The 137,723-nt window shown below is 33.5% G+C and overlaps 16 protein-coding genes and 2 non-coding genes across 29 annotated transcripts; 8 read left to right on the top strand and 10 right to left on the bottom strand.

The window, feature by feature from the left end:
- Positions 1 to 1,305: 1,305 nt before the first annotated feature.
- Positions 1,306 to 5,318, top strand: LOC110605773 (probable mitochondrial adenine nucleotide transporter BTL3). The gene is made up of 4 exons (XM_021744405.2): positions 1,306 to 1,992; positions 2,726 to 3,029; positions 4,165 to 4,632; positions 5,088 to 5,318. Exons 1-4 carry the CDS (start codon positions 1,499 to 1,501, stop codon positions 5,154 to 5,156), a joined length of 1,335 nt encoding a protein of 444 aa, XP_021600097.1. The 5' UTR covers positions 1,306 to 1,498; the 3' UTR covers positions 5,157 to 5,318.
- A 15,448-nt stretch (positions 5,319 to 20,766) lies between these two features.
- LOC110607054 lies at positions 20,767 to 29,056 on the top strand. Of its 2 annotated transcripts, XR_006349462.1 has the most exons (9): positions 20,767 to 21,218; positions 21,307 to 21,447; positions 21,574 to 21,801; positions 22,756 to 22,963; positions 24,258 to 24,394; positions 25,299 to 25,379; positions 28,402 to 28,468; positions 28,554 to 28,939; positions 28,978 to 29,056. XR_006349462.1 is itself a non-coding variant. In XM_021746109.2 (8 exons), exons 1-8 carry the CDS (start codon positions 20,902 to 20,904, stop codon positions 28,851 to 28,853), a joined length of 1,479 nt encoding a protein of 492 aa, XP_021601801.2. In that variant the 5' UTR covers positions 20,767 to 20,901; the 3' UTR covers positions 28,854 to 29,056. The 2 variants fall into 2 exon arrangements, 1 of the variants encoding a protein (XP_021601801.2); XM_021746109.2 differs by having other exon boundaries at positions 28,554 to 29,056.
- Positions 29,057 to 34,467: 5,411 nt separating this feature from the next.
- LOC110607055 (transcription factor MYB93) lies at positions 34,468 to 36,019 on the top strand. The gene is made up of 3 exons (XM_021746110.2): positions 34,468 to 34,705; positions 34,801 to 34,930; positions 35,013 to 36,019. Exons 1-3 carry the CDS (start codon positions 34,573 to 34,575, stop codon positions 35,773 to 35,775), a joined length of 1,026 nt encoding a protein of 341 aa, XP_021601802.1. The 5' UTR covers positions 34,468 to 34,572; the 3' UTR covers positions 35,776 to 36,019.
- Positions 36,020 to 45,045: 9,026 nt separating this feature from the next.
- LOC110606674 (cryptochrome-1) lies at positions 45,046 to 48,762 on the top strand. 2 transcript variants are annotated; one of them, XM_021745595.2, is made up of 5 exons: positions 45,051 to 45,543; positions 46,270 to 46,488; positions 46,569 to 47,275; positions 47,428 to 48,209; positions 48,445 to 48,762. In XM_021745595.2, exons 1-5 carry the CDS (start codon positions 45,234 to 45,236, stop codon positions 48,446 to 48,448), a joined length of 2,022 nt encoding a protein of 673 aa, XP_021601287.1. In that variant the 5' UTR covers positions 45,051 to 45,233; the 3' UTR covers positions 48,449 to 48,762. The 2 variants fall into 2 exon arrangements, with proteins under 2 accessions (XP_043809479.1, XP_021601287.1); XM_043953544.1 differs by lacking the exon at positions 48,445 to 48,762 and having other exon boundaries at positions 45,046 to 45,543; positions 47,428 to 48,213.
- A 2,686-nt stretch (positions 48,763 to 51,448) lies between these two features.
- Positions 51,449 to 54,057, top strand: LOC110605986 (probable protein phosphatase 2C 10). 2 transcript variants are annotated; one of them, XM_021744687.2, is made up of 6 exons: positions 51,449 to 51,741; positions 51,883 to 51,990; positions 52,379 to 52,618; positions 52,708 to 52,894; positions 53,331 to 53,485; positions 53,633 to 54,057. In XM_021744687.2, the coding sequence occupies exons 2-6, from the start codon at positions 51,952 to 51,954 to the stop codon at positions 53,771 to 53,773; spliced, it is 762 nt and encodes a 253-aa protein (XP_021600379.2). In that variant the 5' UTR covers positions 51,449 to 51,741; positions 51,883 to 51,951; the 3' UTR covers positions 53,774 to 54,057. The 2 variants fall into 2 exon arrangements, with proteins under 2 accessions (XP_021600379.2, XP_021600378.2); XM_021744686.2 differs by having other exon boundaries at positions 51,452 to 51,741; positions 52,708 to 52,984.
- Positions 54,058 to 54,614: 557 nt separating this feature from the next.
- Positions 54,615 to 58,807, bottom strand: LOC110606765 (probable protein phosphatase 2C 9). Of its 3 annotated transcripts, none has more exons than XM_021745742.2 (6): positions 58,482 to 58,805; positions 58,233 to 58,373; positions 57,220 to 57,459; positions 56,829 to 57,105; positions 55,247 to 55,415; positions 54,615 to 55,102 (listed from the first exon to the last, which is right to left on the bottom strand). In XM_021745742.2, the coding sequence occupies exons 2-6, from the start codon at positions 58,269 to 58,271 to the stop codon at positions 55,072 to 55,074; spliced, it is 756 nt and encodes a 251-aa protein (XP_021601434.1). In that variant the 5' UTR covers positions 58,272 to 58,373; positions 58,482 to 58,805; the 3' UTR covers positions 54,615 to 55,071. The 3 variants fall into 3 exon arrangements, with proteins under 3 accessions (XP_021601434.1, XP_021601433.1, XP_021601435.1); XM_021745741.1 differs by having other exon boundaries at positions 55,261 to 55,415; positions 58,482 to 58,797; XM_021745743.2 differs by lacking the exon at positions 54,615 to 55,102 and having other exon boundaries at positions 55,262 to 55,415; positions 56,819 to 57,105; positions 58,482 to 58,807.
- A 2,800-nt stretch (positions 58,808 to 61,607) lies between these two features.
- Positions 61,608 to 65,924, bottom strand: LOC110606548 (14-3-3 protein 7). 2 transcript variants are annotated; one of them, XM_043953064.1, is made up of 7 exons: positions 65,693 to 65,924; positions 63,600 to 63,906; positions 63,031 to 63,118; positions 62,798 to 62,907; positions 62,470 to 62,618; positions 62,223 to 62,260; positions 61,608 to 61,886 (listed from the first exon to the last, which is right to left on the bottom strand). In XM_043953064.1, exons 1-7 carry the CDS (start codon positions 65,757 to 65,759, stop codon positions 61,881 to 61,883), a joined length of 765 nt encoding a protein of 254 aa, XP_043808999.1. In that variant the 5' UTR covers positions 65,760 to 65,924; the 3' UTR covers positions 61,608 to 61,880. The 2 variants fall into 2 exon arrangements, with proteins under 2 accessions (XP_043808999.1, XP_043809000.1); XM_043953065.1 differs by having other exon boundaries at positions 62,223 to 62,257.
- Positions 65,925 to 67,778: 1,854 nt separating this feature from the next.
- Positions 67,779 to 71,137, top strand: LOC110606549 (melanoma-associated antigen 1). Of its 3 annotated transcripts, none has more exons than XM_021745404.2 (6): positions 67,779 to 68,011; positions 68,114 to 68,394; positions 69,492 to 69,644; positions 69,775 to 69,880; positions 69,999 to 70,103; positions 70,693 to 71,137. In XM_021745404.2, exons 2-5 carry the CDS (start codon positions 68,115 to 68,117, stop codon positions 70,060 to 70,062), a joined length of 603 nt encoding a protein of 200 aa, XP_021601096.1. In that variant the 5' UTR covers positions 67,779 to 68,011; position 68,114; the 3' UTR covers positions 70,063 to 70,103; positions 70,693 to 71,137. The 3 variants fall into 3 exon arrangements, with proteins under 3 accessions (XP_021601096.1, XP_043809477.1, XP_021601095.1); XM_043953542.1 differs by having other exon boundaries at positions 69,775 to 69,887; XM_021745403.2 differs by having other exon boundaries at positions 67,780 to 68,011; positions 69,989 to 70,103.
- Positions 71,138 to 73,031: 1,894 nt separating this feature from the next.
- On the bottom strand, positions 73,032 to 75,588 carry LOC110606547 (5'-adenylylsulfate reductase-like 4). Its single transcript, XM_043953541.1, has 4 exons — positions 75,106 to 75,588; positions 74,281 to 74,468; positions 74,059 to 74,183; positions 73,032 to 73,653 (listed from the first exon to the last, which is right to left on the bottom strand). The coding sequence occupies exons 1-4, from the start codon at positions 75,313 to 75,315 to the stop codon at positions 73,217 to 73,219; spliced, it is 960 nt and encodes a 319-aa protein (XP_043809476.1). The 5' UTR covers positions 75,316 to 75,588; the 3' UTR covers positions 73,032 to 73,216.
- A 2,490-nt stretch (positions 75,589 to 78,078) lies between these two features.
- Positions 78,079 to 84,081, bottom strand: LOC110606140. The gene is made up of 4 exons (XM_043953540.1): positions 82,946 to 84,081; positions 81,856 to 81,997; positions 79,452 to 81,785; positions 78,079 to 78,799 (listed from the first exon to the last, which is right to left on the bottom strand). Exons 1-4 carry the CDS (start codon positions 83,953 to 83,955, stop codon positions 78,452 to 78,454), a joined length of 3,834 nt encoding a protein of 1,277 aa, XP_043809475.1. The 5' UTR covers positions 83,956 to 84,081; the 3' UTR covers positions 78,079 to 78,451.
- An 11,654-nt stretch (positions 84,082 to 95,735) lies between these two features.
- Positions 95,736 to 99,253, top strand: LOC110607152. Of its 2 annotated transcripts, none has more exons than XM_021746233.2 (5): positions 95,736 to 95,981; positions 96,312 to 96,772; positions 96,865 to 98,191; positions 98,279 to 98,425; positions 98,544 to 99,253. In XM_021746233.2, exons 2-5 carry the CDS (start codon positions 96,719 to 96,721, stop codon positions 99,059 to 99,061), a joined length of 2,046 nt encoding a protein of 681 aa, XP_021601925.1. In that variant the 5' UTR covers positions 95,736 to 95,981; positions 96,312 to 96,718; the 3' UTR covers positions 99,062 to 99,253. The 2 variants fall into 2 exon arrangements, with proteins under 2 accessions (XP_021601925.1, XP_043808907.1); XM_043952972.1 differs by having other exon boundaries at positions 95,736 to 96,228.
- Positions 99,254 to 99,728: 475 nt separating this feature from the next.
- On the bottom strand, positions 99,729 to 102,344 carry LOC110607153 (protein WHAT'S THIS FACTOR 1 homolog, chloroplastic). Of its 2 annotated transcripts, none has more exons than XM_021746235.2 (2): positions 100,960 to 102,344; positions 99,729 to 100,695 (listed from the first exon to the last, which is right to left on the bottom strand). In XM_021746235.2, the coding sequence occupies exon 1, from the start codon at positions 102,282 to 102,284 to the stop codon at positions 101,070 to 101,072; it is 1,215 nt and encodes a 404-aa protein (XP_021601927.1). In that variant the 5' UTR covers positions 102,285 to 102,344; the 3' UTR covers positions 99,729 to 100,695; positions 100,960 to 101,069. The 2 variants fall into 2 exon arrangements, with proteins under 2 accessions (XP_021601927.1, XP_021601928.1); XM_021746236.2 differs by having other exon boundaries at positions 100,980 to 102,343.
- A 1,748-nt stretch (positions 102,345 to 104,092) lies between these two features.
- TRNAY-GUA lies at positions 104,093 to 104,186 on the bottom strand. The gene is made up of 2 exons: positions 104,150 to 104,186; positions 104,093 to 104,128 (listed from the first exon to the last, which is right to left on the bottom strand). It is a non-coding gene; the product is annotated as a tRNA-Tyr (tRNA).
- Positions 104,187 to 104,944: 758 nt separating this feature from the next.
- LOC110607151 (probable pectin methyltransferase QUA2) lies at positions 104,945 to 111,887 on the bottom strand. The gene is made up of 9 exons (XM_021746231.1): positions 111,443 to 111,887; positions 109,972 to 110,689; positions 109,751 to 109,880; positions 108,969 to 109,209; positions 108,604 to 108,817; positions 108,094 to 108,269; positions 107,653 to 107,956; positions 106,788 to 106,926; positions 104,945 to 105,553 (listed from the first exon to the last, which is right to left on the bottom strand). The coding sequence occupies exons 2-9, from the start codon at positions 110,679 to 110,681 to the stop codon at positions 105,395 to 105,397; spliced, it is 2,073 nt and encodes a 690-aa protein (XP_021601923.1). The 5' UTR covers positions 110,682 to 110,689; positions 111,443 to 111,887; the 3' UTR covers positions 104,945 to 105,394.
- A 6,021-nt stretch (positions 111,888 to 117,908) lies between these two features.
- TRNAM-CAU lies at positions 117,909 to 117,993 on the bottom strand. The gene is given in 2 exon segments: positions 117,909 to 117,944; positions 117,956 to 117,993. It is a non-coding gene; the product is annotated as a tRNA-Met (tRNA).
- Positions 117,994 to 119,839: 1,846 nt separating this feature from the next.
- On the top strand, positions 119,840 to 123,038 carry LOC110607127 (RNA-binding protein 38). Of its 2 annotated transcripts, none has more exons than XM_043953047.1 (6): positions 119,840 to 120,251; positions 120,341 to 120,461; positions 120,586 to 120,715; positions 122,394 to 122,430; positions 122,512 to 122,752; positions 122,827 to 123,038. In XM_043953047.1, exons 1-6 carry the CDS (start codon positions 120,069 to 120,071, stop codon positions 122,916 to 122,918), a joined length of 804 nt encoding a protein of 267 aa, XP_043808982.1. In that variant the 5' UTR covers positions 119,840 to 120,068; the 3' UTR covers positions 122,919 to 123,038. The 2 variants fall into 2 exon arrangements, with proteins under 2 accessions (XP_043808982.1, XP_043808983.1); XM_043953048.1 differs by having other exon boundaries at positions 119,849 to 120,251; positions 120,601 to 120,715.
- A 1,023-nt stretch (positions 123,039 to 124,061) lies between these two features.
- LOC110608416 (7-deoxyloganetin glucosyltransferase) lies at positions 124,062 to 125,872 on the bottom strand. Its single transcript, XM_021747633.2, has 2 exons — positions 125,312 to 125,872; positions 124,062 to 125,210 (listed from the first exon to the last, which is right to left on the bottom strand). The coding sequence occupies exons 1-2, from the start codon at positions 125,826 to 125,828 to the stop codon at positions 124,267 to 124,269; spliced, it is 1,461 nt and encodes a 486-aa protein (XP_021603325.2). The 5' UTR covers positions 125,829 to 125,872; the 3' UTR covers positions 124,062 to 124,266.
- Positions 125,873 to 135,180: 9,308 nt separating this feature from the next.
- LOC122722524 (7-deoxyloganetin glucosyltransferase-like) lies at positions 135,181 to 136,771 on the bottom strand. Its single transcript, XM_043953538.1, has 2 exons — positions 136,220 to 136,771; positions 135,181 to 136,118 (listed from the first exon to the last, which is right to left on the bottom strand). Exons 1-2 carry the CDS (start codon positions 136,734 to 136,736, stop codon positions 135,181 to 135,183), a joined length of 1,455 nt encoding a protein of 484 aa, XP_043809473.1. The 5' UTR covers positions 136,737 to 136,771.
- Between the last annotated feature and the right edge of the window lie 952 nt (positions 136,772 to 137,723).

Here is a 137,723-nt window from a genome sequence, read left to right as displayed (position 1 = left end):
TAATAAAACCTCAAATCTCTTAAAAGTCTTTTTTTTTTCTCTCAAACAATAAAAATTATTAAAATATAAAAACTATAAAAATTCTTTTATTATAAAATTATATTTTAAAATATTTTACTTTATTTCCTCCAAAACGGCATATTATCATCATTAAAATATATGTCATCGGTTATTACTCATTTGCAAGTTAATTCAGGCCAAACTTTACACATAACATTTTCTTTTTAGAAAAAAAAAATTTACTCATAACCTTTCATAAACATATCGTATTTTCCCCCTTTTCTTAGAAACAAAAAAGTTCCTCAACTTTTAATTGTACGAAAAATTCATGTACTTTAATTTGATATATAAATAACATCTTTAAACACGTATTTATAATTAATTTTTTATACAAAATGCTTAACAAAAATTTAATATGAAATCTTGAAAGAAAAATATATATCATAACTTATAATTTATTGTATTTTTTTCTTAAAAAATCAAATTAAAATAAATTAATTTAATTTAAAAGTTTTTATTATGCTTTTTTTTTCGAATTGTTATGTAAAATTGACTTGAAATATACTCGAAATGTTTTATTTGTAAAAATTAAAGTTAATTATTTTATTAATAAAATAAAATTAATGGTCTAACTAATTGTTTCAAACAAAAATAAAATGTGTTATGATTTTTGATATAGTTAAAGATATATTGAGGGGAGAAACTAACGTGACCTTAAAAACATGGTGTTATTGGCCTGCTGCCTCCTAGTTGGATGGCCATCGAAATATTATTTAATTTACCATAAAATTGATAATATAAATTCACGGTTGTGTCGTGAATCTTTTCACTTTTCAGACCTATCTTGTTTACTGAACATAGACATTGGAGATGGTTCAATGAACCAGGCATTTCTTTGAGTCTGGGTCAAGTAATCCAATCCGTAACCCAGTACTAACAAAAAACTAAAAAAAGTTTAAGCTAGAAATTAATTAATAGAGAGATTTGTTATTTTATTTTTGAATATTATAATTATTAACAGGTTAATTTTTTTAATTTTAATAAATTTATTTAAAATTTTATTTTTTTATTTTTTATAATGAAATAGTATTTTTATTTAATTTTATTTATTTTTACAGCTAAAAATATAGAAGAAGAGGAAATTATCTATTTTTTTGTTCTTTGCTTTTTTTTATTTTTTTAAAGAAAAAAAGAAATGATTATTTTATTAATAAAAATAAAAAATAAAAAAAATATTTTAATAAATTTTAAAAAATATATAGACGGATTTATTAATAATTATAAATTTATCTAATTAATAAAATATCAAGCAGCAAGAGCGACTCTGGAGGACGGCCTTCTACTTCGTGGGGCGATGGAAACAAAGGTAGAGCCGAAGCGGAATCCTCCTAGTTTTACTCTCCTATTTTCTTTCAATCTGTCATCTCTCTAAAACCCCAGTCCCATGGAAATTTGAAATCTCCCAAACGGCTCCATTTCCATCTCTCTTCATCTTATAATGCCAGGGTTTGAAGTTTGTTCCAGAAATTCACTATGGAATGACCGATCCCAATGTCCAATTTTGGTCGATTTAAGTTCGAATTCTAGTTCATTCACTTGTGGTGGCATATTTCTCGAGCCCACCATTTCTTCTTCTTTTGTTAATCTCATTTCTTCTAGGAATAGTTCAGTTAGTGTTTCGAGTTTGATTTCTTGTTCTAAACACACTGTTTTAAGGGGATTTAGGAGAGATAGGAGTAGTCGAGTCGCCCTTAGTGGTCTCTTTTTATCCGTGAGCTTGAGAAACAATGGACTTCCGCTTGTGCACGAACCGAAGGTCTGTTTGGTGCAAGACGGAGATGAAAAGAGCGTTATTGAGGAGGAGAAGGTGCTCGATGGAGGTAATGTTGTTTTGGAGGGAAGAAGGAAACCGAATGTTAGGGTACGAGGACGTGATGCTATGAACACTACCAAGCATTTGTGGGCCGGAGCTATTGCAGCTATGGTTTCAAGGTATGCGCTATTTTTTGTTCTTGTTTTTCTAATTGGTTTTGAGTTTTATCTGTTTTTGCTCTTGCAGCTCCCCCCTTCTCTTTCTTCTTCTTTCCTTCCTCTTATTTTGCATGTTCTCATGAACTAATTGAGCATCTTGTTATAATTTTCACGTTAATTGTAGTTCAAGGAATCAAGGGTGATTGTTTTTTCGAGTGCAAAGAGCTTGGATTTGTACATGATTAATTCAAATTTATGACCCTTACTCAATGAGAATGAAACTGCAGCAATTAAGGCTAAAGGGCTTTTTTTTTCTTCCTAGCATGTCTAGTTCTCCTTGGAAATTGCATGGAAATGGAAATGGATGTCTAGATCTCAAGATACCTATTCCAATTTTGTTTTAGAAATAACCAAAAATATTATACTTCATAATCTTAGTTTCAATTTTATTCGAATACAAAAATATCATAAAAAAGTTTGGATCATTTATGGACAAGAAAAAGAAAATTGGAATCTATCTCTTGCATTTCATACTAGTTTCGATGGTAAATCAAACATGGGCTTCAATGTTTTCACTTCCAACATTATTCTAATTAAGAAACTTTTTTTAAAATATATTCTACTTCAGCATTTGATATGACAGTGATAACTGAATGCTGTTTTTGATTACCATGGTGTAATGTTCTATAGGATGTTGATTTATTTATTGTTCTAAATTGCTTCATATTTGTCTAAGCAAAAGCTGTTGTACCAGGACTTTTGTTGCTCCACTGGAGAGATTAAAGCTGGAATACATGGTTCGTGGTGAGCAAAAACACATCTTTGACCTCGTTAAGACAATTGCAACTACGCAAGGCTTGAAAGGCTTTTGGAAGGGGAACCTTGTCAACATACTCCGTACTGCTCCATTTAAAGCAGTCAATTTTTGTGCATATGATACATATAGGAAACAATTGCTCAGATTATCTGGGAATGAAGAAACAACAAATTTTGAGAGGTTCATTGCTGGTGCTGCAGCCGGCATTACTGCTACCGTACTCTGTATACCACTTGACACTGTATGTGTAAACTTGAGATTTTGTTCCCTTTGTAGTCCTCTTTGCTTTTTGTCATGCTCTTACGTGTACAAGTAGTATGACAATGCACTCTTGTATGCTGCAATTTGATCTGCTGATCCAACTTGATTCTACGTGATTGTTTACATTTTACTGCTGTTATTATAGAATTTGGATGGATCTAGGCCTGAGTTCTTGATGATTACTTGCGTCCGTTTGTCAAAACTAGTTCTGAATAATTCAGAGTGCCAGGCTGTGGCAGAGATAATAATCTTACTTTTACCTGTTTTCCTTATAAATTCAAGCCATGAAGTACGTTTGTACAGAAACTATGGTTGGAAAATGGCAAAATGCCCTAAGCACAAAGATGTGTTCGCTACTGAAACAGCTCATAGTGAATTGAGAAGTTGGTCTTTTCTTTTTCCCTTTTTCTTTTCTTTATTGACTTGCTTGTTTACAATGTTTTGGTATCCTAAATTCATTTTCTTGTAATATTGTGGCATATTAAGAGATCTATGTTAGCCACTTGACCGTTTATGAAGGACAATGTAACTCAACGCTGAGTATTGTATTGAATTACATAGAATGGTATACACTAGATTACTAGCATTGAAATTAGGCTTCTTCTAGTAATTTTTCAGTTATCTTTGTAGGCACGAAATAAGTTTTATGTTTGCTGCGGACTATCTAAATCTATGCTTTGAATGTGAACGGGTTAACCCAGGACTGTGAGTTATCTGTTTGAAAATTGGTACAATAGATGATGAAAACAATTATTTAGTTGTAAAAAGAACCTTTCCTGCTATTTTTATGAATTGGGAAAAGAGAGAAACTAATTCAATATTTTCTATCAGGATCTTTTATTTGGAAGTATTTGGAGTAATTTGGTTCAGTATTAGCAACATACAACAATTTTGGCCCTAAAGAATAGTATAGTAGCAAAGGAGTCAGGTAGCCATCCCTAATTAAATTGGAACTGGGGCTTGGTTGAGATACGCAGATTAGTAGAAGTTTGGACTATTGAAGGTTCATTTGGGTCATAAAGCGGTTCATGCTTGTTGTGCTCTTTGTTTGAAGCATTTATGTCCCAAGATCATCACTGAATTCTAAATCACACTTCAATTGATGTATCTTGCAGATCCGGACCAAAATTGTTGCACCTGGTGGAGAAGCTTTGGGTGGTGTGATTGGTGCTTTTCACCACATGATCCGGACTGAAGGTTTCTTTTCCCTTTACAAGGGCTTAGTGCCTTCAATCATAAGCATGGCACCTTCAGGGGCAGTTTTCTATGGTGTTTATGACATATTGAAGTCTGCTTATCTGCATTCACCTGAAGGCAGGAAAAGAATAGAGAACATGAACCAACATGGGCAGGAATTGAATGCTTTGGACCAGCTAGAGTTGGGACCAGTCAGAACATTATTGTATGGGGCAGTTGCTGGCGCTTGTGCAGAAGCAGCTACATACCCATTTGAAGTTGTGAGGAGACAACTTCAACTGCAAGTTCGGTCCACTAAGATGAGTGCATTAGCGACCAGTGTGAAGATTGTTGAGCAAGGTGGAATTCCAGCTCTATATTCAGGACTCATACCGAGCTTACTGCAGGTATGTACGTAGAAGTTTCTATGTAGTGGACTTGCTTTTGATGAGTTTGTTATATGGGAGCTCTGACTTGCAAAACCTTAACATTATTTGACGTTGAAAATCTAAATGGTCATGGGAGGGTAAGTTAACGTAGTTAAGGAGTGGGAATTTGGGTAGAGATTGAAGGTTTGAGCTTTACTGCTACACCCAATCATGTTCACTTTTATAGCTGCTGAGTTGGAATATTCTGCATTTTTAATCATATCTACTGTTATTGTTGGAACTTGAAGCTCCAGAACCAACTTACAGGAAGTAAATTTCATATTTTCTGGAGCTTGTTATGCTCGTCTTTCAAGAAATATTGTTTCTGTTACTTGTGATGGTTACAAGGTTTTGCTAATTACTAAGCTCCTTCAGAATTTAGGTTTGTCAGTTCAGCTTGCTTTTTCTAATAGGTTGATGTTTTGCATTTTCAGGTACTTCCCTCAGCAGCAATAAGTTACTTCGTCTATGAGTTTATGAAGATTGTTCTCAAAGTAGAATAAATGAGTAGAAAAATAACTGGTAGGAGGCTGTACAGTGACTCAAAGATGAGCACTGGATACAAATCAAAATGGTAAGATTTATCAGTTACACTTGACTAGTTACCATTGAATTTCTCAACATATTGTTTTTCTTCAAATGAAGAAATAAAGAACCTTTTCACACCTAGAATCTCCTTTGCTTGATTAAATATTTTCTATCTATTTCCTGTGGCTACTGTCCCGGCTTCACCTTTCTACTCAAATACCCTGATTCCGACGATATAAGATTTAAGTTCAAGTTTGAAAATCGCTGCTAGCAACATCGTCGGACTGCATCTCATCAAGAAGTATAATGTGTTAAATTTTCTACGCAAAATTTTGCAAAGTTTTTTTATCCCTCAATTTTAATTTTATTCTATTTACTTGTTCAATTTTTAAATGGTGAAACAACTTAATCCTACAATTAGCATGTGACATTCTTTCATAGATTAAATTATTTAAAATTTAAAAGTGTAAATGTAATAAAAATAAAATTTAGACTTTTTATAAAAAGATGTCGAGTCAAATTATGAATTTGATTCTCTAAAAGGACATCTCATCTACCTTTTCCATATCATATTTGGCTCATCTTACGGCAACGAGGGAAATGAACCAAAAAGAGGTGAAAGAATGAAGAATGTGATTTAAGGGTTAATTGCATCCATCATCTTTCAACTTTGAGATTTGTTTCACTTTCTTTCTTTAACTTACAAAAGCTTCCTTTAAAATCCTAAACTCCATTTTGTTACAGGAATTCGTATGACCTGCAATAACAGGTTTACATATTAATTGCCAGAAAATACAATTTTGCCTCCTCTCTTTCCTTTCTCCCTTCTCTGTCTCCTTTCTGCTAGTTCAAGCCGCTTGATAAAAAACTCTCCGCTGGCAGCATCTTCAACCAACCAGGTGAAGTGTCCTCTGGCCACGCTGTGGCTGCTCCGACGGCAGAGGTTGTTTTGTGTAGTCTGGCCATAAGAATACGTTTGTAGATTAAAAAATTAAATTAATAAATAGGAAATATAAGTAGATTAAAAATCTATTCATAAATTTAATAATTAAAATTTTATGAGAATAAAATAATTTTATTGATAAATAATTATTAATTGATTTTATCATAAAAATTGTGAAACAAGAGGAAAATAAATATGGAGGAAGAGAAGGGAAAAGGCCAAAACTGTAGACTGGTTAATTTATGTCAAGGGGGTTGCAAGAAAATAAGTTTTTAAGAATGAATGAGAAAAGGTTTTTTCATGCAACAAACTGAAGTTTTGGATTTTGAGTGGTGATTTACACATTCTATCATATATGTTAGCTACTGTTATTGATATACACCATACAAGTATTGCCAACGGCGTTAAATCATCATGAGTGTTAGGTATTCTCATCTAAATCATCACCCATTGTTGGTTTCTACCTGTATTCAAGGCCTTCATGCGTGTGCTTAAGAAGTTTCAACTTTCAAGTGTAAGAATTGGTTTTCAAGTGATCCTGACTGGTTTCTTTTACAGATGTTTGATATGTTCTGAAACAATTGGATTGCAACGCTTTAAACTCTCCATTTGGATTGTTATGCCTGACAAATGAATGAGAATTTGAATTTATATTTTAAACTGAATTTTGAAAGTTTAACGTAAATACCAAATTGAAACACTTCATCATTTGAAATTTACACTTATTCTTGGAAAAATTACAAAGCATATGAGGGATTAGTTTCCTTTCTCGATTAGGTCCTCTGTGAGACCATTTTGGAATCTGAAACATGATAAGAACAGAACTGCGACTGGGAATCTGCATAAACTGAGGCATGCATGTTTTGGGTTCATCAATTGGGAACCAGAATGAGTTCATTGTCAGCTACTTGTTTGTTGGACTTAGAGCACATTTCAAGGCAGTTTAACTTAGCTTTTATAAATTAATTTAAGTTCATAAATATTTAAAATTTTTAAGCAACAAACTCCCTTTTCTTTTTGAGACTAGTATCCCACTCCTCTGCCCTTTCCGGACAGTTCCTCTCTACTTTGCCGAGAGAGTGTATTTGCCCTCTCCGTCTTCGGGTGAGGTGGCTTTTATCGTTTTGTTTTATTTCTTTTTTCTTTAGTTTTTGCAAGTGATCTTCAATGGTGAGAGTAATTTACATGTCCTGCTTTGAACTTGTTCTTTTTTTCAAAGCTTTTCTTTTTAATGATGGTGCATCTTTTAGAATTATATATCAGGTTTCACGCTACAGAAATGGTGACCTTTGAAATTAGATATCAAAAAAGTTTTGGCCACAATTTTCTCCCCGCCGGTATAAAATTGTATCTTTCTCGCCTCCTTTGGATTTAAAGGAATTATAAAAATAAAAAAATAACAGTAAATAATAAAAAAATTTCATCCTTTAGTAGTATGGATATTAAAAGAAAAATTGATTGAAAAATAAATTTGCAGACTCATAAATAATTTGTTATCTAATTTAGAGAGAGTGAATAATAAATTAGTAATGCCTATTTTACACATTACTTTTACTATTAAAATAAAATTATTATAAAAATAAAAATAAAAAGTAATTTTTCTTTTTTATTTTTTAAGCTTCCGAAAAATAATGTTTTAGTCATTTTTTTTTTCTTTTTCGTTTTCTTTTCCAAAATATAGTAAAATTATCGTTTAGAAGTTTCTAGTTAGGTCTGAAATTCCAAACCTAACAAGGTCGACTTAACTACAAAGGTTGTTCACCGAATGGACTACCTTGTTGTTGTTTGAAACTATTTATAGTTATTCCGATACCACTTGTAGTTATTTGATGTTTAAATTCGATCGATTTCCAATGAGTTACGTAAAAGAAATAAGAGTAAAATAAAGAAAAGAAAGAAAAACAGAGAAGAAAAAGACAAAGAGATTTACGAGCTTTGATCAATTTTTAAGGATCGTCCTACGTTTCGAAAGAATAAACCCTTTATTCATGATGAGTTATAAAGGAGAGAAAAACCACATACGAGCATAAGTTCGATTACAATCAACAAATAGTAGAAAGCAACTATCTTAGAGCGTTTTCGCTTCGTGCGCTTTTCTACATCCAAAATGGGGGAACGTCTGTTCCATAAATAACAGATTTGATGACCTTGATAATCAAAAGACCAAAATACCCTTTATTTATTTAATGAAGCCGGGTAAATAAAAAACTTTATCGTTCCTCTTAATACTCTCTCTATTATCAGACGTTTTTATCTCTTTGAAGAATTCATGCATTCAGAGCTTCCGGGCACTCCAAACCTACTTTCATCAGGCCTGCCTTACTCAGCCCTACTTCCATTAAACAGATCGGCCCTTCCTTCTGGCAGGTCGGCCCTTCAATAAATCACCCCGTCAATAAGTCATCACCTCGTCACAAGTCTAATCATCTGATCTCTCGCTCTTTTATCTAGAAGTTTTGAACGCTTTTGAAGAATTCGAGCATCAGTCCTTCAATTCTCCACCTTGCTCAAACTTCTTCAACACATGTGATTCTCCGTTCCTTCTTCAACCTGACATTCTTCACTCTTCAATCAGCCTCGACAAGCTCAGTGTTCTTTTGAACTTGTTGACCGGTAAAGTCTTGGTGAGTGCATCGGCATGATTTTCTTTTGTGTGGATTTTCAAAACCTTGACAATACCTTGAGAATCACAAAAACAGCTCCACTGTCTCTTGTTTGAATCCGAGCTCCTCCATCAGACCCTTTAACCATATTTCCTCTTTAATGGTTTCTGTCAATGTCATATACTCAGTCTCTATAGTCGAAAGAGCTACGACATGCTGTAGACTGGACTTCTAGCTTACAACATTTTCACCAACAATGAATACATACCCTGACACTAACATCTTTTTGTCCAAATTAGCTACATAATTAGAATCACAAACTCTAACTTCCAGACTTGATTCCCTAACATAATTGAGTTTCAGCTTTTGTGTTCCTCTAATGTACTTGAGTATCCATTTCACAGCATTCCAGTGATCTCTTTCTGGTTTTCTCATAAACCTGTTGATGACTTCAACTAGATAAGCCAAATCAGGCCTTATTCCAATCATCCTCAAAATATCTTAGGTTATCGCCTCTATGAGTGACTCTTTAGAAAGTCTCTAGAAAAAAAAAACCCATTTGGAATCTTTATTGAGAAACAGAATACCACACAAATTTGCCCTGTGTTGCAGAGTGATCTTCATGTTGGGCGCGCTTCACCCCATGCTCCTTTCTATTTCTGCTTGGCAGGGCTTCCAGGCTTTATGAGCCCTGTGCGAGTCTTCAGGCTTCCGGGCTACTTTTGCCCTCCAGCCTTTGGGCTTCCGAGCTCTTAAGCCTTAGCGAGTCTTCGAGCCTCCAGACTTTCCTTCTTGTCTTGCAAGCTTTTGAGCATCTAAGCATTCCTTTCTACCTTGACGAGCATCTGGGCTCCACTAGCCCTGCGAGCATCCCAGGCACTTCAGCCCTTTCGAGCTTCTAGGCACTCTCTGGCCCTCCAATAGCTCATTCCACCAACAACTCTCGCCTGCTCCGCAACTCATTCTGCTTGGCTTGGCATGTCGTCCCAACCAGTTTGACCTCAGCAGACCAGCTCGTCTGCCAAACTCCAAAACCTTGCCCTGCCTACAAATTTGGTCATGACTTCTTGATTTGACTTTGGTTCTTCAATTTCAATCTTTTATACAGATGTGAAAGCAAAAGCCATAGTCTTAGCCTCATTATATCTTGAAAGGGGTTTGGTTTCACTTCTACCTATATCCCTTGCAAGCATATAATCGTTAAGATCTTCTTGCTCAAAATCAACCTCTTCCTCCGGCCTTTGTCCCGATTATGCATCTTCAGCGTTCATAGATTCATCATCTAAAGAGATGTCATTCTCTTTAGATCCTAATGAACTTTCTATTATTCTCTAAGGAACTTCACCTTAATCTTTAGTCCTTTCACTGTTCTTGTTCTATCGTGTAGGAACCTGAAGAGTAACAGTCTCATTTCCTGATATTTGCCCTGTAACCTCTTCCACTTTCTCTTCCTACAGGTCTTTGAACACTTGTTCTTCAGTGAATTTGACATCTATGCTAATGACACACTACTTCTCCTCCAGCAATTAGATCTTATAACCTTTGACTCCTAGAGGATATCCAATGAATATCCTTTTTCTTACTCTTAGCAACAGTTTACCCTAATATGTATGAATGTAAGCCACACAACCAAAACTCCTCAAGTGTGAATAAGAAGGCTCAATCCCTAATTACATCTGTTCTGAAACATTAAACTCTATAGCAGTAGATGGGGACTTATTGATTAGGTACACACATGTAGATGCAGTTTTAGTCTAGAAATTTTGTGACAAACCCGATGCTTCTAACCTTTTCCATTATTGTCCTATTCATTCTTTTTGCAACACCATTTTGCTGTGGTGTATAAGCATATGTTTTGTGCCTCTGGATTCCCTGCTTCTTACAAAATAAATCAAACCGTTGATTACATAATTTAAGACCATTGTCTATCCTCAATATCTTGATTTTCTTTCCTGTTTGATTCTCTATTAAACATTTCCATTCTACAAACTTCTCAAAAGTTTTATCCTTTGATTTCAGAAAAAGGATCCAAACCTTCCTTGAGTAATCATCAATAAAAGAGATAAACTACCAACATTTTGATAGAGTGTAACGACCCGAAAATCAGACCGCTACCGGCGCTAGGATCCAGGTCGACTTAAGGTCGCCGGGACCCGTAGCAAGCCTGCTATACTCTCTGTGTACCTGTAAAATTCCATACATGATCATACATTTTCTGTAAAAATATAAAAGGCACAAAGGGGTCCAAAACTAACTTAAAACCCCAACAAACAACACAACTAAACACATAAGCATGCTTTGACCACAAATCAACCAAACCTCAACTTACCCTAACCATGCATCTCTACCCAAACACTTCATAAATCCGTCATAAAACATGAAAAGAAGTTCAGGATCTTCACTTACCTCTTACAAACAAGAAGATAAACGATCCCAACATGGAGATATGGAGAAACTCTCCCTCAAAGTCTCCAACTTCAAAGCTTTTGGTTAATTTGCTCAAAAGCTTCAAAACAACATAAAACCCATCAAAACTTTGCAAGATTTGAAGAAAATATGAAAATCACCCAAGGAAGATCATGGTCTTACCTCTGGCTGTGAATGGAAAGAAAATCTTATCCATTCACCGACCTAGGGCCTTTTATAGGTGGCTGGCCAGACCACCTTCGGCGGCCTATCGTGAAACTAAAACTCATGTTCGGCGGCCGAAACTCACCTTCGGCGGCCGAACCTTGCATTTCTTCCTTGGCTCTTTTCTTTCAAACACTCATTTCCTTTTGTACTTAAAACATTAAAACATACTCAAATCCTTTACAAACACATAAATCTTCCCCTTCTAGAGGATTCCGACATCCGAGATTCCACCGGAAAGTAGAATGCCAATGCCGGACTCTAGCCGGGTATTACATAGAGAGAAAGGAATATTTGGTGATCTCCATAAATTTGAGTGAATATAGTCAAGAATTTCCTTTGTTGTATCCTTACCAATTTCAAAAGACGATCTATGAGATTCTCCAAGGATGCAGTTTTTACAAAAACTTAGAGATGATAGTTTGGTACCTTGAAGCAGTCCCTTTTTTACCAAAGTCTCCATTCCCTTCTCACTCATGTGTCCAAGCTTGTTGTGCCAAAGACAAGTTTGATGTTGAGTAGCCTTTGATGGATTTGCTTCACCATAAACCATTTTGTCTTGCAAAACATATAGACCTTCTATCAACTCTCCTTTCATTATAACCTTACAACCTTTGACAATCTTCATTAAATAAGGTTTCTCTTGAGTTCAGGAATGTACCTCACTTGAGTTAACATCACAGTAGAGCCATTATGAATCTTGATCCTCACTATTCCAACTCCTTTGATATTGCAGGTTGTGTTGTTTTCCATCTTGACTCTACCTCCATCTCTTTCTTCCAATGTGGCAAACCATTCATTTCTCGGGGTCATGTGGAATATGCAGCCTGAATCTAATATCCACTATTCTTTAATTTTTGACTCAGTGATGGACAATACCTCTAAAGTTTCTACAGTCAAAACTTTAGAATCTTGCATATTATTGTTTGCAATTGCTGCTTCACCCTTCTCATTCTGAGAACCCTTCTAATTGTTTTTCCTCAAGTAGTAGTCCTTCTTAAAATGACCTTTTTTGCCACAATACCAGCATTATGCTTTGCTCTTGAACTTTGATCCTGCCCTCGATTTGTTCTTGCCACTGTTCTTGTTGTCTCTATACTCAAATTTTCTCCTTACTACCAGAACTTCACCCTGATTTCTTGTATGAGCATTGAGTTCTGCTTCTTTGGACCTTACTGCAGTCTTCACCTCTTCAGCCATGATACTGGTTCTTGAATATTCAAGAATCTCCCCCAACTGTTCATAAGGAGGAGGCAAAGAATTCAATAGATACACTGTGCAGATTCTGCAAATTGGATAGCATCTTCTGGAAAACATACAAGTTGTAATACTCGGCTAGACTCCGGTATCGAAATTCCTACCGTCCGGTGAAATCTCGGATGTCGGAAGTCTCTAGTAGGGTAAAACCATGTTTTTATAAAATGTTTTAATGTGTTTTATGTTTTAAGCATGAAAGAAAATGAGTTTTTGCATGAAAATAGCATTGGAGGAAAACTTAGGTTCGGCCGCCAAACCTCAAGTTCGGCCGCCGAACATGCATGCGTTGCGGGTGTGCTTTAGGCCCCCGAAAGCATAAGTGAGGGAAGTCCAGGTTTGGCCGCCGAACCCCAAGTTCGGCCGCCGAAATGGCATGCATGCGGAGGCACATTCGGCCCCCGAACGTGGTCTGGCCAGCCACTATAAAAGGGTCCCTTAGCCGAAAACGGGCGAACTTTTTCCCCATTTTCGGCCAAGGTGAGTCTCCGCCGCCCCTCACCCATCTTTGGCGTCTTTCCTCTAGATCTTTCAAGATTTTCATTTGTTTTAACTTTATTTTGAAGATTTGAGCATTTGAGCAAAGTTTTGGAGCTTGGAGGTTCAAGAACCCAATCTCTCCCAACTTCGAGTTTAGGTCGTCTCTCTCTCGATCTTCAAGAGGTAAGAGCCGATCTTAAGCTCATTGCATGTTTTAAGTAAGTTTTAAGTAGATCTATGGGATAGAATGCATGTTTAGGTTATGGTTATGCTTTTGGAGTTTATGGGTATAAATGTATGTTCATGAACAATGTGAGTTTCTTGGCTCTTTTCTTTCAAACACTCATTTCCTTTTGTACTTAAAACATTAAAACATACTCAAATCCTTTACAAACACATAAATCTTCCCCTTCTAGAGGATTCTGACATCCGAGATTCCACCGGAAAGTAGAATGCCAATGCCGGACTCTAGCCGGATATTACATAGAGAGAAAGGAATATTTGGTGATCTCCATAAATTTGAGTGAATATAGTCAAGAATTTCCTTTGTTGTATCCTTACCAATTTCAAAAGACGATCTATGAGATTCTCCCAGTATACAGTTTTTACAAAAACTTAGAGATGATAGTTTGGTACCTTGAAGCAGTCCCTTTTTTACCAAAGTCTCCATTCCCTTCTCACTCATGTGTCCAAGCTTGTTGTGCCAAAGACAAGTTTGATGTTGAGTAGCCTTTGATGGATTTGCTTCACCATAAACCATTTTGTCTTGCAAAACATATAGACCTTCTATCAACTCTCCTTTCATTATAACCCTACAACCTTTGACAATCTTCATTAAATAAGGTTTCTCTTGAGTTCAGGAATGTACCTCACTTGAGTTAACATCACAGTAGAGCCATCATGAATCTTGATCCTCACTATTCCAACTCCTTTGATATTGCAGGTTGTGTTGTTTTCCATCTTGACTCTACCTCCATCTCTTTCTTCCAATGTGGCAAACCATTCATTTCTCGGGGTCATGTGGAATATGCAGCCTGAATCTAATATCCACTATTCTTTAATTTTTGACTCAGTGATGGACAATACCTCTAAAGTTTCTACAGTCAAAACTTTAGAATCTTGCATATTATTGTTTGCAATTGTTGCTTCACCCTTCTCATTCTGAGAACCCTTCTAATTGTTTTTCCTCAAGTAGTAGTCCTTCTTAAAATGACCTTTTTTGCCACAATACCAGCATTATGCTTTGCTCTTGAACTTTGATCCTGCCCTCGATTTGTTCTTGCCACTGTTCTTGTTGTCTCTATACTCAAATTTTCTCCTTACTACCAGAACTTCACCCTGATTTCTTGTATGAGCATTGAGTTCTGCTTCTTTGGACCTTACTGCAGTCTTCACCTCTTCAGCCATGATACTGGTTCTTGAATATTCAAGAATCTCCCTCAACTGTTCATAAGGAGGAGGCAAAGAATTCAATAGATACACTGTGCAGATTCTGCAAATTGGATAGCATCTTCTGGAAAACATACAAGTTGTAATACTCGGCTAGACTCCGGTATCGAAATTCCTACCGTCCGGTGGAATCTCGGATGTCGGAAGCCTCTAGTAGGGTAAAACCATGTTTTTATAAAATGTTTTAATGTGTTTTATGTTTTAAGCATGAAAGAAAATGAGTTTTTGCATGAAAATAGCATTGGAGGAAAACTTAGGTTCGGCCGCCGAACATGCATGCGTTGCGGGTGTGCTTTAGGCCCCCGAAAGCATAAGTGAGGGAAGTCCAGGTTTGGCCGCCGAACCCCAAGTTCGGCCGCCGAAATGGCATGCATGCGGAGGCACATTCGGCCCCCGAACGTGGTCTGGCCAGCCACTATAAAAGGGTCCCTTAGCCGAAAACGGGCGAACTTTTTCCCCATTTTCGGCCAAGGTGAGTCTCTGCCGCCCCTCACCCATCTTTGGCGTCTTTCCTCTAGATCTTTCAAGATTTTCATTTGTTTTAACTTTATTTTGAAGATTTGAGCATTTGAGCAAAGTTTTGGAGCTTGGAGGTTCAAGAACCCAATCTCTCCCAACTTCGAGTTTAGGTCGTCTCTCTCTCGATCTTCAAGAGGTAAGAGCCGATCTTAAGCTCATTGCATGTTTTAAGTAAGTTTTAAGTAGATCTATGGGATAGAATGCATGTTTAGGTTATGGTTATGCTTTTGGAGTTTATGGGTATAAATGTATGTTCATGAACAATGTGAGTTTCTTGATGTGTTGTAGATGGGGTTTATGTTAGTTTGAGGCCCCTAGGAACTTGTATGCTTGTATTTGTGTGTTGTAGAATAGATTTGATGCATGTTGGAAAGGTTTGGAGGCGAAATGTGCAAAGGGAGCCAAGTTTCTGCCCTTTGGTAGAAACCAGGTTCGGCAGCCGAAGGACTTTCGGCCGCCGAACATGGCTGGGGAGGCAGCCTTTCGGCTGCCGAAGCTTGCCCTCGAAAGGGAGACTTTCGTCTCTGTCTGGCAGTTTCGGCCGCCGAAAGTGCCGCCGAACATGCATGAGTTTCGTCTCTGTCTGGGAGTTTCGGCCGCCGAAGGTGCCGCCGAACCTGCCTGACTTTCGGCTCTGGAAGGACTTTCGGCCGCCGAACCTGCCGCCGAAAGTGCCCTGTCCAGGCCTCCTTTGCATGATTTTGTATGGTTGTTTCATGATGTTTTAGGGGGTTTTTGGGGAGTAGTTTATAGTTATGTTCAGGTGTGTTTGGTCCCTCATTTGAGTCCACCTGTGTAGGTTCGGACCCGAGGAACCGAAGACCCCAGCAGTGAGTTCAGCTGCTTCGGTGTTGTCAGAGTCAGCCAGAGGTGAGTGGAACTAAACTTAATCTTTTAAATTAAATGTTTTATCATGTTTCATGCATCATGATTATGCAATAGGATGATTGCATTAGTTTCACGAATATGCCGCATTACATCGATTGTTGTTGATGTGGGTGAATGTTGGATGACCCAATTAGTCCATGACAGGAAGACCAGGACCCCATTCTACGGCCTGGCACAGAGTAAGAAAAGACCAGGACCCCATTCTACGGCCTGGCACGGTAATGGGACTCGAAGACCAGGAGCCCAGAGGAGGCCCTGGGATAATGGTAAGTAATGTATGTATGACAGGAAGACCAGGACCCCATGCTACGGCCTGGCACAGAGTTAGCTTGGACTAATTGGTGACAAGTTCACCCAACCCTTATGTGAATTGTCTGTGTTATGATGCATTTCATTGGAGCATAGTGTTATTATGTTTTATAGTTCAACTCACTGGGCTTTTAGCTCACCCCTCTCCCTTTTACCCCCAGGCCTGCAGGTACAGGATAGAAGAGGAGGTCGGTTAGAGTAAAGCTTGTTGTGTAATAGATAGAATGTGGACATGACAAATCGTAGTACGATGTAATGTAAAAGTACAGTATAGTTATGTAATAATGTTTATGGATATTAGAGGTGTGCTTGACCATAGAATGTTGTTATCCCTTCTAAAGCATGATCTTGGATATTTTATGTCATTTATGCAACCAACTCAACATATGTTATGTCACCCTTTTGGGGGCACTGATGAGATCCCACAGAGGGATCAATGTTTATGATTTATGTTATATACAGTGCATGCACAGGTTGAGTAGGGTTGATGTATATGGAAAGAAAAGTTTTAATTTTTTTTTGTATGTTGTTGATCATGTATGGGATTATACAGGTTTACAGGTTAGATGTCAGGCTTGCTACGGGTCCCGGCGGCCTTAAGCCGATCTGGATCCTAGCGCCGGTAGCGGTCCGATTTTCGGGTCGTTACTCAAGTTCTCCTCAATGATCTTGCCCTAGTCCATCTTGAAGCCTGAAACCCACTACATCAGGTACATTCTGTTAGGTAAAGATTGTTTCAGGTAGAGTTTTTCCAAAAGTCTTCAGATTCCAAAAGCAGTCTTCTCATGGATCACTTTTCTAAGAATCTGATTTGAGAGACACAAAACTATCAAATTCCTGGCCTTCTTACTCCTTTCTCTTCTTGACCATTTGATGGACTGCTCAATCTCTTTCTCTTTTGATCTTGCTTCTTGATCTGAGATGATGATTGAAGTAACTCTAAAAGATTATGAGGTTTCAGGAGTTGAAGAAACAATTCTTTTCTGGACTAGAGTTCTGGGTTTCTTTGGTTTATTTTCTTTCTCAATATTTCATATTTCTGGATCATCATTGAGAGCATCTTGCAGCCTCGTGATCTCGAGACTTATCTTAATCTTTTCTTTCCAAAGCATGAAATCTCCTCTTCCATCAAACTTCTCAACATCAAGTTTCTGCAGCACCAACTTCATTCTTTTCTCAATCAGGCTTCAAGAAAATTGACCGACGACGAGCATCCCCGCTTACAAACAGTGTTCTGATATCACTTGTTGTTTCTCGAAACTACTTGTAATTGCTCGAGACTTAAACTCAACCGATCTTCGGTGAGAAACGTAACAGAAACAAGATAAAATAAAGAGAAGAAAGAAAAAAACAGATAAGAAAAAGATAGAGAGAGATTTACGAGTTTGAATCAATATTTGAGAATCGTTCTACATCTCAGAAGAAGGAACCATTTATTCACGATGAGTTACAGAGGAGAGAACAACTACACACGAGCATGAGCTTAATTATAGATCAACAAATAGTAGAAAACAACAATTTTGACGCTTTTTTGCTTCGCGCACTTTTTGACACCCAAAACAGAGGAATATATGTTCCTTAAATAATAGACTTGACGACATTGATAATCAAAAGACCAAAATGTCCTCCGTTCATTTAATGAAGTCGGGTAAATAAAAAATGTCGTCGTTCCTCTTAATACTCTCTCTCTAGTCAGACATTGAGAACCCTTTGAAGAATTTGTGCATTCAGAATTTTTAAACACACTAACTCTTTTTTTTATCAAACCTGCCTTACTCGATCCTACTTCCGGCAAGTAGGTTGGCCCTTCAACAAATTATCCTATTAATAGTTCATCATCTCATCACAGGTCACTCTTTTATCAATAAATTCTAAACACTTTTTGAAGAATTTCAACATCAGTCCTTCATAACTGCTTGAATATTTCCATTTAACTACTGTTCGCCTGGGCCTAATTGTATTAATTTCTGTCATTGATATCTAACGGCTTAGTAGTGCGTGTGGCCAGGTATAATTTCTCTTTGGTTTCGCATTTAATTTGATTCTGCTCCGTAATTCAGCGCTGCCCCACTCCTCCACCGAGCCTCTTACCCAAAGAGGGCATATCACCCATGAGCGAAAAAGTCCTCGCATCAGATATCTGCTTCATTTGTTATAGTTTATGAAAATTATATAAGTATATGGTAGTATTTAGTTTTCGTGGGCGAATGAATTCATACTTTTTGTTAAAAAAAAAAATTTACTATTTTTATAATAAATTTATTAAAAAATTTAAAAATTTGAATTTATTCACATTTATATTAAAAAACTTTAAATTGTGGATAGTAAATTTAAATCTTTTTAATTTGTGAGAATTAATATAGCTAAAAAACTAAATTAAACTTTAAAAAATTAAAAATAATTTACAATAATTATTATAATTTTATTTGATTAATAAAATAATTTTTAAAATAAATATTTTTATTTTAATAATATCATTTCTTCTCAATTTCATTATCTATTTTTCATTTTCATTTTTATATACATATTAAATATTAGTGAAAATTTTAAATGAGAAAAAAATAAAATTTTATATACTAAAATATATAATTTTTCATTTTATTTAATATTATTAATATAAAAAATAATTTTTATACATAAATAATATGCTCATAATTTATAATGTATATAATATCTATATATATATGATGTTTTATATAATAGGAGTTTATTTATAATAAATATTTATTATATACAGTATATTTATTATTATTATATATAATAAATATAAAGTATATTTATTTTTAATATAAAATTTAAATTAAAAATGTTTATTAATAAAAAACTTGAAGAGATTATATTAATTTTTTTGTATTCAATTTAATTTTTTAATTATGATTGCCGTAAATTAAAAAAAATTAAATTTATTATTTAAAATTAAAATTTTAAATATAAATATAAATTGATGTAGACGTTTAGATTTTTTCTCAAACATCCTTCATACTGCATTTTTTTTTTAATTATGATTGTATTAATAAAATTTTATTAAATAGAGATAGATATCATCCAAAATAAAAAGACGATTATATATAATAGATTTTTTAGTCAAAATATAAGCAGTAACAGTAATATTATGATTTTTATCAAATAAAAAGAATTACTTATTATGTGCTGTCAAATTAGTATTTTCAAAATTGCTAGTTAATGCTAATTCTGTCACAAATTTGCCAAATTAGTGTTTTCAAAATTGCTAGTTGATGCCAATTCTACCATAAATTTCGGCGGAACCGAATTATCGGAATCACGTAACAACAGACTTGCCGGTTTCTGGTTCTGACAAACAGGTACTCTGAGGAAATCACCACAACCAAACTTGATATCTTATTTCTTCGACCTTAACCGTAAATTACAAAAAATCTCCACATGACTCAGTTTTCCATATAGATAGCAAAAAATAGTCAGTTTTTTGTATTGAAACTTTACTGTAAATACAGTACAATCATCTCCAACAAACTTCTTCCGCCGTTTCAAAGGTTGCCGAATATCCAAATAAATTTTAACTCTCATAGGGTCCGGCGACATAGTTGAATCATTTTCATATCATACTCTTTATAATAGCCAACAAAATTCCTGATTAATTTAGCCAACGTCTCGTTATAATAATCAGAAAGGAGGTATTTAATCAGAACCCAAAAACTAGAATGAGTTAGAGGGATATGGAGATAATTTTCATTACCTTATATCTCTTTCCAAAAAGCAGGAATCGATTGTATAACAAAAAGTCCCTATATTTTCAAAATCAACATTATTAAAAAACTGAAAGAGATATATTTTTACCTCTAATTTCATAATAGATACTCCTCTAAAAAATGCCATAAATCTGTTAAAAAAGTCTGTATATTCTGAAAATTGATTGGATTGTATGTGAGAAACATTTTATTATACAAAAATCATAAGTAATTATCAGAATATCTCTGAAACTCTTAATAGGAATAATACCGTCTTTTTCATTGTTAATCAATTGACGCAGAAATTCTTTCACGAAAAAGAAAAAAGAAAAAATTAGATTTAAAAAATAAAAAAAGTGAAAGTATCCGATGGTAAAAGGAGTACAGAGACAAACTAATAATTTCTATTGCATTAACAATTAAATAATCAGTTTTAATATATTACTAAATTAGCACTCCCAGGTTTAACCTGATGGTAAGTGCATCCGGTTAAACCTAATTAGATTTCAGGTTCGAATCCCCATCCCCATTTTAAAAAAAAAATATATTACTAAATTATTATTCAATCTGGTGAATTAAATAAAAAATAATCATATATTTATGCTGCATTATCATTTATTAATAATATATTTTTAAATTATATGAAAATAAAGTAATTATATCTACTTAGATTTTCTATAAAGCGGAAATAGTAATTATACAACAGAATTTTACGCACGTCAACTTCTAACTCCGAAGGTAGTCGAGGCGGATAAACTACCGTGACGCGTGTTAGTCTTACACTCACATCTGGCTAAACGCAAAGCTCAACTAATGACTAGTATTCCAGCCTTCCACTATTTTTTCTTTCAAAAACTCCCACCAAGTTTTTTCGACGCCACTATTTCTATTATTTTCCTCTACACTTGGGCATCTTCTTCAGTAACCCTACTTCTCCATGTCGTCGCCGCCAGGCGGCGACGGAGCCGCTACCTGTTCATCATGTTTTTCCGGCGAGAATGGTGGCTTCGATGGCGACGATGCCAATTCGTCTGCTAATCCTCCCTGTGTGCAATGCATGAGATCGGATCATCCTTCGTGCTCTTATTCTTTGTTGGGGTTTGATTCGATTCAATTAAAGGACTCGGAGAAGCTATGGAGAATTATTACCGCTTCAGCTAAAGGATTCTCAATTGGTGCCGGCCTTAAAGGAGGTCTTTCTCTGTTTTCAATTCTCGCTAGGCTGCGCCGCAGCAGATTATCCTCTTCCTTGAGGTGAGATTAGCTCTTATGTTTAGTTATTTTATTTATGAATTCCTTTTGCTAGCTTTCGATCTTAAATTTTGTTTCTCTCTCTCTCTAGGAAAGTTGAGGTGTTTTCCAATAGTGAAGCTATTGCATTGGCTCTTAAAGAGACGCTAAGATACGGGCTGTTCCTTGGGACCTTTGCTGGTACATTTGCTTCTGCAGATGAAATTATTGCTTCTTTGGGAGGCCACTGCAGGTAAGCAATTCAGCATTTTTCTTTATACTCTTCAATTTCTCAATTTCCTTTTTCAAACTTTCGATTTAAAGTTGATTGTTTAATACTGATGACTTTGGTTGGTGAAACGCGTTACTGTAATTTTAGGACTGCAAAATGGAGAGCATTATTGGCTGGATTAATTGCTGGGCCCTCTATGCTTCTTACGGGGCCGAACACGCAGCACACAAGCTTGGCGATATACATACTTATGCGTGCTTCTGTATTGGCGTCACGTTGTGGGGTTAAAAGCAAACGGTTTGGGAAATATTGTAAAGCTCTGACTTGGAAGCATGGAGACATATTCCTCATGTGTCTTTCTTCTTCTCAAATTTTGTATGTCTCTCGATTTGCTGAACCGAATTTTATTCAACTACATTTCATGGTTTCAAAACGTCTGCTATCTAATTAATTCTATTATATAAAATTGTTTGTTTAATTATTTTTTCTATATTCCTGCATGGTAAAGCAGCATGAATCTGAAACTAACTATGCATGAATGAAAATTTTATTAGGCTTCCATCATTTTTTTGGTCATCAATCAACATGTAAAATGCTCATGATATTAGACCAGAGCTGCATGTGATAGTTAATGATGCAGGGGAACTGATGCCTTGACCTCTGCTCATTGCTGTATTTGATTACCTTGCTAAAATTTGTCACCACCCTTGTCTGATTCTACCCTGTAACATCCATAAGGAATAATAATTTTTGCAAGCATTAGGCATATGAGATTGATTATAAGCTTAATAACTATGCATCTTAAGTGGCTTAAAATCCAAATTGGTGTGGACTTACTTATTAGCTTAGACTTCATTTGGAATAATAAGGAGCCAAATTGGTAGGGACTTACTTATTAGCTTTGACTTCATTTGGAATAATAAGGACTTAATTGTATTAGTACTGTTTCAGCATAAAAGATTATGAGGCATAGATTTCAAGAAGTTCTGTACCCTAGGGGTTCAGCCAAGTCATCCATCAAAACCTTATGTATGATGTTGCAGTGGCAAAGAAAGAAAAGTGAAAAGAGAATCTTTCTGAATATATACTCATACATAACTATATTTTACCATTACTTTCTAGTTTCTTTTTTATTAAAATTTTTTTATTACTTGGTTGTTTTAAGTGTTGTATAGCATGGTACCTTGGTTAGGCCTTTATATCATCTGCATCAAGACTCATACAATGAATCAAATTTATGCAATGACTACGTTATTGTTTAATTCTTTAGTGAAGCTGAAAAATCCCTTCCCCTGGAGTATATTTTGAATAGAAATATGCATTTTACAGGTCAGCTTACATATTGAAGCAAGAGAGTCTGCCCCCCTCATATAAGTCCTTTCTCAATAAACATGGTGGGAAAGATCCTGTTATCTTGCAAGGAGTGAAGGACATAGCAAGTGGCTTGCCTTTTACAAATTTGGGTTTAGTAGAGAAATATTACAACTCTACAGGTGTTAACATTAAACTAGATCCAGAAATGAAAATCCCCTGTTCGGTATGATTTCTGAGGAGGAAAGCCTAATTCACATTTTATTATATGGTTTTAAATTTGGGTTAGACCTAATTCACCCCTTGAGGAGGAAAGCCTCCTAAAAGGGAGGAGTGTCTAAGGCCCTTATAAGGAGCACTTTACTTCTATCTCAAACCAATATGAGATTCACATGACATGTTATTTCTTTCCTATTATTTTTCTCATTTTGCCATATTGCTTATGAAAGACTATATATGTTTTATGGATTTTTTTTTAGCTACGCCTTTGGAAAATTGCATGTCATTTCTAAAGTTATTTGTTGTATATTTACTAATTGATCTATATTCCGTTTCTTTGCTTATGCTGAGTGTTCCAATTAATTTTTAGTGGTTGCTCAATTAATCATTGAGGTTCTTGATGCATTTGGTGATGGAACAGAATTAATGGATCTGCATTATATTATATTGTACCTTGTATGAATGTGGACATTAAGGCTATACATATGTATATCACATGTGAGGGCGGAATCATGTCAAAACTTGAGTAAAAACTAATTTCTCAAGGTTCATCAAATCTTTCTTTTTATTAATTTTTATGCACCTCTTTGCATAGGAAAAAGAACAGCATCATTCTTTGCAATCCAATAGGTCCTATTGTCCTAAAAAGAAAAACTAAAAGGAAAGAAAAAAAATCTGGAAGAAAAATGATGAAGAGATGGTAGACTGTATCTAGACAACTTAATTGTATATGTTTATGATATTGTTTGCAATATGATTTCTTCTTAAGTAGATGACTCTATCTTAAGCTCTTTTCCAACTATTTTCATTTGATTTATGAGTCATTTATATGCATGTAAGTTGGTGTAATGCAAGGTTGGTTCTTTGTGATTGGAAGGTGAAGGTTTCAACTTGTGGAAGTAGTGATTCTGCAAGAAAACAGAGGACAGATGATAGATGAGCCTTCTCCTATGTTTGCAAAGAGGGGAGCTTTGTAGAGTGAAGGCTCTCTTTTGAATATTAATGTGTTAAAATTACATGCGATATACAATTCCTTCCTCAATGTTTGAAAATGTTTTCCCTTTTTTGTTACATTAGCTTCCTTGTATTTAGATATTTTGATGTTGACTGGACCTTCTATCATATTTTATGATTTCATGTATTTATTTGGGCAATTTATTGGACAAACATTGTAAATTTAGTGCTTAAACTTGAAACGTCTAGCTTAGATGGTAAAAGTTACTCATATTGTATTGCTTAAATTTTGTTCCTCAAAATATTGTACATCTGAGATTTGTACTTCAACTTGAAACGTCTTGCAGATCATACATGGAAATCAGTCATGTGGTGAACATGTTGTTTCTTTTTTTATTCAAGCGTACAAAAGAGCTCTCCCTGTATATCTCCCTGTATATTTGATTCCTGCATTGATAGTTCATCGTCAAGGCCTCTTGAAAAGGTATTGTAGTAGAGAAATATACTATCTAATTGTTCTGCTACATGAAGATGTTATTGTTCTGCTGTCTGGTTCAAATTGCTTACAAATTCTTAAATCATTTGATTGCTTTTCAGATTTCAATGTAGTAAAATTAGTAAATGTGGTGTTTAGGATGCTTTGCTTTGACTGTATGTTATGTTGGTGGTGTCTGATTATGCAAGAAGGTAATTAAATGCCTAGGTATTCTTCAAAATAGATCACTGGACCTGAAGTCTGTGAAATTTTCAGCACGCTTTGATTAACATCATCAGTTTTAGCATGTATAAACAGGAACATCAATCTAGCTGCATCAGAATCCTTTCTTATTATGCACTTGTTTCCGCTCTTTTTTTTGTGTGCTTTTGGAGCTCTGGTTGCTTCTTACTAGTCAGCTTACCAGGAATTTGGTTGAAACGAGTAATCTTTACTATCATTTGCTCTGTTTTTGATAACAATGTTGACCTGCCTAAGTCATGATTTGATCCATTGTTGGAAGATAATTAAATTATGTAATTATACTCATTGTAGAATTAGGAATTTAGAATTTTATTAGGTTTAGATTATTATTATAATATTATAGTTTAATCTTATTTAGAATTTCTAATCAGAATTGAATTTGGGTTTGAAATTTAAATCCTAATGTAATTAGGCTTAGAAAACTCTATAAATATGTGTAAATTTTCAAGCATTAAGCAGTTTTGACTATTATGATATTATTGACAAGTTAATAAGTTGTTTGAGAATTAGTTTTCAAGATAATTTATTTCTCTTGGTCTTTCTTCTCTTCTTGTTCGACAAATAATATCAGATTTTTTTTCCGAGTTATTGCCTCTCATGGATGTTCACACTATAGTTATCTGATGTTTTTTTATTTGACCACGTGCAGGCCTTGCAACATATTGGGGAAGGGTCTTCTTGGTACTGCAAGATCAAGCTTGTTCCTGTCCACATATTGCTCATCTGCCTGGTTAGTGTTCATTACTTTAGTATGTTACTTGTATTTTAGGGTGCAAGTAAGCCGAGCCACGCTTTAAATAATTAGGTTTGACTTGGCATTCTTTCTCTAAGCTCAACATCGGCTCATTTAAAATGTATTAAACTTGAGCTCATCTAAATGAGTCAAATTCGAGTTCGTTATACATAAATAAGCCACTCCACAAGAGATGAAACAAAAATTTTAAATACTAAGGAAGGCCCATAAGTAGTTCCGCCTGGCTAAAAAGCCACACTGTGCGGAATTGCTTGAAGAAAGGCCCTTTTTTATTGAGGGACCCACGCCCTCCCTCATCCCTTTGCAAACAATGCAGCAATCCCACATCTTCATTTTGCTTATTTTTTTATTTGCCTATTTAAGATACTCTTTTTTGCTAATTAATAATTTCAATTTAAATATTTATTTATTAAAATGACCTGTTCTGAAGAACTTATAACGTATTATACTATAAATTTAAAATTTCACCACGTTTATTGTTATAGTTATAAATTTTAAGGTTTAAGGTTGACTAATAATTATGTTTTAAGACTTCAATATCTGTATTTTATTACACACCTAATACTTTATTCAATTATTCATATATAAATTAATTAATTATAATGAATTATGCTTTCTCATTTATTAGCTTTAAATTTTATTAAGCTTATACATTTGGTTTTATAAATAAAAACTTAGAACCTTTAATTATCAAATCTAATTTCATTGTTTGAATTCATGTAAGTACAATACCATTATATGTGCATGTATGTGTATGCTCATTGTATGTTTAATTTTAAAGAAATCACTTGTCATATTGGACTCTTTATAGCCTATATACACCTAACACTTTATAATTCCTACATTACTTGATTAGTTCCAATAATCAATTGGACATAATATATGTATTCACGTATGTAGTCCTTAATTTTTAAATTTATTATATCATATATCTTATAGTCAATCCTTAATTATATCGCATATTATTTAGAACTAGAAAATTTATCATGTAATAAACTATATAATTAATCTTTCATTGTATAGTTTCTAATTAGAAGGTTTAATAAAATTAAAATTATATAATTTAGAACTATAACTTATAGATTATCCTCGATTATATAGTTTTTAATTAAAAGTACATATATAATTAAAGATTATATAATTTGTAATTATGAAATATATTATATAATGCATTAAACTACCTATCATCTAATATTTTAAATTTATTCTTGTTGTTAAAAAATTAACTTGCTTTTCAATAAAAATAAAATTTATAAATCTAAATTACAAATATGAGACTATTAGTGTCATGAATTTGAGTTAATTATACATATAATTTTATAAATACATTTTAAGTAGCTAAATTCTATCACAATTTTAAATAAATAATTATTAATATATTATTTCAGTGTCATACAATAATCATAAACAAAACTAATATGTTTACATTATAAAATATAATAAATGAGTCAAATTTCCACCTAATGAGCTGATTTGATGAGCAAAATCATGAGCCTATAAATGACCCAGGTCATGAGTCGACTCAGAAACCTTAATAATCCAACCTTAATAATCCAAGTATTAGTGAGGTTGGGCTCGACTCATTTGGCTGAATATTAAAGAATCTGATCTTGATTAATTTATTAAACAAGCTTAAAAATTAAATTCGAGATTAGCTCATTGTCTCAAGATTGACTTGTTTTCTTTAGCTTTTATTGAGCGAAACCTTGAGTGGCTTGAAAGCATTTGGCATAACTATTAAAGGAACACCTTATACTCGAGCGCTCACCTTATACTACTAGGCATTCGCCTTGTTTTAGGTACAAGGCTTTAGAAAAGCATATCTTTTCTTTATTTCCATCTTTGGAAAGACTACCGCTTGACCCAAATTTGTCGATATGTCAAAAATCCAATATTAAAGCATTTGGAAGTTTTCAAAATTAATATTGTGCTAATTGCCAAAATCTCATCAAACCACTACATGTATCCTACATTTCCATTTTCAACACTCATGGTCTTTTTAATCCCTCTTCTCCTACACAGTTTTCAATATTATTTTATTATCTTTATCGTCTTAATAGGATTTTCTATTTATAGTTTATCTAAACTTGTCCTTTTTAGATCACTAACAATTTTAATTGGACTTTTTACTCAACATTTTTCTTATATTTCCTTTTCTTTTTTTTTTTTTAATAATAAAATGCTATTTAAGTAATTCTTTTTTTGGTTATGTACCATATGTTTACAATGTAATATTAGCATGTTATTTAGGTCCTCCAATTCTAGGTTATCCTTTTTTTTTACATTTTTTATAATAATACAGAGCTATTTGTATTTGTTTGTGAATAAAAAAAATCTAAGGTTTTTTTTGAATGTCCAAATTTTATGTTTATTCTATTTTTGAAAAAATTCTTTAAAAAAAAAAAGGATATTAATGGTCGTTGTCTCTTGAGGCAACCCTAGGTCCAAGTCCAACAATAGCGAAGTATATAGTTTATGCTTTTTATGCTTGTTAATGCTTTTATAGATTGGTAATTATGATAAGTTTGGTAAAGTAGAATTACATCTACTATTATTTATTTATAACTTTTTATTAAATTTGTTTTTTTATGCACCTCAACTCATTCAAGCGTGTCCTTGTACCTTGTGCTTAAGCCTCAGCTTGTTTACATCCTACCTACTTAACTATAGCAGGTGAACATGAATGACCAAATTATAGCCATTTTTCTTTAAAAGGCATGGTTAAAGTAGAGAAATTACTTTTAGAATTTTGAAGTGGTATCAAAAAATTTACAATTATTTGATATTGATGTGGATCTGATGTCAAACTTAATTGAGGGGTAAAAAAGGATCCACGTATCCTATGGTAATTAGTTTGGGATTAAGGGTTAGTTGTTTGTTTGTTACTGATGAAAGTAGGGAAAGAAGAAATATCATATTAAAAATAGCTGTTGTCTTCACAAATTCTCATCATGTCTAAATGACTTGCATAACTAAAACTCATTTTGTTGGTCATCAGGATGTGGACATGTGTGCTTTTTAGAACCTTCAGGAGATGTAACATTCCAATGGTGGCATTGGGGACGGTACGGGAACTTCAATTATTCATTTAAGTAGATAAAATTATAATTGATTATTATGTTTTGAAATAGCACTCGGTGTCTTGCTCAGTTCCCCACTGGCCTAGCCCTGGCAATCGAGAAAAAAAGCAGGCGGATCGAGATCTCACTCTACTGCCTTGCACGTGCAATTGAAAGCTTCTTCACATGTATGGCCGATGTTGGCTACTTGCCGCAGGCAAAGAATGTGAAAAGAGCCGACGTGGTGATCTTCAGTATCTCAACAGCTATAATCATGCACTGCTATTCACAGGAAAGGGAAGTGTTCCGGTCCAAGTACCTTAATGTTCTTGACTGGGTGTTCGGTGTACCTCCTCCCCCTGGTGAAACGCCACGACGCAAAGAGAATTGAAAGCAACTACAAGGCCTTTAAATACATCAGGAGGCTCGCAGGTTTCTAATTTAGATTTTCCCAAAATAATTACAGCAATTGTTTGTATCATAGAATTTTTATTTTTATTTTTTTTTTGAATCAAATCATAGAATTTTTATTGACACTCTTTTTCTTCTTTACTGAACATATGATGTGCCTGAAAGAAAGCAGCACTTGAAGCCATTGCAATGCTCTTTTTTTTATAGATATTTTTGGCTCCGATTAGGAGTCGAGAGTCTCGGATTGTATGTGAAGATAGTGGGAAGATATAGCGACAGAATTCTTACATTTAATTTCACCAAAATCCTTCTATATTAACCAAGCCCCTCCCTGGGAGTTTACTGTTGAAGACTTTCCATTTTTCTCCTGCCTCACTCGGTGTAACGGTGTAGACTGGCCATATTTTAGGCTCAGTTGGGCCGCAAAGATAAAGTAGGTAGTATAGAGCTCGGTTTCGCTCCTTTATTCGGCCTTTTGAATATGGTGTTGATCCTCCACACCTCATGTTCATGGGCTTGCACTGATACATGACCAATGAATCCTTTGGATATGCTCGTTGTGGAAATTCATGAAATATTTCTGGTATATTAAAATATTTACAATTTTTCAATTGTTCTTTAAAATATAGTGGATTTTATTTTTATTTAGGAATACTTCAGAAATATCGAGTTTTTTTTTATATATACTTCAGAAATATCGAGTTTCGTTTTTTCTTTGATGCTTATTTGTGGGGATAGTTTTAGAGATTAACAGGATTTTATATAGTTTTATAACTACCATAACTTTTTTGGGGAGAAGATGTTAATTGGTATGGTCTTTAGGGTTTTAATAAAAAAAAAAAACTTATCAGAAAGATGTTAATTGGTATGATAACTTATCAGAAATATCTTTCATTGCTTGGAAGGTTTTGCTTAAAGCCTTCATTTTTATGTCCAGAGAAAAAAAAGAGCTGCTATTTATGATTATTAACACTTTTTTTTAAAGATTTATGCGACAGTTTCCATATAAGATAAAAGCTTAGTTTATCTCTTTCTTTTCTCTCATCCTTTTTCCCTTCACTATTTTTGTTTCTCTATTTCAGTTCCTCTTTTTCATCTTTCTTATATTTAAATAGTATTAAAAATATTTTCCATAAAAAAATCCAATAAAATAATTTATTTTTCTATTCATTTAATTTAAAAATAAAAATATTACAGAGTAATAGCAAAACAAATTATTAGTGATTAAATATATTTTTACAGCCTTAAATTTTATCGAAAAAATTTTGTAACATTATAAACTTTCAAAATACAGTATAAGACATATACACTATTTTAAAGTATAATATGACCTTTAAATCTTAGTATGAAGTATGAATTATATTGACATATAAACCGTAATTTATATGTGTATGTACTCAAAATGTTGAGTATATATTCAAAATATTAAATATGTAATTAGATTGCAATTATTATCGTAACAATTCGAATAAAATTATCATAAATAATTTTTTAATATATTTTTTATTTAATTTAAAATAATTAATTCATACTATTTAATAATTTTAAAATAAGTTATTAAGTCCTTAAATTTTCTTTTCCAATGTTGGGAAATGGTTCAAATATAAGAAACTGAATTCAAAAGTTATTGAAATCAAATATGAAATTGGTCTATTTTTTTTCCGTTTAAAATTAAATATTCATTCCTATTGAAATCGTGCATAAAACTGTAAAGTTTTTAAATTAACAAAAAAATTATTTCTTAATTTGGAGATTAAATAAAAATATTGAGCAAAGATATAGCTCTTCTAATTATAATAAAAACTTATATAAAATAAAAAAAACTTAACATTCACAAAATATATACTTTTATTTTCCATCAAACTATATACTATATTTTTAAATAATAATTTATTTTTATTAAAATCCATATTTGAAATGTATTTTAAAAGTGAATTCATTAATTTTTAAATAGTTTTAATAATATAATTATGTAATTTTTGGTAAAATAATATAAGGAAGGATATATTATGAAACAATAAATTAATTTATTATTTTAATCATATTAATAAAATTGAATTATATAAAACATAGAGGTAATCCTATTTTATGAGATTAAAAATAATCTTAATTTTTTTTTAAATTTAGTTAAGAGTGTATCCAGAACACACACAGATTGTATGTTATACAAAAATTAAAAAATAAAAAAATAAAAAATTGATGCCTCAAACATGAATTCTGTCCTATGTGGCCTATTCCACTAGAACAGAAGAGAAAGCAAGTTCTTGGTCTTGGATTACTGTCTCTCTCTGCCCAAATCCACCCAGAGCCTGCCATTAAGACCTGTTTCTCTGTAAATTCACCCCTGTTTAACTGTCGGTCTCTTGCAGATTTCTTATTTAACCAGAATCTAGACTTTCAACTTTTATTAGTTGACCTTGAGAGTTGTTGTACTTCTCAATGTAGGGCCTTTAAATGTTAGTTTACACAAGATCTTAAATTTATGTGATCAATTTGATATAATCTAATACTTTCTATCAATTGCATATCTTCTTATAATTTCTTCAACTGACTAGGTTTATGTTTTGCCTTCAGGTTGCTCATTAGCTTCTTTCAATACTTGTCATACAATTAACAAAGCCAATCTGATTAAGCAACAAAAACATGGAAATTAGGATATTATTTTATTATTATTTTTCTTGAGCTAGCTATTTAGCCCGATGAAATAAGGCCTTATATATGTATAGCCATTGCAGGATTTAATGATTGTTTGAGCATGCAGCCATCTTTGAACAGGTATAATAAACAAATATTTCTATTATTTATGATACTCTGATTTGCTAGCTTCTTAATATCAGGATGTGGGTCTGCTCTGTCTGATTAGCCGTCGCACAAATGATTCACGTGTGCAGATATAACTTATATATATATTTGCTCAATTGTGTTTGATAGGATTTAATCACCTGCTTTGATTAATATATATTTTTAAGATGCTTTAAAATTATGAACTTATAAAGCAGAAAAGCAGCGACTGAAGTTAGCAACAAACGAGACAATGTCATTTCAGTGATCATCAAAGGTTTTTTTATTAGATATCTGCATCTTCCACTTCAAAATATGCGCATTTATATAAAAATATTTTCTCAGTTAGCTGTAGCAATATCCTGCATTCAAGCTGTAGTTAGTTTCTTGGGAAAAATTAAAAGTCAACCAACTTTTCTTGCAATTGCTTTAAGCTTTTATAGTCCTGATTAGGTGACCCATGAGAATTGCTTTACACAAGTAACTAAAGGAACAGGTACTAACGGCCCCCACTTAAATCTTTTTTTTTTTTTGTTTTTTTCATTAGTGAGAGTGTGAGACAAGCTTTTACCTGCAGCCGATTGTCACCTTCCCTAGCAAATAATCTAATCCTGAACACAGGATCACTGTTTTCTGCTAACAAAAGAATAGAAAATTAATCTTATTCTTCCTTTTCTTGAAAGAAAATTGTCCAACTTATGGATTTTGGGTTGATATATTCACTTTATTCTCATTTAGACCATGGGAAAAATGCAGGTGAAAAATACAAATTGAAATGAGAAATTGATCTCTTGAGCAGGGCATGTGATCTTTTGCATGAGATATGTGCATGTAGATAGAGAGACACATACGTGGCCATTGAAGGCCAATGAAGTAGATAGCTTGAGGAGTCAGGCCTTTTGAGATATTGGTTAGAAACCCATTTGAGCAAGCAAAATCAGTTGTTTAGCTGACTCTTGAATTTGACAACAAAAGGCTCGATCATCTTACATCATCTCCCCCTTTTGTTCAAAATATTCATGGTCCATCCGACAAGGAACCTTGGTTGAAGGATCTAACTCTTGTGTTTCTTTGCATTTATGATCCATTTAGTCGTTTTTTAACTAATTAAATATAAGGTGGGAAAATGGGATTTTACAGCGTCCAACAATAAGTTAAGGACAGAAGATTTATTTAGTAAGAAAATGATCTCACTCTGGCTGGTGGAAATTGATGTCGACACTGAATTAATTAAGTTGACAAATGAAAAATAATGGTTTTAGGTTTGAAACAAGGCAGCTTACACGGGAGAGATCCATATTATTCCAATGCAACATGGTGAATCAGATTCAACAATATTAATAATTTCATAAATTTTATCTGCAACTATTTTAGAATGGAAATAGATTTGAATGAAGAATAAATAAAATGGGTTAATGCCTTTAAAAAGTATAATGGCTTGTTGTAATGGATAACCACCTGCTTTCATCACATTATAAAAATAAGTATTATGAAGATTCTACTGCTCAGAAACTACGAGTAAAACAAGTAGAGTAAGGACAAAAAGCTACGAACAAATGCCATTGAAGCATTCTTAAAGCATGTGTATAATTAATGTCTTGTGGGTTACAACATAGAATTGGTATAGATTTGGTGTTGCACCAACTTTCTCTCTAACTTCACTTGCCTCTGGGTAAAATAGAGATCACGATTTTTTCACTAATTATTCATTATTACATCTTATATATAAAATTTATATACGTCACGGATGATATTCAGTTAAAACTCTTTATTTATAATTCAAACTCTTCATTTTATAAGTAAAATCCGTTTAAAATCGGTTAACATGATCGATAATACTTTTTATATTTATAAACATCTTATAAACTATATATGTATATCATTATCAATGAATATATTTGATAATTTTTCTTTTTCACTTTTTGTTACATTGCGTAAAAGAGAAATTACTTGATGGTATTGAGCATTGTAGTGTGTATTAAGTACTTGTGTCAATTCGTATAAGTCGTTGCAGAATTATGTAATCCGTAACCTGTGGAACTCAGCAGGTTGTTTATGAAATCCAAAAGACGTATATGTATAATGCAATACGCAAGTCATTTGCAGCCATGCATTGTGCAAACGATAACAGTGACGAAAGATCCTTTTTTGAGTGCATGGACTGCGTTCCTTTGACCAACAGTCACCTTCCACGTACTCTATCATCTCATTCATCATCTTAGCTCTCATTAGTTGGAGATTTTTACATTAAATTAAGGTTTATTTATTAAAAAATCCAATTTCTTTTTTACTTTTTTATAATTTAATATAAAATTTTAAATTTTAAATTATAATCGATTTTAAAACTTGAATTAGAGAAATGCAGTTTAGTACGTGCTAAAATCATGTGGCTTATTTAATTCTATAATTATTTTTTTAAAAAAATATTTCGTTATTTTGTTATTTAATCTAATTTTTTTAAAGTCAGTAAAATTAAACTCAAAATTTTAAATTATATCATTTATCTTTACGTAGGTGAATGAAGGAGTTGTTCACAATGCTATTACGTTCCATTGTTTCATAGTTTGGTGTCCAAGTGAAAAAAGGGTTAATCATAAGCCGTTCCCATCTTGAGGGGGGCTGAAGAATGTAAGTTATTTGAGCTATGATTAACTGGTAGCTTTTGGCGGGAACGTGAGAAAGGGGTTGGTAAGGATTAGATGACGTGTCAAAATGTAATAGGGGCAGTTATTGAGTTAGTTAGAGCTACCGACCAGCTCATTGTGTATAAAGACATGCAAGCGTAACGAGAAGCATGCAACTCTCTCATTTCTCATTTCTTCTCTAAGATTCTTAGCATTTCAAAGAGTTCTTAGAGAGCAGAGAGGGAAGCAAGAAAAAAAAATTGCAGCAAAGAGAGAGACTAGAAGAAATTTGAGATGGGGAGATCTCCTTGTTGCGATGAGAATGGCCTCAAGAAAGGACCCTGGACCCCTGAAGAAGATCAAAAACTTGTTGACTACATCCAAAAACATGGACATAGAAGTTGGCGAGCTCTCCCAAAGCTTGCAGGTTCCAAATTATAACACCTCTTTAATTTTTCTCTCTCTCTCTCTCTCTTTCACACGCACATTCAGAGTTTAATTTCTTGGTTGCTTTGATTTCAGGCCTTAACAGATGCGGCAAGAGCTGTAGGTTAAGGTGGACAAATTACTTGAGGCCGGATATCAAGAGAGGAAAATTTTCAGAAGAAGAAGAAAAAACAATTCTAAATCTCCATTCCGTTCTTGGAAATAAGTAATTCAAATCTTTATTATTATTATTATTCATAAATATATAAACTGTTAGTTAATATAATATATTTTTGTGTTAATTACAGATGGTCAGCTATTGCAAGTCACCTCCCAGGCAGGACAGATAATGAGATCAAGAATTTTTGGAACACCCATTTGAAGAAAAAGCTGATTCAGATGGGATTTGATCCAATGACCCACCAACCAAGAACTGATATATTTGCTAGCTTGCCTCATCTGGTGGCCTTATTGAATCTGAAAGATCTTTTGGACCGTCATCCATTAGATGAACACGCCATGAGATTACAGGCGGAAGCTATCCAGTTAGCTAAGCTTCAATATTTACGGTATCTTCTCCAGTCAGCAACTTCAATCACCTCCAACTCTTATACCCAGAATGGCACTACAGACATGGAGATTCTGAGTTTGTTAAGTCAAATTCCTGTTATGAAAGAAACACCATTATTAAATTCATCACAGCTAGAGAATATTAATCCAGCATCATCTAATCCCTTTGGAATTGCTACCTCTCAACCACTTCACTATTCAAATCTATTACCTCAATTGTCTGACCCACAAGTCCCTTTCAACTGTCAACCATCTTTGAATAATGAAATGGGCCAAGCTGCCACCTTAAGTGCAATGCTCAACGACGGTGATAACAGTAACCCATCTGATTCTTCGTGGGTTCTCCGATCTCCTACTCCTTCCATTCCTCCAACTGTAACGGATACATCAATAAGCAATAATCTAGGTGATGCAAGTAGCACGTCTAGCTATGGCGGAGGAACTTCTTCCTACTGGCCTGAATTCTTCCTTGACGATTCTATTATGCATCAGATTTCCTAGTTACTGTTTCATTTCCTTGCGTTTGAGTCGTTGATCCTTTGAATAATCATAGAATTTCTAAATATACATGCACATACACACATACACATGTGTAAAGACATATATACATAGTACGCATGCATCAATTTATGCTTGTACACATAATGTATGGTCATCATGGAACTAGCTTGAAAATTTTGTTCCATTTAGTACAAGGTCTGTTGTGTTTCTAACAAGAACTAGCAATAAAAGAAAACTTGATGAAGCACTATGCCTTATCTGGATCAATCAATGAGCTGCCTGTGGCCAATGATTACAAGCTTGAGATGATATTGTCTTATAGACAACATTACTAATTATTTTTATATTAAATTTTAGAAGGGAAAAAAGCAAGCGTTAAAAGGGAAAAAAAAAAAAAAAGAAAGAAACGTTGGATTTTTATTGTATAATTTTGTAATCATAAAAAAAAAAATAATAACAATAGTAATAAAGCTGATGAATTGTTCATCTAGATTTAATTTGATAATAAATTAGGCACCTATTGTCTTCTTTTTTTTTCTGAACAGCAGCACCTATGGTTATTTCATAAGAGCTAAAACTAATATAAGAGAATTATCCATCCAAATTTAATTTTCCTAAAATGAATAAGTACTTCAAGAAAATTATTGTGTTAGATGTATGCTATTGCTATTGCTAGTACCTTTGCTTTATTCGGATAACCGAATAATCGATTTGGAACTAATAAAATTCTCTTATTTTGTTTTTATTAGATTTTGAGTTAGTAAATAAAAAACCTTCAATTATAATTAAACTAATTGAAATTAATAATTAAAATTTCTTTAGTATGCTAATTTATAATTGTATTAATAATTTACTGCTCACAAATAAAAATATTTTAAAAATATTTTTATTATTAAACATTCAATTAATAAATATAAGAAATTTATCATGTTGTTCAGGTATAATTAATCGATAATTGATTGAATTTGAATTAATTTTTCTTAGTTTTGTATCAGTTCAATATATATTAATAAATTTATGATCAATTAATTAAGATTTGATTCATTCAGTAAATGATTCACCACCCAATTAATGTTGCTAAAACTCCCTTATAGTTAATAAAAATTAATGTTTACATAGAACGAATGATTGCAAAGAAGATTAATTAATTAATAATTAACAGACATAACCCTAGATAGTTGTAACACAAAAGACTAAAATCAAAAGAAAATAGGTGAGGTAGATTAGAATAAGCTATCCACAATATAATAAACTTAAGCAAATGTCAATAGCTCAATGGACTGAATTAGTTGCTTGTTTCTTTTAGAGCAAAGAGTAAAAACTATATAGATTTTGATAAAAAATCAAGTTGGTCATTGTATTCAAAGAAGCACTGAGAAAACTCAAAATGTTAATATATTAGGTTTCTTCTTTACTCCTTGTATGATTCTTAATTATAAAACAAGACCCTGAAATTTTCTCACCTAATCCAACTCCATTTGTTTGAATTCACACACAGTTTCTTAATTATGTCATTTAATTTTTTTTTTTAAAAGTTTATACATAAATTATAAAAATGTATGGATAATTTAATGAATGTAAATATCTTCTAAGTTATATATATAGGGAGAGAGTTGGTGGCAACTACATGGAAATGATGACTTCCACTGGCAACATCAAGAAAGGGATTTTGTGATCATAAATTATTTAATTTTTTTTCTTTTATAATTTTTGTTTATTAATCAAGCTTGTGATTGCATTCTTAACTGATGTGTACCCATTTGATTAATTTTGGTGATTTTAATAAACTAAATGCTTTCTTTTAAAAACATTAGTATTGATTGAAAAATATTTTAATTAACAATTATTGGCCACTGCCTTGGACTATTTCAAAGCTTTCAATATTAATAATAGTCAAATTTGTAATTTTGTTGTAGGAGGGCAACTATTGGGTCTTGGGGCCTCAAGAACTCATGAAGCCCATTTACATTGATCTAAATATATAATTTCATTCCTCTAATTTTTAGGTAAAAAATTAATTGAAATTCTAATTTTATATTATTAACTTTTAACTCTTAAATAAAAATATAAATATTTAATCCTTATATTTTATAAAATATAATTACTAAACTTTTATATTTTTTTAAAAAATAACTATTTTACTCTTTTAAAATTCAGTGTATATACTGCACATTTATATATATGAATTGAATAATTATATTTATATTAAGTGGAGGACAAAAATACAAGACTCTGAATTAAATTTTTAAATAAACATTAAAAGTTAAAGAAAAATTTACAATTTAGTCTTTGAATATTGCTATTATTAATAAGTTAAACCGGTATTTTTAAAAATCTATTAAAACGTTCTTATTTTTCTTTTTGTCAACGAAATAGTCTTTTCATTTTTTTTCATTCAAAATAGATAAAGAATGAGATAAAAAAATTTTAAAATTTAATTTTACCCTCAAATAAAATTTTTTATTTAGTTTTTAAATATTATTATTATTCACAAGTGAATTTTTATATTTTCAGAAATTTATTAAAATATTTTTATTTTTTTATATTTATTAAAATATTTTTATTTTTTTTATATCTATTAAAATGTTCTTATTATTTTTTTCCGTCAACGAAATATTCTCCCCTCCTTAAAAAAGAATAAAAAGAAAAATCGAAGAGAAGAAAAAGAATAATAAAAAAAGAATAAGAAAAAGGAGAAGGAGGAGGAGGAGGAGAAGGAGGAGGAAAAAAAAAAGGTAATTTGATCTTTTGTGATATTTTTAACTGTAAAAATAGACGGAATGACTATTTTATTGACAGAGAGAAAAGATAATAACATTTTAATATTTTTAAAAATGCAGTAACTAATTTATTAATAATGATAATATTTAAAAACTAAATTATAAATCTAAAATTTTCAATATTATTACATTAGAGTTTATAAATACAAGCAGGTATTACAGACTTAGGGTATGAGGAATAAGAGGGTGGGGTAAATTGCTTGAGTTATATGGAGGGACCTACACAACATCATGACCTATGGCCAGTGGCAAACAAATGACATCGACCATACACCACATGGTTTTACACATATACAGGCCCAGAAATTAATCGCTAAAATTGACATAAATAAGTTTTTATATAATATTTTTATTTCAATTATAATAATTTAATTAAAATTAATTTAAATAATTATTAAATTTATTTATGTTTAATTTAAAATAGAGAGTCAGAGGCAGAAACCAGAAATTGAAAAGATTTCCCAATGGCACATCCAATTTATTCAGCTTTGCTCATTAAATTTGCTAATCATGCATAGGCTGCTTTCTTTGATTTATGTACGAGCATTAAGATATGATTGAAACAAAACGAAGACAGTTGCCAGAGATTCCCATCTGAACATGCCGGGGCTGTAATAATAAGACAATGAATTATGAGAATGGCATTTTTGGTTTCCTTCCTTTAAATGTGCAGTGTTGTTGTGGACCATATAAGGTATGGGCAGCTGATGAATTTTTCTTCTTTTTTTTTTTTTTTTAAATAGTCCTGCACATTTATGTTTGTGCTATTTAAAGACTTCAACTGTTGGGCACTATTCCAACCAACCATCTGATCCACCTATGTTAGAAAACCTGCTCGTGGGTGATCTAATGTTGGGGTCATTTTCCTTATCTTCAGGAGTGCATGATCTAATCTTTTAAGACGTTGTCTACAAAATAATTTGAAAATTTTGCATGCTAAAGGTGACTACTTACAGTAGATTTTGATGGCAGATCTAGAAAAGTTAGTAAATGGATCTATATATATATTTGAAAAAAAAATTAAATTTACTCTTAAATTATATAAAAAACTAAAAAATATCAAATTTCATATTTTCGTCTAAATTTATTTTTAAATTATTTTAAATGGTTAAATATATTAAGTAAAGTATAACTTATATTTTAAAATTCTGATAAATAATTATTTTATTTAATATTTTAATAATAATTTAAAATTAAATTTAAATTGAAAATTTATAAAATTTAATATTTTTATTCTTAAGAGAGCAAAATATTATTAGAAAAATATGTATTATAATAAATAAATTAATTTAATTTAGTAGTAATTTTATCTATTACCTAAATTTGAGGACTATTGTAACTAAAATTAAAATAGTAATTTGTAATGAGCTAACTTAATTAAATGAATTATGGGGAAAAATATAAATTTAGCTAAGGTAATATTAGAATATATATTTTAATTATATGGTTTCTTAATTTCATAAAAGTCTCTTAATTAATTGGTTTCTTAATTTCATAAAAGTCTCTTAATTAATCTCTCAATATTAAAGATATTTTAATCTTTTTTAACAGGTTAAAATTAATAAAAATATTAATTAATGAATTTTTAAAATATTAAAAATATTTTAATATATTTTTTAAAATTGAAAAATAAAAAAAATTCATTATATAAGTTTAAATAGTAATTTTTCTAATTTTTATGAAAAGCCAAAAGAGATGGCGATAATAATCAATTTTCCCTTTCTTAACCCGTTCTCTTTTTAGGGAGAGAAAGTGAAAAAAAAAAAAAAAGTATTTCAATTGTTACAATTTCATTCTTAGATTGTGAATTTGATTGCCTTTTGCTCTTCTAAATAAGGAAACCTGCCTCCTCACACATACATAAATTTAAATTAGGAGTTTAATTTTATTTATTTAGAACTCTAATTTCATTTAATTTCAAGTAGATAAATAAAAAAATTCACATGCACAAAATTTTATTATTTAAATTAATTTGCTCACATTAAATATTAAATATGAGTTTTTAAAATTTTTTAATAAGTTGTCTAAACTATTATTTATTAAAAATTACTATTTAATTTTAATCTTTTAATTTATATTTAAGACTTTTTAAATTTTAAATATAATAGTAAAGTATTAACCATTTCAAAAAAAATTGTAAAGTATTAAATTCATTTTTTATTTAATTTTTTTTAAATTTAAATAGTCCATAAAATTTATTAAACAATTTAATTATTTTTTTATAAATTTAAAATTTATTTTCTAAATTTAAATAATATAACATATAATTTCAATCAATGTGGTTTGACATGGAGAGGGTTCACATGAATTTCGCATCTCTGACGAAATTTCATCTCAGTTTTTCAATTGTCATCATTAGATTTAGGCAAAAATTATGGGTAATTTCTACTATTATCCCTCAATTTAAGGGTTGTCTATATTCATAATCTTTCTTCTTTTTTTTTTTTTAACTCCAATTCAAATAAATATAAATTAAATTTCAGTTTTAAAATTTATTTATTGTTAAAGTTATTATTATATTATTGACGGCTCATTATAAAATTAAATAATAATTTGAGTTTATCAACCTTTTATTTTTACTCTATATTACTGACTGATATTAATTATATTTTTAAATAATTTAATTATTTCATATAATATTTTTAAATTTTAGAGCTTCATAAACTTTTACTTTCTATATATATATATAGAATGCATAAATATAAACTAAATTTCATATATCAGTGAGTTTAATAAATATTAAATTAGATATTTTTTATTGAAATTATTTACAATTAATTAAATGTATATAATTAATATATATTAAATATTTAATGTAATTATTATCAAAGTCTTGCTTAGTTAGGCGCTTTTTGAATTTTTAGTGTTAGAAAAAAGATATTTAATTTATTGAGTTTAAACCAAATTTATTTGTTAAATAGAGATTTCACCGTCTACGTGGCTAGACCCCACTCGTACTGAGCTTTGTAAATGCATCAGAAATTTTTTTTTTAGTCTAAAGCCTGTATAGGTTTTTTTTTTTTATATTTTATTTATTTTTTATATTTTAATTAATATATTATAATAATATATTTATATTATAGTAATTTAATAATATTATTTATAATATAATTTTTTATAATAATAAATATTTTAATATTATTTTTAATATATTAGAGTAGTATTGTGGTATTATTTAATTACAATATTATTATATTAATATATTAAAAATAATAAAATATATTATGATAAATAATTAAAAAAAATTAGCACAAAATATATTTCTGCGTAACTAGATTTGTATCATATCACTGTTTATAATTTATAAATTAATTAATTAATTAATATGGATATTTAAAATTATAAAAATTAAAATTAAAATATTTTAATATTATTTATAATAATAAATATTTTAATATTAGTTTTAATATATTAATATAGTAACACTATAATTAAAAATAATATTAATTATAAATTTATTAATATGTAATTATTATATTTAATATATTTTATTATTCTTAACATAAAAAATTATTATAAAAGTCGTTAATAAAAGAAATTAAGTTAAAAATATTTAAAATTATAAATTATAAAATAACATTATATTGCAATTAAACGTATATTAGATTTTTCTCTTTTTTATTTCATTTTATTTGTAATTTTTTTTGAAATGATTTTATTTGTAATTTATAAGTGTTTTTAATAAGTGTAAAATTTTTAATTATAATAATATTTTATTGAAATACATCATCGAAGAATTATATATTAATTATCATATAATTTGAGTATGGATATCATAAAATTAGGGATGTAAACGGGTAGAGTACCCGCAAAATTGAGATTACCCAAACCCTAATCCGATTATATATACAATTTCTGAACCCGTCCCAAACCCGTTTAATATTTTAATTTTACTATCCGAACCCGTTTCAAACCCGTTTAACAATACCCGCACAATACCCAAGCTCAATACAAACCAGCAACTCAGCAAATAATTTTTTTAATTTAATTCAATTCAATTCAATGTTCAATGACAAGAACCAGCAACTCAGCAATCCAGTAAATAATGATTTATAATCAAATAATTAGATTAATTGTCTATAAATTTTAAAAATCAACAGTATTATATTAATCAAATAGCAAATAATTAGATTTTTTAACATATTCAAATAATCAGATTAATAGATCATAAATTATAAAATTCTTTAAGAACATACACATAAAAGATCTTGAAACCTGAAGAGAGTTCTAGTCAAAGCAGATGTCGCCGATTGAGGAGAGAGAGAAGGGTTGTCTCTAGCGTCAGTGAAGTGCGGGGAGAGAAGCGTAAATTGAAAAGAGTAGATTTCACCCGACTAGGGAGAGAAGGAGATATCCTCGACGCCGACCGGACAGAGGGAAGAGTTGTCTTCAACTGGAAAGTCGGAGATGTCGCAAGGAGATATTGTTGACAAGATTTATCGTCGACTGGGGAAAGAAAGGAGACGTCGCCGGTGACGACTGGGCTGTCGGCAGTCGTCAGTGAAGTAGGGGAGAGGCGTGATTGAAAACTATGGGAAGGGAAGCGAGGGAGAGAGAGACGTAGACAAAGAGAGAAAAGAGTAAAATGAAAAAATAAATTAGGGATTAGGGTTAGTTTTGTTAGTATAGTTAATCGGGTTCGGGTAACGGGTATTCGATCATCTAATCCCGAACCCTACCCGAATCTGAGACGGATAAAATTTTTCAAACCCGAATCCTCCCAAATCCGTTTTGTAAAAACCCAAATCTGTTCTAATAGGGTTTGGACGGATCGGATATCCGTGAAAACCCGCCCGCCTGCCATCCTTACATAAAATACGTTATATTAAATTTATAATTTATTATTATTTTTTCTCGCACAATTTTATTTTCCTAGAATTCAAAGAGAGTATATTATATTTTTCTATAAAATAACTTCCAAATAAATTTACTTCATGCTGTAGACAAGTGAAATTATATATAATAATTATCATGAAATTACCGTATTACTTTAATTAATTATTTTAAATTATTTAAAAAATAAATTTAAAAATTATTTATATAAATTTATATTTAAATATTACAATTGATATCAGAATTATTATAGATTTTATAAGTTATTTATGCGAAATGAGATGAATGCGAGTATTAATAAATCACAATACTCAATATTCCAATCATAGCATAATCGATCTGTTATCCAGATAATTTTGAACCAAATGCGTTGTTAATAAGAAATTTTTATTTAAGGAGGACAACACCAATAAAAGGGAAAAAAAAAAATAATAAAAAAGTCAATGACAACCTAACTGGCAAACAGTTACGGTATTTGTTTTATGAAAGTTATTAGTGCTAAAGTAAAACCCATTTTCAAGCTTATGAGTTTTTTCAGGTTTATGAATTGAGTCGTATTTCCATTCATATTCTTGTTAATTTATTTTTTGTATTATATAAATTTTCAATGTAATTAATATGAAAAAAAAAATTACGAGTTTAATAAAATTAAAAAATAAAGAGTCGACAAAGAAGTCATCTGAAAATCATGATAAACTTGTAAATTGAATAATTTATGAGAAAAAATTGTACAACTGGATACAAGGGTACAAAATATTAAAGGAAAGTGAAAATTAATGATGTAATGTACTATTAGCCTAACTTATCATTTATTTGAAATTAAATATTAAGAATTCATTTTAATTAATTTGTTGATTTTCATATTTGGCTCAATTGTTAGAATGAGAAAAACAGAGTTGGCCTTTTTGTTGCATTTATATTTTATACATAAAACATTTAATGATATAAATATGGCTACAGCTTAGGACAATTAAACCCAAATGAAACATCACAAAGAAACAGAGGTTCCACATCACAAATCACTTCTAACAGTGACATGTAAATGGAATCTGAGCTTTATGGAGAGCCCTCAATCAAATGGTGCAAAGGCCAATTCCAACTGGTCAGCAATCCCAATCTTTGCCCTTCGCACATGCTTCATGTCCCCTCCAATTCCTATGCTATGCTTGCTTCCAATACATTTTGCATAATAATAACTTCAATATTAATCCCCAAATCTTAATAAAACTGATTTCTATGTATAGGAAATAATGGCATCTGTCATTTTAGAAAATTTTCCACCTTTTCAAAGAGAGAGGATTAGACAAGGAACAGGAGAGGTGGGTGAGAATGGGATTTCCGTCCTTGCATGGGTAAGAGAAAAAAAATAAAAATTTATTAATTAAAAAGTTGTGGCTGCAATTTGCCTGTCAATTTTGTTGTGTCCCCACTCCCATTGGCCAATCCTATTCACTCACCCTTGTAACCCATCTCTCTCTCTCTTACCTAAAGAGAAAGGCCTTCTTGGTTGCAAAAAATATATATATATTTTAAAGAATTATCACCGTAGCAAAAATAATTATAATCAAGGTTTAATATTAATAAAGTAAAATATAATTGCAATATTCGTCACGTACCCTCAAAAATCAAATCTGTTTTTCTTGCTTATGGTCTAAATTCCATCTCATAAATCGAACAGTAAGAGAAGTGGAAAAGATAATATTATTAACTAAAATTCTCTGTGAGCTTCACGGGAAAAAAAGGAAAAGAAAATAAAAGAGGATAGAGATAGATATTGTACATAGCTGATAAAGAAAAAAGAGAGAGTGTGGAAGCTCGGTTCGTGTATATTTCTCGGGGATTGAGATGTCAGGTGGGTGTAGCATAGTCTGGTTCAGGAGAGATCTGAGGATAGAAGATAACCCAGCACTCGCAGCTGGCGTAAGAGCTGGTGCTGTTGTTGCAGTGTTTATATGGGCACCTGAAGAGGAAGGCCATTATTATCCTGGTAGGGTCTCAAGGTGGTGGCTGAAGCAGAGTTTGGCTCATCTGGATTCGTCTTTGAGGAGCCTTGGGACTCCTCTTGTCACCAAGAGATCAACTGATAGTGTTTCTACTCTTCTTGAGGTTGTTAAATCTACTGGTGCTACCCATATCTTCTTCAACCACTTGTATGGTTAGTCTATTATATTCATCTCTACTTCCTTTGGGCCTTTTTTTAATCTGCTGTTTATCTTCTTGCATGATTGTGTCAGAAGCTATTTAATTATTATTTCTTGTATGGGTTTGTGGATCATGTGGATTGACCTTCTTAATATAATATTTTAGATCCTCTGAATTTCCTTTTCTTTTTCTTTTTTGGGTTTTGTTTATTTTTATTTTTCTTTTTCTCTTTTCTTGCAGTGCTTTTTGCCTTTGAAATACTTGAATAATTGCCCCAGTTAAGCAGCAAGTTTATTTTTGATGGATTGGATTACTTGACTTCCTATTGTTCTTTTCTCATTAGCTGATCGATGCTTCAGTTTTATGCGATGAATTTGTGATTTGAGATTGAGATCGAAACTGTTTTATGAAAATAATACTTTTTTAGTATTATTGAAAATATAATTTGATAAATTTATTTTGCTCTTTTGAAATTATTGTAATTAAACATATTAAATTAAAGTCTTAAGATGACACATTTTTTAAGCAAAAACACTATTTGATTTTGATGAGTTTCTATTTGTGAATATTGTCACATTATAGTGCAGCTTAAGAGAAGGGGAATCTGTTTAATCTAGTTTTATTGAAATTTTTTTTTGTTCTTCAGTGGATTCTTAAAATTCCAACTATATATAGTTTAGGATCAGACAATAAGAAAGTCTTGAGTTTCAACAATGAGCAGCAATTTACTGTGTTTCAGACCCCTTGTCACTGGTTAGGGATCACCGGGCAAAGGAGATTTTGACTGCTCAAGGAATAGCCGTAAGATCCTTCAATGCAGATTTGCTTTATGAACCGTGGGACGTTAATGATGCCCAAGGACGCCCTTTCACCACCTTTGCTGCCTTCTGGGAAACATGCCTTAGCATGCCTTATGATCCAGAGGCTCCTCTTCTCCCACCAAAGAGGATTATTTCAGGTCTGTCTTCCTTCAAGTCTGTTTTGAACTTTTTTCCTCTCATCTCCAGTCTGCTTCTGGACATTGCTTGCACTTTGCAGGTGATATATCGAGATGCCCTTCAGATTTGTTGATATTTGAAGATGAATCTGAAAAGGGAAGCAATGCACTGCTTGCTCGAGCGTGGTCACCTGGGTGGAGTAATGCTGATAAGGCTTTGACTACATTCATCAATGGACCATTAATTGAGTACTCCAAGAATCGTAGGAAGGCTGACAGTGCTACAACATCTTTTCTTTCTCCCCATTTGCATTTTGGGGAGGTTAGTGTCAGAAAAGTCTTTCACCTTGTCCGTATTAAGCAGGTTCTTTGGGCAAATGAAGGGAACAAGGCAGGCGAAGAGAGTGTAAACTTGTTTCTTAAGTCAATTGGTCTGAGAGAATATTCAAGATACATGAGTTTTAACCATCCTTACAGTCATGAACGTCCACTTCTTGGGCACCTTAAATTTTTTCCTTGGGTAGTGGATGAAGGTTATTTTAAGGCTTGGAGACAAGGTAGAACTGGTTATCCATTAGTTGATGCTGGAATGAGAGAGTTGTGGGCTACTGGTTGGCTGCATGATCGAATCCGAGTAGTAGTTTCTAGTTTCTTTGTGAAAGTTCTGCAGCTTCCATGGAGATGGGGAATGAAGTATTTCTGGGATACTCTTTTGGATGCTGATTTAGAAAGTGATGCTCTTGGTTGGCAGTACATTTCCGGTACTCTCCCTGATGGCCGTGCCTTTGATCGCATTGACAATCCGCAGGTGAAAACAACATATTTTAGTGTTTTCTAGAGTGGTTTGTTTCTGTTGCACCGGCGGTTTTCCGGTGCATAAACAACCATTTTTACTTCGTTTAAGTCACCTGTTCAATCTTTCTTAGGAAGTTGTCTTATTTGTTTATTATTCTTGTACAGTTTGAGGGTTACAAATTTGATCCGCATGGAGAATATGTAAGACGGTGGCTTCCAGAACTTGCCAGGCTACCAACTGAATGGATACATCATCCATGGAATGCACCTGAATCCTTACTCCAAGCTGCCGGAATTGAGCTTGGATCAAATTATCCTCTCCCAATTGTAGGGATAGATGCAGCTAAAGTCAGGTTGCAAGAAGCGCTTTCAGAAATGTGGCAGCAAGAAGCAGCTTTCAGAGCTGCCATTGAGAATGGGACTGAGGAAGGGCTTGGAGATTCATCTGAATCAGCCCCGTTTGCTTTCCCTCAAGACATGCAAATGGAAGAAACTCATGAGCTTGTAAGAAATAACCTTCCTACTACGATTCGGCGTTATGAGGATCAGATGGTTCCAAGCATTACTTCTTTGCTAAGAGTTGAAGACCAAGAAACTTCTTCAGATATTCAAAATGTTGCAGAAGACAGCAGAGGAGTGGTGCCAAGAAATGTAAATGTCAATCAAGAACAAAGTAGATACGCTTTAAATCAGGGGGCTGCACAAACTATTCATGGTAACAATAATTTGCCGCATTTTAGTGTTGTCAGTGATCCGGGAAATGTGGAAGATTCAACAGCAGAATCTTCTAGTAGTAGTAGAGGTATAGTTCCAGTCTGGTCCCCTCCAACCGCTAGTTACTCAGATCAATTTGCTGGAGATGAAAATGGAATTGGAACAAGTTCTTATTTGCAGAGGCATCCACAATCTCACCAGATAATGAATTGGAGGCGGCTCTCTCAGAATGGGTAAGAAGAAAATGTCCAGGATCTCTTACCCATAATCACTGTTATAGATGTCTGCAAATATCTTTAGGCTGATGATTGAAGTTTCATGGTCTGAAGAAATTATATTCAATCCTTAGATCTTACTTATCTGAATCAAATACAGGGATTAATAAGTGAATAGAGAGTGGAATGATGATAATTAGCAGGATGATTAGTATTGATTATACCTGACTAAGAATCTGTCTCTTGTCAACAGGTGAAAAAGCATATGTTCATGGCGAGACTTGGTGATAGGAGGTGGAGAAAACAGTGATGCTTAATCCTGTGAATCAGTGCAAAAGCTTGTGTATCATAGTCCAAAAAGATTCAGGCAGTGCATGATCTGCTATCCTTCTTCCTGAACTTGATGTACAATAATACGTAGTTTCTGCTGTATAGTATTAATTTATAAGCGAGGGTGAGAGTGATCATAGGGATTTCGTAGTTTCTGTAATAAACCCAGGTTTGTGCTTTTCTAGTTAATTGATTAGGCAGATGATTTACTCTTTTTGATGCTTGACTCTGATTCCTTGTCGTTGCAATTTTTTCCCATTTTTAACCATTGTCGCATCTTTTCGTATTGCAAAATATAGCTCCAAGGAGATGTCTTTGGCAAATGAGATGCAAATAACTGTGAAACAAACATTTTTTCAATTGGTCATGAAAGAAAAGAAAAAAAAAAACTTGCACATTTTCAATATGGAATTGAGGCCACCTGAAAAACTTACAGATAATGAATTGTCTGCAGCCTCTTTTCCATGGGTCTAAAATCAATAGAATAATAATAATTTGAAATGCAAATTATTTAAATTAAAAAAATTGAATTATTTAATTCAAAATATAATAATTAAAAAAATCAATTCAATTAAATTTTTGTAAACTTCTTCTGTGAATTTGATAAAACAATGTTTAAAATTTTATATTTTATTGGCTAAATGACCAAAAGAAATTAAAGTTTTTATAGGCTTTATGTCATTTAGCTTTCATAATTTAATTAGTTGAATATTGAAATGAGTTTATTAGTTGAATTGATGCTGGAAATGGTAACTTTTAAATTTATTTTTTATTTAATTTAAAATAATTAATCTAAATTATTTAATAATTTTTAAATTAAATCATCTAAACCTATAAATTCTTATATATCTAGACTCAATTGCCACAGACATGGTTCAGTTAGTTTGTGTTATTAGATAGTTTTTGATTCTGACTAGTTACTCATGTTACAAGTTCTCAATTTTACCGGTAAATTATACCATGATGAATATAGAAATTCAGTTTAGATTCAATTTAATAAGTATTTTTTGTTTTATTATTTTATCACTTTTTTATTATAATAATATATAAATTAACTATTATAATTTTATTTAATTTTTTGTTATTTTTAAATCAACCTATTATTAATTATTATTATTTTTTCAAATAAGTATTTAAAATATTTTTTAATATTTAATAAAATTTAATATTTTTAAAATAATATAATTGAAAGTTAATAAAATAAATTATTTTTTTAATATATATAAAAAATTAAAATAAATAAAAAAATATAAAATAAGAAGAGTATAAAATAAATATATATTTAAAAAATAAATTTTTATAAAAATGAAATAAACTATTATAATTAAATTATGGTTATTCCCATTTATTTTTTATTTATTAAAAAATATTTTTAATAATACTACTATCAATAAATATATCTTTATTATAAAATCAACTTTTAATAATATTTAAAATTATTAAAACAAATTTATTAAAATAATATAATATTTTAAGACATGGTTTACTATTAAAATTTAATTTATTTTTAAAAAAAATATTCTAATCCATTAAAAATTATTTTTATATAAATTTTATTATATAAATAAATTAATAATTAAATGAGATAAATAAAAAAAATTATCACTTAATAATAAAAATGATATATAAAATAAATTAAATAACGAGTGAATAATTTAAGAAAAAATTGAAGTGAAAACTTAAATTTGAAATCTTAAAAAGTAAATTTTTTAGATTGAAAAATAATATAAAAATGAAATACTAAATAGTATAAATTTTTTTATAAATTGATAAAAAATTTAAAATTATAAAATATAATGATAATTTTAAAATAAAAATAAATCAGTAAATTTTTTAAATATATAAAAATTTAATAATAATTTTTCATGTTTTAAGAAAAATTATAAATATACTCTTAAAAAATTTTAAGGAAACTCATAACTCTTGATTATGAGCAGCTCCGTTCTGATTTCATATAAAAAAAAATACACGAATTCAATTATCAAAAAACATATAAAGAAAATGATCCTGCAAAAGAGAAAGAAAAAATTATGGAATTCATATGCTACATAAAATCACAGTGATATAATATAATTTATCGAATTATTTTGGTTCAAAGTTAAAGACGGATCAATTTATGTTGGAGTTGGTTAGGACTTAGGACAAGGCATTTGGGCTTCTACTTTTCAGATTGAGAGGGTCAATGCGACAATAATCAAATCAATGCATAGCAGCTATTACTATTTTGGCTGCTAGGAAATTTCTCAAGTCAATTCAATCGGACATGTACCAAGTATGAATATTGGTGTGCTATGATTCAGTCTGGGCCGGATCGGTTTAGATTTTCGATTCAATTTTAATTAAATTTATTTAATTCCTATTTGATTTAATCACAATTTAACCCGCTCAAGTAAAATTGAGCCGAGTCCAGGATTCCAAGTGTAGCTCACCTCATCTGCTTGTCTGATTTTCCTTTTTTTTGGCTGAAAACAGAGAGAGAGAGATGGGCAGCTGCAGCAGAAAACTGAGTCTCGGTCCATGATGGCTGGGTTATGGTCGACAAAGGCATACAAATTAAATACAATGAATTGACATCAAAACAATTAATTTAAATTATAAACTTTTTATGATAACAAACTATTTGTTGTTTTTAATAAACTCATATTTAATATATATTAAAAATAAAATAATATAATTAAATGATAAAAAATAATATAAGTATTTATTAACTTAATATATTTTTAATTTATAATAAATTATTTTTTTATAAAACAAAAGGAAAATAAAAATATTGAAATGTTTATTTTACTTGAAGTGCAATAAATTTGCAAGACATGTACTTTTGAAGCTAAGGGACAAAAAACAAATATGACAGTGGAAGCTGCAAAGTCAACAGGAAGGAAGTAGTGGCAGCGTTTTTTCTTTATTTTCTTTAAATAAATAAATAAATAAATTTCACCTTCGCTGCAAACTCTCCAACCAAAACGGTTACCCAAATTGATCACATAGCTATTCTTCCATTGTTTCTTTCTTCTTTCTTGCCAAGACCCTTTCTTTATATTAAGATTAACCCAATAGAATGTTATCCAACTGGACCAATTCTCTTTTATTACTCCCTCTGTTATCATTTCTTTATTCAATTGCTTGCGCAAACTAATAAGCAGCACAAGGAAGGAAGAGCACAGCAAAAACACCTCCCACCAAACAACACAGTTTTTAGCTTTAACTGGATCGCTTACAGGTAATTCTTCAGTACCCAGTTCTTGTTTTCATTCCTTTTGGTGCTCTGTTACTCTCTAAGGTTTTAGAAAATATTCTTTTGTAAGGTTTTTGTGTGCTCATGTTTTCTTTATATCATCGCGTTTGGATTTTGGTATTGCAGATTGTAGATTTAAGGTGGTTGGTTTAGTCTGGAATTTGGAGTGGAGGTAGTGTTCGTAGTTTTGATCCCATGGATAGTTTCTGCTGTTTTGGTGCTTCCTACTCTAAGGTAAAGATAATAATTTCCTCTACGGTATGGTTTTACTTTGTTAAAAATGTTTCTGAAAAAGGTGGCTAGAGAAATTCTGCAGACTTCTGCTTTTTTAGTGGTTAATTTGTGGGATCTAGAGGATAAAATTTAGTTTATCTACTTGGGGATTGAAGTAATCATTCATATCGAGTGTTGCTGTGAAGGGATGAGTTCTGTGATCTCATGAATATTGTTTGTACTCAGAAGTTTAAACTATGTGGAGCTATCATTTCTCTTTTACTGCCATTCCTCTGCTTTTATCTTAGTAATTTTATGGACTCAGAAGTTGGAAACTTGTTGCTATTCTTCATACCCCTATGTACCTCTAAGCTGTGTAAAATATAAATTGAGATAATTTTCAATGTAGCTTGTGGGAGGACGATCATCATCAAGCTCTGGAAAGGGTAAAAGTCATGAGGGTTTAATCAAGTATGGTTTCAGCCTAATAAAAGGGAAAGCTAATCATCCCATGGAGGATTATCATGTCGCTAAGTTCGTGCAGATTCAAGGACATGAATTGGGGCTTTTTGCTATCTATGATGGCCATTTGGGAGATGGTGTGCCTGCATACTTACAGAAGCATTTGTTTTCTAATATCTTAAAGGAGGTGTGGCATTGTTCTGAAATTCTAATGGCCTCCAAGTATTTTGGTCTAAGTTTAGTTACACAATAACAATTTCTCATTTCTTCTTCTAGGAAGAGTTCTGGGTTGATCCCAACAGATCTATATCAAAAGCCTATGAGAGGACTGACCAGGCGATTCTCTCTCACGGTTCTGAGGTGGGGCGAGGTGGGTCTACAGCTGTGACGGCAATTTTGATAAATGGTCAAAAGTTATTGGTAGCTAATGTTGGGGATTCGAGAGCTGTAATTTCAAGAGGAGGTAAGGCAATTCAAATGAGTACAGACCATGAACCTAACACTGAACGAGGCAGCATAGAGCACAGGGGTGGCTTTGTCTCTAACATGCCAGGTTTTTCCATATTAGCCATTAGCAGTCATAAATCTGTTTGATATCTACTAATATGGAGGTTACATGAATGATATTCTATAGAAAGATTTAACTCGTCGCTCTCTGCCAAGCATCCTTGATTTGCATCATTCAAATTATAAATTATAATATACATACCTGCTAGTTATCCTTGATCTGCATGAGGGTAAACTTAGAAGAAAGAAATAGAAAAGAGACAAACTTAAAAGAAATTAATAATTTGCATGGTTCCACAAGCAAAGAAGTGTAGAAACTTACATATTCTCTCAATGGCTGAAATCTTATTTGCAAATCTCTTATTGGACTTCATTTCACAACATATTTGCAGGAGATGTCCCTAGAGTCAACGGGCAGCTGGCAGTATCTCGTGCTTTTGGAGACAAGAGCCTTAAATTGCATCTGCGATCAGATCCTGACATTCAAGACACCAACATAGATAACAATGTACATTTCTTAATCCTTGCAAGCGATGGCCTTTGGAAGGTGAGTGAATCATTTTAGATGAACTTCTTTTCTGTTGGTTGAGTTACTGAACTCTATAGAAATTGCTAGATTGTGCTCTCTTGATTGCATTAGAAAAATGTCCATAAATTACCCTTTTCTTCTCTTTTTGGATTGAAAATAATCCAGGTGGTATCAAATCAAGAAGCTGTTGATATAGCAACAAGGATTAAAGACCCATTGAAAGCAGCTAAGCAGTTAACTACTGAGGCATTGAAAAGAGACAGTAAAGATGATATATCCTGTATCGTTGTTCGATTTAAGGCGTAAAGCCTATCGAACACTATCTTTCTCCCAGATCTGCGTACATAAACTATACTAGATTTGCTTTACTAGGGTTTTCATTTTGTGGATTAGACAAACAACAAATACAAGCTTAGCTTAGAGGTTCTGCAGTAGTATCTAATTTGTGAAGGAGAGTAAAGGGTTTCCCAGGCTTTGTAAATTTACTTTATAGATTAGGTTGTGGTGCTTGAAAGTGTTTGATTGAATTAGAAATCTGATGTAAATTGTCTTATAATCTTTTTTTAGTGAAGAATATTGCTTTGATTGCAGTAGGTGGGAGTTTTCAGATTCAATATTATCAGGTGCTCAAGCTGTTGAATGAGAGCTCAAGTGCTAATCACTGGTGATTCTTAAGGAAATGGATGATTTTAATTTAAGACAATTTAACTTCTATACTTTTGTTTTGTAATAAACTAAAATATAAAATGAATGTTATTATATTTTTGGATAAATAAGTAATGATTATTTAAGTAGTGATGTTTTGAAATTTTAAACGAAAAAGATTAGTACATGAATGTAATCTTTAATGTAAAATAAATAAAATATAATCATCTGATCTGATATGTTATATTGAAAATCCACAATTTTTATTTAAAATTATGAAATTTAAATATATAAACTTAATTTTATAACTCATGACATTTTCATAAGATGATTTTTTTATGCTAGAAGTATGTTTATTTATAATTTTAGTATTAAATCAACTATTTTAATATTTTAAAACAAAGTAAATAACATGCAATCTTATCTTTTGTTTCTTATGAGGGAGATGGAGAGTAAATAACTTTTCAAAATTTTTTTTTCAATAGTTGATAAATGAGAAAAATAAAAAACCACGTTCTTTATTTAATAATTAAAAAACAAAAAACAAAAGATACAAGATCTTGTGTGCCAGTTATAAAACAATGTACATCAGATTCCAACTCAAATTTTATGAAGAAATCAAACAATTTCAAACAACAGAGCCTAATCAACAAGAAATTTACAAAGGCTGGGGAGTCTTGTGTCCGGCAAAATAACAAACAACTGCAAAACCTCATGGTTACCCCAACCAAGTATATGTATTTGTCGTTTTGTCTAATCCACAAATTGAAAACCCGTGTAAAGTAATTTTCACAATAGTTAGGTATGTATGTGGCGCTAGGAGAACGATAATTTTCAAGAAGCTTAGCTTTACGCCCTGAACCTAACAACAACACAAGATATATCATCTTTACTGTCCCTTTTCAATGCCTCAGCTGTTAATTGCTTAGCTGCTTTCCGTGGGTCTTTAACACCTTTTGCTATATCAACAGCCTCTTGATTTGACACCACCTGCAGTATTTCCAAACCAAAAGGAAGAGGGGAAAAAATGAGTTTATGTTCTTTTTTTAATACAGGCATTATAGCAAAATCTAGCAAATTCTCTTTAGAGTAGAGTATGGCTCGTACTATCTCAACCAAGATAAGAAAACTGACATGAAATAATTCACCTTCCAAAGGCCATCGCTTGCTAGGATTAAGATATCTACATTATTATCTATGGTGGTGTCTTGTATGTCAGGATCTGATCGCAGATGATATTTCAGGTTCCTGTCTCCAAAAGCACGAGAAACCGCCAGCTGCCCATTAACCCTGGGGACATCTCCTGAAAACAAGTTGTGGAAGGAAGTCCAGTGAATAGTAGTTAATTTTTTTTTTTTTATTAAAGACAAATTTCATGGCAGCCATCAAGGTGGCAGAGATAATATAAAGTTCCTTTGATCATAAACATTGCATCTAAAGGAAGAATCAGCTAGGACCTTCTTTCCTAAAACATGGACCGCTTGATTCCCTTCCCTTTTGACAAAAAGGAAGGAAGTAGCTAAAAAACCTCTTGAAAGTTCAAAAGAGTTGGCAACTGGGTTACGGATGGCAACTGGAGCATTAAATAGTAGTTAAATGTAAGGCCAAGTGCAAACCGTAAGATTAAAGCCACAACTAGTAAATAAAAAGATGCTCGTCTGCATAAGGCTATAAGCTTGATTTCATGCTATAAACAGATACTTGCAAAATAGAGAAGCAATTTTATCTTAAAATTAGAACATTTCAATATTATAAGTTGATAAAAGGTTCCTATGGATCATAATACTGATGCCCACATTGTTGGTTTATGTAAAAAGATTCAATTGGCTAGATAAAGTTTAGGAGTAGTCCTAGTGAAATACAAAATAGTGCACTTCCAAATCCCAGTGGGGATGGAAACTAACTACAAAAAATAATAATAACAAAAAACAACACCCTTCCAGAATCCAACTTACCCATAATTATCAGAAAGTGAAGTCATGACTCAATTTGGACAAGTAACAAGGCTCCTCAAAAGAGGAAGAGCAGAAATTATTTACAATGCTATCAGAAAGTATCAAAATGCCTTCAAAGATTTGTAAACAAGGATCAGCCAATCAGATGAAAAGTTGCCAGACACCTTTCAAAATAATTAAGGCAACTAGTTTAAGTGAAATAGTTCCCAAAGCATCCTCTATTTCTATTCTTGGAGATGAAACCCAGTACCTACCACAGTGATGCAAGGAAACAAATGAACAGGTGACATATCCAGTGTCCTTAATATAAGTGATGAAAACATGATGCGTAGCCTACATGCTCAATACAAAAGGGAAGCAGGGAGATGACTGCTCCAAAACTAGAATTTTGAACAATGTGCATGGAATATTCTACACTCTTCTCTTCTACTTGTGAAACAAAGCAAGTATTTCTTTTTTTTTTTTTAATTTCTTTTTACAACTAAAAATATTCTGATGCAGAGCGAGAAACAGAAGGCACATTCATTATAATTTAAATGGTAGGCAATTTCTTGCTTTCAAGGGAGCAAATGGACATATCTGCATCTTGTGCTTGAATGGACAAACTACAAACACATTCAAGAACTGGAGGCTTCCAGCTTTCCCCATATGGATGCTTAGCACATAGTGACAAGTTAAATCTTTCTTGAGAATACCATTCATGTAAATTCATCAGCACATGACAAAACAAATTTGACTTTAGTAATTGCACCGTGAAAAACCTGGCATGTTTGAGACAAAGCCACCCCTGTGCTCTATGCTTCCTCGTTCAGTGTTAGGTTCATGGTCTATGCTCATTTGAATTGCCTGACCCCCTCTTGAAAGTACAGCTCTTGAATCCCCAACATTAGCAACCCACAATCTTTGACCATTTATCAAAATTGCAGTCACAGCTGTGGACCCACCTTGTCCCAAGTTTGAACCATGAGAGAGAATTGCCTGGTCAGTCCTCTCGTAGGCTTTTGAAATAGATCTGTTGGGGTCAACCCAGAACTCTTCCTAGAATGATGAAATGACAAAGTGTTACTGTTAGAGTACCTCCAAACTAATCACATAACCAACCTAAATCAAAATGTTTTAGCTGGCTATTAGAAGTTTGGAATGATTTCACACCTCCTGTAGGATATTGGAAAACAAATGCTTCTGTAAGTATGCGGGCACCCTGTCTCCCAAATGGCCATCATAAATAGCAAAAAGCCCTAATTCATGTCCTTGAGTCTGTATAAACTTAGCAACATGATAATCCTCCATGGGATGGTTAGCCTTTCCTTTTATTAGGCTGAAACCATACTTAATTGAACCCTCATGGCTTTTTCCCTTACCAGAGCTTGATGCTGAACGTCCTCCAACAATCTATGCAGAAAACAACCTCAATTTTATGTTTGACACAGCTCAGGAGCACATAGGGATATAAAAAAGCAACAATGAGTTCCAAGCCATAAATACTAAGACAAGGCAGTACTAATGGGATTATAAGGAGAGATAACACTATATACTTCCAATTCCATGGAAATTAGGCATTTAAGATGTTGGATTAGTAATGGAGAAGATAAGTATGTGGGTTTCATTTTGAATTTTTGTAAAGTGGCCGTACAGAAAGATTATGCAAGAACTCAATTCAATTTGATTTCTTTTTTTTTTTTTATCACTTCTCATGTTTGGAAGCAAAAAGTTGGATGCTCTGGCTACATTACAATACCTCATCCCTTTCATTATCATTAGTAATGGAATTATACTGTTGCATTGATTTATTCCAAACAAAGCCTTAATAAAATCAAATAACCTTCAATATTTTTTTTTTTATATGACAGCATGAAAGTAATACCTGGACCCTGCATATTCTAGCAAGCAGTTTTATTTTTTGAACCATAGGCTTTACGTCCCTCAACAAAATAACTAACCACAAAGTGAAGATCATTGAAACATTCCATATAACACAAGTCTAAGAAGCTTGATAGGGTAAATTCATCCCATCACACCCAAAACTTGATAGGAACGAGTACCTCGGTAAACTAACCACTTATCCCCTAGAATCCAATTGAAACCCAAAGCAGATTCCTAGCCTAGGTTTCAGTAACATTTTAACAGTTGAAATTCCATAATAAAGAAGAAATTAATATCTTTACCTGAGAGTAGGAAACACCAAAACAGCAGAACTTATTCATGGAATCAAAACAACACAATCACCTCCAACTCGTTGAAGTAAATTCCCACCATCCAGCTTCAACACAAATTGCAGAGCAAACCAAACTCCTTAAATCTACAGTCTGCACCATCAAAATTCAAAATGATAAAAAAGGAAATTCCTAAAACCTCAGGAGTTACAAAGAACCAAAAACAAAAATGAAAACGAGAACAGAGCATAGAAGAATTACCTAATAGCAACCCAATTAAGAGCTAGGAATGGGTCAACTTGGGCAGTAGTTTATGATTGGATGGAGGTGTTTTTGCTGTGCTATTTCTTTCCTTTCCTTCCTTGAGCTTCTTATCACTTTGCACAAGCAATTGAATAAAGAAATGATAATAAAGTAATGATGTAAAAACAGAGAATTGAGAAGATCAAACTTATTTTGGTTAATATCGATGCAGAGAAAGGCTTAGAAAAGAATCATATGATGGCATATGTTCGATTTGCGCAAGCGTCTTGGACGGATCGCTTGCAGCGAGAAACAAAAAGAACAAGACAAAATCTATACAATAATATTAAAAGTCAAACCATTTTCACTATTCATTGCCACAGTTCTCTATTTTTTTTTCTCATTAAAAAAATTGCTCGGCTTTCCAATCTTGGCCCGCCTAAAACGACGTCATATTAATAAGACTCCCTAGACAGATAAAACCCTAACTATTGGCCCAGGCCCAACTAGGAGGCGCGGATCTTAATTAGGGTTTGAGGAGGGTTTTGCGGTGCTTTCCCTTCCCTTCCCTATATATATTCATCGCTCCATCAACGCCAAGCACAAGCGTCGATTGATTGAGGTATGCTGCAATAGCAGCTCAAAGCTTTCTTCTATAATGGTTTGGTAAGCGTAGTAGAGTATTAGGGTTGCTTATTAAGATATGAGATTGCCCCTCCTTTCGGCTGCAAGTGATGAGATCCATGGATCGATTTCTTGACGGCTTTGTTCTGGGGGCATATATAAATCATTCCAAAGTCTTGGGGTAGCTGCTCATATCATTGGCACTTCTTCAGTGCTTTTTATGGCTCCCTTCCTTTGGTACATTTTCTAACTGCCTCTTCTCTATCTTTTTTTCGTTAAATCGTCTTTAATTTATTATAAAGATTAAAGAAACAAGTCATTTTGGTGATGCCAAAAGAAAACCTTAGGACGCAGAAATGAGATTCAGCACTTTGAATAAAAACAAATACTCGGTAGCGATGAGGGATGGATTTTTCCCTCCGAATTTTTGTATTTTTATTTAATTTTAATAATATAAAACTTAATATTATTTATTAAAATAAATTATCTTAGAAATATAATGTAAACACTATCAATAATATATATACATATATATTGAACGTAATGATATTTTGAAGAAAGAAAACATTATGATATTTCGACAAAAAAAACATTATGATATTTATTTTATTTAAATATATAAAATGAATTAAAATTTAATAAAAATAATTATCGAGTCCGATTATGGGATAAATTGTCATTTTTATATAAATTTACACTTAGTATTTATTCAATACAACTAATTTTTAATGGCAAATGCACTATCCTAACGGTAGGAAATCTGCATTTGACAGTAAAATTTCCAATTCTCAATATTAGAGCGGTGTATTAAATGAACTTTTATTGAAAACAAATTGTACATTAAATAAATTTTAAAAAAATTATTATTTGATCTTAATAAATTAAAAAATTAATTATTTAATCTTTTAATTTAAAAAAATTTACATTAAAATATTTTTAAAATTTTAATTTTAATCATTGTAACAGCCCGGACGTGATCCCCGGCACTGTTACCGCTCACGGCTCAGGGCTATCCCTCGCCTGACCTCTTGCCACCTCGGACTTTCCACTGACATCCCTTCACCCTCACGGGTTCCGGGCAGGATTTGTCCCCTTGGGTTCTCGTCAAACGCATCCTTCCCCAAGTGGATTTGGCCCAAATTTCCCTTGGGAAATTAGGTCGACTCCCCACTGCTCGAACCCTTGACCTCCCACTTTAAGGGAATAGTCTGGTGAGAGTGAGTACCAAAGGAACAATTGGTACTCACTCTCACCAGACTATTCCCTTAAAGTGGGAGGTCACAGCAGTGGGGGAGGCCACCTAATTTCCTATGGGAAAGCGATGTCGAGAACCCAAGGGGACAAATTCTGCCCGGAACCCGTGAGGGTGAAGGGATGTTAAGAACTGTTCACAGTGCCGGGGATCACGTCAGGGCCGTGAACGGTAACAGTGCCGGGGATCACGTCCGGGCTGTTACAATCATTAAATATTATAAAAATTTAAAATATTTTTAGTACGGGGATTGATTAATAAATTTTAAAAAATGTATGAAATTAATTAATAAATTTTTTAAAATTATAAGTATTAAATAATAAAATATTTAATTAGTAAAAATAATTTGTACTTTTAAAATGTAGAAATAATTTATTATATTTTTTAAAATTAAGAAATTATAGTGAATTTCTCAATATCATTTTTAAATAAATGGTAATTTATATCATTGATGCACTTGTTAATATTAGTACATTTGAAAAAATTTTGTTAAATTAATTAATATTTTTACTATTATTAATTAATACATATGAATTTTTACTAAATTTTTTAATTGAATATAGAACAAAGGATTATATCCCACTTCCTTACACTAAAATATTGGTGCCAATTCTCAAATATCCTATAATATGATGAGATGAAATGCAATAGAAAAAAAAGACAACTTCCAGCGGTCAAAGTGAATTTTTTTCATTATATTGGTTTCATATCTCAATTTCATTTAATCAAATCAATGATTATTTAATTATTTTTTAATTGTAGTAAAAATCATGAAATAACACAAACGAGATGGAAGGAGTAAGAGGAATAGATAAATGCTTTGAGAATAATATAGATATTCAAAGTTCAAACAAGAATCATTCAATTTTAAAATCTAAATTATAGGCAGGCGATTTTCGAATCCATGAACCTACAAATTCGTTTTGTTTTCTGAAGAACTAGTTAAAAATTGGGTGGATGTTGAATTATTGACATTAGGCATTTGGGGAACAAAAGAAAGCCCCGCCTGGCAGTAATCAAGAATACAGCCGAGCTTCAAATTTTCAGATGGGGTTCATATTTTCAAATCTGTTTTGCTAAGGGAAGCTTACCAATGGGGTTCATATTTTTATTTGGCGCTCCCCCCATTATGTCCCATCCTTCGCCAGTCATTTCCCAATGACTGGTGCGCAGATTACACAACATTATTAACCCAGAATTCTTACTTCAATTATTGATCCAAGACTACACCAAATGACCATTAACAGAAAAAAGAGACATGAAGGAAATGGTAAATGGGAACATGTTGCTTGAACAGAAAGTAGATAGGCATACATGAAGGGACCGGCATCTCAAGTGGCTAAAGCTATGGATTTAAAAGGCATACAAATATGCAAGTAGCAAGTTCAATAATGTTCTAATAGCAAAGAGACAGCAAAGAGACAACCATGGTCTGGAACCATCTGCTGAGAGCAAATAGACAAGAGACAAATGGTCACACTAGCTCATCCTTTTTTTCTCCAATGAACCCACTCTGAAAGAATCAATCTCTTCTATTCCAACTAATTCTGCAAAATCAATGCTTTTAAGTGGTCAATCAAGGAGAAAACTAAATGACACTTGGAAAAACTACATCGTCAAGTCAACTAACCAATAAATTAAACCTTTTTAGATTTTATAATTCATTATTCAAATAATACTAATAATTGAACAGAAGGTAAGTAGGTAACTTGCGTTTAGACATTGCAAAAGTTAAATATTTTCATCTGAACGGGCATGTATATTCAAATATATTCTCAACTCTCACCCGAGTTAGTCTCCCTGATAGAAGTACTTCACATGATTTTTAATATATACCCGTAACTGAATGCATATAACATTCACAAAGCACAGTTTTAGCTTACCTCAGCATGATTTTCATCACCTTTAGATTGCTCACCTGCTAATTAAATTACATTTGACAAGAAAAGGACGGAAAAAAGCATCAGTTAGCTTCTTTTATGGAAACTGCAGCTAAATTAAGGTATGATCAGAAAGAGATTAAGTATAATAATCCTTATTCATATGCTTCAAAATTCAAAAAGATAATCTTCAATTCCTTAGTTCAACAGATGATTCATTCCCCAGAGAGATAAGGGGGACAGTGTTTACCTCCCTCCTCTGGCAGATCAGAGGTCCACAAGGTGAGATTGTCCCTCAGAAGCTGCATGATAAGGGTGCTATCCTTGTAGGATTCTTCATTGAGGCTATCAAGTTCCGCTATTGCTTCATCAAATGCTTGTTTGGCCAGGTGGCAGGCCCTGCACAACACCAGCAGTAGTTCAAAATATGCTACACTTACAAATATCACTTCTGCTACAGCAATAACAATTATAGAGAGTTCCATGTGTGGACAAAGCCAATCACGCACAAAAAATAAAAAGTTTGTGCATATTTTGCAGGAGACCAAGAGAGAGATGGTGAGGAGATGTATATGAACCTTTCAGGAGAGTTCAAAATCTCATAATAGAAAACAGAAAAGTTAAGAGCCAGGCCAAGTCTGATTGGATGAGTTGGGGGTAGGTCCGAGGTTGCAGTGGAGGTGGCAGCCTGCAGCATAAAGTATATATGTACTAATCTTATTAAATGATCGATTGCTTTCTTATTAGATGTTTAAAATGACAGAATGATATAGAGGAAGAGAAATTCCAACAGAAGGAGAATCACAAACACCTCATAAGCCTTAAGGGACTGATCTGCAGCTTCTTTACGATCATCACCAGCTTTAAACTCTGCCAAATAACGATAATAATCTCCTTTCCTGCCCCAAGAGAAAACTAAAAGAATTCACAAATGCGATAGAGGTGAATGGTGTAATATTGGAAATTACAAAATTAGAGATGGACATCTAAATTCAGATTATATTCCAATAAACAGATTTGAGAATTATCCATAACCAAATGCATGACAAAAACTCAAATAAAAAGAAGTGCATGAATTAAAAGAACCCAAATACAGTTTTTAGACTAAATCTCCTTCATGTCCATGATTTTTGCATCCAAATGAATATCAACGTTGCAAAACTCCCCACTGCTTTCAGATGCTTATTCTACATTATTGGAATTTGTCACTCCTGAACCATTGTAAAGACCAACAAATCTAAGTCAAAGCTGCATTGTCTGACCCTCTATACTCCATTCTTGTACAAGTTCTAAGCCTATAAAGTCATTTCCCCATCTTAAGATGCATTTCTCATCATTTCATAATAACTTAAATATCAAGTCAGAAGAGTGAAATCTCACATCTTATAGTAAAACACGGTTGATTCCCCTGTAGTAGAGGAGGGAAGAAGATGTTGATCAATTACTGATAATATGTCATTGCAGATCTTTGCAAGCTCATCTTCAACCCTTTGCCGATATTCCTTTATCCTCTTCACATTATGCTCATTCCCCTTCGCCTCCTCCTTTTGTTCAATGGAAGACAATATCCGCCAAGATGCACGTCTTGCTCCAATGACATTTTTGTATCCAACAGAAACCAGATTCCTCTCCTCCACCGTCAATTCCACATCCAACTTGGCAACTTTCTTCATTGCTTCAACCATCTCTATAAGAAGTGTAAAAGAAAAAAAAACAACATCAAGCTCAATGGCTATATGATTTCATATTCATCATATTACGTAATAAAATAAATAGGGGATGCAAGTAGAAGAAGAAAAGTAATCATTCAACTAACATAAGATTTGCAAATGAAATGCCCATACAATATGAAACCAGCCAGTAAAAATGGTAAAGAGATTAAACATGCATGTCATCATTAAATAAGAAACTTTCTATTCATTTGACATTACATGAGTCACCTACAAGAAATCCTTAGACCTTTACTCTCCCATTTCAGATGATCCGTAAACCACAATAGCAATCCATCACAAATGCATGACAAAAGCATGAGTTTGCGACTTGTAACTCCAATCAACTAGGACTTAATCCCAATCAAATTTGAGTTGATTTTATACATATATGTAAAGCATTTTACTCCATCAGCTTATTTTTGATTTAGGGTTACGTTAATAGAGAAGTTCATTCTCCATTCATGGCTTACACCACATCGCTTTAGGTGTCACTCTCATCTCCTCTCCACAATTTCAACATCCTCAAAATTTTGAGCTCCATTGTGATCTTACACGACTTAGTTACTTTAGAAAATTTGTATCGATAATCAATTTTTTTCACTTAGAAACACAGGGTAAAAACAAAAACCCTCCCTCACCCCAAAAGGAAAAAAAAAAGAGGGGGGGGATAATCACTGACATTTCTTCTTCTCCTTGCTGCTCCTCAAACTTCTCATTTTATGACACTGGCAAACAGAACGCAAAAATGCAACAACACAAACACATAACAAATGCAGGTGTCACTCTCATCTCCTCTCCACAATTTCAACATCCTCAAAATTTTGAGGTCTATTGTGACCTTACACGACTTAGTTACTTTAGAAAATTTGTATCAACAATCAATTTTTTCACTTAGAAACACAGGGTAAAAACAAAAACCCTCCCTCCCCCAAAAAGCGAAAAAAAAAAGGGGTCGGGGGGGGGGGGGGGAGAAATAATCACTGACATTTCTTCTTCTCCTTGCTGCTCCTCAAACTTCTCATTTTATGACACTGGCAAACAGAACGTAAAAATGCAACAGCACAAACACATAACAAATGCAGGTGTCACTCTCATCTCCTCTCCACAATTTCAATATCCTCAAAATTTTGAGCTCTATTATGATCTTACACGACTTAGTTACTTTAGAAAATTTGTATCAATAATCAATTTTTTCACTTAGAAACACAGGGTAAAAACAAAAACCCTCCCTCCCCCCAAAAGGAGAAAAAAAGGGGGGGGGGGGGGGCAATAATCACTGACATTTCTTCTTCTCCTTGCTGCTCCTCAAACTTCTCATTTTATGACACTGGCAAACAGAACGTAAAAATGCAACAACACAAACACATAACAAATGCAGCTTTGTTGAAATTCCAGCAATTCCTTTATTGACTGTCTTATTTGGTTGTAAAGCCATGAGAGTGTAACTGGTATAGCGGAATCACGTAGCGTGCTTAATATGATAATGACTTTGGTTAAGCGATTAAAAAGATCAAAGAAGAGGAAAGAGACCAAGCCCACTATTTGGCACTAAAAACCCAGAAATCCGAGAAGAATAATACCCAGGAAATTTCTCTTTACTGCGTGAAATCTAACAGAAAATAAGCACAAGCCAAGTGCATATCTTAACCCAGTAACACTTCGCAGAATCAACCAAAAGATTAGAAAATGAGAAATAAAAAAAAATAAAAAGTGATAAAGGTCTTAACTACAGAACATTAAATAACAGGAAATCAGGCATACCATCGTATCTCTCGGCTTGCTCAGCAAGCCTAGCCAAGTAAACTAGCTGCTCCCTCTCCTTCTCCATCCTCTACGCTCTCTCTAAGTGTGTGTCCGAGTGAGATTTTTGCTTTGAGCAGTTTTAGGTGGCTGGCAACTGCTATGAGATGTGGCCGTGCTTTGCGAATGAACCGTTGGATTGAGTTGTGGAGTAGGATCGACGATCAAAATGAGTTATGGAATTAGGGGTTTGATAGGGAAAGGAAGCCGCTCGTTTTAGGGCCAGGGAAAAACGTGACCGTTGGATCGGAAATTTAGGTGCATGCAGTGGGATTGATGTTGACCATAAAGACCACTGACCGGCTTGTCTGGATGGGGTAGAGTGTAGACCGACGAATTACGAGAATGGCTCGTTAAAATTTATAAATATTTAAATTGCTTTTGATTTTTTTTTTTTTTTAACATGTAAAGGGGTTGCATTTATAAGGCTCTAATGGGTAAAAGATACAAGAGGGTGGACAGTTTACCAAAAAAATAAAATAAAATACAACCAAACTGACTAGAAATAAAAAATACAACTAAATCAGACATCGAAATCAAACACACCGCCACCGGCATTACCCCCAATAGTTGATCAGAACAACTGATTCACAGCAGCAATCCACACTGCCGAGAAAGTCAAAAGAGAATCGCCGATAGAATCGAAGATGGCAGCACCACACCACCAAAATATCCAAACACACGAATTTCATGCAAAAGAAAGTCAAAAGCCAAGATCAAATCACCATAAAAATGAGGCTATAGAGCTTTTACAGCCATTGGACACATTGATGCAGTTCTGAGTTGCCGATGTCACGTATGCAAGAAATCTCTCCGATAAGCAAGCTTTTTATAACCTTCTACATTCAGGTTCAAAGTCCATTCCCTTTTAATGAATTACTAAGCACCTGAAAAATTAAAAAAAAATAAAATAAAATATAAAAAAAAATAATTAACTTCCGAGACTGAGTGTAGACAGCAACAGTAAAATAAAAAATTAAAATAAAAGTAAAAAAAAAAAAAAAAACTCTCCCTGTCCAAAAGCAGAAAATGGCACTTAAATCACAAAGACGAAAATCAAAACACAATCACTAGCAAAACTCCAATAACAGATAAATCCCACATTAAAACTCGCGGATCTTTTACTTATCTATCAGTTTCTATGTTTTCTTATTCTCACTTTTGTTTTTTCTTTTTTCTATCTAAATCCTTTTTAAATTGCTTTTGATGTGTCTAATAATTAGTATCTTAGAAAAATATAATATTGAAATGACAATAATATTTAATAAAAAATAAAAATAATATGATAAAATAGTTGTAAAACGAAAAGTTAATTTTCAAAATTCTTAAAGATTATTGTAAATAAAAAGTTTAGTATAATTATTTAATAATTACATTAATGAGAATCCGAATAAAAATACATGGGTTAAGTAATATATATTGTCACCAAGGTTCAATTCAATTTGAAAATTTACAAATTGATTGGGTTAAGTTATAAGAGCTTAACTATGCCATTCTTCATGTGTATATTTTTTTGAATAAATTATATTTTAATTATTAAATTTTAATATAATTAATGAATTAATTTTTATACCTATTATCGTTGTGGAGCTTGTTTAAGACCAATGAAATAGACGCTAGAGATTAATAGACCTCAAAGCGGCCTTTAATAGCTATTAAGAACTAAAAATATCATTGCGCTAATTCTTTCTTTTCCTAGTTGTCCATAACAAGTCTGGAAGGTTTTATAGGATATTTGCGCTTTATAACATTTACTTGTTGTTGAAGTTTTTTTACATAATTCCATACATATCTAATAGATGTGTGTGATGTCTCCTTTTGTGTTTCGTTTTGGAGAATATGATTGTGCAGCTGGGTTGTATTGCTGTGCCGTTGGTGTTTGGGGTTGTTTACCCGTCATACATGGAGTAATTTGGAGATCTAATAATCTCCCTGTGGGCTTAATTGGCCTATTGGGCCTGGTTTCAGATGGCGTGAAAGTTATTGGGCTCTTAATTCAAATGAAATTTGCAGATTAAGGAAAACAATAAAAAAAAAAAAGACTAGCATTGAATTTCACCGAGCGGAACCCATTGATTGCCCTGACGCCCTTCCCGCCACTCTCTCCCTCGCCTTTTCAGAGTTCACTAGTTCTGAATTCTGATGTGCTCATTTCCTTTCTTTGGCCATAAAAAATTGTCGCTCTACCAAACTGAACAACTAGGGTTTCAACTCTAGCCCCCGATTTAGCAAAGCCCAGCGCCACAATCTCTGACTTCCCTATGCCATCTGCACAACCAGGTGTTCTGCTCTGTTTTACTTTTTTTTTTTTTTCATATTAATTTTTGTTATTTATCTCTAATTAGCGCCCTGGTAGTTTATAATTCAAAATTTCGCGTGCAGGATGGCGAATACCAGTCAAGATTTCTCCCAATTGAACATTTCTGAAGAGGAAAAGGACAAGCTTGTAGCGGAAGTGATCCGCTATGTGCTTTTTAAGACGCACCAGAATTCTGGGTGCCCGATAAAGAGGGATGAGCTTACTCAGATAGTGACTAAAAACTACCACCAGCGTTTGCTTCCTGCTCTGGTGATTAATGAGGCCATAGCCAAACTCTCGAGCATTTTTGGGTTTGAGATGAGAGAGCTTCAAAGATCTCGTCCTTCCTCTACGAATCAGCAAAGTAATGACCTACTCATCTTTCAATCATGTGATGAATCGATCGTTTGTGTGTTTAATGACTTCTATTATGTGTCAAATCAAGTTGGTTCTTTTAGTCCTTACCTTCTGTAGAAAACTAAATTCCACATTATATGAATTGCTGTAGCTCCAAGTGATTGCTTGCTCGTGAATTGAAATTGATTATATGGTCTATCATCCGAAAGTACCAAGGAAACACAATCGGTCCTTAGCTTTTGTACTCAATATTAACTGTAGTGCGACAATTTTGATGTCCAATAGAAAGCGTTGCCCATTCACTTAAAGTGAATTTAGTATAACAAGTTCGTGATGGTCGCATGCTTGGGAGTTGATAGATAAGGATTGCTGTGTTTCATGTAGCAAAGGAATGATGAAAGCTTCTTTCAGATGCCTTCAGTTATCAGATCAGATAGATAACCGGTTCTTATGTCTTTCTTGGATTAAATTCTTTGAGCATAAATAAATTCATCATTTATGCCTTACTGCTGCTGTGCAAACAAGTAAAGTAAAGCATGTTAACTTGGAGCAAAGTTTTGGATGATGAGGCCGACTTTTGTTGTTTGACAACATTTTCACATGTTGTGGAGCTTCTTTTGTTTAGATTGTATCCAGTTACATGGTACTGGTAGTGTCATTGTTGCATTAAAGCATCTTCATCCTACCTATCTCCATCTTATGACCAAGATCATTGAGTTTCCATCATAACAATGACTTTGCAATTTTCATGTGTGACAATCACTTAAAATATATTTAAAACTTCACCCAGGCCAGCATTTATGTATACATACTGTGCAATAAAATAAAAAAAGAAAAGAAAGTAAAAAAGATGATGGATTAGATTTTTTGAATTGAATTTATGGGTTCTTTACACTAGGGCGTAACATGGGAACCTTGGATACAATATGTACTTCCTTGTATAATGCTAAAAAGTAAATAGATTAAATATTGAAGGGAGAAATAATTTTCCCTCCAATGTGCATTGATTTTGTGCCTGGTGCAATGGTGCTAGGACAATGTTCACCTTTTATCTTTCTTGAGGTTTTAGCTCTAGTCATAGATCTTATGATGCATCATTTGCAGGTACTACTGATACTAAATCCTATGTTCTCATTAGTCAACTACCTGCTGATGTATACAGTAAACACGTTGATGATGTAAATACAGCTCATCTGACTGGTTTTACATTTGTGGTAATTAGTATTGTGCACCTCGCTGGAGGCAAAATCCCAGAGGGTATGTTTCTCATTGGATTGTTTTATGATTTGCAGTTTAGTAAGAGCTAATTAAGCAATGGGTGAATTTTTTTTGCTATGCCTTATTTTTTGCATTCTCTGACATAATCTGATCTCCTCTTGTCGAGCAGAACAACTTTGGCATCACTTGAGGCGAATGGGATTACATGAAACTGATGAAAGCAATCCTGTCCTTGGAAACATCAAGCAGGCATTGGAGATGCTTGTCCAGCAAAGGTTAGAAGTATGAGTTGGAACTTATTGTTTACTGTATGGCGTTTTTATTGCAAGAGTTGCTCACTCTACAATGATTCTCTGTATCAATAAACATGCACTTTTATGAAGATATTTGCAGAAAGACAAAGTTAATGGCCCTGAAGGTAATACCTTGGTTTATGAGCTTGCTGAGAGAGCTTTAGATGGCCCAGTTAATGACAGAATTAAAGAGTACATATCTCAGGTATGTTTTGAATATGAGCTCAATATCTTAGTGTTTCTTATATAGTTTATGGTGCCACATGTAGAAAGTTTAATGCTGCAAAGAAAAGTCTCACACACACCGATTTGATAAAAGAAGGCCTATATGTATATAGGCTTACAGAAGATGTGAACGTTGGACACCTTTCACCTGTTCACGGGATTGTAGGAACAAACTTAACAAATCACTACTCCACTAAATTATTTGGAAAATAAGGAAATAGGAAACTAAAGCCACTAAACATTGATGACTTAATGGACTACTAACTAAAATGATTAACTGATTAAAAAATAAAAGTAGCAATAAACTTGGTCAATAACAGACCATGTGCTGGTGTTGGAAGACTTAAGACCACATTATGTTCTTTTTTGGTGAAGGACGTGCAAATACTGTGACTAAGTAGAATCCAAGAGTAGGTCCATTCTGATGCTTCAGAAATTTATGTTAGCTAACAGCAGAAACTATTCAACCGCTGTATAATTTGTTCCTGATTTATGGAACTGATATGGTGCTTTATCGATGATGGCGTCGATTCACATTTTCAAAAAATTGAAATGATAATTGTTGACAGATCGTGAAAAATGAAGTTGCCAGTGTGGAAATTGACTGAGATGATGTCCTAGAGCCAACTCAAGTTGAATCTTATCAAATGACTTTGCCTGCTTGGTGGGACGGTCACGGCAGCTTCTTATGTCTTTTGCAGTAGAGTAGATGATATGAAGTTTGCTCGTCAATATGAAAGGAAGACAGAAGAAAGTAGTTTACTTTGCACATTCTGTTTTGTCTGTTTATTGGAGGTTGCACATGGTGGATGTTGCATCACTTGTGATGCATCGTTTGCCTAAGTAAAAAGATTATCTAACCACTGTGCTTTGCAGGTAGTCTAGAATTTGTATAATTTTGTTTACAATAGTCATTTAAAACAATCTGAATTTCGATTTAAACCCCAAAGTTAACTTGTAATTATTTAAATCATGAAGAGGGTGCGAAAAAATGCAATCCTAATTATGCATCAAGCTTGATTTACATGTGTTAGAAATCCCATCAACTGAAATCATTTCTTTACGTAGAACTTGCTTTTGGAACGATTCATGTATGCTTTAAAATATGATTAAAATAATTGAGAAAATGCTTTAATAAAAAATCTTATTTAGCTTCAACTATCAATTTTTAAATTGAAAATTGTGGTGATTGAATTTGCATCAATGCAATTATAAATTTAATATACAATAGGTGAATATGAAATTTCTTTTTTAAGGTAATAATGGAGTTTTCTTTATTCTATTTATCATCTAGGACATAACAGACATGATGATTTGACGCCATCCTCGTCTTCCTTCGTTTTATTATCGATAATTTGCTTAGAGTTTCGAAGAGTGGATTGCGTCATATAATGATGATGTATTTGGTAAATCAGAATAAAATATCATGGTTTAATAGTAAAATGGTTGATAATATTAGTCTCGGAGCTTCCACTTATGCTAGGGAGGAGTAGCTCGAGAAACATTCAGAGCGAATGATTTGAACCGGTTACTCGTTTGAGAGCTTTGATTGGATAAGAGGAGTTGGGTTAATAGGATGCGATCAGTGAGTTATTAAGGCTTTAATTAGTTGAAATTAGTTATTTAGTTATTTTCAGCGGAATGAATTTTTCGGGAAATAATTCAATTGGATGAGCGGAAGTCTTTTATTTCCATCAAGGGAATAACTGCTTTCAACTTTTTATTTTCCCTTAACTGTTTTCAACTTTTTAGAAAATTCAATAAAAATTATTAATCAAACAAGTATAATTTTAGCACTTTCTGAAAATTTAAAATTCCTAATTGAGTTACTCCAATTAAATAAACCTAAATTAATTTTCAAGTTGCAAAAAGTAATTAATTGCATATTGTTTAATTATAATTTATATTAATATAAATAAATGTTTAATTGGTTAACAATTTTATATAAAATTCAAAATTTTAAATATTTATAAATAATATTTATAAATAACATGTATAATTCATATCATAAATATATGCATTTATAATATTAAAATATTTATCAAACATTAAATATTATATTAAACAACGATCACTCGCTCTTTATTTTTTTCTCTTTCGTTTGTTTTCCTTTGTCATTCTCCTTCCCTATCTAGCAATTGAGTTCCTCTCCTTACCGAGAGCCTATTTGTTACTTTCATTGTTGATCACAAAGAAAGATACTTGCAACTTGCGATGTTATTGTTAGTGATCAGTAGTGGATATTTTGAAGTCTCTCAAATCTGGGTCTTAGTTGGCTTATTTTTAAGTCTCAGAACAACCACAACAGCCATTTAGTTTGCGGAAGAGTGGATTGATGTTTTAGGCAGTAAAGACGGTCATCTTTGGGATCTCATAACATACGAAAGTGCAAAAACTGTAAGAGCTCTAACCATCAACTATCTCACTAATTACTAGAGAAGGATTTTTGGACTTGCGGAGGCCTCAGGTTGTTTCCAGTTGTCTGTTCTTCCTGGTGACTCGTGAAGGCGGAAGATTGATGTGGCGTTGCTGGTTGCTTGGCTCTACCTTTCATTTCCAGTTGCTCTAGGGATTTCTCTGCGTAGTTGGCCCCCTTTCATTCAGTGGAGCTTCAACGAGGACCTTTTTTTTCTGCTAAGCGCACATTTGTATCAACCCTATACATTAATGAAATATTTATCATCTGTTGAGAATATATATTATATATATTTTAAATTTATTATGAGTCAATCCACTTTCTATTGACCAGGGCATTGAATTAGACCAGTTATTTTTCACTATTCACCTTCTTGCCTGGTTTGAAGATTGAATATTCCGCCTTGTATGCTTCAATTAAAAACTCAGCCCGATTTAGCACCCGAATCACCGGTGACCAACCAAGCCGTCTTTAACAACACTTAGCAGAGGGTTGAACGCATGAATGTCAATATCCATATTATACACAGTAGATTTCAATTATTACTTCTTGAATGACAAAATAAATTTTACACCAAATTATATGAACAAATGAGAAACGGATACTACAATGTCAACATATTTCACATATCACAAGCACTGGACTTGACAGAGACAGAAAAACTCACCAGCATTCTATTACTGGTGTACCCTGCTGGTGGCTGCATCTCCTATTGACACCGTAGCAAGGGACTTGGAAGCCCATGCCCTGGCATTCATCGCTCCTTGTAAATTACGTTTCCTGGAAGGCTGCTTCATAGAATTTAATACTTGTATTACTCCACTCAGATAAGCCCAAGGATGCTCCAACAAGCTCCCCAATCTCAAGTTCTGAATGTGCCTTCTCCAAGCAAATTGAGCAAATACAAGCAGAGTAGGTAAAAATATATAAATCAATCTCATGATCACAAATGCAGTCGCCAGAGCCAAGTACGTCTCCTGTCTAAACAAATTTTCTGGAGATCTTGCCCATGAGAATGGGCAGCTTTCCTGGTCATTGCTATCATGCTTTTCATGGTTTGATGTGCGCAGAATTTTGTCCAGAGATCCTTTGTTCAGTGATACAGTCTTGATGCCTGTAACCAAGAAGCCGAGCATTATGCTTATTATACCCCTAATGGAGAAAAATATTCTTCAATGAAAATTCAGTGCAAAAGAATGGACTACAATCCAGGCAAATTATTTAATTAAAGCTGCTATTCTATGCAGATGTAGAATGATAATAAAAAAGGACTCTTAACTATAATATCAAAAAAGAGATACAAAATGTAAATATATGGAATGTTCACAAATATAGAGCCACTTGCTTTGTAAAACAGCTAGTTAACTACTAGGAGGAAGCTAAAAGGCCTTGAACTATTCTCATGGAGTCACTTGTACTTATCCTGTTATCCATAATGGACAGAGATGGCAAGATTGTGCAGACACTAAAACTCAAAAATGCAAGTGTGCAGCAAAGGAGGCAAGAAGAAAAGCCTTGCCTGTAACATCAGTGTAGAAAGCAACAAGAGAACCCAAAGTCCGAGAGCCATGGTACCGATCTCGCATTGTAGAATTTAAAAGGAATAGGGTTGGAAATCCATGGACTCCATACTTCGAGAGTATGCTGCAGAGATCAAAAAGTTTTATACTCAATAATCAACCAAGTAGATTCATAGTATGAGAAAGGGGAAATTTGATGAAAATGATGTTTCATTTAAAACCTTGGCCTGATAGATGATTCTTCAATTGCAAAATGGGGAATGGAAGGAAACAAAGAGGAAAGGATGGAGAAGCTTGGTCTAAAACTCCTAGAGAATGGGCACCATGATGCATAGAAGAGAACAGCTACATGTTTATGACTCTTCTTGTAAACCATACTCAGCGCCTTCTGTAATGAAACCTCATCACCCTACACAAAAACATAAATTTCATGGAATATATTCAACCAAAGCCATTAAAATTAAAATTAAAAGAAAAGAATTAGCCTCGCACAAGCATATGGCTTCACCGATTCTTTCACCATTAATGTCAAGCATTATATAAATAAATAAAGCATCAGTCATCAAGCAAGTTTCTACAATCAATCAATTTCCATGTCCAAGGAGTTAAAAAGTGCTAACAAAAATATATATAGCGAGAGCTGATTGATTCCTGTGTCAAATACTTTCCTCTGGCATGTGGAGAACATTTTGTTACTTTTACAGTTAAAAGGGTATCCAAATGTTGTGTCATCACTCATTGCCTACCCAATCCAAAACACAACTCATTAGCATACCCAATCCAAAACACAAGCAAAGAGACATAAATGGAGTTAAGTCCCAAATCAAAGATTTCAGTACAGGCGTAAACATAATGCTTCATTACGAGATCAAACTTCCAACAAGCTAATATCTTAATAATAATAATATAAATAATAAATTATTATTTATCAGCATGAGAAAAACGAGAGGGAAAAAAAACAAGAGAATAAATTAAGAGCATGAAAGAATGAAAACCATAGAAGGAAAAAACTTCAAACAAAAATAAAAGAAATAAATTTCACCAACCTCGGTAACCCCAACGAAATCAGGACCTTCAACAGTACCATCTCCAACATGGCTTCGATCTAGAAGCTCAACGATCAAATCTACAACGGACTGTCTAGGACACATCGAAACCCTTCTAGGGTCGGCGGTGGCGGAACTTAGCCTCCCCAAAATCATCACCATCACGCAGAACGTCGCGATCCGCCTAGGCCAAACCCTAGCCCCCATCATCTAAAAGCCAAAAATAAGAAGGGGGGCGGGGGGGGGGGGAGGAGGAGAAAAGGGACCCGCCTAAAAACTACGAGTGGCACTAAAAATCAGCGTGGTGGAGAAAAGAACAGAAGAAGGGAGGAAGACGAGCGAAACCAGCATATCTTAACGGTCAGAACCAGTTTTGTAAAGCACGGAGCTTAGAAATTATCATATTTTAGGAAACAAAATCGAGTCTTGCGAGAGATAAAGTTTAAAGGCTTTCCTTTTTTTGTTTTTTTTTTTTTCTCTCCCGATTTGTTTAGAAAAAAAAAAATATTTCACTTATATTTATGGTTTTCTGAGGAGGAGGAAGCAGCACAGGAAGGTGAAGATCACAAAGGAAAGAAAAACGGTGTCGCTTTGTTATATGGAGGATAGATGGGCCGGCGACCGAGTCAGTGACTACTTCCAACTCAAATCGGAATTGTGAGTTTTCCAGCATACTTCCGCATCTATATTTTAAATTTTATTAATTAGATATTTTAATTTTAATTATGATTTAATAAATATTTTAATTTTATGAAAAATATATTATTTTTAAATATAATTTAACTAAATTTATAATTTTAAAATTATATTTAAATATATATTTTTTAAAAAATATAAATATTTAGAAATAATATTTTTAAAATTTATATATTTTTTAAATTATCATTAAAAATTAAAAAAATTAATAAATAAAAATATTAAAATATAAGTATCCACGTACATTTTGTTGTTTTATTTTCTACCCTCTTGTATTCCGTGATGGATTTTGGAAAATGCAATCCACTTAAAAAACAATTGCAGATAACAACTTAATTTTAGTATAATGAATTTTATTAAAAACTATATATACATTGTAAAAAATAAAATATTTTAAAGAAGGGTGAAATGCAACAAATAAAAGTGATAGTAATTAAATAAATTCAATAGATGTCTTCAATAGTTAGTTGAAGAATAGTAAGTATTTTTAGATACTTAATTCAAATTAAATTAGATTGATATGATATAATTGTATTTAGAATAAATTTAAATATTAAAATTAATATTTATCAATTAATACGAAATAATAAAATTTAAAATGAATTTAGATATTAAAATAAATATTTATAATAAATTTAAATTAATTTTAAGTTTTATATATTAAATAACCATTGTTTTATATAAATAATCAATTTAATGTAAATTATATATTTTATAATATTATTTGTAATTGTTATAGGTTATTATTTTAAAAAATAAAACTTAAATATTTTATAAAAATATATTAAATTTTTTAAAATAAAAATATTAATAAAGATACATTTTTATATGAATGATATAACATAATATTCGTCTAAATAATATTTATATTACGAGCTACCATATTATAACACACAATCATAAAAATTTCATTTTAAAGAAAAGAAACTCACAAAAGTATCACAAAAATCTTATCCATTCGTTAATACCAATTCAATGGCTTGTACATTTATTTTAAATTTAAATTTTTTTCTTGCACTCACCTTTTGTGATAAATTATTTATTTGAGCGTTAATAACAGCCTATAAACGCTAACCACTCATTTTCTCACTTTTACACTATCTCTTTCAAATTCACCAATTATACTCTAAGCTAATTTTCAATTACATCAATAAATTATTAATTAAATATATAAAATTAAATGTTGGAATATCATCCAATTGATAATGATTTGATATACGTTTAGGTTGTGTAGAATAGATTTTAATTAAATTTGTGATAACCGAGTTTGAGTAAGACGCGTACTACCACTTCTAGATTACTCATTAATGTCCTACGATATCCAATTGGCACTTTCTGCTGGTTTTCTTGCTTTAATTGCTGAACGTGATAGGGTTGCAACAATTCAAGCTATTAAGGAGCATAAGGAGTTCTACTCGTACCAAGCGTTGCAAACTGTCGATGCACATGGTCTTTTACCTAATTTCCATCATAAATGTTTATAGCCACGGTCTGCAAATCAGTTAAAAGACTATTGCTAAAAATGCTCTACAGTTGGAATCAGAATCAATTTGGCTTGAGAAAAGTGTATCATTTGTATCACAGCTACCCATTAAAACCACAATAATGGAGAAGAAAGCTATCTCTTCAATTTCTTGCTTGCACAAATAGCAATTACTCAAGGGTGGTCCACCTCCACATCGTCACCCGTACACAGAAAGGAAGCTAAGTGTGGGACCCATTCCACAGTAGTATTCCAACTTCCCACTTTTGACTTCCCAAAAAATCAAGCAAAAATGCCAACTAAATAGGCATAATTAGAACTTCCTGAAAATTTGAAGTTCCTGGTTGAATTACTCCCAAACAAACAAAACCTTAATTACGGTACTCAACCTGACAGTATTTCTTTAGTTTATTATTATTATTACTAGATATCAAATGATTTCAGAAATAAGCAACATAATTGCTCCGGAAATAAGGGCACAATATGAAAATTATATTATAACAAAAGAAATATCAATATCACATTTCGACTCTCAAAAAGAATTACCTACCATGCAAATAACTTAATATTGTCGACAACACTGTAAAGAGGACTATTAGTTGTCTTAGATTGTACCATCACTCCAACAACCCCACAGCTAATTCTGCCAACGTCAAATCTATGCTCATCAATTACTATGAGATCGTCTCATCACAAAAATGCAAGTATGGGTTGGTCCGCTTTATTCTCATAAAGCCAGGAGCACCATACTTAGACACAACATTCCAGTGCTATAAATGCTTGGACAGCTTAAGGACAGTGCTAATACTACGAATAGTAGAACTTTAATCAAGGTGTTACAAAACAATATTCTAAGTAATGTTGCAAAAGAGGCACCCATGTGGCACCTTTTAACATATTCCTAATTCAAACCCAGAATAGATGAGCTATTGAATTTAGTCTCATAATATACATCGTTAATTTCCCTCCTTATCAGTTTTTAGAAGACAAACACATAAAGTGACATGGATGGTTAAAACTGAAGACCTGATAAACTAATGGTCAATTTTAGCCAAAGACATTGTTTAGAAGTAGAAATTACCTCTTATGGAGCTCTTGTTCTCAATCCGACCAAGGCATATGGAAAAAATATTCCTCATGGACCACAGACTGTGCATGGAACCCATTCTACAGTAAATTGAACTGGCCAGAAAACTTGGCCTTGCAGGCTGCACAAGTAGAACCCATTGAGCCCACTTGTGTTTCAGTTTCTAAAGCTTCGCAATGAAACTCATTTCTGCACCAGACACAGATGCAGCGCCTGCTTGCTATTTTTGGAAACAAAGGCAAAGCTTCCTTATCAAGCCAAACAGATGAATCAAGACCTTGAGCAATGTCTGCATCATATGAAAAGACCCTGGACTCATCTGAATGGGGGTTCATAAAATTATACTCCATATTCTCCATGCTGCCTGATCTCAGCCCTTCAAAACCTGATATACCACTAAACTTCTCACCAAAGAATTCAGTTTCACCCTGTCCATCAAGGAAATAGATAGTAAATCAGAATATCATTCATTTGCATATGCCAATACTTGTTAACATTAAGTTCTACACCTGAAAATAAATAGACAATATGCAACACAAATACATCATACAGGCCCTGGGAAGAATTTTCCCATAGAATATGCAAGTTATTTTGAGGCTATGGAAAAAAGGCGTGGCAGACCAATGACAATAAGAGAGAGAAACATAAACACAAATGCACAAGCAAGTGCAGCAAAACAACTGTCCCAATATTATGGTAAAAGAACAATCTAATAAAACTGGAAATTATTCACCAAGTACACTGAAGTGAAGAGAGGAAATTACAAATACTATGTTTACACAAACTAAACAAGACATGTAAATACTTAGAGAAACCATCCAACATGTTTTAAGAGTAAATAATTCACATTCATATTCATTGTTAGTCAAATTGAACATATTTATATATATTCAAAAGTAATCAACACGATGATACATAATACAGCTTGCAGTCTAAATTAAAACCCTTTGAAACACTAGCAATGACCTTCAATTAAGGATCATTACAACTTCATAATTTTATACAAGCCTGAAAAATTATTCTAAAAAAAAAGAAAGATTAAAAAAAAAAAGAAGCCTTGTAAAAGGCCACATTTCATACCTTATCTGACATTACGTCATATGAGGGAAAACAACCTGATGAATGCACAAGTCGGGACGAATTATCAGCAAAACTACCAAGCAGGTCATTTTCTTCATCAGTTCTCCACATAAACCCAGATGCAACATTTTCACTATTTTGGGCATGGCTGCTAAAACCAATCACTGACTCATTCCTCCTAGGATTTAAGTCTTCCAACCTGGGCTCCTCTTGAGCTTTGCCAATCGAAATCCTATTCAAATTGCTTTCAACATTCCAAACTTGCTCACTGTTTGAGAGACAGAGTGAACTGTCCAGAGAAGCCCTTTTCTTCTCATCCAGGTTGCAACTGTAAAAGCCAGTCACATTATCTTCCAAAGAAAATTTATGTTGATTCCCAGAGTTAACAAGTTGACAATTCTTTGAACAATTTTCTAGCATTGTGCTTTTCGCAACATCTACTTCCTGTTCCCTGTGACCATGGTCAAAACCAGTAAGTGGCTCACCATCACACAGACCTTTCAATCCCTTATGGTTGGACCAGTCCATTGTGTTACATGGGATGTTAGTCATGTAATTCTCATTAACATGTCTTTGCACATCAGAAGCTGGTTCAGTTACATTGCTTTCAAAAATTCTGTCCTGCATAAAGTTCTTTGATGTGTCATTCAGGACTCCATCATCTTTTAAAGCAAATGTTAGCCCATTAGCTGATGGAACAAGTAAAAAATTGGAACCTCTTCCCAGCTCAATATTAGTTACACATCCTTCAAGTACATGAACGTCTTTCCTGTGCTCACTATTATTATAGCATGTGCCCTGAACTTGATTGGGCACCTCCGATATGCCATTAGAAACATTAACAATAACATTTTCAGGACCAAAACATTGCCGATGTGCATATAAAGTAAGCTTGCTGCCTTGAGATTCCTTTTCTTGATGATGTATCTTACTTGTGCAACTGGGATTCCCCTTGATATTATTTTCAGTAAAAGACATCTGCTCATTCCATGATGGAAAAGCTGAGCAGCTTCCATAACTACTCTCTAGATCATTGATGGTCTTCATATCTTCAACTGCTAAAGTACTGTTGCTACCAAAACCAAAAGCTTGGACATCATTCCTAGACTTATCCACTTCCCCAAGTTTGGGCTTGTTCACTGTTATAGCAGAAACTTGGTTCACCTTATTGTTGGAAACACATGTGAAACCTAAAGATGATGGTAAACCCACTTTAGAATCCATTTTGTGTGTCATCTCCCCCACAGTAGAAGTTGAAAGGCCATGCATATTAAGTACAGAACCATATCTTTGGTAACCGCCAGAACTAACAACCAAACAGGCTTCAGAACCTTTTTCCTTGCTGTTGATTGCAACATTCTCTTGTGCTGAGCAATGCTCGAGCTTCTCTTTCCCAAACAAAACCCTGCCATCAGTTGTGGTGCAACTTATTGTGCTAAAAAGCTGTCTATCTTTGATAGTTTTGCCATCAACTGTTTTCTCTTCAGAATTTGGAACAATCAGACCACTATCAGAACCTCTCTCCTTATGCTGCTCCTCCATCAACCTTACACATACCTGATCCTCATTTTTGTCATATGCACATGATTGGTTCCCTCCAACAACAGCAAGTGAACAGTTCTGAGAACCTTCTTCCTGGCTGCCCAAATTATTGTTTCTGCCAATGGTGCATTCCACATTTTTTTCATCAGAAGATTTACAAATGGAATCATTCCCCTTACTGGAAATGGCAGATACAGCACCTTGATAAACATTATTTTCAACAGCAACGTCAGTAACTCTATTCCTCTTCTCTGCTTTATCATTGGTCGTACTACAAACTATATCCTGCTTACTGGAATAAGATTCAACAGTAGTATTTTCTTCTATTTTATAATTCTCAGCGGTAGAACTTATTCCATCATTAATTTTAATGTCAGAATTTATTGCAATAGTGCCCATATCGATTCCAACTGATTCTTGAATCTTTGAAACTCCAGGATCAACTCCTACTAATGGAGGGACAGGACTCCTTTGGATGGTCTTGAATCCACTTGAAGCTTCAATTCTCTTAAAATAATCTTTTATGTGGTTCCCAAGGTGACCATTATAGCGATGCCTTTCTTCAAAAGATTTATGACAAAATTGACATTCATACTTACCATTTTTAATTATTACCTCTTCATTCATGGACATTTCGTGTCTAAGCCTCTTTGGAGTCCTGTGATGAGATGACAGCAGATGTTGCAGCAAGTCATCAGACTTATCAAAAGCCATGGTGCATTTATGGCATTTATAATTCCCCAGTTGCTTCTCATCCCCAATCTTGTCATCTTTAAGGGTAAGCTCAGCAGCCTGCAGTGCACTTTGTGAATAAACTTTACATGAAATCAACTGCTAAAAACAAAGACCATAACAAACTTACATTCCCAGAAGATACTATTCCAATCAAACGATCATTGCCATCCACATGACCAAAATTTGGCTGGCTTGCATCTTGAAGTCCAAATGAGGAAAGCAAATATGATGAGACTTCCTTGCAGGACATAAACTGTTGCCCACTTGGGCTGGATAGCATCAAATTAGCAACAGATATGTAAGAATTACACAACCAAGAAAGTTAAAACTGCAATTTAAACATAGAAAAGAATATCATAAAAATTACATCATACTAACAGATAAATGCAGCCTAAACAGAATATCATTTCCAAAAAGACTCATTAAATAGATCTCAAAAAAGAAAAAATATATGAAACCAGCAAAAAAAATTTTCCAACTTACAAGAGGAAATATATTTACTGAGTTTACCACAGACAGCCATATTTTAATCTCGAAATATTAAATTAAATAATATAAATTTGTTCAGTATGGTCTTGTTAGTGCTATACGAGACATAAGTAAGCAAATAAAATACCACCATAGTGTTTGACAATGTATCCAATAGTGCAAATTAATAATCACATTATTCTGTCATAAAAAAAATTATGAAGTTAACAGTGAAAAATATTGCATGATGGCTAAACAGAGACAAGTAATGCCTAACAGAACAAATCTTGGAGGAATCAGTCGGCCACATATCACGAGCATGATAAACTAATCTTGTCCTAAATAATTATTGTAACAAAAAAGATCATGTAGGTTTGATGTAAAAGACTACTTTGTAACAACTATAAAAAAGTTAAAGGATTTGTGTCCCCTGTGCATGAGGGAAATGTCAAAAACGAACAAGAAACAAGCAAGAGATAATTTTACAGTAATCCCAGAACACAGCAGAAATCCATAACACAGAATCGTATAAGTTGAATTCTAAATTTACTTGGCATCTAACTTCCTCAATGTTAGTTTTTCATTTTGTACTATTTTTCCCCACTTGAAATTCATGAGTATACATGTTGAGACACACAGAACCAAATATAACATAACAAAAATAAATTGCACCGTGTATTTGGACAAAATAACTTACATTTACCAACAAAAACTACAACAAAGATGAAATCTGAAAACAAGTCAAAAACCTTATGTATCTTCTACAAGCAATCCAAAAGAAGCTAGCTTTCTTCTTGATGCAGAGCATAAGCTTCCAACCACTTGGCAAAACATTGCCGAGCACGCTTGCTTCAACAATCATCTTCTTCTTCCTGTTAGTCAACCATTCTCCCTTTAACCCCTGCAAAAACCCTACCAACTCTGCCTCTGTATACATTCCCACTGTTCGCTGCGCCAGTTCCTCTCCATATGGATCCTCCGTACTCCCCAATGTTACCAAGTCCATTTTCATTCCATTCTTATTCATCATCAACATCTCCCCCTCCTTCTCCTTACTTCCGTCCACACCAATCGTCTCTCTCTCATTTTGCCTTCTCTCAGTCTCAATCACCTTATCGATATTATTGTTATTACTATAAAAACTAGTCTCATTTTTTCGCGGCCTGCCTCGCTTTCTCTTTTTTGTAGTACAATCAACAATAGTAGTCGGAAATTCCTGCTTCATCACTGTCTCTCCGCCATAGTTAGCAGCGCTGATTGGAACGTTTTCCAATGACTCACTCCCTGTGGGCGGAAAACCTAGGAACTGGTTATATTGGATGGGAACAGAAACTAGGTTATTATCATAGTTATTTTTACTATCCTCTTTCTCGTCGGAGTGAGAATTGCCACCAAACAGAGACTTGAGGAGGGAAATTATCTGAGAATTTTCCTCATCTAAACCCTGTTCCGCAGTTTGGGGGATAATGGGAGATTTAATTGAAGGTGAGGAAGAGAATTGAGAGTTGTTGCGAGGAGCCAATCGAAGGCGGGAAAAGGTCTGTTTGCGGCTGCCCGCGGATTCATTGAAGACGGAGCGATCGATTTTGGGAGTGGCAACGTCACCGTCGTTTTGGCTATAGCGGAGAGAGGAGCAAAAAGAGAGGGAAAGGAGTTCGGACTGGGAGAGAAGGCGGAGATCGATTAGAGGAAGGGATTCCGCATGGAGGTGGTTGAGGTGATGGTTGGAGGCCGAGGCGTCGACGGTGGCGGTGGCCATTACATGGAAGAGGGAGAGAGCGGGACGAGGAGAAAGGCGTTCAAGTGCAAGCGTAGACGTGCGAGACAACGGAAGGGTTAGAATTAGAACTTTGGAAGTTGCAAGGGAACAGACTTTTTACATCGTGAGTGATCAATGAAACGGTGACGCGTGAGTTTAATCAATTTGGCTTAAACTGGATTTGATGGGCTCGGCCTTCCATTTCTTGAAACGACAGATTGGGTCAGCGCTTTGGCACCAGTCCAATCATTCAGTTTTACTGCAAATTCTTCCTTTCCGTTACTTTTTTAGATAAATTATTAAAGGGTCCTAAATTTTAATAAAATTAATTAATACGTCCTTATAATTTTTAAAATCGATAAAAATACAACCATTTAATTTTTTTTAATAATTATTAATAAATTTTATTAATTTTAAATAAAAAATCATAAATACTTTATTTAATTAAAAAATTTAACTAAAATTAATCATTTTAAATTAAATAAAAAATTAAACCAACCCAATTAAATAAAATAAAATCAAATTGATATTATATAAATATAATTTTAAATAAACCTAAATTTAATCGCTGCCCAGTCTCTCATCTCTCACTCTTCTTTCTTTCTTTCTTTTTTTCTCCCTCAATCTTCATCCATTAGCTGCTCAATCTCTCATCTCTCTCACTCTCGATTCTTCCTTTCTCTTTTTGTCCCTCAATCTTCATCCATTAACCGTTCTTTTGTTATCCTAAATTCTCATCCATTAGTTGTATCTAATCTGACTCTAATCCATCATTATCGTTGCTGCCGTCGTCCTCTTTCTCTTCTTCTTTTTTTTTTCTCTGTCCTCATTTGATTCTTTTAAATTTCTCCATCTTCATCATTTCGGATCTTCCAGATGGGAGAGATAATGTTAAAGAGCAAAAAAAAATTTCTAATAGAGAAAAAAAAGGATCAGTACAACAAAATGATAGTCGGATGCATGGGGTGCAAGAGTAGAGGAAAATAAAAGAGAAGACTCACTGAAATATGAAGCGTGTGAAGTAAAGAGATTTTTTAGTCTGTTTACTATGGGTATATAGGTTTTTTATTTGTGAGGGATTTATGTTGATGGATTATTTGTTTGAATAGGATCTGATTATGAATTATTTTTGTATTTGATTTTATATCGATATTTAATGCTTGGTTCATGAATGTAGTTAAATTTTTTTTTTAAATACGGCTTTTCATCTTTGTATAGTTGAATGCTCTTTTGCTTCTAGGTTTGCTATCTTTGAGTTTGTGTTGTTCATTCATGAGATTGATTTTGATGGACTAATTCATTTGTCATGCCGACCTAATGAAACATTAAGATGTCATGTAACTAACAGAACTGAGTATGCCTCTTAAGAAAAAAAATCCAAACAAAAAAGTGAAAAAACCAAACATTAAATCGCGAATCAAGAAACAATTTTTATCAATAAAAAAATGTGTTACGAAAATTAAAATCCATATATTAATAAATCCAATGCAAGTATACATCTGCTATATATTTACAAATAAGAAAACACTCTTAAGCTTTCCTAGAGAAAGTAAGTTCACCCGCCTTATTAGACTCAACCTCGGGAACGACAAGAGTAGCATGAACAGTCTCGACAGTAGGGTCTGCAGAAATAACATCCCTCGAGGGAGAAATTCGGGCATCTACAGCCTCTGGAGCAGGGAGATTAACAATCATCTAATCGACTGGATCACTATCTTTTTCTGAGACACCATAGGAAAAGGTGGCATGAGTTTTGGAAGCCGAGGTCTTCAAAGTGGAGGTTTTGACGGGCTTTTTAATCGGCAAGTCGTCAGGACCATACTGCACGTCCTCACCATTGGAATCACACTCAACTAGTCGAAGAGAACTAAGAGGCTTGCCCAGTTCATCACGACCAAGCTTTAAACCCAAATTATAGCCACTAGCATAAAAACACATAGCAAAATTAAGGATCTTAGACTTGTGCTCATCTTTCTGATACATGATCCTGACAACACCCTCATTTTTCTTATGCATATCCGCTATGGCCACTGCATACTTTTTATAGTAGGCAGAGAGCTCAGTCACCTCCAGTTTGTACTGATTCTTCATAGCCTCACAAATGCAGGCATCCTCTCGAGACTCCTCCAAATGATGATGAGCCTGCTTCAAGTCTTCATACATATTCAAAAGCTCACCCTCAAGTTGAGAAGTATACAAAATGAAGCCCTTAAACCTTCAACTCTACATCAGTTTGAACTTGAGACAACCGAGTTGCCGCTTCAGATCGCTCCTTAACTAATTGGTTCTCCAGTTGGGCAGCACGATCATTCTGAAGATGACTCTGCTTATGAAGCTCATTCAAACTGCTCACCTCTGCCTCGTTCTCTCCTTTCAAAGTGACAATGCGGGTAACCTCCTCACGCTTAACCCTCTTAATCTCATCGACAGCCCCCTAAGCATTTTTCATTTTCTCCTCTAACTCAACAAGGGCAGTAAGGACTTGCAAACACAAACAAACATTTAACATGGTAAAGACAATAGAAGTTGGAAAAACAAGTAAATAGAGAAAGTGGAGCATATCTTTTAGAGTAAGCAAAAAACTCTTCAATAGGCCTTGAGCTACTAGCCTCTGACTGGGTACTAAATCTAACTAGATGACAAACAGTCCATAAGAACCGAGGATCACTGATATTAGGAGAAGACCCAAAGACATGGTTACGGAGAAGCTCCACAATAGAAGTAGGAGTTGACTCCTAACTCAAAGTGTAAGCTATCCCCGACTCATGAGGAATCAAGGCTTGAGGCAGCTTCGTGCTAACATTCGCATATAGGCTCCCCTTACATCCTCTTACCGCATCCGGGGTGCTTTTCGCGCAACCGACTGAGGAGTCTCCCCCGCTCGTGGACCCGTATGACTGGGAATCCTTAATCAGCCTCCTTCTCTTATTTTGACGTGGTGGTGGGTCGAGTCCACCTGAAGCCTCATCCTCTCTTTCGAGGAGTGATCGGATGGAAGAACATGGATAATAGGGGTGTCAAGGAGCTGCGAGAGTTACCCACTTCGCAAGGCGCACGCTGAACCCCCTTTTCGGTGACTGCTTTCCTAGCACGTACTTCTCTGTAGTCTCCACGATATTCTCCATAGTGGCAGTAGTCAGGGGAGGTCCCATAATGGCCAAAGGTCACATGTCCTCTCCTTGTTGAGGATTAAGACCAAGGGCATCATGAACGACCTTCAAAGTTTTTTTAGCAGTAAACTGCTCAACAGCCTGCTTGACAAAGTCCCTAGACAAAGTGAAATTTCAGGGCATTATGGCCTCACCCATTGGAATCTCAGAAGCTACAAACCACAAAAACAAAATTTTTAATCAAGCGTGAGAGAAAACCAAAAAACGTAAGAAATCAGTAAGGTATACTGATGGCATAGCAATCGTCCCCAAAAGGGATTTGCAGACATTTGAAAACGTCGTACTTATATGAGAAAGAGATCAAACGAGCAAAATACAGTTGCTCCCACTCAGACAAACAAGGGAAAGTATTACTCCCAGTATCAACATCCTCCCAAGATAGGTCGAAATTCCAACTCCGCTCTCCCCTCAAACGTACAACATCAAAGCTCTAAACCCAATGACGGATGGAATCCTTATGGCCTGTGAAAACAGAAAAACCCATGGGGCCACTAAAGTTTCAAAACCCATTATTTGATCTATGGATCTCGAAAAGAGACCTAAAGAGGTTCACAGATGGTCTGAATCCCCATTCTCAGTACACCGCTTCGAAAGCACACATAAATAAAATGGAGTTGGGGGTCAACATCCAAGGAGACACTCGATAGAACTGAAAGACCTCAACAAAGAAACAAGAAAAGAGAAAAGACAAGTCACAATCGAATTGCTTTAAAAAGAAAACTAGCTTTTTGCCGCATTAGGCGTTGACCAACCCAAGAGGAGGAGGAGAAGCGAACAAAACGATACTCTTGAAGGAATGTGGAGCCCTAATCTGATAAGACTCCTTACGAAGCAATTTTTCAGGAATGGCCCTTCGGAGGTTATTCATGGTAACATTAGACTACCTAAGGGAGCTATGGAAAAAAGGAGATGTACCTGAAGCAAGAAGTTTCTCAAAGGAAAAACTGAGGAAGGAGAGAGTTTGAAGCAGGAAGGAAAGAATTCGAAGATGCTAAAGTGGTTTAAAGCATCCAAAGAAAGGTTTTTATAAGGCGAACAATTTAAAATTCTAAATTCCTAAAAAAGATCTCGAGCAACGATTCCTCGAAAACTCCCGACTAATTATTGCCTTCATTTAATAGCACCTTTCTGAAAATTGATAACGGCTAAGACGTGTTTTTCAAAAGAAAGCGCTTTGAGAACTATGCACAACGGCTCAAAGAGAATAAATTCACTCCTCCAACCGTAATAAATAACTCTCGAAGAAGCGAAAGGACATTTGATAATGTGCAAAAAGTAAGGGCCGCCAAGATCGTGACACGTGTACGCATAATTTGGGAGAAACAAGTGAACTTCTCCATTTAATTTAATCGGGCTATAGAAAGGCCGACCTATAGAGTACAAATATCAAACAGCTCCTCTGACTTTCCCAATAGCCGGAACGAGTAGACAATCTTCAGTACTCGCACTCGCACCACCTATAGGAACTTAATATGGAGATTACCGACCTCTATAAGAACCATGTCGACTAAGTACGACTTGATGAAATCGGGATAAGACACCAACCTGCTGCACAGTGGACAACCTCTCTAGTCCCCTTCGAAGTATTAAATGAGCATGCGGAAAGCCTGACTAACATGATAAATACGGTAGACAGGGTATGGGCAAAACAGTTCTGCATTGATTATCGACTTTCAGCCACCTACTGCACCAGCCACAACACGCCACTATCCAATCTGATGGGATATAAGACAAGGAATCAGGGTATAAATATCCATAAATCAACTCCTCGCCTGAAGTTCACTCCCCGGGGAACTAAAGCTTTCTCCCTCTCAGGGTCTAACTTTTCGAAAGTTAATCTTTCTCTCTCTCATGCATTCAGAGAAGAATCTCTCTTGTATATTTGCAGAAGAGCCCTTAAAATGCATATGTCCTCTGGATATTTCTCTTAAAAAGCTTTTTTATTCTTTTCTTTTTATTTTCTCTTTATGTCGATGAATCTTAAATAGTCCTTGATCTAACTTGAGTGTCGTAGGGTATCTATTAGGGCATTCCCGATGGATCTGACCGTTTCTTTCTATTTTACAGGTTCCTTATTCAAGATTAAATATGGAGAGACCTAACAGAATCAATCATGGATCAATAGTCAATCCATTAAATTGAGCCGCTGCCTAAATATCCATATCTAGACGGTGGTCATATCTCAGATTTATCAAACTTTAATAAAAAAAAAAGTCTGATATTAGTTGAATACTACGTGTACTCTCAAAAGTTTAGTTTAATTCATCAATTGTAAGCTTTAAATATTTACTTTAACTACCGCAATTTTTAAATCTAATAAATTTTACACTCTTAATTACGGAACGTGAAATCACAAACCTAATTATCCTTCAATGGAAAAATAAAAATTAAAGAGAAAATATTCTAAAAAAATAAATAGCTAAAAGAAACACAGGGTTAAGTATGAAAAGGGGGCCAATTTTTAAGTAGTTAGTATAAGATTTAATAAAATTTATAAATTATACTTTTGTTTAAACTAATCAGCATTCATTTATTTTAATAAGGAATATGAGTTTCACAAACATCAACAAAACTAATTAAGAAAAAATAAAGAAATGCTACAAGTTTAATAATACTCATATTCTCTTAGGAACCACTATTCAGACTCATTGGTGCACATACTTTAAAATAAAATATTTTTACGATATAAGTATATCTTAATATTGGATTAATTATGATTTAGTTATAAAAAGTTTAATGTTTACAAATTGGATAAGCAGAATATTAAGTAAAGAGATAACAAAAGAGTATATATATATTAACCAGAAAATAATTTAATTATGCCAAAACTAAGACGACAATTAAAAAGTACAAAGCACTCATTATTTTAATTTTATTTTTGTGGGTTTCTCATATTTTGAATACATATAAATTGGTTTTATAAGATTATTTTTTTTATATAGATCTTTGAGTTTTCGATTCTATAATGAGATAGAGAAAAAAATAAAAATTTTAAAAATTTCAAAGTTTTTTTAGCAATTTATCTGTCTTTTATTAAAAATTTTAGTTATTGAATTTGCTAATTTGATAATTTAACATGCATTATTATGATGCTGCAATATGTAGAGGTGGATTTTTTAAGGGCTAAGATAGCTACAGTGTAATCTGTTTTAGTAAACATTAGCTATAGCCAAATAATCGTCACACATGTGAGTGCAGGGGTAGGAGCTGCGTGAAAGGTTGCAGGAGTGGAGGATACCGCCGCTATCTTCCAATTGGGGGGCAGTGGGAATTTTTTTGCATATTTGGGATCATTAGTTTTTTTTTTTTTTTTTTTCCTTTTTCTAAACTTTTGTTTATGGATTTCAAATTGTTTCTTTTATGTATGATTTTTCAGGTGGTGCCTCCACTACAAGGCATCTTACAGGATTCACAACATTTTCATAGGCAGATTGGTCGTTATCTTTGCATTAGTGAATACTATAAGGTTTCTAATATAAGCTGGCAACCAAGCTCAAAAGTATCCAGCTTTCACTAACAAGAGATAGATATAATGAATTAAAAAAATCTTGCCCCATTATGTTTGCTGCAGGTTGTGGTAACACTCCTTTAGAATACAACCAAATCAAGAAAATCACTTATAGTTATTTTGTATTTTTCTAGAAAAAATTCATATCAAAATTTAAAGAAAAATATAAAAGAATATATAGAGTTTAGAGTAACTGTTCATACCTATTGAAAATACCTTTTAAACAGACATAAATATGTTTGCATAAAAATAATAACAAATAATATTTTTATGAAAATAATTTCTGTCTTATTAGTCAAGTGTTAAGTCTTTTATTTATAATGTAATTTATCAATTTTTAATTTTCTCTAAAATGTCCTTCAAAAACAATTTATATTTAAGTTAAAGTTTTTCATAATATAAATACTTTAAAAATCTTATAATTTGAAATTTTTTACTTTCTTCTCTCACAATTTATTTAAACAACTATCAAGATATTTTTATAATAAAAGGTTGCAAGTAGAGGTGAGCATTCAGTTGGTTTAATTTTGAATCTAACTGAATAAATTGAAAACTGAAATTTTAGTATTTATGAAAATCGAACCGAACTAATTTTGATTAGGAATCGAATCGAATCGAACCGATCTGATTCAATTCAATTTGTTCGGTTTGATCGGTTTTTATTTTTAATAAATTTTTTTATTTTTTACACTTTATTTTTAGTATTTTAAAATTTAATTAAAACTTTTTAATTTTAATATGATATAATTTCTATATATTATTAAAAATAACATATTATTATCACAAATCGGTTCGGTTTAATTTTTTCAATTTTTTTCTGATCAAAACCAAAACAAACCAAAATAACTAAAAATTTTAAAATTGAAAACCGAACCGAACCGAAATTAATTAAAAACTGAACTAAATTTTTAAATTAATTCGATTCGATCAATTTTTTCAGTTTGAACCGAATACTGCTCGCCTCTGATTACAAGAGTGGAGGAGAAAGTTGGCGTGGCTATCTTCGGATCGGGGGCAATAGAACTTACACACTAACTTGTATATTTAGAAAAGCTTCTTGCCGTTGCATGTAATTAATGGGAAAATTTTTGCCCATACTAGATTAATATGAACTCGTGTGGGATTTTATGTGAGTGTAACTATACATTTATATTATGTATTTATATAAACACAATTTAGGTAAATTTTTTGGTCAATAAATGTTTATGCCGGCCTACTCTATCCATGCCATTTATTAAGTTGCTGATAAGGAAATTGAGATGTCAAAAATAATATTGATGAGTATGTTTGCCTAACATCTGATATCACATGATTTAATAAATCTTAGAATTACGCGTTTAACTTACTATATTATTTTTAACAAAAAAAATACATTATATTATACAATAAATGTCGTACGGTTAAGGAATATTTATTTATGAAATTTAATAAGTCGAAAATAATACCTATAATATCTTTGAAGTTCATGCACTGCATAAATAAACGTTCATATTTATGTCTAGACGTTCTAGAAGAAAAAAATGAAAACTTCTACAATCACTTTAAACTCTATTGTCGGCATCTGAAGATATCTCTCTTGTCGTAACAATAACAATAAAAGGGAACAGACACGATAAATGATAAAAAAAATGTACCACAACCCTATTATCTATACAAAATCTTACTGATTGTCATTTTCTTTTCCTCTATTAAAGTAAAGATTTGAGCCTTAGAGAGACTCCAAAGAATATAAAGAAAAAAAGTTGGCAAATCAAGTAAGTGTCTTATGTAAGAGCCACTGCTAATCAAGAATGTTTTAATGTATTTTTTAAAATTGAATGACTAATTAGTGAATTTTTTTATATCATAGAGACTAAGTAGTATTTTTTTAAAAAAAAATTAAATATGTCAAAAAGATGTATGGCTAGCCAATTATGCGATAAAAATAAACTTTCTTCTGAAATGCATTATATCTACACAGAAAAAAAAGAACACTTGAATAAATTTTAGAATTACTAGAATTTTGAGAGCTGATATGCAAGTTATTTACGAGGGCAAAAAACTTATGGAATTGATGAATGTGTATAAATTTATTTTGAAGAGTAATAATAATATAGTGATTGACATATTAAATGGAAAAAAGCCCACTCCAAGAGAATTCTCGAGAGTATATTGGTAATCAAAAGTCTCATTAAGTTCGAATGGTCGGTTACATTTAACCATATCTATAGAGAAGCTAATTTTTGTATTGACAAGATAGTCAGACAACTTTTATTTTTCGGCAGAACCCACATATCCTATTTAATTTGTCTCTTGAGCTCTTTTCTATTGTAACTCTATAAGTCTATCGAATCTCTATATTGCCATAGTTCCTAAATTCTAAAAATCTTTAATAGCAACTAAAAATTTTTCAAGAACATACACACAAAAGATCTTGATTATCAAAAAATTTAATTGTAAACCTGAAGAGAGTTCCAGGAGATGTCGCCGACGCCGATTGAGGAGGGGAAGGGTTGTCTCTAGCATCAGTGAAGTGGAGGAGAGAAGCGTCAATTGAAAAGAGTAGATGTCACCGACTGGAGAGAGAGAAGGAGATATCGCCGATGCCGACCGGAGAGAGGGAAGAGTTGTCTCCAACTGGGAAGTCGGAGATGTCGCCGCTGGAGAGAGAGAAAGAGATATCGCTGACTGGGGAGATCGCTGACTGGGGAGAGAAAGGAGACGTCGCCGGTGCCGACTGGGCTGCCGGCAGTCGTCAGTGAAGTGGGGGAGAGGCGTGACTGAGAACTATGGGAAGGGAAGCGAGGGAGAGAGGCGCCGACGAAGAGAGGAAAGCAGAGTAAAATGAAAAAAGGAATTAGGGATTGTTTTTAGTTCTAACTTTATTTAAAAAAAAATCAATTAAATAATTGAGAAATAGATTGATATTTTCTAAAAAGGAGGTGACTTAGCCACACTTACATGTATACTTTTATAATTATGGAATTCGACAATTTTTACTTAATTGGACAACTATATTTATTTTTCATAAATCTTATCACAATTATTATGTATTGGATTCATATTACCTTTGAATATTTTTCTGTAAAATAATATATTGTTTACTCAAACATAATGGTAAATATAATATTTAAGAGATTTGTCGCCTTCTAATTTGGATGGCCAATGGACATCTATATTGATCCAAATCTCCTTCTCTACCCTTTCATCCGGTAAAAACAAAAATGTATATTTAAAAGAATAAAATTTTCTTATAGTATTATTATTTTTTTAATTTTATCCTCTCTATGTTTGGAGGAATTATTCTGAGGGAAAAGGAAATAAAGAGTATAAACAAGGAGAAAAAATAAAAGCAAATGAAAAGTAATTTTCCTTTCTTTGTTTGTCCATTGAGAAGGAAAATAAAAGAGAAGTAGCTTTTTCTAATAGTGAAATAATCTTTTTGTCCTATCTCATCTTATTTTATTTTTTTTTAAATAAAATAGTGTGAAAAATATTTTTATCAAGATAAATTTATAATCTGACATTTATGACAAAACTTTATTTACCACGTTTTATTACTACCGGATTGAATGTTTTAAATTTTATTTTTTTAAAATTATTATTGTAATATTTGCTAACTTTTTTTGCAGTTTTATATTACGAGGAAAATTATTATTTAGTTTTTAATTTTAAAAAATATATTAAAATATTTTAATATTTTAATTTATTAATTAATTTATCTATTAATTTTAATGGTTAAATATTTTATTATTTAATTTTTATAATTTTAAAAAATTTATTAATTGATTTTTTAAAAATTAATTAATTAATATTTTCGTATTAAAAATATTTTAATTTTTTTTATAATTTATTACTGAGTGTCAGTAATAATGTTCCAATTATTTTTAAACGGCCCATAAATATAAGCTTTCTGTGAGTTGGTTGAAGAATAATTGGAGTAATTAGTGAACGTCAGTAGTGACGTCACTCATGGACAGCAGACAACGATTGGTCGTGCTTTATGGGATTGGAAATAAAATTAGTGGTGATGAGTAAATGGGCCCCATCACTGATTAAAGTATTACTTAATCAATCAAATTAATTTTAATTCTGTTTATATTAAATGTGAAGAATCATTGTTAAATAATATTAAATGTGAAAAATGATTTTCAATAATGCAATTTTAAATTATGGTCAATTAGACCAATAATGCGATTTAAATAGCCAGATTTTTTGTATTATAATTGTGGAGACTAATCAAGGAGTCAAATTAGTCAGTTTATTTTATAAGTAGAAATGAATAGAAAAATATTTTTAATAATATTTTAGGTCAATACTCTTCTCTTAAATTTAATCTCGTTTGAAAATAGAGAAAATTCGGGTCAGATGTATAATTTTTACTATCCTTATTTGAATTTTCAGCTATTTCTAGCTATATATTAATTTCAGAAAATACCAACGCCATATGAAAATCTACGCAATTGTGAAAGTTGGGGAGCATCGGATTCACTTCTGAAGATAATCAACGCAATTGCCTAAAGTGACTACATAATTTTACCAGTTTTCACTGCAGCACAAAAAAAATTCAATCATTTCTTTTTTTTGGAGAAGTTCTGAAGCTGAAGTGTTTGACTATCAGTAAACTAAGCTTTTACTAATTTTACTGGCTAGAAGTTGCCCTGAAATCACTCGATAGAGCTAGACATGGAATAAGGAAGAAAGTGGCAGAAGCATCCAATGAAGAAGCACCAACAATTAAAAGAAAAAAAAAAAAAGAGAAAGAAAAGAAAACTCTGGTACGTAGGTCACCAAAGAAGCCGTACCACTCCTTACAACTATCGTATCAGGCCTAAGCAAGAAGGTACCTGCTCATGACCCACCATTTTCTTTCCTTTCTTGGGTAGAATTTGAACCTCCACAACCTCCTGAAAATGACTCTTCTCATCTCCCACCTGAATCCAACGGCCTGGAAATGGCATCACAGCCGAAGTGGTATCCGACAGAAATAAATAGCGTGGCAATGGGCTGTTTTGTCCGATAAATAGACAGGTTACGCGACAATTCTTGTATTATTTGTTAAAATTAAAGTAGTAGCAGGTGAAAATTTACATGGAAACCGTGTTACATGCGCGTACGTCTCATCTTACCAGCAAATATCCCTTCCCCATATGACCTTCTCTGCCAGTTTGGCTATTTCTAGTCCTTTCCACCCAATTCCTTCACCACCACAAATCATCTCTCTCTTTCTCTCTCTTCCTATTTATAATTTGTGGTCTTCCTTTAGCTTTCTGCGATTTCAACCTGGTCTGTCAGATTTTCAATGGGTTTTTTCTACATTTAACAATCTACTATTTCAATCTGGCGGATTTGCATTTAAGCATAAATAGGTACGGATGCTATCTTGTGGTTTTTGTGTTCTGGTTATGGCATGATTGTTTGCTCTTCTTTTTACCTTGTGCCTGCCACTATCTCTGTAGTGCGTTGTATACAGGGGAGGAGCAGTTGTGTCAAAACCTTGGATCCATTGAATTTTTTTATCTCCAAATGCTTGTTTATTAATTTTTAATTTGGCTTTGATAAATCGCAATCTGATTTCTTGATTAATGCTTGTTTCTGGGATTCTTTTTGTTAATGGTATTTCTTGAATTTGTGCTTTTATGAGTTGGATTCTTTGTTTGATTTTAGATTTTGTTTGATGAGGGAGTTTGTTATTACAGGAAGATTCTGAAGAAAGATTTCGCAGATCTTTTGGAGAGAAGTTGTTGCCGATACAACTCTGGCCGTCACTCTTGTGAAATTCGCTCGAACCAGAGCAGGTGGTGGTTCTCTGTTTTCTGGTTGCCCATCTTGTCCAGCTTCATCATTTTCGCCATTCGTCAGCATTCGCTCGTTGCTTTGGCATCTTCCAATTGATTACGGCTAAATTTCGATAGTACCTTCTTGTATGTGATCCTCCTTTTTCACCAATTCATCTCCTTTAGCAGCCGATAGAGATGTAAGCATCGGTAGCTTATAAATTTCTCTTCAAAAAATAGAGGAATAACCAGTAAAAGTAGGGGATCAACGATAAAAGAGCGTTTATTTGGACTTCTTTGTAGAAATTTGTTTTAGCCAGTTCTTCGAAATGGCAAAATTCACCTGCTGCTTCAGGCTATCTGCAGAGGAGAAGGAAAAGAAGGTGAGAACTTGATTGGATTCTGGAATTTTTTTAGAACTATTTCATGCCTTTGATTGTTTGCTTAAATTTCCCCCTTTTTTCAATAATTTCAGGCTGATGCGGTATCATCTGGACGTGCTGAGTTCAACAAGGGGCGGAAAACATTGAAAATTAGGCTTGAGCATCCAGTGAAACCTTTCGAGAATGATGAGTTGAAAGCGACCACTTTTAGCGTGTCAGTGGACTCAGTACCCTTTGTCCGGAAGGATTCTCCGAGTGTGAAGTTAATTAGACATGAGAGTCTGGGTGGAGATGAAGCACCAGAGATTGCATACGAGGGAGAAGATGAACATGAGGAGAATGCCTCGATGAAGAGGGAATTGTCCGATATCAATCTCCAAGACCATGTACCTGATTCAGGTGAAGACTTCACTTCAGGAAGTCCAAAATTCAGTTTCTCTAATCCATTTGCTATCAAGGTCAATGAACAAATTGCAAACGGAGATGAGAAAGATAAGGGTATTAATGAGATCCAAAGTGGACATGTTAGTGATCCTGGGATTGGAAAGGCTGAGTTCTGGGGTTCACCTAAGCTTAAGCGGTCTTGCTCTAACCTTGAAACCCGCAAACTGCTAAAAAGAATGGATGATCATTTTGTTCCTTCAAAATCCCCATATTCTGGTGAGTCGCAAGAATTAGATGAGAAATTGAGGGAACCTGGCAGCCCTGTATCTTTAATCAGCCATCGCAGTGCTGACAGAGTGATTTTAAAGAAGCATTCTTCAAGCCAAGTGCTACCTTCAAGGAGTAGAAAGCTGTGGTGGAAATTGTTTCTCTGGAGCCACAGAAACCTGCATAGACCGTGGACAGTGAAACCAAAACCACAAATAGTCAATAATCTAAAGCAACAATGTGGGTATACTTCAGATACAGTTGAGCCAAATCGAGCTACCACATCGAGCAACATACAATCGCCAGGGTCATTTACTGGGGAATCCTTGAATAAAGGATGCAACAACAGTTATGATGACAATCAAAGCTGGCATGGTTTTCATGGTGGGATATCTGGCGGCCTATGGCCTCAAAAACATTGGGTTGCGTTCTCAATGGAGACCTCCCCTTTTACAAGAGTGGATGAGTGGGTAAAGGATCTTGAGACCCAAGAACCAACTCATATCCATGAAGATAATGATGCTGGTAATAGCGATAAGGGCATTGTCTTCCCACCCTCCCCTGATACTGGTAGATCACCAGGAAGAACGGTGGCCAACTTTACTCGAACTAATCTTCCAGAGGAGATTTTGCATGCCAATGCTGTCATCCAATCTCTGAATTCTAGCTCGACCGTGGCTCACATATCGGGTATTGGCTTAAAGGCCATTCCCTCCATATCATGCTTCACCAGTCTTCGATCTGTCAACTTGTCCAACAATTTCATAGGTATGCTCTTTTGGTCTTAGCTGACACCAAAAATGCCTAGTGGTTAATTAATCAGTACTAACATCATTCTTCTTCCTGTATTTGCAGTCTACATTACCCAAGGATCGTTGCCGAAAGGCCTTCACACGCTTAATTTGTCAAGAAATAAAATCAATACCATTGAAGGACTCAGAGAATTAACTCGATTGCGAGTGCTTGATCTCAGTTACAATCGCATTTCTCGAATTGGACAAGGTAAGTAATGTCATTCAAAACTTCTGAATGAGATTGTGCAAATTTTCCCTGGGAATGACTTTAGTCCTCTAAAACTAATATAGTTCTAATCATGCACATTGAATTTTGATGATATCAGGGTTATCTAACTGTACAATAATCAAAGAACTCTACCTTGCTGGGAACAAGATTAGTGATGTAGAGGGCCTGCACAGGCTCCTGAAGCTTACAGTCCTAGACCTGAGCTTTAACAAGATAACAACAACAAAAGCTCTGGGGCAGCTTGTCGCTAACTATAACTCACTGCAAGCTCTGAATTTATTGGGCAATCCAATTCAGAGCAACATCAGCGATGACCAGCTTCGCAAGGCAGTTTGTAGTCTCCTTCCAAAGCTAGTTTACCTGAACAAGCAGTCCATCAAGCCGCAGAGAGCACGAGAAGTTCTTACAGATAGTGTTGCCAAAGCAGCCCTGGGGACCAGCAGCAGTTGGGGCTCTCGCAGAAGGGCAACAAAGAGAACAAACTCCAGTGGCTCAGCCTCCTCCAATATGTACAGGAACAGTATTGGTGCAAGACAGAAAAATAGAAGCAGGTCAAAGAGCCGAACACATCACCTGAAGACAACATCATCAAAGCATGCTTCTTCATCCCATTAAAAGTTTTCCAACTCGGGAAACCTTCCATAATTATGCAATATCAGGCTGTCAACCAGTTTTCCCTTTCAAGTTTTGATTATAATCCTATCCTAAGACTGCTTCAAAGCCAGATAATTTCGGGATTCCTCAAAACTTAGTGTATTTGCATTTCGTTTTAGTTGGATATCTATTTTAATAGGCAAGCTTTTTGCTTCTTGTGCTGTGATAGAATGCAATGTAAATTTCCTAGTGGAATGGCATGCGATTGATGAAACACCAGTCGGAAGTTGTAGCAGATACGCATTAGCATGTGGGTTCCATCCTTGGCTTAGACCGTTGCATGTCAGTTATAACGGACCAAGTATTTTATTCTAGTAGGACATGAAGACAATTATCATGTGCCTGCTACCTACTGTCCACTGGTCCCAAATAATAAAGAAGGGGTCCATTTGAAGTCGGGCCAAATTAAGCAGAAAGAAAAGAAAAAAAAGACAGCCATTGAGATAACGAAGAGCCGGCGTCCCTGCTGAATCACAAAATGATTAGTAACAACTCTTCAGAGTCTTCTGTTCTTATTTACCCACAAATCATTCTTATATGAAAATACTTAAAAGGGGGTGGATACAAGTAAAACTACAAGAACGAAAAACAAAACCAGAAGCCAAACCTGTCGTTAGTATTCCAAAGATTAGAAACGAAAACAATGCGGGCCTTTTATTTTGGGTCAAAAGATAACTTCGTTAACATTGATGTAAATGAAAAACATGGCCCAAGGCTCATAAAAAGTCAGATACATAGTTCCTCAAAAAACCCTGGTTCATAAGGATTACAACAGGCCAAGCCCCCAAAATCAAGCCAAGAACATTGGCGACTAAACCGGAGAAGCAACAAACAAAAGGGTCTCCACAGTATGTTATCTAGGTGAGGAACAGCGACCCTGAATATCAAAACATGTCACTCAGCTCCTCTATGGTTGAACAGAAGAGATAACCATCACCGGAAAAAGAGTTGAAGTGTGTTGCATAACAGAGCACATAGCTAGTGTCTTTTAGACTTGAGGCTCAGCAAGCAGCTAGTTCATCTTTTGACCCCATACATACGACGCCCAGGTAAGTTGCAATGTTGCCAATAGCCAAACAACCAACACGATCACCAAAACAGAGACCAGGCAACACCAAACTCAGGTCTTTTATGGCATCTCTCTCCATAAACTTCAAGACTTGTAAACCAAAACAACTTATACACACCCCAACCTAGATAAGGAGAGGGAGTAAACCCACAACTCAAGGCGACGAGACAGGACCTTCCCCTGCCCCATCCATGGTCGGCAGAAAGAGAGACAACAAGACCTCTAGATGGAAGAACAGAAACAGACGAAAGAGCTTCTCTCTCTAAAGCTAAAGAGGTTTGATATAGTGCAGTTAATTGTAGTTTGATGCGTCAACAAAGTTGGCCGCCAATCTAATAAAGCTTCTTTAGCCAAAATAAACTTCTATTAAATATTGAATGGACAGCAAGGAGATGGATCTAAATACATGTTATTTATTTTCAGTTGCACATCAGCACCTCTTCAGCAACTCCCACAGGTACTTTATGTAATTAAATACATCAGCAGAATGGCATTGGGACCAGGACGGCAAGCTGCTTCTGCAAAACTGCATAGAGAAGGGACAAAAAAAGTGACATATACATAATCATGACAAACAAAATACTGATAAAATGACAAATAAACTACTAATAATTTAGCGAAGCCAAGTAAGCAATGTTCTTCACTTGCTGCTTTGCGAAGATCGAGCTTAATATTTGCAACTAGTTTTCACGCTTGAAAGAACAGAAAAAGAAAGAAAAAAAAGAAAAGGAATTCACAAATCATAATAATTAAAAAAAAAAAAAAAGAGAGTATTGTTATGAAAATATACCACCACAAAATTTTATGCACCTGGAGCAAATTCTAAGTTTGTAAAAGCCTAACACAAAGAAGCTTGTTGCATATTACAATACGAGTCATCAAAGAACAACAATCTCCATATCATTTCCCTCCTAAACCACAATCCAATTCCCTGTCCTTCATTTGAGCGTATTTAAACAGCTTCTCATTGAAAACAACCTGTGGATCTTTATTTACCAAATTCCCACTCTCATCATAAGCGTCTTTCAAAAACACAACCCAGTTCATCTCCGTTCCTGCAAGATAAAAAGTCCGGAGTTGCCTCTTAAGCATATCATATGTATGTCTAGTCAAGCAAAACTCCTCCTTAAACTCTACAATGTGATGTATTGAAGCTCTTTTCTCCAGAGTCAAGCTAAGAAACTCGTGCAAAACCCCTAGCCTATATTTCTCAGCCTCCAAACTCCAAAGCTCCAATCTCTCTCCATCACTATAAGGCGAAACCAGTGGCAAAGTATTCAACAAATTCAACTTCCTTGAATCCTCTTCGTCCAAATCCAAATCCTTTGCGTGCTTCACTGGAAATTTAAATGTCTTTTTAACCTTATCCTCATTGACCATAAAATCTTTCTCTAATTCACTGATTGCCAATTTTGGCTCCCAATTCACTAATTCCAACACTCTCTTCCCATCATCCTCAACCACAATTCTAAAATAATCAGGATATTTTATCACTCTATCTCTAAAATCATCAGGAATCCCAAACAATAATCGGCAATGATGAATCTTACTCAAGGGAATCCGATTATTCTTCGACATCATCAACAACTTCCGAACCTTATTAACACGATCGCCCTCCATGGAATCCACGATTGATTTTTCTTCCTCGAGCAAATCCTCCATGAATCCCGTGAATCCTAGCCACATTTTATTGTCGGTGTGCCGATAAGTTTGGAAGATGAGCGGGTGGCGTTGAATAAAGCGGGTAACTTTGCGGCCGCGTGAGAAGCCAAGCTCCCGATACAGTTTTCCGGCATCTTCAAGGCGGAGAACATGCTCGGGTTGGTGGGAGAGAAATTGCTTGGATTTAGTGAGGAATCTGAAGTACGAGTCGCGCTCGACGAGCGATTCGAAATAGGGGTTTCGGTTTGAGGCGTGCTGGACGGGTTTCGTGCGAGGGGATTCGGATTTTTTGCGTTTCTTTTTGTATTTTTTAGGGGTTTTGGTGACGAGGAATGAAGTTGAGAATTGAGAAGTGAAGAGGAGAGTGAAGGGGCTAGGGTTAGGGTTTTGGAAGAAAGGTGAGATTAGGGTTTTGGGTTGGGTATTTTTGCAGTGTAAGAGGCGCCAAGCCATGGAATTTGGATTTTGATGACGCGTTCGATCCCTCTGCGGGTTTGCTTTTTTTATAGTGTCGGAAATCAGCGACGGTCATCGGCGCCAACCAAATTAATAAATTAATTTTCTAATCCATTTATTATCTGACAAATATGTAATCTTCTTTTCTTTTTTTTGCAATTTTTTTAATCTACAAATAGTAATAATAATAATAATAATAATATACCTCATTTTTCATACATAGTATTAAAAAAAAGTAATACAAATATTAAAAAAAGTCTCAATTTCAATATAAATATTTTAATTATTTCTAGGGCTGTAAATGAGCTATTCGTGAGCTACTCGAGACTCGACTTGATAAAAACTCGACCAAGTTCGGCTCGTTTTTTAAACGAGCCAAACTCGAGCTCAATTTTGAGATTCGTCACTTAAACGAGTTCAGCTTGAGCTCCATAGTATTCGGCTCGTTAAGGTTCGCGAGCTGACTCGTTTTTAGGCTCGCGAGCTGGCTCGTTGAGAAGGCTCGCGAGCAGACTCGTTGACAAGGCTCACGAGCAGACTCGTTAAATAGACTCGTGAGTAATATTGTTTAAATAAATTGGTGAACCAATTCGTTAAATAAATTTATGAACAAGTTCATATATTATTAAAAAAATAAAAATAACTATAAAGTTATAAAATTTAAACTATTATAAATACTTGAAAATTATAGTATTGAAAATTACAAATAATTAAGATTAATTATTATAATTAATATTCTTTAAAATTAAATTATAAAAATCTTTTGTATATAATTATTATAATAAGATTCCATAAAATTAATGTATAATCACAAATAATTAATATTAATTATTATAATAAGTATTCTTTAAAATTATAGTATTACATGATAAATAGAGTTGTAAAAATTATATACATTTTAAAATTAAAATATAATTATAAAAAAAAATTTATCTATAATTAAGCATACAATATAAAAGACGATAATAATTATCAAAGTATAATAATAATAATTAATTAAGGTTATATGGATGTTGAAGTTGAAATTCAAGTTAGCTAATTGAACAAGCATGAAGATGATTATGAAGATAATTAAATTATATTAGCTTGTTTCAACTGTTGGAAGTTGGAATCAACTTTATTCGTTTGATATTGAACTTTGTGTGTAATTTAATTTTATTATGTTGTTGAATTTATATTTATTTGTGTTATTTTAGTTATAAATTGTGTTACGTAATTTTTTTATGTACACTCTCTTTTTTTATATTATTTAAATTAATGATGATTAAAAACTGATTAAAGTGTAATTATTAATTCGAGCTCGAACCTGAACTTGAACTCAAACCAAACTTTTTAATTTTGAGCTCGGTCTCGAGCTTTTTTAACGAGTTTCTTAATCGAGTTTTACGAGTTCGAGCTCGAGTTTTATTAACGAGTTTCTTAATCGAGCTTTTCGAACTCGAACTCGAATTAGACTCGTTATTAAATCGAACGAGTTTTTCACGAGTCGAGCTCGAATCGAGCTCGATTATAATATTTAATTCTCGAGCCGAACTCGAATCAAATATTAGAGTTCGAGCTCGAGCTCGAACTTTCAAACTTTTTTAATAAACGAGCTTGAGTTTTATAAAACTCGGCTCGGCTCGACTCGATTACACCCCTAATTATTTCAACAACGCATTAATGTGAAAAATGAAAATGTGAACAATGAAAATGTGAACTAACTCTTTTTTGTTTCATTAAACATAAGGTGTATGAGGAAATCGCCTAATTTCAGTCATAATAATTTAATTTATTTATCCAAAAAATGGAATGAAATTAAAAAGTCCGACCTGCCGGATTCGAACCAGCGACCTAAGGATGGCTTACAGGTTCTTTACCCACTACAGTCCTCCGCTCTACCAACTGAGCTAAGGTCGGTTACCGAGAGACAACTGATAAAATAATAAAGTATGCGGCTTCACAGCCAAACATAAATATTTTAATTTAATTTAAATTTAACAGTTATTCTTATTTTTTTTTAGAAACTTTAGTATTAGTGTGAAATTTGAATTGTACAATTTCAGATAGATTTAAATTTAATTTTAATTTTAAATTAAATTTCAATTCTAACTGGATTCTTGCCTCTACCAATGACAAAAGGAATCTCATCTGACTTGCTGCAAATGCTGAATATATATATATATGTTTTTGAAAATTAGCCCAGTGCAGTACCAAAGCCAAGAGATTTTATTGAAAGCTCATTCGACAGCCACCCAACAGCCAGTACAACTTTTACCACGCCATAATTAGGTTCCCTTGAAAACACAGTTCATGCTTCTACAATATTTCACTACATCCAAAATCATCATTTCAAGTGCCAGCAGTGGAACCCAGATGGTTTTCTGCAGGTACTTCAGGAGATCAAATCCTGGACTCCACTCTGTCTTTAAAGCATTTTGCAACAGATTACCTTCAAACCCCACATAAGATCATCAAGAAAAGGTCAAATTAGTTTTATTACACATTTATTTATTTATTAAATATTTTAATTTTAATTATAATTTAATAAATGCTTAAATAATTTTTTTAAAAATAATTTTAAACACTTAAATATCACAAATGGAACTGTAATTTCCATCTGAGTGTTGCAGACACAGCTTTAAGGAGTGTCCTCCTCCAGGGAATAACACCAGACAGAAAAAATAAAATCCGAAGGCAATAAATAAAGAAATAAATAAATGTTCTTTAGGACAAATGAACTGCCAAGCATTTATATAATACATTGATACGACTTCCTTGTTCTGTGATCGTCTTCACAATCTGAAATCATGTGGTTGTATTGTTGTATCTTGACATTGCATGGAAAATGGACATTAAATCTGACTCTATACTTGTTTTTTGCTTGACAAATCAACTGACTAATTACATGGCCCTATGTAAGCCTTGCGGCTTCACAGGAATTGTGGTTGGATCACCAAAGTTCGTTTAGTTCCTCTCCTCTGTTTTCTGTTTTCTGTTTTCTGCTTTCTGTTCAAAATTTTTCATTCCTCCATTCGATGATGGAGCTTTATGATCATTAATAACATTGCAAAATGAATACCAATAATATGATCTAACTTCTCAGGCTCCCTTTGAGAAACTCATAATTAGCTTGCTTGTCTCTTGAAGAATGGTTTCTGGCAGATAAGAAGCCTCTCGTCGCTGTTGCTTTCGATTTCTGTAATTCGTGCATCCCACTTTAGCCGTGTTGCTAGAACTCTGGCCGATTCAATGAGAGGAGCTGTGTCATGTATTATCACCCAACCCTGCATCAACCAGAAACATTAGTAAAAGAAAATGGCAGCTTTTCTCTGCAGCCATAATAGATCTTCTCTGTTCTACAGCATTCCAACAAATGAAGCTGCTGCCCCAGCTCTGTTTATCCCCATTCCCAAAGAAAAGACCTCTATTTATGCCATGTTAGCAGTTTTATTTTTCTCAATTATATTTTGCCAATGAAAGAGGCCCAAGTCGTTCGTGCGTCCAAACATCTTTTTAAGAACATCACAATCAATTCTATAGAAAATAAAATTCGCAGCATTTCAAAAAGTCTGCATATAGAAGATTCTGAAATTCAAGAAACCCACGTAGAATCTAACCGAGTTAACTGCACAGTAATTATATTCATTATTGTTTGCTATAAGCAGCAAGAGTGATCTTTACATCAGTGACATCTTTGGTTTAATATCAATGCATCAGTGGTTCACCTCTGCATAGAATCTATGAAATATAGAACATATTTGAATCTGATTTCTTCAACATGTTGATTCATATGCTAACTTCAAAACTCTCGACAACAAAGAGCTTATTTATCTCAATTATGCAACAGAATGATACAAATTGCATAAGAGGACAGTGTTAAAAAGCCCTACAAAGTGACCAGATGAAGAAAATATTTACCAGTTGGTGGCAAAGAACATGTAAATGGAATGTTTCATGAGTATACTTGCACAAGCACATGAGAATAAGTGAAGACACAAGCCTAAAAGGTGCTAGAAGACTCTCTTTTAAAGATGAGTCATCAATGACACAACTAATTTGTATTTAATTGTAATGACTTTTATCAAGTTTAGTGTCCAATAGGTTAATCTCAAATAGTATATGGATGTAAGTATGTATTAAGCCATCTTTGAATTATGCAGGATACGACCATCTGGTAATTCCTGCCATTCTTTAAACACAACAATATTCAGGTTGGCAAAAGCAGGATGAAACAAAGATAATTGGACTACATTTTAACAGTGTAGGTACAATTAATGATGAGAACCATCAAGATCAAAACTTGCACTCCAGTATATGAATCTATCATCACAAACATATTAGAAGTTCAAATTGACAAAGTAATTCTGCAAAGCATATATATTTTTGTGGTCTAGCAAAAGACAGAATTATACTGAATAACTGGTTCATGTCAGGTTGATAATATTTTCCACACCTTAGAAACAACAATTTAACTTGTAAGATTCAAAATTCAGAGAGTGGATCATTAAAACTGGGTACCTCTGGGCGAAGCACTCGATCAACCTCAGTGAATATGTCCAGCATGGTGCACCTACGCTGCTGACCAATTTCAAGGGACAAAAGTCCTGCTGCATGCACTAAATCATAAGTTCTAGGGTACGTTGGGAATGCTTCACACCTGCAATTGAAAATATTCACCAATAAGTAGAGAACGTAGTAAAAACATACAATTATTATAAATCAGTATGCAGACTGTAAATGCACCAAACTGAAGCAACTTTTTCCCTCTCATCTTCAAAAAATTGATGACAAAAGTTTACTCCCCTGTTCTACTTCTATGTATTATACAACAAAACCAAGATATTAAAATTTAGAAATGTTTTTTCTGAAGTTCAAGTGATAATGTGTCCATTGTAAACATTGCTTCTAAAAGGTTGCCCTCTGAATTGCTACAAGTACATAAGCATAATTGTTTCGATTGTCTTCAGAAAGGAAAATTACAATAGTGCTGTTAATGAGCTGCACTATGATAGCTATCAAGTTGGTCTGTGAATGTCCATTGGAAATATACAAGTTGTTGCAGTCAGCACTTCCTTAATAAGCTGTGCAGCATGCAATGAAGGCATCTGGGTTTCGATGCTATGCTTTTTATGTGATAATTTTGGTTAACCTAATTTCTTTGTGGCACAAATATTTTTGTCATCAGTTTTCTATGCCGAATCAAGCACAAGGAATCAAATATTGTCAGAATTTAACTTCTGTCATGGCACACACATTAAGGAACAACAAAATTGCCTATTGCTTCTGATAACTTAAACTTCCAATCCTAGCTCGAACAAGAAGACCAGTACGAAGAAGACAATATGCTCCCAGAAAGATGGTAGTAGATAGATAATAGAATTACCAGTCATGCAACACACCAACAAAGCCCCTGTCAAGAATCAAGGGCAGGTAGTTAGGTCCACTTGTTGGCACCACATTCATAACCCACACAGACTTGCCAGCTTCCAGTAGTGCAGAATTAAAACCACCAAAATGAGCATTCATGTCCAGAACATTTCTGAGCATGTTATAAGGTGGAGAAGGGTCCTCATCACCAGGTCTCTTTGGATGATCTGAGAATATCAATGGCGACAGAAGTGACCAATAGTTATGGACTGCTGTTCTCCAGCTCTGAGAGTCTTCTGCCAATTCGTCTGAAAGCAGACCTGATAATTATAGGAGAAAGTAATACAAAATATGAGGTAAAGAGGAAAAGCAAATAATTTCAGTAAGGATATGAAAAAAGTTTTTTCATCCTCAGCTCATTCTATACGTTAACCACAAAGAAGAAAGCAACAGTTACCATATATTTTAAGCTCGCCCTCACTCAAGGAAGACCTAGAAGGCCAGGTTTTCCTCTCTTCTATAGGAATCCATCGACGACTCTGTGTTCCTGCTATGCATGCTTGGAGCGGTTGATAGTAAGGAGATTCAATGTCGTGGCTTCTACTGCAGACAGAAGGGCCCAGACCAGGCTTCCTAGAAACATAAAACAGTTGGCGTTGCAAATTAAGACTGTATCTACTATCCAGTTCTATTGTAAGAGAGAACAAATTTACATAACCATGCTTATGCATATCAAGCAACATCACATATGATATATTTCTTATGCTGACTGTATTTAAATCTCTGATTCCGATATCTAATATCTGACAGAAGCAGTGGTATAGGAACAATACTTCTGAAATAGGAGAAAAAAATACTAGAAAAATTAAATTACTTATTCTGAACTTGGGCAGGCACACCATTACCCAAATCCAAGCAACAATGAAAGTGCAAACTTTGAATAAAATATATTTCCAGTTGCCTTTACCTGGAACCATAGCAATTCCTTTTAGTAGTCTTTTTCCATACCACAGTTTCATCTTGTTGAGACAACATCTCCCAACAGATATTTTGTGCAAAATCTCGAACAAAGTTCCATCTTTTCAGATTCTCTTTATTACGAGCATTCGTAAGAGGTGAAGTCCAGACAAAATATCCACCAGGCTTTAAAACTCTATCAACTTCAATCAAGAAAATACCATCTGTACCACATCAAGCAAATATTTAATTATTTTTTGATAAACAATAATATTGTAAATTTTTGTGGTTCAAGGTACTAAAGATTATTTCAAAACTTGAGATCAATAAAACCTAAATCAGTGCATCACATTGAAGCTAACTTAGAACAAGTACCCTTTTGGTCCCAACTAATGCCACATTGTGCACAATGCAACATATCAAAGGAAAGAGAAGGATATGGCAACTGCTTTGAAGAAAAAGAACCAATCATTGCAGGAAGACCCCTTTCAAGAGTCAGTTGAACTTGACTGCCTGAAGCTTCATAGTTTGCAACACACATAGTTAAAAGTTGTTTTGGAAATAGATGTGCTCCAAAGCTACCATAACCACATCCTATGTCCAAAATGGTTCTTACCTGCAAAAATTAGGAAAAGACCAGGAGGTTATTGTCTAAACTCAGTCAATAAAGGAAATGTGCTACCATAAGTGCAACATTGAAAATGGAGGTAGGCATTGCAAGATCAGAGGCATATGTACGAGCACTTGTGTCGGTAATATTGTCAAAGTTGTAACATCAATAGCCATCATAAATCAATCTAGACAAATTCAGACTTAGAATAATGCTGGAAGCAAATTATGAAAGATTTTACAAAGCATTTTATGGCCTCATCCAATTGCAGCTGCAGAATTTCAATTCTTGTTAGATTAAGAACTTTAAAAATAAAATGCTGCCAGATTTACACTTTCCAAACTAATCAGATATTGAAAATTAGCTCCTCTGCTGCTTACTTATAAAGTGTTCTTTTTTTTCTTATTATTTGATCCAATCACTAGGACCAGGACTAGATCATAGCACTGCTGTCCGATACCATGTCACCAAACTAAAACTAAATGAGATAGAAAATGAGCTAATTTCAATGAGGATGGTGAGGAAGAGATTGTAAATATTCACTTACCCCAGCTTGTATGAAGTTGGATTCATTTCTCAGTCCAATCATTTCAGCAATTTGATGTGAGTAATCTTCAACACCATCAAACATAGAGGATGAACGAAAGGAAATCTGCTCTTCATCCAACATCATCATCCTGGCAATCAAAATAAAATAAGAACAAAAAAAAACTGTTGGGAATAAAATCTCGAGAATTTTTTTTTTTAAGTGGAAGAATTTCTGCTCACCTCTTGGTCAGACTACCAGAGGAAAGTACCTCCTGTGCAGTAATTTTAACATTTGAAACCCAAATGACATCCTTTCCAGTAGGCCACCGAAGAGGAATCCTATAATTTACTGGTGGAAGCACTTGACAACTTTGCTTTGACCCTAGCCCACAATGACGATCATTCTCATTACCATCAGCAAAGCCCAAAGCAAGATTCTCTGAAACATTAAAGCAAGGGACAAAGTTTTCAGAATCCTGTGAACAGAATTCCACTTCCTTCAACCTTGAAGAACCAAAAGACAACTCCCCAATATCCCATAGGTCTGAAACAAGTTGCTCCTGAAGTCTCCTATAATTATGAAGTATTTGACTTCTTGAAGAGGTTGATATTGAGATAGTCCACCAGAAAGATCCCGTAAGAGCAAGAACCAAAATCACAGCTAAGCTCAACTTCAAAAGTAGCAATGTGAATTTGTGTCTGGTTCTTGGAGTCCCAATGCTGAATGGATCAGATGCAAACCCATTTTCACTGCTGCAATATTTAGGAGAATTATTTTCAGGGAGCAGTACTCGGAAAGGAAACTTGAGGGATAAATAACTATGATCCGAAGAACGATTCCTATCCAAATCCTCCTTCTCTGTTTTATCTTTCATTTGGGAGTCCCATAAATCGTTGTTGTTTCCTGAGATCCGCATTCCTGATATGCCTCGATGAAGAGGCCTAGACATTTTCTAACCTGAAACTCCCACAACAAAAATGAAAAAATTTACAAATGATCTAAGAAAGCTCAGTTACTTCAACAGTCAAGAAAAATCCAAGCAATGGAAACAGCGAAACCCATTTAAGATTTTACTAAAATAAGAGGAAAATTAGAAAAAAGCGAGACCCGGAAAATGTTCTTTAATCTAGAAAAAGAATTAAGCAGCAGACAAAGCTAAAAAAGTTGGATTGAGCCAAACCGCCAATAGTTTACTCTAAAACAAGCTAAAACAAGAGGAATAAGAAGATGGTATCCCAATTGAAGATCAATTCTCAACTAATGATGATTTACTATAGTCCAGCAAAAATAGAGGCTGTGAGTGAAAAAGAAAACAAAATATAAATATTTGGAGATTAAACCTTCTTACAATTCAGGGACCAAACCCAGAGAAAGGGGAAAAAAAGAAGAGGTAGTTACGATCAGAGAGTAAGAGAAGCAAAATAGAAGATTTTCTTTTTCCAAAAAAACATTGAATCACGTTCAGAGAGTTCCTTAGCATCGAAGAAGCACAAGGGATAACTTAATATCCATTGAAAACTCACTTCACTTTAGTACCCAACACACACTCACAGCCCAATAAGAAAAACCTATAAGGAGAAACGATACAGAACAATCAAGAAGGAAACAGAAAAGAGAGAAACAAAATCACTGGCAATCTAACCAAAACTAGCGAAAGATACAAGATAAGCAGAGTAGATATTCAAAAAAAATAATAATAATAAAAGCTACCTTAAATGCGCATAAGAGAAATGCAAATAGAGTTATGAAAGAAAGAGCTAAAAAGGGTCCCCAAAAATCAGCAAGAATTCGTGAATGCTTTTGGTTAGACCCACGGGCAAAGGCAGCAGCAGCAACAGCAGCTTCTTGAGCTTTTGTTTGTTGTTAGAACTTTAAAATTCTTCAACTTTGAAATCCCAATTACTACATGTTATCCCTGATCCCTCTTCCTCTTTCAGTCTTAAACCTTAGTTTGTCTGGTACACGTCTGGAGAGAAAGTGAGAGATTTTGTATGGATCCAATCAGAACAGAGTTCTCGTGAAAACTGAAAAATATTCTCTTTATAGAGTTAGTATTTTCGTCCAGGGATGAAATGGGTAAAGTTTCCACCTTTGCTCAGTCCTGGATTACAGTGTAGTACTCAACGCCTCTCTCTCTCTCTCTCTCTCTCTCTCTCTCTCTCTCTCCATCATTAACTTGGGCAGTAGCAGCTGAGGTTACCATATTAAATTCCTTTTAAAATTTAGTTATATAAAAAACTAAATACTAAAAAAATCTTTTTATATTTTAATATTCCTCTTCTATTAATTACGTCCAGTCAGGAAAAAAAACGAAACAGTGTGGACAGGAAGCAAATGGAATTTACAATGGAAATGTGTAGATCTGAGGACAGGGAAATACACAGAAGATTAATTATTTTTTCATATGACAGTTAGATTCACTGAGCCTGAAAATATATTAACTTCCCAAAAAAAGAAAAGAAAATTGCTGAAGATGAATGAATCAATGCTGAAAAGAATTTTTACCCTGGAAGTGTTCTCTTTTTGAGAAAAATAAAATAAAATAAAATTTGGAAAATGATGTTGGTCCAAAACGTCACAGTCTAAGACAGACTTTCAACCCGTAATTACTGGAGTCATATTACTTTTAAATTCAGCCAATTTGTACAAATTTCCAATTTGCTAAAGGACATAAGAACCCTACTTAGCATTTAAAATTAATATTTTTTAATTATTTTTTGGAATCAGTTTGCATGTATCTTCATGTAATTTTATGTGCAATTTTAAATTATTTTAAAATATTTAATAAAACATAGTTGTAATTAATAAAAATAAAACTCTTATTTAATTTTTAATTGAGGTGACTGTATTTTAAGAAACATCTTTTCATAACAAAATAAATATTAAAATTTAAATCTTAGAATATTTAAGATAATAAAAAAATTAATTAGAAATTATTGGATGAATCGTAAGAGCCAAAGATTACTCACTTAAAATAGTTGAAGAATTGTAAATTAAAGATTTCATAAATGTCACATAAGCCTCACACATGCCGCCAAGTAATTTTCATATTAAAAAAAAATTAATTGTTTATTTTATTAGTGGGAGTCATGAGTGGGTCCAGCTATGCCGCGTTCCCATGTCGGTGGACCGGCTTCATGACGTGTCGGCTGTACATAGAGTTGTTATAGTGCGCATGTCTCTGACGATCATAGCTCTATGAGCCGGTGGTTGTGTAAACTTGGATTTGGGAAATGAAGAGCTTTCACGGGAGGGAAATGGGAATGAATTCTGCCTCTTATCTTATGTTGGTAGATCTTGACAAAAACAAAACTCACGAGAATTCATGGACTCATTTTTCTTTCAAAATTTTATTATTTACTTTCCAAAGTTTAATTTTTTTAAAATTAAAATCTAAAATAATAAAATTTGAAATTTTTTAAATTTATTTAAATATATTTTATTATTAAGTTAAATCTGTGAGTGATAAAGTTATTAATTGATTTTTAATTTAATTTTTTTAATTTTTAATTATTAAATATTATAAAAAAATTAAAATTCTTTTAACGTTAAATATTTAATTAATAATTTTTTAAAAATATAATAATATTTTAATATATTATATAAAATCGAAAAAATTTTCTTATATAACGAAAATTAAATAGAATTATAATTAATAATAAAAATTTTAAAAATATCAATTACATTTTTAATAATCAATTAATGAGTAATATTCAGATAAAGTTTTTATAATAATGGACATTGCATAATTCAAACAAAATCGATAACAAATTCATAATTCAAACCAATTGATTTTATTTAGGTAAATTCACATGATATCAGCTCCACGCCACAAATTCAATTATTTGCGAATATAAGTTAAATTAATTGAATAATTAAATTAATTTAAAATTAAGGAAAATACAATTTTTGTTTATCTTATGAGAATTTATTAAATTTTTTGTTCTTAATAAAATTGCTAATATGTTCTCCTGTTATGGATTTTTTTTTTTGTCTGTCCGTCTAATGATCCATAATACAAAAATTATCAAAGAAGTGTCAAAGTTGTGATGGGTTTGTATTTTTTTTTATCTGTCGATCTAATGATTCATAACACAAAAATTATCAAAGAAGTATAAAAGTTGTGATGGACTTGTATTAAGATGTTCTGATATTTAAAAAATAAAATTTTCTATATATGTAAGTTTAATTATATATATAAGTTTAGTTGGGGCAGATCATGTCTCTCCCTCTTTATTTCCTCTCATTTTGATTTTTAATAACGCATAACCGTCGTTTTATTATAATAACACTTATTTCTATCACTCAGATCCATACATACAGACGTGTCATAATACTTCTCTGTCAAGCGGCCATTTAATTCTCTCGACACGTGTGCTGTAGGGTTGTAATGTGATTTGACCTACTCTCTTACCCATTTTCATATCACCGGACTAAGTTATCTCCTGCCGACGCATAATTAGTTCGGCTTGTTTCATGTCACTTAACCGGTGCACGCAACACAAGCAGGTCTGCTTAAGAACGGTCTGATAAAATTTGGGTCTGTACCTTTCTGCAGAATTTAATTTCACTCCGAATATAAAAAATCGCAGTTATCATTTATAAAAAAAATTGCAAGAAATTCACAATAAAATAAAGAGGGTATTAAAAAAAAATGTTGTGTATACCACAGTAATTATATTTGATTTTGTGCCTCATTTGTGTTTGAAAAAAAAGACAAAAAATATATATATCAAGAGAAGAAATTTTTGCCTAGGTAATTAATGAGTGAATTGAAGCATCCATTGTACCTCACACAAGTATTCAGTGACAATTTTATCTGGAACCCACCTCCAGGACAAAGTTGTTATCAGGCCACAAGCTTCACCCTGGAAATTCTTGGGTGATTGGCAACCCTACACAACTTGTTATTGTCAATCCCGTGTCTGCTACTGCCGATCGCACTCGGAACTGAGTTCTAATTTCCAAGTCAACACGGTAATATACACGTCATTAATTAATTATGCTAATTTTTTTTATAAAAAAACACTTTCTAAAATATTGCTAGGATACATTTTTTGGTGAAAATGTAACATGATTATGGTGACCATAAAATGATTTTCCCTTGCTAATTGCTGATGACCCACCAACAGTGAAAGGTAAAAGAGAAATCTGGCATTTTTCACAATTTCATCTTAAAGGTCCCACGTATCAGACGATATTAATAAATAAACTATAGTTTGATTACCTCCGTACTAAACAGTGTAGCATATGTGAGTGTGTGGATTTTAGAATTGAATTCCATTTCGCATCATACGCATGCAGTTTAACTTGTAAAAGCTGCCACTTCTGGCCTCTGGGGTTCCCACTGCTTCCTCCTATAATTTTCTTTCTTATTTCGTCAATTCCCTTTTCCTTTTCCCCCCTCCCTTTATAGTACTAGCCAGTGCCAATAGCCACAATTCTTCGACCAAAAAACAAAACAGGCAAACGCCACCACTTTTTCCTCACGCTGCTAGCTATGCAGTATCATTGCTTGCTTTATAACTGTAGTCGCTTTCGCCGTTGAGCAATTCTCAAAGTCCTTGCAGGAATTAAGCTAGAAATCCAAATAACATCTAGCCACAATTCACAGTCAATGGAAATTGACAATTAAATAAAAACATGTTGAAAATAAAATTCTACAGAAACAGGTGAGCAGTCAAAAATAATAACTCATATGAGGTGGGTGTGTGACCACCTTAGCATTTCCAAATCCACCAATTATTTGACCTACGAAGATTTGGATTTAACCCAAACCCGAAACCTACCTTATAATACATTTCATAGATTATTTTAATTGATTAATTATTGCCATGATTATCGCCTAAAAGCATCCACCATAGTTGTCGGCGAAATAATCTGCTAGACCCACAACCACAGTGCCCTATCTTAATTACTTATTATGATGTGTAATCAAACTTATTGATTGCGCATTATGCACTAGCTTGCCTTACTTGAGAAGAATGCCCAAATTGATGAAGTGTTCCCCCTTTTCCATGTGAAATTTATGTTTTTTTTTTAATTTAATTCATAAAGTTTCTATATTTATTTTTTAATTATAAAAAATATGGTGCATTCTTAATTTATGAATATGCAAGAAATTTATTATATAATTCCAAATCACACGAGTCAAAATTCAAAAATTTCGGCCCGATCCATGATTTTAGAAACCCGTTTACACTAGTTGGAACTCGGAAGAGCTCACTCATTAATTTTTTTTTTTTTTAAAAAAAAACTCATATAATGAGTTACAAAAAGATAAAAAGCTGAGAGTGGTCCAAGGATTCCTGCACGTCACAGACCCGCTGGCTTAGGAATGGGTTGGTTCAATTGCAGACCTTTCCTAACAGACCAAATCACAAAATCATGTGATTGCTTTGTTTTCATTTTCCCATTTGAAACTTTACTCAACTACCTTGCAGAAAGATGGATCATTGTTATTTATTTATATTTTAAATTTATATAACTATTAAATTACGTTATTTTTAAGAAATTTTCAAAGAATAATGCTAATGGGCCATCGCCACCACTGATTAATGCTCTATCAGTGTTCATAAATATCAAACACATGATTGCCTGGTTGAAGGAATCCAATCCCACCAAAAAGCTTCATCTTTTTTAATTTATTTTGGATCAACAAGTGGAAGAAGAGAGCATTAGACCCATGTTCTAAAGGGAAACCAATGCACCAATGTCTTCGTTTCCCATGGCCTTAGGATCCCACAAGCCATGTGGCGTGCTTCAACGTGAGCACTTGCCTTCTCCTTCGCTAATTTATTAGCCCATGCCTACTCCTCATGCATGTGACCTCTCCACATCAATCCTTTGCTTATGTCCTTTCAAATCCATCGTCGTTTCATGTTGAGTTGTTGTAATGTTTTGGTGAATCACCATTGAAGTTGCCGAATTTTTCTTCCTATTGGTCCCCATTGAACTGCAAATTATCTCTGGAACATCTAAACTAGAAATGTTCAATGTACACAAAGGTTGTAAGGATGGCGGCAGCGATTCATGCTTGCAGAAGGAAGGGTGCCCCATGCCAGTATATCATAAATGGAAGCATGGGAATTATTCAATACGCATTCATATCAATATGACTGCTTATTACTTATTCTTTGTTCAAAAACACCCACTTTACCAAAAAAAAAAACCTAAAATATCATAGTTCAGATAGAATTTTAGCCTTTAAAATTTGAATTTCATTTAAAATATGGGAATATGAGTTGATAATTGCATTGTACCTACCTGATTTATGCAACTGACTTGTCATGTCAGCTGTCTTTTTCATGTGATGTAAAACCCAGAGTTGGAAATTTCAGTGTGCCCAGAAGGTTTGTTTTTGGCCTTGTTATTATCTGAGAAGGAAGTTATTATGACTGTTATAGGATCCTGTGATTTTTACCAATCAGAGAAAATTATTTACTATGTCCTATGTAAATTAAGTCATCTGTTGCATATACTTGTCTGTTAGGGTTTTGTAATGAACTAATGGAGTCCTCAGTTATACACTTGGTAATTAAGCTTTGTCCCACATGGCACTCATGCTCGTTAAATTCAAAATTAAGACAGTAATCACTGTGGGTCTAAAGAGAAACAGGAAGGCATCTAATTAAGCATGTACCTATTGCATATATCATGATGAGTTGTGAATAGGGTGTCCAAACATGGACCTCAAAAATTGATGGAAATGAAAGCTTAGCTTCCCAATCAAGAATAATCAATAATGTATCCTTTGTCCTCTTAGAGTTAGTTGTGGATTTCGGATTATATCAAATTAACTAATATCTATCAATTTCGTACGATTTTTTTTTAACGTTATCTGATAATTAAATTTGAATTTTTTTTTATTGCACAATGGTGTTTGAAACTGCAGTCAATTTTATTGATCTATATTATTATGGACCTTCCAATGTTTGTGAAGCTGAGGTGGGCATGTGAGCTGATAAGATGGCAAAAGGAAACGAATGGCGTTATTGGTTGGAAGAGCCATAAACGGTAAACAATTGGCACAGGGACATCTCTTTCTACATAAGTTTGAGGGAATGAGACGAAACGCCGACACAATTAATGAGAAAATGACGTGGCACTAAATGCCGCCAAAACAGCAACCTAACTCTTTGCTTCAGCACACAGCTGAGTACAAAAAAATCATTAATGGGGTGAGAGAGGCTCGAACTCTCGACCTCAGGATCACTCAGAAGCTATGAGACCTACGCGCTAGCCAACTGCGCCACCACCCCCTGATGAGAAAGTGCTCCACGTAATTAAAATCAAAATGGAAGCCGGCAGAGGCATGAAAGGGCATGATCTTTTCTTCAGTGGGCGTATTGAAAGAGCAGAGCAGTGTCCAATGAGCACTTCTTACATGGGCCAGTAAATCAAAAATTGAAAGTTGCCAATAATTGATGGGCTAAAACCCAACTTTAGATTTTGTTTGCCTTTTTTTTTTTTTTTTAAACGAATGTACCTACTTAACATTAGGCTTCGTTATACCAGCCTGCCAAGGAGCTACTGTTTCTCAATTCTCAAAAGGTAAGTAAGTACTACAAAAATTACACTGAGAAATGAAAAAAAAATCCATTTAATAAAGTGATTACCATTTAAATAAAGGATGTGTTGGTGTAATAAAATATATTTTCTAAATAACTTTAGATTTAGACTACAATAAATCTCATTTAAGAAATTAAAAAGATACTAAAATAGCAAGTGCTCGATACGTTAAAAGTAAAACTGAGTTTAATAAAATTTTGTTTAAATGATCAAACATCACAAAAATCATTTCAAGCACAATTTACCTCTCGGTGCTTGTTTATTTCAAGTTAAAACATTTTCATTTCAATCCTTTTATTTTGGAGGGACAGTAATATCTGTTGAGGATGTAGGTGTGGCCTCTTATTGCCTGTGCTATTGGTGCTGTTATAATTTCAATGTGGCCTATGAGTTTCTGTGCACACAAAACACACTACCCATGAAACTATTGATCATGTGTGTTTCACCCACCATACGCATCATGGACTCACACCACATGAAGACAGGCATTTTCATGGATGAGCAATGATAATATGAACGAGAAGCTGCTGGTGCATTGCTCACATAACGTGTGTAGATTAATTTTGGGAGCAACAAGGGGCCAGCATTTGCTTCCCCTTTTCATTTATGAATCATATTCCATCAAATCATTGGTTGGTGGCTGCTAGTATTGCTCTCAACTCTGAAGGAGCTAGTAGTACTAGTAGTGAGTAGTTGATCCTGCAATGCCAACAATTTCCCCATGGGGGTGGGGGCTTGAGCTGAGTGTAAAGAGAAAAGAAAGTAGGTGAAATCCAGCTCATTGTGCTCAAAGAGTGATAGGACCCCACGAGGAGTGGACTTTTCATAACACTACACCTCGCAGCTTAAAGCTGTCTCCTACTCTCTAACGCTGGCAATAATCACCACCATATCATCTTTTTTCTCTGTGTTTGCGCATGTGTGCCTGTGGCCTCAAGCTCCACGGAAAGCTACTCGAGTTTCTGCTTACCTAACATAAACTAAAGCTTGTGTGAGAATTAATTTCATAACGATTACGTATTATAATGATCGACCCTGATCTAGCAATGAAGGCACATGTTAATAATATAGATATATCATCGTCCTATATCATCATCAATGGTTAATATCTATAATTTTCTTTTAATATAAGGGTTATTAATAAAATAATTAATCTAAAAATATTGAAATCATTTTTAAAGTTATCACGAAATAAATAATTTCTGCCGGAGATAAAAAGTATATCTGAAAGCCATAGAGACCCCACTGAAATGTTTGTACAACTAATATCCAACCATATTATGATCATCATTACCAAATAAACAAAGTAAACTATACTTATCAAAAATTAAGTCTAACGATGTTGAAACCAAAGGCAATGCCCGAAAGACAACACAGAGAAGAACACAAAAACCAACTAAACAGAAGGTGGAAATTGATTATTGATTGGAGGATGGGACTATATTAATTCACAGACAGAGAGGACAGATTCAAGTGCTTAGTCACGCAGCTGTCATTTGATATTACCAACTCACCCCTCACTGTCTTCCGTTATAGACAGCAAATAAGAGTTTGCTTCTGTCGGATCTCTCTCTCTCTCTCTCACTTCATCCATCATTTCCTTTGTCTTAAAATCTCTCATGATGATTCTTTTGTTTTAGAGGCACGCAGAGAGAGCAGAAGAGTAGACAATATAATGAGATGGATAGTGATATATGTGAGAGATATATCAAGCTTTCATGCATGAACAAGTATACCCATTTGTCATTTTGATGATTTGCATGCCATGGCTTATCCACATTATCGATCTCAGTTTGGAGACACAACGTTCACTAAAGTGTTCGTTGGGGGCTTAGCTTGGGAGACCCCTACTGATGAAATGCGTAGATATTTTGAGCAGTTTGGTGAGATTCTTGAAGCTGTAATCATCACTGATAAGAATACAGGAAAATCTAAAGGATATGGCTTCGTAAGCTCATTAATTTCCATGTCGATAATCATAGCTGTTATTTCCTTTGAGATATTTTTCTTGCTTATTTTGATCATGAATATGAACAGGTTACGTTTCGTGATCCAGAATCGGCCGGAAAAGCTTGTGCTGATCCAAACCCTGTAATTGATGGAAGAAAAGCTAACTGCAATATTGCTTCTCTTCGACGGCCGAGACCTTCAACTCCAGGTTAATCCAATATCCGTTCTTCTTTTCTTCTTTACAAATGATCAATTATTATTTATAATGTGGTATTATATATACATCAGCTAGCTACTGTTTTATTTTCTTTTGATATGACTTGGTGGGTTAGCTTTTAATAATGCAGGAAAACCACAAGGTGACGCTCCTTACCAGGGAAGCCCATCATATAGTGGAGCGGCAAAGCCATTGCCGCCTCCTCCACCACCGCCGCCACCTCCTGTTATCTATCCACACCTCGGGTAAGAACTTTCCATGTTATATTGGAGATGTGAGTGCCACATCACTAGCAGGAAATGGTCTCTCGGTTTGACATGTAGACTTAAACGTTTTTTCCTATGTTCCATAGGGACAGTTGGTATCAGTCTGTAAAACAACAAATCATACAGTAGTAATTGATATTAGTGCATGCCACCACAAAAGATATAAATAAATAATAATAATAATAAACACAACACTCCGAATATATATATATATATTTTTTGCATTTTTATTTTAAAAAAATATAGTATAATTTTCTAAAATCTCTCAAATTTATAAACAATTAACATTTTTTTATATAATTTAACAAAATTACTTAAAAGTAAACGTCACTTTAGTAAGATGCTCAAATAATAAGGCTCAATTAACATCTACATAAATAAATCACAATATTATTTAAAAAGTATAATATTCAACTTGTTAATTTTACTAATGAATTTAATTCATTTGTTCAAAAATATAATTTAATATAAAAATTAAGTTATTCGCGTTAAAAGTGAAATTCAAACAAAAAATCAATTACATGAAAAAGATAATTATAAATAAAAATTGAAACTTTTTTTAAAATATATAATATTTTATTTTATTTAAAATATTATTAATAGAAAGTAGAGTTTTTCAAATATAAAAAATATATACATAATTTATATATTGAGCATAAATATTTAATAAAATATTTTAATATATATTATTTATATGTGATGTTTAATATAATAAAAAATTATTCAATATAATATATTTAATATTACATATAATAAATATAAAATATATTTAATTTTAATATAAAATTTAAATTAAAAGATTATATATTTTATTAATAATATAAAATTTTAGAAATTATATTATAATTTATTATTAACTTATATAAATTTAATTTAATATTTTTCACTACAATTTTACTAAATTGAAAATATTTAATTTTATTATCTAAAATTTAAATTATTGAATATAAATGTGAATTAATGTAAATATTTAAATAAAAAAATTCAATGAATTAAATTAATTTAATTTTTTAATTTAATTTTTTATTTATTTTCATTTAATTTTTAATTTTAAAAATTTCAGTTATTTAAGTTCGATTCGATTTTAATTAGAAAAAATAAAAAATTAAAGGGAATTGATTAATAATAATAGTATATCTTTTTAATAATATAAAAATATTAAAGTTTAATTAAAATTAAAATATTTTAATTAAATTTTAAAATATTAAAAATAAGGTATAAAAATAAAAATTCTATTAAAAACTCCAATCAATAAACTCAAATCGAATCAAATTAAATCAAACCGATTTAATTCAATTTGATTTTTATTTAAAATTAATTCTGATCAATTGATATAAATACTGAAATTTTAATTTTTAATTTATTTAATTTATTTTGATTTTAAATTGAATCAATCGAATACTAACTTATAGACATGATGCATCATGTAGTTGACAAAATTAAGTTTGTATCATTATAACTTCATCATCAATACCTTTCTCTTTTCCTCTTTCAGATTATTCATATATCCAATTAAGAAGAAACTAACATGTATAATAGTAGGTGGCCTCCCATAATTATTTATAACATAACATTTATAGATTAAATAAATAAATATATAGGCTTCCTCTCATGCATATAGACTCAATGCCATTGATTAACTAATCTACTTTTGCAGGTATCCACCTTATCCTCCTGAATATGGTTGCCACCAGGTTAATTAATTAACTTCTTAATTAATTTCTTGTATTGAAGATTTAGTTAATCGTAGCAGCCACTGATGCATCTGCCCACAGGCTATCTATAACGCACAAGTTCAACACCCACAATACTACCATCAAGTGTACGGAACATCATCATCATCATCATCCGCTGTGGCCACACCATACTACTATCATGGCTACTCATTGCCACGTTATGCACCCAATACGCACCGTTTAGCAGGACCAGCTACCTACTTTTACTGCAGTAACTTGGACCTCCCTCCACCTACTACTATTCAACCCACACCTCATGATCCCTTCCCCTCATCTTCTGGTATGCATTTGTTTTTCTTACCCCTGCAGGTTAGCTCATAAAAAATTATTTTTTAACTTTGTTTTTGGCTTCAGATTCACAGCATCCCTCTACAGAAACACAAGTTGGTGTGGTTACTTCGGAAATTTCGAATCTTAGCTTAAACAGTGAAAAACTTAATTTGTAAAATCTCCATAACTTGTTGGTCTTCATCTCTCTCCCAGCATTTCCCTTTTACTCCATAGACAGCTGCTGCAGCTAAGGATTCGGATTAATTGATTTATTATTCTATGTTAATTTGAGTTAATCATTCTTATGAAATATTAATTATTGTAATAATTTTTAGTTGTTATAGCAGTGATAGTTATTTAAATAATTAAATATTAAAAATTATTTTTAATAAATTACTTTTTTTAATTATTAAATAATAATATTTTAATAAAATGAAAACACCGAAAACTATCCATCATAGCCGATAAGATTTAGCCCAGAAATCTCCGTTCACTATTAGCATCTTGCTCAGATTTAGCCCACAAAATATCAGCACGTGATCATGTAAAAATATCATCGTGTCCTGCCACCGGGTTGTGCGGGTCTTGTCTTTATTGAGACCCTCCTTTTAATTACTCGTGCAATCACATCAACGACACCAACAACTTGCATTCAACTTTGTTTGGATGCGTGGAAATAGGGAGAAGAAAAATAATTTAAGAAAACTAAAAATTGATTGGCATTTTCTTTTATTTGAAACAAGATAGAAAATAAAGAAATAGAGGAAAATAAATTACTTTCTCTAAGAGAAAAATATTAAATTTAAAAGGAAAGTGCAATTTATATATCAAGATTAGAAAATTACACTTGAAAGTTTTTTTAATATATAGGATAAAATTGTAAATTAATTATAATTTTTTTCTCTTTTTATTTTTCAAATGTGATTTCAAATCATGTGTTAATATTTAATTCAAACTATATATTATTAATAATAATTATATTATTTTATAAAATCTGATATTCTTATTTTATATTAAAGAAAAATATAATTAAAAAGTTAATAAAAAATAAAATTTTAATTAAAATACTATTGTTTTTTAATTTATTTAAAAAATACAGTTGACACATAATATTATTTTAATTAATTATGGTATAGATTTTAAATTGAGAAAGGTAGCAATCATTTAGTCAATAGAGATATATTTTTTTTCCAAAAGAAAATATGCTTTTGAGTCTATAAGTTTACCGTTTTATGGCTCAGTCATTTGATAAATTAATATTTATTTTTAATTTTTTTATCATATTTTTTATTTTAAAAATATATTATATCAATGAAAATGAAAAAACAAATATAGAGTAATATTCTGATATCCAGAAAATAGAAATTACATTATCAATGTAAAATTTAAATAGGAAGGAATTCCTCTCCATTATTTTTTTTTCTTTTATTTCCTTTATTCTTGTTTTTTCTTAGTAACGTCTAACGGTATCTTCATTACAGATTTGTTGGAGTCCTTCTTCATGCCAGACAGGCATGGATTCGTCTATCTCTGATCTCTAGACGATGACAAGTGGGCTTTGATGACTTTTTCGAAATTCTGGAAAGATGAACCTTCGAGACTGGCAGTAGCCTCTTCTGCCATCTTCTTCCATTCCAAGGCCTTCTTCTTCATTTCTTTGCCTTTTTCTCCCTCCATTAACTCTATCACAAGCCTCTCAACTTCATCTCTCTTCACATCACTGTTTATCTCCATACCAATGCCCCATTCTTTGCAACTGTATCGGCAGTTAGTTTGTTGCTCCGCGAAGAAAGGCCAACAAAGCAGTGGTACTCCTGCACTGATGCTTTCAAGTGTAGAGTTCCAACCACTGTGTGTTAAGAACCCTCCAATTGATGGGCGGCTCAGCACTTTTTCCTGGGCGCAATAGCTTGAACAAATACCTCTTTCTTTAGTCACTGTAACAAACTCTGGTGGGAGAATGGCGTTATCTCCGGAGACAAGGTCAGGCCTGATGACCCAAAAAAATGTTATATTGCTATTAGCAAGTCCCCAAGCAAACTCTACCAATTGCTCGGTTGTCATTACAGTGATGCTTCCGAAATTCACATAAACAACTGAGTTGGGCCCTTTTGAGTCGAGCCATTCAAGACACTCAGAGTCTTCCGTCCATAGGTTTGATTCGATCAACTTCAAGTCCTTATCTTTAACATTATTGAGGAGTAGATGAAGAGGGCCAATGGAGTATACAGGGGGCAGTAATGTAGAAAGTGCAATTAAAACATCATGCTCCAAGGCATCAAATGTATTCAAAATAATCGCAGAGGCTTTTTGGCATCTTTCTGTCTCTGACTGAAAAAAATCCAGCATAACATCTTCTGGATCAGTGGTTCTGATAAAACTTGGTAGATCCCTCAAGCGGATATCTTTCATGCCTGGGATCCAGTCTATGACAGTATCCAGGTAACCATTTGTCAAGTAGCTCTCATCTGCAAATTGAAACAAACAAAAATAATATAAATATTAAATTTAACTAATTGGTTCATCTCCATGAAACATGCAAAGGAATCAAATAACTTAAATATAGAACCTGTGAATGGTGTGAGACCCTTCTTAATTAACTGATGATAGTGAAGATAGCCCATAAACCCACAAGCACTGGTTGTCCAAAACAGAATTTCAGGAATACCCAGTTCCTGTGCTGCATCAAGAGTGAAGCTCATGACCCCATCAGAAACTATGCAAGATACAGGAGGAACGTTGGATGAAGAAGTGTGATTGAGCTTAGAGAGAAGATTTCTAAAGGAAGCCAAGCAGGTTTTCCTGGTGTACTGGCACAGGGACGGTATGTCCTGGGTGACATCACCGTCAGTCGGAGGGAGGCCATCGGGAATTGTAAGGAAGTGGAAGGTAGGGAGGCCGTTGAGAGAGTCGGGGCCTCGAGCCTTGAGGAGGCGCTTGTGGTTATATTCTGTGTTAACAAAAGTGATATGGAAGCCTTTGTGGTGGAGGAGTTTGGCTAGTTTGAGCATAGGGTTTATGTGGCCTTGAGCTGGGAAAGGAATGCAGACTGCATGAGGCTTTTCAAGAAAGGTTAAGTAATCCATTCTCTTGCTTATCACACAACTCCAAAACAATGGGAGCTTTATTACCTTTCTCTCAAAACACTGAAAGCAAGAGTTAGAGGCACAGTGCTTTTATAGATAGAATTCAGAACTAAGGTCTAGTTTGGCAAATATAAAAAAGAACTTATATGCATTGATCTACCATAAATTCAATTCATAAATAAATGAATTATTTTATAAAAAAAAAATTATATAAGATACGTCGGTTTATATTTTAGATTCACGATGTATGAGATCCACTCATTCAGTATGAATTTTCTAATAAATAAGTAAGAAAAAAACGCTAAAAAGAGTTTATATATTTTTTATCTGTTTATGGAAGATGGCTGTCTACTTCTTGACTATAAAAAAGACATTAAAAATACATATTAAAAAAATAATTTAAAATTAGAAAAAAAAACTCTCCACAGTTGATAATTGATAAAATATATATTTATACATATGTATTTTAATATTTTTATTTATTAATCTTAATTTTAATTGTAATTTAATAAAAATATGGATTTCAAAAAAAAATATAAATATAAATTTTTTAAAATATTTACTTTTTAAAAACTTAATTTTTTTTAAAAAATATTACTTTTAAACATAATTTTGTTAAATTTATAGTTTTAAATTTATATTTACAAATAATTTTCTATGATTTTAAAATTATATTTAAAAATAATTTTTAAAAATTTTAATATATAAAAATTATATTTTTTAAATTTAAATATTTAATAGATTATAATTAAAATTAAATGTTTAATAAATAAAAATATACAAATACATATCTACCGTTGAATTTAATTCAACATGTGCAAAACATGAAAAGATACAGCACTCCCAATAGATGTGCACCATTGTAACTTTTCTCAAAAGTACGAGTAAATAAAGATAACGAAAACATCATTGATTTTCTTCTGTATTATCCACGTGAACATATACCAAATCAGAAGCAAAACTATTATTATTATTATTTAAATGATATTTTTTTTATATATAACGACTACTATTCTATCTTTTTATTGGTCATAGTTTATTTTATTAAAAAATTAATAAAAAATAAAATAAATTAAATTATTATAAATTTTTTTATTTCAAATAAAAAATATAATATTTTAAAATTATTTTAGCCGAAGTTGACACAGTGAGAGAGACAAAACTGATGTCAATTTTCTTTCTCAAAAGACAAATATCTTTATTAGATGAATAAAGAACAATCCAATACATCATACAGACTCAAAGCCTAAGAACTTAGAAAAAGAAACACAGTCTAGTCTATAGGTCTTCAAGGCCCAAAAAATAAAAAACTATTGAAGAGCACCCTAAAAATCCAGATTCGGAGGATCCGAAATTTGACATGAATATTAAAAACAAAGGGATTGCTCTCCCTCTCGCATCATGTCTGCTACTTAGCATTCTTTCTCAGTGTTATCTCGATTCTTCTATCAATGGGATGTTATTGCTCTTCTGTAACTTCTACTGAAAAATGTGCGGTCGTGATTTGATCTCTTCTGTTATTCCTTCTTCTATGCTTCAACATCTTTCTCGCGACCTAATAAATATTAAAATTTTTAGGATTAGAGCGCTCCTAAATAATGAATGAATAGTCTTTCCTAACCCATCGCCTAGGAGGTTGATAGACACTCAACAGGACGTAATTTAGTATTTTTCATCAAACAACATGCGTTTGGATTAACTTTCTCTTTTACCTCCTTTTTCATTGAGATCTTCTAGTGCTTCAGGATAACCCCTTAAATGCTATCCCCTAACTTCATTTTATTCATGTGTTGCTTCGAATCCATCTCTAACTGGAGTTTTGCCCCTTTTATCGATTTATTTTCTACCTTCTTTCGTCTAGTTAGGTTTTCCCATGGGTTTTATTATTTTGGTCCCCGAGCTGAGTTATCTATTTTTACGGAGTACAAAGATTCAATTAAGGGTTGAGTAGAGCATTTTGCCGTCGTTGAGCTGAAAGAAAGCTCAGGGGTTGAATGGGATGTCGACCTATCTTGGGGGATATGCCTCAAGATTGCAACGAGTTCCCTATGCTAAACCTTATAGATCAGATTTGCCTTCTTCGACTGACTTCTGTAAAAAAGAAATATAATATCGAGAAGTACATATTCGTGTTCTCCCTACACGACTGTCAACAAGCTGGTACTTTTAAATTTTTCTCTTGTGTTTTTCTTTGCCATACTGAGTTCTAACTAAATCTTTATTTCTTTTTCAGCTTCTGATATGCTAATGGACAAGATTAAGCTTCCTAAGAACTTTATCTTGTCTCAAGAGAATCTTAAGGATACTTGGCAGCCTTCCGAACTAACAAGCCTGTTGTTGATGTCACTTGAGAGGTCTTCCATACTGTGACCCCAACGTCATCAATTTGGCCTTCTACTCGCACCCTTGCTCCTTCGCTAGCTGTGGTGCCGATGTCAGGAGGTTCTCATTCCACAGCCTTCAGGACATCAATTCCTTCCAAGACACAGGCCTCCTCCAAGACTCCTGCTGCCTCAGAGATGGTCCTTAAGGACCCTATCATTGTTAACGAACCAAAGGAGGACAGCTCAGAGGAAGTCACTAGATCTCTAACTCAGAGTGTTTCTCCTCTCCAGCCTGTTGGCAACATTGTAATAGAGGGTCATGCTGTCAAACGAGCAAGGACCTCTGCGTCTGTTAAAGTCAGGCCTCTCCCTTCTATTGATGAAGGGAAGAGGGTCATGGAGAATCTGTCCTCTGCGCCCGATAACGGCTTGTTGAATGTTGTTGAGGTCAGCGTTGATTCCATACTAGGCCTCCATAATTGGGATGCTCAGCAGCAAGGTATTTAGTGGAGTGCCAAATGTCTCTGACCTGCGGTTCCTTGTAGTTGTCTGCAATTTGGCTTGCGCCACTAAGCAGCAATCTGCCTGTAGTTCACGCTTGTTAGGGACTCTTGGGGACAATTTGAGGGAACTGCTCCTTATGGTGAGTTAATTGCTTTTCTCTCCCATACTCTAGATTCTAGGTATTCGAACATCATTCTTCTCTATGGCACTCCTTGGGTACATTTATGGAGATCGACGCTCGAAATTGATCCCTCCAAAGCTCCATGGACTGCCACGTCGAAGAGGCGCGACGAGATAAAAATTTGGCTGCCACGAGCACATCATCAATCTCAAGGGGCAAGTTGCAGACCTTACCAGGCAGTTGAAAGAGTTAAGAGAGGAGGTCTCTGGTCATCTCAGCGAGCCTTTACGGCAGAGTCTCAATAAGATGAAGCTCTTGCACAATTTTCATCTTTAGAAGAATCTCGTTGTTTAGTAGGAACTCAACAAACAAGTCGAGGACTTGAAAGGCCTATCTCTTGTGGTGGAGAATTCTCAGTTTTAGCAACATTAACTTCGTCATAAGATCTCCCCTTTGGAGAAGAAGTGTGCTTCTCTGCTGAGGGATGCCAAAGCTGTAGAAGACAGGGTTCAATAGGCTTGTGAAGAACGGGTGCAAGAGTACAACAACTCGGAGGAGCTACAGAAGAAGATTTAGGAGGAGGCCTTCTGGATGTTTACCATGGGCTATAACCAAGGCCTTAAAGCTTCCCATGATAACCCCCTCTGCTCCATTGGTTGACCTGAAAGCTCTGAAATTCGATTCTGACGGCGAGGAGGTACACTATGGAGAGGATGACAACCCTCTTTCTAAGAATCTCCCCCTTTGCCCTTTTCCTAGCTGGAGATTTATCCTTTCAGATTTTCTGTCAATAATGATTTAGTTAGTTCTGCTCCCCCTTCCCTTATTGTTTTTGTAACAAACTCAAATGAGCTAGCCAAGTGATAAATGATATTTAAACCTTTTGGTTTTTTTTTTTTTTTATCTTTGTTCCTCGATGACAGTTTGAATTTTTATTTGCGCTTTATGATTGTAATGTGTTGATGCAACTGTGTGCTTTGTGAATGTAATTTATTAATGCAATTGTGTGCTTTTGTAATTTGTTGATGCACCTGATTTATATACGGGTAATTACTTTAATCTCATGTCCTTAGACAGATTTTTTGTTTCTTCTACACCTAAACCTCTTCCAAGGCTAAGTTTTAAGGTTTTTTTGCATTCATTTTGTTCTTTAGCCGGACTGGATTTGTAACGACCCGAAAATCGGACCGCTACCGGCGCTAGGATCCAGATCGACTTAAGGTTGCCGGGACACGTAGCAAGCCTAACATACATCCTGTATACCTGAAAAATCCCATACATGATCCTACTTATACATAAAAATTTAAACTTTTTCTTTCATTCACCAAGCTTAACCTGTGCATACTCATACTTATGAACATAAACCCCACACTGGAGCCCTCATCAAATGCTCCAATGGGGTAACATAACATATGCTAAGCTTGGTTTACGTAAAACATCATAAAAATATTTCATAGATCATGTGCAAAGGGATTAACTATATATACTAGGGTCAAGCACAATACTAAACCTCAATATTCATCATTACACAATACTTTACATTACATTGTCTTTCATGTCCACAACTAATCTATTACATACATAAACTTCTATTCCTGGTGACTTCATGGTCTAGCCCGCACCTGCAAACCTGGGGGTTAAGGGAATGGGGTGAGCTACTAGAGCCTAGTGAGCAGAATAGTAAAACATGTATTAAAATTTATGCTTTCGTGAAATGCATCACATCACAAACATATCACATTAAGGATGGAATTGTCACCACTAGCCCTCTACATAATCCAACAGTGCCAGGACGTAGAATGGGTCTCTGGTCTTTCCCTTACATAGCATATCATATCATTCCAATGTGTCAGGAACGTAAAATGGGTCTTCCTGGACTTTCTCTTACATTGTGCCAGGGACGTAGAATGGGTCTTCCTGGACTTCATACCGTATCATCATCATATCATATCATTTCATACGAGGGTTAATGGATCATCCAATATCCATCCACATCAACAACGTAATATGCAATGCAACATATTCGTGAATTCTAATGCAAACAACCCAATATATCTCATGGCATTCATGATGCGTGAATCATGCTAAAACTTTCATTAATTTAAACATAGTTCTGTTCTACTCACCTCAGGCTAGCTTTGAAAAGACTCTGAAGCAGCTATCTCACTGCTGGGGTCCTCGGTTCCTCGGGTCCGAACCTACACAGGTGGACTCAAATGAGGGACCAAACATACACTAACAAGACTCTAAACATCTCCCCAAAACCCCCCCTAAAACACCTTAAAACAATCATAGAAAACATGCAAAGAAAGGCTGAAAAGGGCACTTTCGGCGACAGGTTCGGCGGCCGAAAGTCCCTCCAGAGCCGAAAGTCATGCACCTTCGGCGGCACCTTCGGCGGCCGAAAGTAGCTTCCAGATCCGAAACTCATGCATGTTCGGCGGCAGGTTCGGCGGCCGAAACTCCCATCCAGAGCCGAAAGTCCAACTTTCGGGGGCAGGGTTCGGCAGCCAAAACATGCCACCACAGGCAGGTTCGGCGGCCGAACATGGCTTCGGCTGCCAACCTGAGTTCTTCTAGAAATGGCAGAACTCAGCCTTCTATGCATAAATGCCTCCCAACTTCCCAAACTCACATCCAACACTTTCAAAACATGCATACACACATACATAAGCATATAGGGGTCTCAAACTATCCTAAACCCCAACAACAACACAAAGCATATACACATACAACATACATTATCCATAAACTCAATATTAACCCTAACAACAAACAACTAACCTAAACATGTATTTCTACCCCATAACCCCTCATAAAACTTGTTTAAAACATGGGATAAACTAAAGATCTACCCTTACCTCTTGAAGATTGAGAGGGGAACCGACCTAAACTTGGAGAAATGGAGGAAGAAAGCTCCGGGGTCTCCAAGCTTCAAATCTTGATCTTAGCTCCAAAAATCTTCAAAACCAAGTTAAATAACTCGTAAAAATATGAGAGACTTGAAGGAAGAACACAAGATCGGTAAGGGAGGACGGAGACTCACCTTGGCCGGAAATGGGGAGAGAAAACTCGCTCATTTCGGACAGGGGACCCCTTTATAGGTGGCTGGCCAGGCCACTTTCGGGGGCCTAACGTGCCTCCGCAAGCATCCCATGTTCGGCGGCCGAACATGAGGTTCGGCGATCGAACCTGGGTCCTTCCTTCATTCTCTTTCTTTCTTTTTCTTTAAAACTTTAACTCAATTCCTTTCTTCATAAAAACCATAAAATACATGAAAATATTTTATAAAAACATAATTTTACCCTTCTAGAGGGTTCCGACATCCGAGATTCCACCGGACGGTAGGAATTCCGATACCGGAGTCTAGCCGGGTATTACAGGATTGGTGCCAAGGGTCAATTTTTTAGGCCGGCACATGCCACAATTGCCTTCTTCTTTCATTTGGTTCCCCAACTCGACTTATGTTATACCAGGGGTCAATTTCTAAAGTCGGCACTTGTAGTGATTGGATTTTCTTTATTTCATTTTTCAACTCGACTTATATTGTGCTAGGGATCAATTTTTAAGGCCGACACCTGCCTTGGGTTTTCTTGATTTTGTTTTTCAACTCAGGTTATATGGTGGCAAGGGTCAATTTCTGAGGTCGGCGTCTGTTGTGGTTGGGCTCTTTTCTTCATTTAACTCCTCAACTCGGCTTATGTAGTGCCAAGGGTCAATTTCTAAATCTGGCACCTGCCGTAGTTGGACTCTTCTCTTCATTTAACTCCTCAACTCAGCTTATGTGGTGCCAAGTCTCAATTTCTGAGGCTGGTACCTACCGTGGTTGAGCTCTTTTCTTTATTTAACTCCTCAACTCGACTTATGTGGTGCAATGGGTCAATGTTTGAGGTCGGTACCTGCCATGGTTGGGTTTTTTTCTTTATTTAACTTCTCAACTTGACTTATATGATGCCAGGGGTCAATTTCCGAGGTCAGCACCTGTTGTGGTTGAGCTTTTTTCTTCATTTAACTCCTCAACTCGACTTATATGGTGCCAGGGGTCAATTTTTGAGGCTGGCACCTATCGTGGTTGGGCTCTTTTCTTTATTTAACACCTCAACTCGGCTTATATAGTGCCAAAGATCAATTTTCGAAGCTGACACCTGCCGTGGTTATACTTTTTTCTTTATTTAACTCCTCAATTTGGCTTATGTAGTGTCAAGGGTCAATTTCCAAGGCCGCACCAGCCGTGGTTGGGCTTTTTTCTTCATTTAACTCCTCAACTCGGCTTATGTGGTGTCAAGGGGTTAATTCTTGAGGTCGACACTTGTCATGGTTGGACTTTAAAATTTTATAACCAAAAATTTTTAAATAAAATATGAACTCAAAAGAGGAATTTCATTTCTTTAATGTCAAAATTACATCACATTTTCTATTGGAAATATCTCTTTAAATGTTGGTATTACATTAAGACTATATTTTGGAGTTCATGGTCTGACAGTGGGGTATAGGGCATGGCTACGGTTGAGTTTGGTGAGCAGTTTAGCAATGCAAGTCACGAGTTTGCTGAAGTTGGCGGGCTAGAGAATGAGAATAATGGGCTTTCTTGTGTCAAGCTCAGGTCGTTCTAAGTGATCCCTATGTAGTTTTTGTCAGGGTTAGCCATGTGGATCTTAGTAGTTGAACTCTGGTGATGTTAATATCCCTTCATTCCTACAGACGATGCCAATTTATGTCTGAGATCCAATAATGGGTATAGGATTAAGTGTATTTTGGTAAGTTTGATCTCTATTTTTCTCCTGCTCCTCTTTTATTTTCATTACCTTTTATCTTTTTCGTGCATACTCCTACCGTCCTACACCCATACTCGCCTGTCACATTCACGCGGGTAGCATGTATGTGTGTACTGCATCCTTAATCCCGTCAAGTAACTATTTAATTCCCTCCGACACCATCTGGATATGATCTCTATGATTGCAGACTTTCCTGCGTAGAGTCAGGCCTGAACTAATTTGAGACTATCTATTCTTTGTGCCTTGGGCCCGTATTAGATCGATCTAGTCTCTCATTATTTGAGCCACGGTAGGTCTGATCATTTAGAGTCCGATAGTCATCACAACCTCACACGAATAATGAAAAAGAAAAATCCACGGTCAAATGAGATGGAGGGAGTGACTCTTACTTGGTGGGGTTGAGGCGGTTGTGAAAATTTAACAAAAAACTAAGACCGATTGTCTAAAATAAATAGAGAACAAAGGATCTCTAAGAAATTTCTCTTCAGGGTGCCCGTTTCACTGAAGCTGATTAGATGTACGAATTTTTTTTTTTTTTTTAAAAAAAAGGAAAACTATGGAGGGTAAAAAGATTTAATTGAAAAAAATTTAAAAAAAATGACTGGATGAGAACATCAGATTCCAAAATCAATAAAAAACAATCTTCCGAAAAATAGGCCCAGTAAAAAGCCTCCAATATTTATATACATATTCCTTACAACTAATATTAATTTATTTAAATTAATCGAATCTTATTGTAATATGTATTTTAAATATTAATATTAAAAATTTTAAAAAATATCGATAAAATTCACCAATATAAACGACTCCAAACAACTTGCATTAAAAGTTCATATGCAGAAAAGGGAAATAAATCATATCATCTAAATATAATGACGGTTGTAGAATGACAGCGCAGATGAAGCTGTACTCCACTTTTAAATACTTGGATTCATGTATCAGATTTTTAAATTATTATTTTGACACAATAATCATATATAATATATTTTACATTTATTATATAGTGTTAATAAATCAATTTCTTTCATTGATAAACATTATAATTCAAATATTTTATGTTTTTTTTAAATAAAAATTTTAGATTAAAAATTAAAATTTGAGAGCTTTTAAATTTATTTAAATGCATTTGAAATCAGATAAGATTTGTGAAGTTTATAAAATTTGTGAATAATAATTACCATTAATTAATAACATTTATTTATAATTGAAATTTATTATTATTTTGATAATTAAGAGTAGCGATTTTAAATTTATTAATTTTATTGATAAACATATGCTTTTTTAGATAAAATTTAAATTTTAATGGGATCAAAATTCTTAATTTTTTAGTTTTAAAATTTTAAAGTAGATTTTATGTTTTTTTTTTTATCCTTAGCTATGTTAGTTTATGGTTTGAATTGGGTTTGCATCCTTATTCTTTAGAGAAAAAAAAATCATTTGATAAATTAAATTATTTTATTCCTAATGATAAAACTATATTTTTTTAAACAATAAAATAAAGGGGTGAACATCAATTTAAAATACTTAATTATTTTTATTTTTTAAAAAATATAGATAAGATAGATCAAACAAAGGTTAAACGTCACATCATAAGTTGATAAATATATATAGCATCGATTTGGTTTTATCTAAGCTTTGGCTGATGGCGAGAGAGCTTTGATGACTTTTTCGAAATTCTGGAAAGATGAACCTTCGAGACTGGCAGTAGCCTCTTCTGCCATCTTCTTCCATTCCAAGGCCTTCTTCTTCATTTCTTTGCCTTTTTCTCCCTCCATTAACTCTATCACAAGCCTCTTAACTTCATCTCTCTTCACATCACTGTTTATCTCCATACCAATGCCCCATTCTTTGCAACTGTATCGGCAGTTAGTTTGTTGCTCCGCGAAGAAAGGCCAACAAATCAGTGGTACTCCTGCACTGATGCTTTCAAGTGTAGAGTTCCAACCACTGTGTGTTAAGAACCCTCCAATTGATGGGTGGCTCAGAACTTTTTCCTGGGCGCAATAGCTTGAACAAATACCTCTTTCCTTAGTCACTGTGACAAACTCTGGTTGGAGAATGGCGTTATCTCCGGCGACAAGGTCAGGCCTGATGACCCAAAAAAATGTTATATTGCTATTAGCAAGTCCCCAAGCAAACTCTACCAATTGCTCGGTTGTCATTACAGTGATGCTTCCGAAATTCACATAAACGACTGAGTTGGGCCCTTTTGAGTCGAGCCATTCAAGACACTCAGATTCTTCCGTCCACAAGTTTGATTCGATCAGCTTCAAGTCCTTATCTTTAACATTGTTGAGGAGTAGATGAAGAGGGCCAATGGAGTATACAGGGGGCACTAATGTAGAAAGTGCAATTAAAACATCATGCTCCAAGGCATCAAATGTATTCAAAATAATCGCAGAGGCTTTTTGGCATCTTTCTGTCTCTGACTGTAAAAAATCCAGCATAACATCTTCTGGATCAGTGGTTCTGATAAAACTTGGTAGATCCCTCAAGCGGATATCTTTCATGCCTGGGATCCAGTCTATGACCGTATCCAGGTAACCATTTGTCAAGTAGCTCTCATCTGCAAATTGAAACAAACAAAAATAATATAAATATTAAATTTAACTAATTGTTTCATCTCCATGAAACATGCAAAGGAATCAAATAACTTCATTATAGAACCTTTGAATGGTGTGAGACCCTTCTTAACTAAGTGATGATAGTGAAGATAGCCCATAAACCCACAAGCACTGGTTGTCCAAAACAGAATTTCAGGAATACCCAGTTCCTGTGCTGCATCAAGAGTGAAGCTCATGACCCCATCAGAAACTATGCAAGATACAGGAGGAACGTTGGATGAAGAAGTGTGATTGAGGTTAGAGAGAAGATTTCTAAAGGGAGCCAAGCAGGTTTTCCTGGTGTACTGGCACAGGGACGGTATGTCCTGGGTGGCATCACCGTCAGTCGGAGGGAGGCCATCGGGAATTGTAAGGAACTGGAAGGTAGGGAGACCGTTGAGAGAGTCGGGACCTCTAGCCTTGAGGAGGCGCTTGTGGTTATATTCTGTGTTAACAAAAGTGATATGGAAGCCTTTGTGGTGGAGGAGTTTGGCTAGTTTGAGCATAGGGTTTATGTGGCCTTGAGCTGGGAAAGGAATGCAGACTGCATGAGGCTTTTCAAGAAAGGTTAAGAAATCCATTCTCTTGCTTATCACACAACTCCAAAACAATGGGAGCTTTATTACCTTTCTCTCAAAACACTGAAAGCAAGAGTTCGAGGCACAGTGCTTTTATAGATAGAATTCAGAACTAAGGTCTAGTTTGGCAAATATAAAAAAGAACTTAAAAAATAGGTTTAATTTATCATTATTTTTTAAAAAATAGACATATTTTTTTATAACTAAGCTCTTAATTTTTCTGCAATTATTACGTGCTTAACTCATATTTGAATAATTGATTTCTTATTTTATATTAACATAATATAATTTTAATTAATGTATTTATATATAGAGATGTAAATTTTTTTGGATAAAAAGATGTATAATTTTAATATAATTTAAATGATAATTAATTTAAAGTTTAGGGCTATTGCTATAATTTGGTTGTGTTATAATTGCATTCCTAACTAGGCCTTTCCGGTGCAGGATTCCCAGACGACAAGGTAATCTTGGCTTGGGCAACTAAAAATAAATCCATTTGCCATGTCACTTACTAAAAAATAAAAAGTCAAATTCTTTCCCTTTTTGACATGTCCTTATCGACGTTGAAGATAAAATTTCTCCATATATCAATTTCACGAGTTGGCCTCTGCCAAAAAATTTGGTAGATCGCCAAACTATATTTAATTTGAAGAGCAGAAATTCTCTTGTGCCCATTTTATTATATGCATTTAATTATTTGTTTAATCTGAAATCAACATTGTAATTTTATTTATTATATAAAGTTTTAATTATATCTACCATTTTCTTATTTAAAATAAAAAAATTTCACAATAATTTAACTTATCTTTTTATTAAGTTTTATATTCAAAATATGAAAATTCATATTTTTTTAACTTATAACGAATTTAATTTAATGATAAGTATATCTGAATAAATTTAAAAAATTTTAAATTCTTACACCTCGATCTTCGATTTCAATTTTTTTAAAAAAATAATTTTTATATAAACTAAAAGTATACATAATTT

This window comes from Manihot esculenta, chromosome 18 (genome assembly GCF_001659605.2).
Source record: "Manihot esculenta cultivar AM560-2 chromosome 18, M.esculenta_v8, whole genome shotgun sequence".
Taxonomy (NCBI): Eukaryota; Viridiplantae; Streptophyta; class Magnoliopsida; order Malpighiales; family Euphorbiaceae; genus Manihot; species Manihot esculenta.
This window is presented reverse-complemented; position numbering and strand designations above follow the sequence as displayed.

Excerpts from the sequence above, each read along its gene's own strand:
- LOC110605773 (XM_021744405.2), top strand. The coding sequence starts at position 1,499 with ATGCCAGGGTTTGAAGTTTGTTCCAGAAATTCACTATGGAATGACCGA. Across the intron at positions 1,993-2,725 it reads ATTGCAGCTATGGTTTCAAG|GACTTTTGTTGCTCCACTGG; the intron begins GTATGCGCTATT and ends CTGTTGTACCAG. Across the intron at positions 4,633-5,087 it reads TCATACCGAGCTTACTGCAG|GTACTTCCCTCAGCAGCAAT; the intron begins GTATGTACGTAG and ends TTGCATTTTCAG.
- LOC110607054 (XM_021746109.2), top strand. The coding sequence starts at position 20,902 with ATGTCGTCGCCGCCAGGCGGCGACGGAGCCGCTACCTGTTCATCATGT. Across the intron at positions 21,802-22,755 it reads CTTTCTTCTTCTCAAATTTT|GTCAGCTTACATATTGAAGC; the intron begins GTATGTCTCTCG and ends TGCATTTTACAG. Across the intron at positions 22,964-24,257 it reads AAATGAAAATCCCCTGTTCG|ATCATACATGGAAATCAGTC; the intron begins GTATGATTTCTG and ends AACGTCTTGCAG.
- LOC110607055 (XM_021746110.2), top strand. The coding sequence starts at position 34,573 with ATGGGGAGATCTCCTTGTTGCGATGAGAATGGCCTCAAGAAAGGACCC. Across the intron at positions 34,706-34,800 it reads AGCTCTCCCAAAGCTTGCAG|GCCTTAACAGATGCGGCAAG; the intron begins GTTCCAAATTAT and ends CTTTGATTTCAG. Across the intron at positions 34,931-35,012 it reads CATTCCGTTCTTGGAAATAA|ATGGTCAGCTATTGCAAGTC; the intron begins GTAATTCAAATC and ends TGTTAATTACAG.
- LOC110606674 (XM_021745595.2), top strand. The coding sequence starts at position 45,234 with ATGTCAGGTGGGTGTAGCATAGTCTGGTTCAGGAGAGATCTGAGGATA. Across the intron at positions 45,544-46,269 it reads CTTCTTCAACCACTTGTATG|ACCCCTTGTCACTGGTTAGG; the intron begins GTTAGTCTATTA and ends ACTGTGTTTCAG. Across the intron at positions 46,489-46,568 it reads ACCAAAGAGGATTATTTCAG|GTGATATATCGAGATGCCCT; the intron begins GTCTGTCTTCCT and ends TGCACTTTGCAG.
- LOC110605986 (XM_021744686.2), top strand. The coding sequence starts at position 51,952 with ATGGATAGTTTCTGCTGTTTTGGTGCTTCCTACTCTAAG. Across the intron at positions 52,619-52,707 it reads TTTCTAATATCTTAAAGGAG|GAAGAGTTCTGGGTTGATCC; the intron begins GTGTGGCATTGT and ends TTCTTCTTCTAG. Across the intron at positions 53,486-53,632 it reads CAAGCGATGGCCTTTGGAAG|GTGGTATCAAATCAAGAAGC; the intron begins GTGAGTGAATCA and ends AAAATAATCCAG.
- LOC110606765 (XM_021745741.1), bottom strand. The coding sequence starts at position 58,271 with ATGAATAAGTTCTGCTGTTTTGGTGTTTCCTACTCTCAG. Across the intron at positions 57,460-58,232 it reads TTGGTGTTTCCTACTCTCAG|ATTGTTGGAGGACGTTCAGC; the intron begins GTAAAGATATTA and ends TTTTCTGCATAG. Across the intron at positions 55,103-55,260 it reads CAAGCGATGGCCTTTGGAAG|GTGGTGTCAAATCAAGAGGC; the intron begins GTGAATTATTTC and ends GAAATACTGCAG.
- LOC110606548 (XM_043953064.1), bottom strand. The coding sequence starts at position 65,759 with ATGGAGAAGGAGAGGGAGCAGCTAGTTTACTTGGCTAGGCTTGCTGAG. Across the intron at positions 62,908-63,030 it reads AGTCCCTTAAGGCTTATGAG|GCTGCCACCTCCACTGCAAC; the intron begins GTGTTTGTGATT and ends TTTATGCTGCAG. Across the intron at positions 62,619-62,797 it reads ATTTTGAACTCTCCTGAAAG|GGCCTGCCACCTGGCCAAAC; the intron begins GTTCATATACAT and ends GGTGTTGTGCAG.
- LOC110606549 (XM_021745403.2), top strand. The coding sequence starts at position 68,115 with ATGGCGAATACCAGTCAAGATTTCTCCCAATTGAACATTTCTGAAGAG. Across the intron at positions 69,645-69,774 it reads TGGAGGCAAAATCCCAGAGG|AACAACTTTGGCATCACTTG; the intron begins GTATGTTTCTCA and ends CTTGTCGAGCAG. Across the intron at positions 70,104-70,692 it reads TTAAAGAGTACATATCTCAG|ATCGTGAAAAATGAAGTTGC; the intron begins GTATGTTTTGAA and ends AATTGTTGACAG.
- LOC110606547 (XM_043953541.1), bottom strand. The coding sequence starts at position 75,315 with ATGATGGGGGCTAGGGTTTGGCCTAGGCGGATCGCGACGTTCTGCGTG. Across the intron at positions 74,184-74,280 it reads GAATCATCTATCAGGCCAAG|CATACTCTCGAAGTATGGAG; the intron begins GTTTTAAATGAA and ends TGATCTCTGCAG. Across the intron at positions 73,654-74,058 it reads TTTCTACACTGATGTTACAG|GCATCAAGACTGTATCACTG; the intron begins GCAAGGCTTTTC and ends TCTTGGTTACAG.
- LOC110606140 (XM_043953540.1), bottom strand. The coding sequence starts at position 83,955 with ATGGCCACCGCCACCGTCGACGCCTCGGCCTCCAACCATCACCTCAAC. Across the intron at positions 81,786-81,855 it reads GAATAGTATCTTCTGGGAAT|GCTGCTGAGCTTACCCTTAA; the intron begins GTAAGTTTGTTA and ends AGTGCACTGCAG. Across the intron at positions 78,800-79,451 it reads ATGACGTAATGTCAGATAAG|GGTGAAACTGAATTCTTTGG; the intron begins GTATGAAATGTG and ends CTTGATGGACAG.
- LOC110607152 (XM_021746233.2), top strand. The coding sequence starts at position 96,719 with ATGGCAAAATTCACCTGCTGCTTCAGGCTATCTGCAGAGGAGAAGGAA. Across the intron at positions 96,773-96,864 it reads CAGAGGAGAAGGAAAAGAAG|GCTGATGCGGTATCATCTGG; the intron begins GTGAGAACTTGA and ends CAATAATTTCAG. Across the intron at positions 98,426-98,543 it reads CATTTCTCGAATTGGACAAG|GGTTATCTAACTGTACAATA; the intron begins GTAAGTAATGTC and ends TGATGATATCAG.
- LOC110607153 (XM_021746235.2), bottom strand. The coding sequence starts at position 102,284 with ATGGCTTGGCGCCTCTTACACTGCAAAAATACCCAACCCAAAACCCTA.
- LOC110607151 (XM_021746231.1), bottom strand. The coding sequence starts at position 110,681 with ATGTCTAGGCCTCTTCATCGAGGCATATCAGGAATGCGGATCTCAGGA. Across the intron at positions 109,881-109,971 it reads TCTGGTAGTCTGACCAAGAG|GATGATGATGTTGGATGAAG; the intron begins GTGAGCAGAAAT and ends TTTGATTGCCAG. Across the intron at positions 107,957-108,093 it reads GGGCGAGCTTAAAATATATG|GTCTGCTTTCAGACGAATTG; the intron begins GTAACTGTTGCT and ends TATAATTATCAG.
- LOC110607127 (XM_043953047.1), top strand. The coding sequence starts at position 120,069 with ATGGCTTATCCACATTATCGATCTCAGTTTGGAGACACAACGTTCACT. Across the intron at positions 120,252-120,340 it reads AATCTAAAGGATATGGCTTC|GTTACGTTTCGTGATCCAGA; the intron begins GTAAGCTCATTA and ends GAATATGAACAG. Across the intron at positions 120,716-122,393 it reads GTTATCTATCCACACCTCGG|GTATCCACCTTATCCTCCTG; the intron begins GTAAGAACTTTC and ends CTACTTTTGCAG.
- LOC110608416 (XM_021747633.2), bottom strand. The coding sequence starts at position 125,828 with ATGGATTACTTAACCTTTCTTGAAAAGCCTCATGCAGTCTGCATTCCT. Across the intron at positions 125,211-125,311 it reads GGGTCTCACACCATTCACAG|ATGAGAGCTACTTGACAAAT; the intron begins GTTCTATATTTA and ends TTCAATTTGCAG.
- LOC122722524 (XM_043953538.1), bottom strand. The coding sequence starts at position 136,736 with ATGGATTTCTTAACCTTTCTTGAAAAGCCTCATGCAGTCTGCATTCCT. Across the intron at positions 136,119-136,219 it reads GGGTCTCACACCATTCAAAG|ATGAGAGCTACTTGACAAAT; the intron begins GTTCTATAATGA and ends TTCAATTTGCAG.